The 136,348-nt window shown below is 40.5% G+C and overlaps 11 protein-coding genes across 17 annotated transcripts; 6 read left to right on the top strand and 5 right to left on the bottom strand.

Moving 5' to 3' along the window:
- Positions 1-7,359: 7,359 nt before the first annotated feature.
- Positions 7,360-38,236, bottom strand: fgf12a (fibroblast growth factor 12a). Of its 3 annotated transcripts, XM_054623818.1 has the most exons (6): positions 31,468-31,663; positions 30,092-30,139; positions 26,976-27,086; positions 22,700-22,803; positions 11,918-12,116; positions 7,360-10,225 (listed from the first exon to the last, which is right to left on the bottom strand). In XM_054623818.1, exons 1-6 carry the CDS (start codon positions 31,661-31,663, stop codon positions 10,110-10,112), a joined length of 774 nt encoding a protein of 257 aa, XP_054479793.1. In that variant the 3' UTR covers positions 7,360-10,109. The 3 variants fall into 3 exon arrangements, with proteins under 3 accessions (XP_054479793.1, XP_054479807.1, XP_054479801.1); XM_054623832.1 differs by lacking the exons at positions 30,092-30,139; positions 31,468-31,663 and adding an exon at positions 38,146-38,236; XM_054623826.1 differs by lacking the exon at positions 30,092-30,139.
- A 13,055-nt stretch (positions 38,237-51,291) lies between these two features.
- On the top strand, positions 51,292-56,060 carry parla (presenilin associated, rhomboid-like a). Of its 2 annotated transcripts, none has more exons than XM_054623753.1 (10): positions 51,292-51,398; positions 52,288-52,471; positions 52,582-52,686; positions 52,796-52,928; positions 53,069-53,164; positions 53,334-53,483; positions 53,888-53,958; positions 54,039-54,140; positions 54,606-54,703; positions 55,463-56,060. In XM_054623753.1, exons 1-10 carry the CDS (start codon positions 51,319-51,321, stop codon positions 55,608-55,610), a joined length of 1,167 nt encoding a protein of 388 aa, XP_054479728.1. In that variant the 5' UTR covers positions 51,292-51,318; the 3' UTR covers positions 55,611-56,060. The 2 variants fall into 2 exon arrangements, with proteins under 2 accessions (XP_054479728.1, XP_054479737.1); XM_054623762.1 differs by lacking the exon at positions 55,463-56,060 and adding an exon at positions 54,439-54,503 and having other exon boundaries at positions 54,606-54,668.
- A 360-nt stretch (positions 56,061-56,420) lies between these two features.
- Positions 56,421-60,160, bottom strand: extl2 (exostosin-like glycosyltransferase 2). Its single transcript, XM_054623785.1, has 5 exons — positions 59,647-60,160; positions 58,287-58,741; positions 58,103-58,173; positions 57,831-57,946; positions 56,421-57,688 (listed from the first exon to the last, which is right to left on the bottom strand). Exons 1-5 carry the CDS (start codon positions 59,649-59,651, stop codon positions 57,289-57,291), a joined length of 1,047 nt encoding a protein of 348 aa, XP_054479760.1. The 5' UTR covers positions 59,652-60,160; the 3' UTR covers positions 56,421-57,288.
- On the top strand, positions 59,054-64,443 carry zgc:110366 (uncharacterized protein LOC550476 homolog). 2 transcript variants are annotated; one of them, XM_054623806.1, is made up of 8 exons: positions 59,054-59,125; positions 60,237-60,337; positions 60,891-61,139; positions 61,373-61,474; positions 61,614-61,705; positions 62,127-62,309; positions 62,397-62,456; positions 63,024-64,443. In XM_054623806.1, the coding sequence occupies exons 2-8, from the start codon at positions 60,262-60,264 to the stop codon at positions 63,117-63,119; spliced, it is 858 nt and encodes a 285-aa protein (XP_054479781.1). In that variant the 5' UTR covers positions 59,054-59,125; positions 60,237-60,261; the 3' UTR covers positions 63,120-64,443. The 2 variants fall into 2 exon arrangements, with proteins under 2 accessions (XP_054479781.1, XP_054479772.1); XM_054623797.1 differs by lacking the exon at positions 59,054-59,125 and adding an exon at positions 60,078-60,160.
- A 1,640-nt stretch (positions 64,444-66,083) lies between these two features.
- On the bottom strand, positions 66,084-84,671 carry rc3h1b (ring finger and CCCH-type domains 1b). Of its 3 annotated transcripts, none has more exons than XM_054623709.1 (20): positions 84,477-84,671; positions 82,760-83,186; positions 81,138-81,258; positions 79,604-79,843; positions 79,290-79,465; positions 77,201-77,401; positions 76,834-76,966; positions 75,976-76,094; positions 75,487-75,599; positions 75,122-75,367; positions 74,304-74,518; positions 73,780-74,177; positions 73,492-73,650; positions 73,202-73,351; positions 72,564-72,786; positions 72,125-72,218; positions 71,877-71,973; positions 70,660-70,872; positions 70,160-70,263; positions 66,084-70,024 (listed from the first exon to the last, which is right to left on the bottom strand). In XM_054623709.1, the coding sequence occupies exons 2-20, from the start codon at positions 82,988-82,990 to the stop codon at positions 69,868-69,870; spliced, it is 3,390 nt and encodes a 1,129-aa protein (XP_054479684.1). In that variant the 5' UTR covers positions 82,991-83,186; positions 84,477-84,671; the 3' UTR covers positions 66,084-69,867. The 3 variants fall into 3 exon arrangements, with proteins under 3 accessions (XP_054479684.1, XP_054479692.1, XP_054479702.1); XM_054623717.1 differs by having other exon boundaries at positions 72,125-72,215; XM_054623727.1 differs by lacking the exon at positions 70,660-70,872.
- A 186-nt stretch (positions 84,672-84,857) lies between these two features.
- Positions 84,858-96,270, top strand: si:ch211-13f8.1 (uncharacterized). The gene is made up of 10 exons (XM_054623698.1): positions 84,858-85,391; positions 86,143-87,383; positions 88,713-88,785; positions 90,204-90,356; positions 90,956-92,124; positions 93,385-93,532; positions 93,911-94,130; positions 94,638-94,750; positions 94,864-95,060; positions 95,526-96,270. The coding sequence occupies exons 2-10, from the start codon at positions 86,177-86,179 to the stop codon at positions 95,717-95,719; spliced, it is 3,474 nt and encodes a 1,157-aa protein (XP_054479673.1). The 5' UTR covers positions 84,858-85,391; positions 86,143-86,176; the 3' UTR covers positions 95,720-96,270.
- Positions 96,271-98,166: 1,896 nt separating this feature from the next.
- Positions 98,167-103,646, top strand: tal1 (T-cell acute lymphocytic leukemia 1). The gene is made up of 4 exons (XM_054623774.1): positions 98,167-98,286; positions 99,655-100,203; positions 100,641-100,729; positions 101,677-103,646. The coding sequence occupies exons 2-4, from the start codon at positions 99,692-99,694 to the stop codon at positions 102,204-102,206; spliced, it is 1,131 nt and encodes a 376-aa protein (XP_054479749.1). The 5' UTR covers positions 98,167-98,286; positions 99,655-99,691; the 3' UTR covers positions 102,207-103,646.
- Positions 103,647-107,508: 3,862 nt separating this feature from the next.
- On the bottom strand, positions 107,509-109,599 carry otol1a (otolin 1a). The gene is made up of 4 exons (XM_054623742.1): positions 109,140-109,599; positions 108,981-109,070; positions 108,762-108,833; positions 107,509-108,587 (listed from the first exon to the last, which is right to left on the bottom strand). The coding sequence occupies exons 1-4, from the start codon at positions 109,597-109,599 to the stop codon at positions 107,701-107,703; spliced, it is 1,509 nt and encodes a 502-aa protein (XP_054479717.1). The 3' UTR covers positions 107,509-107,700.
- Positions 109,600-112,543: 2,944 nt separating this feature from the next.
- Positions 112,544-124,206, top strand: ppm1la (protein phosphatase, Mg2+/Mn2+ dependent, 1La). Its single transcript, XM_054596190.1, has 4 exons — positions 112,544-113,301; positions 117,117-117,291; positions 121,397-121,558; positions 121,885-124,206. Exons 1-4 carry the CDS (start codon positions 112,903-112,905, stop codon positions 122,238-122,240), a joined length of 1,092 nt encoding a protein of 363 aa, XP_054452165.1. The 5' UTR covers positions 112,544-112,902; the 3' UTR covers positions 122,241-124,206.
- Positions 124,207-127,142: 2,936 nt separating this feature from the next.
- arl14 (ADP-ribosylation factor-like 14) lies at positions 127,143-128,022 on the top strand. The gene has a single exon (XM_054596447.1). It carries the CDS (start codon positions 127,252-127,254, stop codon positions 127,828-127,830), a length of 579 nt encoding a protein of 192 aa, XP_054452422.1. The 5' UTR covers positions 127,143-127,251; the 3' UTR covers positions 127,831-128,022.
- Positions 128,023-130,772: 2,750 nt separating this feature from the next.
- On the bottom strand, positions 130,773-133,918 carry LOC129089007 (zona pellucida sperm-binding protein 3-like). Its single transcript, XM_054596317.1, has 8 exons — positions 133,377-133,918; positions 133,125-133,240; positions 132,878-132,981; positions 132,529-132,706; positions 132,313-132,430; positions 132,068-132,153; positions 131,625-131,872; positions 130,773-131,158 (listed from the first exon to the last, which is right to left on the bottom strand). The coding sequence occupies exons 1-8, from the start codon at positions 133,788-133,790 to the stop codon at positions 131,052-131,054; spliced, it is 1,371 nt and encodes a 456-aa protein (XP_054452292.1). The 5' UTR covers positions 133,791-133,918; the 3' UTR covers positions 130,773-131,051.
- Positions 133,919-136,348: the final 2,430 nt, after the last annotated feature.

Below are 136,348 nucleotides of genomic sequence, written 5' to 3'. Positions count from 1 at the left end.
AAATTATTTTTGACATTTTTGGAGCAAAATCACAACTCATTAAAAGAAGAGTCCCGGCATCTGGGGAAAAAAAGCATAACAAGCAACAACTCCTTGAAAGCCACCTTAAATTAAATAAATCTTACATGGCCTGGTGTAGACAGTTGTCAGCATGGATAGAAACACTGTTGCTGTAAAGTGCTCTTGGTAGCCTTCTTAACAGGATTATTCTACACCCGACAGTGCACTTACGAATTGTTTAGGCAGCTATATTAGGTTTCTACACTTCTATAATTGGGTTAGAATGGCGATTTGTTGAAAGGTTGATGCGCTTCAAGGTTGTCTTCTGAGAAGGACACGTCCTTTTTTCCTCCACATGTGCCTTACATGGACTAGAAAAACATCTCTTGATATTTATACAGACACATAACACTCACACTGGTCAATAGGTATTTATTTAGGTAAAATCCTCACACAGGAACAACCGTTAAAACTCATCACTTCCAGTCATTTGCAGCTGTCATAAGGTAGGATTTGATAGGATTTTGCCCATCCACTTTTGTGTGTGAATGTTTTCTTTCCCATTTTGCTTCAAACTGAATTTACAATTTTAGAAAGTCTTTTGACCTACTTTGCTTTTACATTCATCTGAGTAAAAACAGTGACTTAACAACCCTTGAATTTGCCTGATGCACATTAAAACACGGTGACTTTTCAGGCAAGGGTTGTAAAATCCTCAGTCCACGTAATGCAGTTGCTTATTTACCGTATGTTCCATTACAAAATCATTATAGCCTTTGACAAATGTTCCCTAATTCAGATGCAGCAGAACTGTTAAGTGAAACAGAGCAGAAATCTCATTAAAGGGATGAACAGAACCAACTCACAAGGGTGTAACAAATGATAAGTTGACCTTTATGGCCTCTGGATATCCCAGTGTCTCTGTCCTGCTCGTTGATTCAGATTTTACAGCACAGAAGGGTTAATGAAATCATTGTTTTCCCCGATGTCAGCGTCATTAATGTTTTATTTTACATGAGTGCACATTTCACTTTGCTTACAGGGATTTGCTTTTGAAAGAGGAGGGATTCTATCATATTTGCAAGTTACGCCAATGACGGCATCAGGATGACCTTCCTTTACCCACCAGAATTAGGTGTTATGACAGACCAGGAAGGCGAAAATTACTTAATTTAGACCTTTTGTCTCACTTTTAATGACGGCTGTAAATTACATAGTACACGCTTCAGTGCATTGATGGGGGCAAACACAAAATTGAGGATGATCCTTATGCAAATAACCTGCCCACTCCTCCTCCCTTTTTGGGCCAAGGTACCACTTTAAAAACAGACGTCTGTCTGTGGCAGTGAGATCAGCAGCAAATGTTGTGGTTTCTTGCCAAGAAGAATTATCTCAACAAGAGGCACACACGTCAGATATCCCAAAGAAAGATGGCCCACATCTTGTGCATCTTTGCACTTTTGTGTTTTGCATTGTGTGTTGCGGAAAATACAGAGACTGAGCAGGAATCCAAAGACCTCCAACTTCAGCTAGACTCGTTGCCATGGCTCAACAAACTACAAGACAAACAAGTAAGATGGTTTTTTTTCTAAATGCCCTTCAACATAATGTCCCTAATGCTTAGTACTACATAAAACCATCCTTCCTCTTAATCCAGGTCAAAAGTCCCAGCTATGATCACACTGCAGGGTCTACTATTTGATCTATATACAACATTTGTCTGTACTTGTGCACACACATTTTATTTACCTTGATCTGTTGAAAGGGTAATTTTATGCTCAGTGAGTCATTATGGATGATGTCAGAGCTGTCCGATTATTGTCATTTGATAATCCTTAGAGCTGCACCTCCATGATTAATTGCAGATTAACGATTAGAGTACTAACACACGTTTGCATTTCCCTTTCTGGCTGTGAGAAACAAAAGTTCTGTAGTATTTGATAAACTTATATACAGTTTGGTAGAAATTCCCATTTCCCTGAAGTACAAACATGGTGAAGTAACATTTTGTATTGACTTACATTTAAGAGCCTGTAAGTGTTCAGAATCCTCTAATATTTAAATTAAGTCAATATTTTCCTCCCTAGGAATCGACGAAGAAACAGAACTTGATAGAATGGCTTTATAAACTCTCCAACTTTGAAAATGGAAACATCCTCAAAGAACCCACAGACATGGAGAAAGGGAAGAAGAATCGACGTGGACTGGGCACGACGAGACGCAGAGCTGGCTGCAGAGTCTTCTTCTGGAAATCCTGGACTGCCTGCTAACTTCCGTCAAAACCATCAAATGGATGTTTTTCCTCACTCACTCTTTTTATGGCTTTTTAATATGAAGTTTTCTCTTTACATAGGCCTACCTGATGTATTGCTGCTTTTCCCTCATCATGCATAACGACGTAGACACAGATTTCCTAATGTGCTCTGTCTGTGTTCATTTTACCCAATATGCAAATTAACTGTAACTTTTCGGAAATATTTTTTTTTTCTCTTCCGATTACATAACTTAAAACGTTTTGAGAAGAAATGAGATAGTCCCATACAATCATTCAACTGCATAATGTCTGAAGATGAAGAAAAACAAGATCTTTGTATTCTTCATGCTCACATAAATGTTCTATGTCGATAGCTTATCAAATACATAACATTATGGCAGCTTTAATTAGCTTCCACCGTCAAATCAAACTGCTTTGCTAATATAAAACATGGGGATTATAGGGGACTATTGTTTCTATTTATATGTTCACGACACACACAGCTTTAACTTCATTTAATAAACCTATAGCCACTAAAGCCTACATTCTTTGTGTCATGACTTCACCAAAACAGAACAGAAAGACAGCGTCTGCACAAAGCTTGACTCTCTTTTATCATCTTGCCATCTCACTTAAAATAAGAGTCTGTCAGTCATGTTTTAATTTACCATTCTCAGTAAAATTTACACAGTTTAGTGTGCTGTATTTGAACACATTGGCTGTTTCTGCTTCAGCAACATTCAATCTGTTCAAGAGCACTTCAGCGACTCATTTTATGACATTTTGTTGAACAATCATTGACCCTCTTGCTCCTGCATGCCTGTATTATTTACAGTACACCTGACAGTCTGGAGAAAGTGTACACAATGAAGTGGCCACTAAATATTTGATGATCGGTAAATGAATAGTTACTGGGGAAAAGCTCCTGCAGAACCCTACTCAAGTCTTAAAAAATAGCCCTGCAGGGAGCTGAAAAAAACTATATTATACTATACCTCCATTATGACCGACTGTGCTCCACGGGCCTGGAGAAACAAGGGATGTATTTGACAGTGCTTCTGTTACATTTCAAATCAATCAGGATCACTCACAATCATTCATTCATCACACATCAAAGTATTTCTGCCTATATGGGCCCTCTTTCGCTAGCAGGTTTCTCTGCCACATTATTTTCACCCAAGCAGAGGAAGCTGTTTGTCTCTTTGTTAAATCCAGGTACTTAAAATGTCATAAAGGTCGGCATCTGTGTTCGATGTTCCCAGTGATCTTCACTGTAGTACGGCAGAGCTATAAAGCCCGAGCTTCACAGACATACATTCATCCTCTATAGCTTTGAGGTTCCTTCAATTGTAATGCCAATGATCTAAGAAAGTCGTTCCCTATGTAAGTGTGTTGTACCTTTGGCATGCAATCGGAGAGAGACAAAATATGCTGTGTGGATGGCATTTGTAATTGTGTGAGTGTGCAATGCATATATTGCATTTGCATATCTCCTGACACATTCCTGTGTGTGCATAAAATATGTCTAATAAAACATCCCACATCAATGCACTGATGAGCATGCATTTAGGTAGCTCAGCAACAATGCATATACTCAGGGCCGATCTGTTCAAAATGCATTGATCTCCACCGTGTATGTATTATGCATATAGAACTGCGATGCAGATTCTGTGAGAATGTATGGGGTGCAGAAAAACAGGCTAGATTGAGGAGAATGTATCAAATTTGATAGAGAAGTGGAGAGGGAATAGAGATTAGGAGTTCGCAAAAGTAGAGGAAGGGAGGGAAAGAGAGGTTCAAAGAGGATGAGCGAGGGGATGAGAAAGAACAGTATTAGAGTAGCAGTGTTGGAGCATAACTGCAGTCAAAGCTTGGCTTAGTATCATCTCTGTCCCTGGGCTATTGGGATTCAACCGAACAGCTTCCCCCCGTAACAGGAACCACTGCCAGCAAATTAACATGCTCATACTGCAGAGCTTCTTCAATAAAGTGATAAAGTGTGTGAGAGTAAGAAATATTAAGTGTGTGAGTGGGTGTGTGGGCGGGTGGCTGGGCGAGTGGGTTAACAGTGTGTGTGGGCTCCTGTGTGCACTGTGCACCAACTTCTATGTGTCTTGTGTCTCTTAAGTGAGCATGTTCACATGCAGTATTCCTTGCAGTATTCATTTGCTAACAGGAGAACCCAACAGCAGCAAATCAATCATAGAGTAAGGGAGGCATCTTCCGGAAGTGAACACTTTAGAACCAATTATTCAATACTTTTGCCAACTCCAAGTCATTGATATGGATGTGAAAGATACATATAAAAAACACAGAACCAGCTAGATCAAAGGAGCATCACTGAGCCTTAATTGAACAGAGACCAATTATTTTTAATGAGAAGAACTGAACGCTCCACTTCTGAGAAGGAGTTCCCTCATTCTTTCACGGAGAGGATGAGAAAAGAGAAACAAGCAGAGTCCCAGTGGCACAGGCCCATATCAAAACAACAGGATGAAAAAGAGGTAGACAGGGAGCGCAGAAAGATGCCTGGGATACAAGATCAAGAACATTTTTACTTTGTGTGCTCATGAGTCTGCAAAAGACAAACAAAGTCATGCACAGGTCTGTATATAAATAATTGTACAGGACATAAATAGAAGACTGTGTTTTCGACCCAGCAGAGAAGTTCTCCATTAGCTTTCCCGTTATTATGGCATCATGGTGTCTTACACAGCCAAAAGCAAAAATATAAAACATTTAGGATTTGACAGCAGGTACTGGTGACAAGGAAAATGGAACTTATGAACCAAAAATGCATTTGAAATAATCCTGCCAAAGGGATTTCTGTATTGCGGAGATGTTGTTAGCTGTGCCAGCTGTGACCTTTTAAAATGCAATAAAAGTTATTGTGTCTTCTGCCGCATGTTAACACAGATGGTTTGAGAAAAAAGAGGAGAGAATTAAATTATGGGGAACCATGGGATGAAATTTAGAAAATACACCGGATGGTATTTAACAAGTAAAAAAAAGAGTTCAGTGCGGTTTTTAATCAACTCCTTTGTCTGTTAAATGAACAACTTAGATGGATGAAAGCATCAAACCGATTGATTTCAGGTGCACAGTGTGTTCACAGTACTCACAGGCAACCTGCTGGGATAAACTCATTTCACAGCTATTGTATCTGCCACTCAGATATCTTGTATACAAACCTGATATTCAGACCTGAGGGTAGAAGTAGCAGTTTAAATAGGCCTAGTTCTCCCTCTGGGGTCTGGAGTGAATGAATATGCTGATATTTTTTATTTTGTGCAATGCATGTCTGTCAGTTGGTCCGCCACTTTGCTCCAGTCCCATTTGTGGTTTTGACATCCTCAGGAGGACATGTAATGGTGATCCATCACAATCATGTCCAAACTTTAATTTGTCCAATACTTTGGTTAAGGACCAAATATATGGACAAAATAAATGCAACTGGGCAGAGCTCCATGTCCAGAGAGGTGACACACTGCACTCAGCTGTTATTCTGTAAAAGATAAATGTTGAATGTGTACTTTCACTGGTCGAGTGTCACGGTTTGGATAAAAAACAACAACAACAACAACAACAACAACAACAACGTTAATCACTGATTTAATGCACCAGCGTGCGTTCCCAGTGAGCCAAATCAAACACACCCGCAGGTCAGGTGCTCACAGAGAGTATTTTAAGATTGATAGGGGCCATAATAATACAGAAAAACATATTCACTATTTTGTCATCCTGATTCTAATTAAGTGGCAGCTTCAATGTTAATCATTTAAGTGATCATTTAAATAATAAATAGCTTACTTCAAAGCAATGATATTATGGTTAAGGGACATTAAAGTAGATTTTAGAGCCAAGGTTGCCTTTTTTCCACTGGAGAAGGGAGGGAAGTTGGTGGAGGACAGGTGGATGTGAGAGGAGTAACAGAGCCAACAGCCAGAGCAGAAGCTGAGAGGAGAGTGTGGAGCAGCCTTCAAGCTGTTTGCATCCCTTGCCCTCCGTATGTGTATCTAAACAAATGACCCTGTTTGGACTGCCAACTCCCATGGGTGTCTGAATAGCTGACCTTGACTTGTTTCTGCCTTCAGGGAAAGTTAATCACAGAGGTGGATGCAGTGAACAAGACGGCATATTGATTGGGATAAATCACAATCTTTTTTTTTACTCAGTTTTTGAGGGGTAACTCACATTTGAATAGCAATAAAATGCTGTGAAATTTTGGTTCAGACATTTGTGTCGCCTTGAGGGTGAATTGTAATAACTTTGGTCATTCCTTTCATCTAAAATTTCCCAACGCTTTGGTTTGTGGTTGACGCCTGTAAAACTTTCATGCTTACACTGCTAGGCAGGCTAACACACTGAATCTGGTAAATATTATATATGCCAACATCAGCATGTTGACGTTGTCCTTGTGAGCAGGTTGCCATGCTAGCGTAAGCGTTTAGCTCAAAGCACCGCTGTACTCAAGTCTCACAGACCCTCTTGCATGGGTTTAGACTTGTATTCAATTATGTTTTGGAGCTTTATTTGAAGTGAGGAGAAGACTACTATGACGTCAAGATGAACCAACAAGATAAATTGCAGTAAAGATTGCAATGGCAAGAAGTATGCATATGAAAGAGCGTGTTGAGTGTGTTAACCCCCCCCCCCCCCCCCTTTGCTGCAGCTATCATGCAGGGGAGAAGACAAGCCACGTACTGAAAGTCAGGGGAGCCTTCATCCTCCTCCTCCTCCTCATTCTCCTTGCAGACTGCACTGAAGGTCTGTTTCCATGACAACCGCAGAATTAAGGTCGAAGGAGTGCCATCCCAAAATGACACATCGGATTTAGGGGCTGGTGAGAAGATAAATCACAGCCTTTTGAATTGATTGAAGGAGCGGATTGGATTTTTCTGAATTTGAACCGCATAAAAAAAAAAACACGTTGATGGATTTACTCTGCTCATTCTGCTGCCTCTCTTGTTGGTGAAAAGAGTGACATTAATAAAAATGACAAAATACACATAACAGCCGCCACTCACGATCAACAACACATTGAATCAGTCACAGCGTATAGGTGCAAGTTTTTGATAACATAGTCTTTATTCTTAAACAATCACTAACTTCATTCTGATTTTTATTATCAATGCATATTTTTATTTTTTTTATTTCATCTCACAATTCATAATGCATATATGAGCGTGTTCCAATGCAGTGAAATCATCTGCAAACATAAAATAATAAATTCTACTTAATATCACGTACAACCAAAGCCTTTGGTCGCCCTTTCATAAATCAATAAACCTCCTGAAAAGTGTTCCCCTTTACCGCTCTCTCACATCAGCTACTTTTTACCTCCTTGCTTTATTCATCCCTTTCTCAAATCCTCTCATTCTGCTGTCAACGGTTGACATCGAGTACATCCAATTTCATGCATTGCTTTAAGTCCACATGTATCTCATTTGCACCAATATAAACCTTTATTAAAAAAGATACTTTTATATGCTGGTCTTGCCTGTTGACTTTCAGTCTCACGTCTAATATACTGTATGTATCACTGTTGGGTAGGTGCTGTGGAAGTAAAACTAATCTACCGTTAATGAACCAGCTATGGACCAAGGCCCATGGCATAAAGCCAGATCTATGATAACTGCAGTTTGCTCTGTGCAACTGAATGTGTGCTATTTTACTGTACATATCACCAAAGGTAGCATACAATTTCAACCAGACTTAGCAGAGATTAGAAACTTGCATTAAAACGTTGCATAAAAATGTTTTGGATTTATACTCCCCAAATTTGAAACAATCTTTTATTAGCGCTCACCTCAAAATCAACTCTTACAGTCATGCGATGTTCATGCTTTGTCTTGGCTCCTGTGATCCCTTTTCCCAACCTTCCTTACCTGGCTAAACTTAGCTGTACACCACTTGTTAATGATAAAAACCCCAATCGACCCCGTCCTGACCTCCTTAAACACCACACCGGTGGCCAGGCTTTGTGCAACGGGTGCTGGACAACGAGCGGCCAGTCTTTAAGTCTGGCCCATTCTTGGGACAATTATAAGACTTCCTGAGTTAGACAAACTAATTGGGGATTAGGAATAAGCTATGTAGCATACATATGTGTGTACGCTGCGTACCAGTCAATTCACCTTGTTTGTACAGCCCTGTCAGCATGTTGATTTATGAAAGAGCAGCTTCCCTCCACAATGCAGCAAATGTCTCATTTCATGGGTCACAAAACCAGGGGGGTTAGGGTGGAGACTGTATGGGCTACCATGAGAGAGAAAACAAACGGTGGAGATACTCTCACCGACATGGGAAGACATCCTCCCCTAAACCCGGCTAAGTCCAGACGAACTGGTTCCTCAATGAGACATTCTGCTTCCATTGTGACGGTCTTAATGATTTGCGACCTTATATTGAAAACATCAACAAGTCAGATCAGACAGTTAATAAACAGTCAGGCACCCTGTCCACAACCTTTGAGAAATCTTGAATACTTTCACAATAAAAACTTAACAGAAATAGTCTTAAAAACTAGTCAACACGTATTCTCACTGCCTGCCTAAACAACTTTCTTTTGCTTTGAAAGAAACAGCAGAAGTCTTTTATCCAAATGGTTCAAAGGCTTGATTACTGTTATATGGTTATATTTTTATCCGAGCTAACAGCAGGGGAAGGATCTGTGGGGTTTTTTGAGGTGTAAATGTGAAGTGACCGTTTTTTGGCCATGGCTCATAGTGCTGATGCTGGTCATTATCTTCCCCTTGGCTTTTGGTGAGAATACTTTTCTTTAACATTTTCGATAAATTTGGAAATCTCTTTAATTAAAACCTAATAAATCCTTGCAAATGTTAAAGAGTATATTGAAGTGATATCAAAACAGTTTTCCTTGACTCAGACAGTTAACCTACTTGTACGACTTTCTTTGTCAGTCTTCTCTACTGACAAACACACCAACCACAGGGATGTGCTGTCAGCTTATTACTTTTATTAAGAGACACTAGACTGCTCTCTATTATATTGCTTGAATCAGTCTCGTCTCGTCATTGCCGAACAGTAAAGGGGAGTTCATGTCAGAGTACTTGAAACAACCCCATCTGTCCTATCCCACTTACAGTACACACCTGAGTAAATTACATCCCACCCAAAGCACTCTGTTTCCATTGGAGTCCAACACAGAGAACTATCGAATACATTCAGTCATACCCTCACACAAGAGCAGTTAGTGCGACAGTGCATTCAAGATCAAACTATGAGAGAGAAAAAAAACCCACTTTCTCTAATTTCAAAATAAAAATAAAGCCAGAATAACCATGATAGTAACTGGAATGATAAAATACAACTGATTATTAATGATGAGGATGTTATAGTTATTACTGACAACAATAACACAATAAAGCATATGAGAGTGCAATAGCATTTAGAAAAGAAACCAATGTATGAAAATTTAACATGTATTAAAGCTTGTTTTTCACAGCATAAATTGGAAATGATAGATATTTGTATTTGTGTGAAGAGAGACCACCATTACTTAGTTTGTTTATCACAGCTTTTTCTATTTTTTTTGCATAAAATGTTGGTCAAGTCCTGATTGAAAATGTTTTTTTTCTTTTCATATATATAGATCCTCTGGAGTGATATTAATTCATCTAAAAGGTTTTCACAGGCAAGAGTTCAGTTCTGTTTTTGTTGTCTTGGTTGTACAGTAATAGCTCCTCGTCGTCGCAACGCCCTGTTTTTTTTTTTTCAGAGGGGATGGTGGCGCGTATTTCTTTTTTGGGGGGTGGTGGTGAGTTTTCCCGTGGCCCCTCCCCCTGAGTCCGGATGAAGCCACTCCCCCTGCTGGAAGCCCCTCCCCCCGCTGCTATGTGGAGTCCTGATTGACAGCTTTTCCTCCATTCATGGTGGGAGTCCCTGAGCTCTTCCTGGAGCGGTGCTTGTCCTCTATCTCATGCATGGACGGCTCCCTGTACATACAAACTGTAATGGAGATGTAAAAAGAGGAAAGGAGGAGGAAGAGACGAGACGAGACGAAACCAAACCAAACCAAACCAAACGAAAGGACAAAGAGAGGAGGGGGACAATGGAGAGCAGATTGAAGAGATGGATGTGGAGATAGAGACAAGGTCAGGTGTGAGGCTGGAGGGACACTTTTACTAGACAGAGAATTAGGGCTATGTAAGCACTTTTTTTTTGTCACATTGCTTGACAAGTTTTCATTAGATCAAACGATGCTCTCTCTAGAAACACTTTAGACGTTTTTCATTTAAAAATAAACCCACACCAGCTAAAGAAATGCACAAAATGAATGAATGAGGGTATTCTTCTTGAGTCTGACTGTCAAAACAATAGACTTAAAATGATAGCTCAGCGTTTTGGGAAATACATTAAACATTAGCTTTTTTTTGCGGAAAGTAAGATGAGAAGATCAACACTACTCTCTACAGTTTCAGATAGCAGTCAACTAGCTTAGCTTAGCATAAAGACTGGAGACAGGGGTACACTTGCCTGGCTCTTTAAAATGGTGACAAGTTCTACCCACATACAACTAAATTTCACAAATGATCCCGTTAGTTTGTTAGGTTCAAAAACAGGGTTGTAAAAAAGTGGTGATAAAACCACAGCTTCTGTTTTTGCATGGATCAAAGAAACAAGATGTAATGTGTTGGTGAGATTTAGAGGTTTATTATTGTTTGTAAATTGAGAGGTGCTGGTAGATCGATCGTTTTCTACCTTTGTGCTGAGCCAGGCCAACTGTTTCCCATTGTAAAGCTTAGCTAACCAACTGATGGTTCTGAAAAGTGAAGCCGATGTGGAAGTGCTTAAACTTGAATTCTTCGTAATGTCCAGGAGGGGCTACTCCTCCAGTTGCAAAATGAAGTGATTGTATAGAAGTCTATGAGAAAATAATCCTACTGCTTACTTGATTTACTCCTCAGTAAACATTGTAAACACGAGTTTATGGTCCTAATCGCTAGTTTCAAGTCTTCTTCAATACAGCATGGTGTTTTAGTAAATCATGGTCCCTGAGTAAAGTTGAGACTAAAATGCCAAATTCAAGGCTTAAAATCCGTAGTCCACAAACCAATGGGTGACGTTGCAGTCTGTGGTTTTATTATCATATTAAGCATACAGACATGAGTGGTATCGATATTCTTTCTTCTGACTTTCAGCAAGAAAGTGAATAAGAAAATTTCCTAAAACTATTAAAAAATGTCAAAGTCTATTAACTTTAAATGTGTACACCTAAAATGACTGCCAACCCTAAACCATAAATCTTTCCTATCTTCAGAGCACAAATTTCAATAATGGAACTTTTAGAGAATTAAAACTAAAACGGTAATCCATCACAGTAAATGCACCGTCTTGTCATGGCAAGATAATTTGTTTATTAAAAACTCCTTGTTGCTAATATAGTATCTGAAACTATAGTCGTCTGCTAAATCGAAACATTTTAAATTCAAGAGTTAAACAATTTTTCAGTATCCTTCTTGATTGTTTTCTGGGCTTGGTTAAATGAAAACAACTTGAAATTCTAAAGTAATTACCAGCATAGTAACCACAATTTAAAGTAAACTGGAAGTACATGCATAACCAAAAAAAGGAACAAACCCAATTTAGAAAAGTTCTAAGTTTAAAACTGTTCCAAAAAACATTTTGTCTTTCTCATACCTTCGATGGGCCTGGGCACAAAGTGGGACGAGGGCTTAGTCTTCTTGACCCGGTTGCCCTTCATGACTTGTCCCTCCTTGGTGAGGCCAAGGAACCAGGCCCGGCCCGACTCCTGCTGCCGGTACACAGTGGACGAGTAGATCACATAGTAGTTCTCAAAAACAGACTCCTTGAACTTGCACTCCGGTGTGAACATCTCCTGCAAAAAAACGGAGAGACTGAAGGATATAGATGGTACATATGAATCAATGTATACTTATTTGTTTTGTATCCACATTAATACAGACATAACCAGCAACAAAACAGAAGGATGAGTTTAATGAAGTCCCATTTCAGGGGGAAAAAAAGAAAGCTGTGTCTGTTTCACTCTGCCAATACTGGCTCTCATCACTAGCATGTGTACACTGCCAAGGTCAGTAAACATACTGTATTCACACACACACACACACACACACACACACACACACACACACACACACACACACACACACACACACACACACACACATACACTAGAAATATCCTTGAAATCAAATTAATGATCGTCTTATTAGAATAATGGTGAACAACAATGGAAGATTGTTATCTCTCTGCTTCATTATTAAAGCAGCAAGTCAAGGAGAAAGTCAAGGGGACACACAGGAGGTGTAGAGGAAGGACAGGAAAAAGTGAACGAGCCAGATATTTGATACACTGTCGAGTCTGAGCGCGGTGCCAGATTATTGTCTTGACAGTTTAGGAGGCAAAACAATGCACCCAACTGTCTTACCCCCTTAACAAAAGATGCATTCATTTGCGAACGTGATGGAGATAATGTTGGAACAGCTGGCTTGGTGGATTTTGTGCCGTCTCAATTCAGGCAGGCCTTGTACTGTACTGTCTCTGTGTGTGATTGGGTTTCGGTGCTGTAATTCTTTCATTAATATCTCCTGCAGGGTTCTGTGCCCTTTTTAAGGTTGTCCAGTTGACTGACAGCCCAATTCTGCTTCCTGCTGGAGGTGACTGTTTACGTGAGTGTGTGTGAGAGAGAGGACAGTACAGTGCTTTGGCAATTCTGTATTTTATTATGGTCATGCCAAAAACGCTGTTTTGAATTTGACTTTAAAATAGACAGAAAAAAAGAGAGAGAGTTGGCAGAAGCTGAGAAAAGTTGTAATAAAGGGTGGTTCACCATAATTAGAAAAAAGAAAAAAAATGCAGTTACCTGTTGCTAACCATGCAGACACTTTTAGATGTATTTACTTTTTTATGCTTACACTCCCAATACAACTAAGGTGAAAGTGATTTTGCTTTTGATGCTCAAAGCAGTGAAACGGTGTCGTTGCAGTAATGGTTTTCAGCTACTGAGGTCTGTTTAGAAGTTACACTGACTTTGAAAAGGATGGGGCTGGCAAGTGGCTATCGAAAGAAAATAAATACATCTATGACAAAATGTATTAATTTGTGCTCAATTTAATTAAATCGTTCCCATTTTTTGGTTAATTTAATGAGAGAAAGCAAAACGGACCATCCTTTATCCCCGAAGCATGAAATGCAGTGCACCTGCCTCAAGAAGCCTACATACATCCACCAGTAACCATTAAGTGTTCCAGGGCCCTCAAAATAAAGAGGCTAGATCCATGAAGAACTTTGTGCTAAACATTGTTGTGCTCTAGTAACAATTTAATCATAAATACATCGGTTGTATAGATATGAATGGTGATGACACAGCAAAAAAGGCATGCCCACAAAGCATGGTTAACGAGATGGGTCCGCGTTTCAATAAGGGTCGGTTGGGTTGCCGTCATCGCCTCAACCGCGGCGGACGGTCCTGATGCGGTTGACAGTCGTGCTGATTGCAGGTTGTCCTGTCCTGAGCCCTGACCTGCCGAGTTGAATCCCTTATGCAGATGGCGCAAACCACACCCGTTGAGAAGTGTAAAAATATTTTTGGTTCATGAAACTATGGTGGCCGTGCAGTAATCAATGGGGAAACACTGATCTCCTTTTACTATCAATAATCCCTTGCAACGCAAGTGTTGCGAACATATCTTGATAACTCATCCCCTAGCTAAATTAAAGCTTAATTTAAGAGTCTAGGGGACCAAGGACAAGTGCATGCAGGTGGCAGCTAGAATGAAAGACTTGGCCTTGTGCAAGCCAAAAACTACGGCCTATTTAATTTGCCAAAAATGTTTTCAAAATGTGGGAACGTATAATTAAATTGAAGCCATGAATTACAACTTGTGTGCACAAATGAATCAAAACTTGGGAACCAATTAATTAAATTGAGGTAATGGATTATATGTCATGCGTGGGAATTAGCAAATCATGGCCTCTATATCTTTTTTCTCTCTCTATGTCCACTCCTGGGCTCCATAGAGAAGAGATGTTTCTGATGATTTTTTTGAATCTAATTTTTCAATGCTTTAAGCACCACAAACGAAACTCCATTAATCCATTGTATTGGCTTGGAGGCAGAAATCTCAGCGAAGTTTATCTCAAAACCTGGGCATATTAAACCTGATATATCTCCATAGTTGGATACCACCAGCAGTAAGTAAGGAAATATGTGTTTTTGTTATTCCGGTGAAATTACCCCTAAAAGCCGTTTGCAGGGAAATACACTATGTAACAAATTCTAAAGTGTGTGTGACTTGTTGAATGTATTGATTTTTGGCCACTTGTCGGCTAGTCTGGGAACGGAACATTGACATATTACCACCTTAGGAGAGTTAGGTGATGTGTGGGTTTGTCACTATTACCTTCCACATTACATGAAGTTATTTGACTTATCGTTAATGTAAAATGATTTGTGCAGCTTGAGCCCGATCGCATGGCACAGCGCAGTTTAGCTAAGTGAGTCGCAGTGTGTGTGACCGCTCGTTTATAAGACACAGCAGTGCATAGCAGGCTGTGTAAAGGACTCTGGGAAGGTGAGGTCACATGGTCGGCCGTGTGTGGAAACGTCTAGCTGGCCGGCAGGAGGGAGGACAAGCTCTGTGGAGAGCTGGCGGCAGACTTTATCTGGGCCTGCTGACACACCGTCAAACAGCAGACGTCTCTGGCTCTGTTGGGGCGCTGGGGGTCACGTCGTACCCGTCTGGCTGCCTGTGTGGTTATGTGTGAACATATGTGTTTGGGTGGGTAGGGTGGCAGACAGTGATACATTACACACCAGCAGGCTTTGTCCCTTCTTCATCTGCTTGGAGCCAAAATCAGGCCGAGCACACACACACACACACACCCACACACACAAACACGCAAGTGTGCTCTAGAATCCTACCCTTCACAATCAGCCATTTCGCTTTGCTGACACGCGGTAGAATCTCCTCCAAATTCAGCCTCAAGGACAACACTTTGTTACTGTCCATGAAAAGGCTAGGAGCAGTTTAGAAAGCCCCCCTTGTTGTGGCTTTTGGAATGATAGGGGTGGAATGTAAGTGACTTTGAAATCTTTAACAGAGTGCCTTGTTTGTGGATGACAGAGTGGAAATATGAGGTGAAAAGACGTGGTTCATGTCCCTCCTGATTAATGGGATCTTCTTAATGGACACGTGTGAAACCACAGAACCACAGAGGGAAGGAAAAGCACAGAAACACACACTGGCAAGCGGCTACATGCGCACACATACTCAATGCAAAACACCGACAGGTTTGCACTGACGCTTCCTCTGCCGGGAAAACATGATCAACCAAAGTTTGTTACCGCGGCAAAATCAAGGAAGTTTTTTCAAAAGCAGTGCCACATTTCAGCACTAACAGGCTGTGCTCATTAGCGATAAACTATTTACAAGGACGCTAATTTATATTCTGTGGTGATCTGATGGAGAGAGGCGAAGGACTTGTTAGTGAAACTGGGCACGTGAGAGGGCTCGCTCTCCAACATGAGGGAGCCGAAGATAAATAAACACAGAAGTGAAGTGAACAAACACCATGAAGCTGGGAACAGAATATAAATGTTTTAACAGTTTCAGCAAACAACAATTTAAATCGATTTTTACCAAAGACTTATTTATAGAAACTTATTCTATTTGAAATGAAGTCTAGTTCACCATCATTCGAAACATTGTTGATCCCCATTTAACCACCAATGGCAAAAGGTGGAATTCCTGTTTACACAGGGTTTTCTTCTCCTATTTGATAGCGGTTTAAAAAAAAGAATGGCCACAAATGTGAACTTTAAAAATACAGAAAGGCATGCCCTATTGCATAAAACTAGCTATCATCCTCACATTATTAACTCCCAAATCAGGTTTCATAGGATATGTACTTATAGTGAGGATATAGGGGTGGCCACTCGCACTCCCTTTTCTGCTTTAAATCGAGATGAATAGCCTCTAGGCTTCAGAGATTTAGAGACTTAGAGATAAAAATAAGTTAATCAACTGTCTAGGTGGAGCCAAGACGTAGAGAAAACACAATGTCGGTGGTTCCATTTATTATAACATATTCCAAACAATTTTAATTTCTGAATTCTGTCTCGAAAACATACTTTCAAGATGCTCATAAAAAAGTTGAGCTTTTTTGCATTGCAATTTTGCATTACATTTAAACTCCTTTCAAAGCAATGTATTTGAACTGTAGGTTAAGTAGGCTGCACATACAAATAGGTGTAGGAGTGAAAATTCCTATTGTTTTAAAAAAGAAAATGCACAGCAATTATCAACTACTAGTAGATTTCTAACAATGAGTTCAAAAGTAATACGAGAATTTCAATGAGGAATGCTAAGAAGCTTTCAAAGTAAATTATTTAAATAAAAGTCCAAGAACTGTGTAGAGAAATAAATATCTACACTATCCAAAAAAACCTATCTAATAAATTAAAAAGAAGAATATATGTGACTTGTTCTTCAATCTGCTTTGTTACAAAACTAGGTTTGGTGTTTTAATATAAACAAATTCATTTTTATCAAGTAATAAAATGCGAGGCCAGAGGTCGGTTTGTCTCGGACATTGAACAGAGGTGCGAGGTTGCTATGGTTACCATGCAGATTTAGAAATCAGCTCCAGTAGAGGTACATTTACGACAAACTATATAATTTATACAGGCTGGAGGTTGCCTAAATGTTGAATTGTTTATTGAAAGCACAGTGAGAAACTCTCACCATCCGTTTAAAGAGTCGAAAGACTGTCACTGACTGGGACAAAACAAACGGCCGGCCATGTCAGGTTGTTCACACGGACTAGTTGAGTGTTTTGAATGAATCTTTATTGAGAGCCCTGTGAGTGACTCTCACTGCCTGTTTTAACAAGCCGGAAAACCGTCGCTATGATAAAACAAATGGTACACCGGCCATGTTTGCCCGTCTGTAAGTTAGAGGACTTTAACTGTGAATATACAAACGATAGTAATGTGTTGTTTATCATGTGTATCTCTTTTTCTGTCCAGAGGGAAATTTGCCACTATTAGTACCTATTTAAACGGATCAGTGCGTGGATCGGTAACCTCAGACCGATATGTGAATTACGAAATACTTCCCCATCTCTACTAAAAACCAGCGGTTTGTGGGGAGAGTGTATTGCGATAATTACATATAATATTAGACACTACATATCTATGTATTCGGTGTACCTCTTGTTAAAAGATCTACATAGGTGAAACTGGTAGCTTACGAACTAGAATTTATCAACATAACCATCTAGGTAAAGGCAACAAATCTACAATCATTTATAATCCTTATAGGTTGCTGGAGAGTAACGTCAAATGAATGTTTGTCCTCGCCTTTATTTACCTGTAGATTTCTTTGACATCAGTATTACATTCATTATAATTATTGAATGATGTATTTCTTTATAGCACTTGAATCCATCGATGATTCAGCTATCCTCCAATATTAAGGATTAGAAGGAATCTGCAGCAACTTTTAGGGTGAGCCTTTAATTCAGCTATCTTTATCTGCCTATTGGGTCAGTGTTTGTGTGTGCATGTATTTAACTTACTTGTTTACTTATGTACCATTTGTATTATTAGTATTGATTGTTTGTCCAGTTTTAACCCAATATTAGCCCCACACACCCAAAACTTTTTAAGGCAGTGGAGTTAAAACCTGTTTATTTATATCAAACTGGCATGGCTTTGCAATTTTTTTTGTATCCAAACGGGGGCTTTTTTTCCCCTTGCCTTATTTTTTTGATCGTTAACTTGTGGATATATCGCTTGTTTATGATTCCTTTGTCATCAGCACTTTAATTTAATGATGTGCTAATTACAGCACTGAAACCAAACATCATTTCGACTATCCTTTTAATTTTAAGGAATGGAAACATTGTGTACACAACTTTAAGGCATCCTTTAATCTAAAAATCAAAAGATTTGCTTTACAAACATTTTATGGGGATGGAAAAAGCATTTAACGTAGTGATTTGGCCTTAGCAACACACACTGTAAATGTTGATGAAAAGCACTCTGGGTGGGTCTCATCTGTTTCTCTGGATTTCTGGATATCTTAAGTCTGGATATTGTTGCCACACAATGTCAAACACATACAACAACAAAAAAAATCCAAGATGAAGCAGTACATTCAGACAGATACGAGTGAGGTGATACTCGTGTTTGGGTGTTGGGAGCTTGTGGAAGGTGGGGGTGCAGGTGTAGGAAATGCAAAATGAAACACAAAGTAAGAGCAAGTAGTATTGAATGAGAAACGGGGTTGCCAACAGAACTGGGTTGAACGCATCCTGAATTCAAATGAGATACTGGCTCCACCTAAAGAGGGAGGCAGCTCTAGGGGTTTACATTAAGGAGCCCTGCTGCTGTCGACAGGCAAACATTTGACTTTGGAATAAGCAGAGGGTATGGGGATATGGGGGGGGGGGGGGGGGCGGGGCATGGCACTCCTGGGAGCTCATTATTATTCTGGGAGAGAGTTTCAGGTTGGGGATTGTCTAGACGTTACTTAAACTGAAAAACTACCTTTTTCACTTTTCTATCCTTCTCCCCCCACCACCCTGTTTATCATTTTCGTACTTTGAAAGTCAATTACTATCAATGATGGTTCTGTTCTGTCCTTCCCTTAACTTCCTCCAGAGAGGACATTGATGATGTCTAATTTCCTGATGCTCTTTACTTACTTTAAGTAAATTACTTTAATCAATTAGTTGTCCTTGACCAGATAAATTCTTATTCAACTAACACTTTTGACTCATAACTAATTGACTAGTTGATTTAATTGACAAATGTTTGTAAAACAGAGTTTCTCCACACAAAGAATCACACAAAAGCACCACTTTAAATCTTGTGTTTAGCAGAGATGTGCTCATAAGGTTGTCATTTATGACATTTAATAGACTAAACAATTAAGCAACACAGTGAAAAAAATGTATCTACAGAATATCAATGATGAAACTATCATTAGTTGCAGCCCTAATGCACCCAAAAGCTTACACCCCACACAGACTAATTCAACACTCCTAAGAAGAGATCAAGCCATGGAAGAGGGGGGGGGGACTCCACAAAACAGCCATTATCATTTGTCACCTGAACAAAATCTGAAATCTGTCCTTGACCTTCCAGGCAAACTCTCTCTCAGTCGTCCCTCAGGGCCTTAAGTGAAGGTTTTACAGCGACACATTATTTTTTTCTTTGACATAAATAAGAAGCATTACAATTTGTAGCCGATTGAACAGTTCAGAGGGTGCTGTGTGGGTGGCTATGGACAGAAATGCCTGTTTGAGATAGATGGATGATAGATAGATAGATAGATAGATAGATAGATAGATAGATAGATAGATAGATAGATAGATAGATAGATAGATAGATAGATAGATAGATAGATAGATAGATAGATAGATAGATAGATAGATAGCAAAGAGAACAGTGGTTACTGCTGTGCAGTAAACTAGGTCATATTGAGAAGTGTTATAAATAATGGAAGGGAGCTCTTCATTGTAGATGCTCAGCCCCCACGCACTTCATCGCTAAACACTCCACACAAGCATCATCACCCTGCTCACCCATCGCTACATCAGCTTCCAATCTGCAACAGCTTTAACAGTGAGCTCTGCACTCCCAGCAAGAAAGAGCCAACCAGCGACCAGCATGTAAGTTACCACTTAATTGACGCTAGATACCTGACAGCTAGATGAAAGACTGAGAGAAAGGCTTCTCAAAGTTGCGACACAACAACTGCTCAGAATCATCACATAAAGAAGACAAAGCTTGTCGCATTTCCTACCTAACAAGAAGCTGGGAGAGAAAAAAAGAAATAACAAGGGAGTGTTTGATGGGTAGGAGGATATCCCTGAGTAATTATCTCTCTCCGAGGGAGAGAGAGAGAGAGAGAGAGCCATGCATCTTGGCTCTCAGATGTTAGGCCAAAATAAGACAACCAACAAGCAGTGACAAACCTTATGGTTTGGAGAGGCAAACAAGTGGAATGGAAACCTTGAAGAAGAGAGGAGAGCGAATAAGTTTAGGGAGGCTTAGGGGAAAAAAGATAAAGACCTGGACAAATAACAGTAAAAGTAAATCTGTAAGTAATAAGACGATGGAAGTGAAGGACTTATTTTATGGCTGTGATTGCATCATGAGAGCTCTCATAAAGGTTTGAATACAGAACAGAAATGTTCTCCTTTACAGTCCTCTTGCAGCACAGTGTCTATCACCAACATAATCTGCAATAGTAAATTAAACTGGTAAATAATGGGAGTTAGAGAGAGAAACAGAGGCCATTTGAGCTTTGCATGTTAATTTGGCCTCTTTATGAGCACTCTGTGGCTCTTCAAGGCTTATAAGCCTCCCTGTGATCTAGCCCACCACCCGCGTTCTGCCTACAAATGCGTGCTAATTTCCCATGCTTCACATCTGAGGAGCCGGACCTCCTCCATATGGCCAGAGAGTACGTTCACTGCATGGCTTTGATTAAAATGGACTTTCAGCTGTTACTACCAATATGTTTTTTCTTTCTGAACAACACCCTCTTCTCCATGTGATAGAAATGTCTTAATATATATATTAATATACTGTATATATATTTATTATTCTTTACTGTGTGATTACTTATTTAGTATACCTGTTTATATCAAGTTTTTTTTTACTTATGTCGCTTGTTTGCACTATCCACTCTGCTGCTGTAATGCTGCAAATTTCTCCACTGCGTGACTAATAAAGGATTATCTTAAATGTACCTCCGCCGCTAAAAATGACGATTAAAAAAACATAGGCTTGAATCACTTGTAATGAATGATTATTATGACAAATGATGATTTCATCAAGGTGGTGTGTGGGAGGTCATACAGCTTCTCCAACTTCTGGTCTATTTAAAAAATGAAAAAGACTTTAATTTGACGTAGATAGGTGGGTGGAGGGTTATTATAAGCCTCATAGTATGACTGTGAATTTTGCACTTGTTTATGAGCCTTTAGTTATGAATGAATCCGTCAACCCGGGTGAGTCATAACAGCCTGCGCATTTATCGTACCTCCTTCTCTGAACTTTTGAGTGATCACACATCTGTGGCGGCACTGAGTTTTGCTCAAGTCATACTGAGCGGAAAGCTTGCTCTCCTGAAATGATGCCGCTGAATTTACTGTGACTTCTCTTTTTTTTTAATGCAGCATGTGGACCATTTATGTGGTCTGTTTCAAAATATTCTCCTAGCTCTCTCGCAGTAAAGAGGCAGATATAGCAGATACCGGCTTCGCTGTGTCCTTCACAGATTTTACGAGTACTTTGAGAAAGAAAAAGTTTGACGGGCAGTTTTTGTATTCCAGCTCTTGCCAGACATTTATCTTAGCTGTCTGGCGATCAGACGTCTGCCACAATGTCCCTCAGCAGAGGTTTGTGGGTAACGCAGCCCTCCCATCCTCTTCTTTCTTCGCAGCACCATGAGACTGACGGTTATATAACCATGCCAACTAGGGATATCTTCCTGTCTCTAGATCTCTGCCCATGCCCCCATCTCATTTATCTCACACTTTCTCTCACACTCTCTCTCTTCCACTGCAGCTCATTTCCACAAACGTGCTCCAAAAGTTTCTCCTCGTCCTCAATGCATTAGCCATGACTTAATGTTTTCTCCAACTGACATCGGTGACTGGGTTCACTGACGCCTGTGCATCTGCTTCCCACACTAGCCTATATGCTCCTCATATCTTCCACTGCAGATAAAATATCCATCTTCATGATATTTACTCCCCCACTGAGTCTTGAAATGAGTTTTTGTTTTCAACCCGAAAGACTATTTCTGCCAATGTAGTGAGATAATTGGAATCTTTTTCACTGCAAGTGTAGGACTTTTATAATAATGCAGTATATTTGGCTAATATAACAAAGAAGTGAGCAAAGATTCAGAAAAAAGGGAATTGTTTCACAGCTCAGATTGCATTCATCTAGCAAGGATATTTCTTTAAATGTGGATATCCTTTTATGGTTCAGAATCAGGATGACAAAGTTAAACAAAGCAACACCATCCACATTAAAAGCACAATGAAATTCAGTGGCATTTTGGTTTACAGCTGCTGCATAACAAGCCTCCGTTAGTAGCCGGTAAAAAGAAGATGAGGCAATTTTTTAAAATAAGGGCTGAGCACTGAACTTGATGTCAAATTAAATGTAAAACATGCGCGGTGCTGCTTCAACAACAAAGAGGGGGGGGATAAGCGCTGCACAGCAACACAAAGGCATATCTGAAGAGCTCTCGAATAGAGCGGAGATGAAAGGGCTTAGAAGAGTCTTTGCTGCAGTGGGATATTAAAAAAGACAACAAACAGAACAAAACACAACACGTGTAAATGAAGAGCTGGTGACGCACGCACGTGCACAGCCCAACAACACGACTGGCGCAAGGCGTTGGATCTTACCGAGCTGTAGAGCATGCCCTCTCCATTCATGCCAATGTAGAAGCCACTCTTCACTCCCTGGATGGCCACCACTCTCAGACCCACAGGAATAAGATTGAACAGGGCTGCAGAACAGACAGGGTGAGGTTGAGGGAGGGGGGGAGGGAGGGACGGACGGACAGATACAAAGAGACAAGAGAGAGACATGAGACAGAAAGGACAGAATAGGACAATTGAGATTCCACTTAACTTTTGTAGACATGACATTCTCTGATCTCTGTTTTTTGGCTGTCAGGACTAAAGTGCAGGGCGTAAACAATGGGAACACTGACGCACCTCATTGTGACAGTGAAGCATTAACGTTAAAGCAGAAACACAGAACTTTCTGGTACTAAAAAAGATGTACGAGCTTCCAACAAAAAAAAGTATAAACCAGCTATCAACCTAGCTGAATTTTTTTTTTTGATATTTACTAAAGGGATGAAATTACACATGAATATAGCAGAGTTGCATGGATTTTGCAAAATTAAAGTATTGTCTCAATCATTTATATTTATGTGACTTTGTATGCAACAGCTCTGGTTTGACTAGTCGAGTTGGCATTAAATGCGGTAATAAGCTAATTGAGAACATTTGTTTTCAGGACTTGAATGTCGAATAACACCCTGCACATGACCCACGTCACATTTCATTCGCGGTCTCAAAGATGTTTAGTCAATCATCCAAGAGGCTTTATTAAATCTGTAAACAAGTCTAATTGTATTCCACTTACTGTTATCTCTGTAGAAAAGTTCTACTGATTGTCAGGAATGTGATTTTCATGGCCTTCCGTTTGATGAAGGTGCGAGGACACTCTTTATTCCCTGTATTGTTGGGATGATTGTTCTGCATGGAGAGGCGATGGGGACTATCAGATAAAGCTGGGACGAGAGGGAGAGGTGACAACACGGGTCCGCCCTCCGAACAGATTCGATTTCACTCGATAAATATCGATGTGCTGCTTTCGCCTGCCAATGGTTTAACTCTGCCTTTTAGGCCACTGGTACAGGTGATACACACTGGCCACTCTTGCAGTTTCGTTTACCCTTGAGGGGCAAGCTCTTTGGGATTGGCCTACTCTGGCAGAATGTGAGTCCATAAGCACCTTTTAATTTTGTTTTCTCAGGCTTCTCAATCTCTCGTTTCTTTTATAACTCTCTCCTTCCCCTCTGTCTGTTTCCCCCCCCCCGCTCTTCTTTCCATTTGCCTTTCATGGCTGCTGCCTTTGTCGCTCCGATGACTGGCAGTGTCCCACAGTTCTGTCACGTATCCCTAAAACCCAGGAGTGTTCCACCCTGGAGCACCTTCACCTATCAAAACATATTCCAGCTTTTACGAAGCAGTCATACTTGCAATACGGCCCCCGAAAAACTCACCATAATAGCTTGGCTTGAAAAGTGGGAGGAAAAGAAGCAGATAATATGGCACGCTAGTCCACCATTTTCCTATAATTATGATCTGCTGTCACTGCCCTTATTTGCCAGCCAAAGGATTACACAACTGGCAGGAGCTGTTATTCAGCTACCTTCTAAATGCCTGGACTTGCAGCTCCAGCGGTTGATGGATTTCATAATAAGTACTGTTAGAGTACCTGATTGCTATTCCTCTTCCTTAATAACCTCAATCCTATCTCTCTGCGAGAAAAGAGAGCGACTGGCACGGTGCAGAGTGGAGAGATTTTAAGGGATCTTCTATCGTCAAAGGGACAGACAAAAAGGGTTCAAACAAACCCAATAAAGCGAAATCCTTGAAACGGCAATTCTTCCAGTGGAGCAGTAATTGGCGACGAGCAAATCCTGCAGGTAGGCTAAAGGAAGTGCATTTGATGTGAGGAATACTGGCGCGGCAGGAAATAAACCCTGCAGGAAAGGTTTAGAGAAACACTGAGCCAAACTTCATATGCCAAGGGCACGTCTCCAAATCCAGAGAGCATTGCAAAGCAAAAGACAGGAGAGCTGGTATATATACAATACAGTTTTGTGAGGTCTTTGTTGTTGTATACTGTCGTATTAGTCCTAATAGTGTCTTTAATCCAATTTTGGCGACATTCCTCCTTTATGCCAGGGTCTGCAACTAAACAGTCTTGGTTTCATCCAATCCATCAACCAGGATCAATGAAGCCAGATGGAGCGTGAACCTACGATACTGCAGGTGTCTCATAGCCAGCAATCTCTTTTCTGGAGCTGCAGCATGTGCAGGTTATTACAGCAGGCAATCAACTGATGACAGTCAAATTAATAACTGTTCAAATTTGAACATGGGCGTTAATTAATCGAATGGTGTTCCACAGCGATAGCAGTTAGTTAAGTGTAGCGCTGCCAGTCATGCTCACCACTAAAGCATTTTTACATACTGCAGAGGCAATCTTTTCTATTACTCCTCACAGTGGACTGAATATTTGGGGTCTTATCAATTTATTAAAGCAGAATTCCATTAATTTTTGTGCATTTCTCAGGCGAAATATACTCTATATGCTCTTCAGCTGTGCTTGTCTCAGCACTTTTTGTCATCCAGTGCAGAAATATAGCAAATCATTTAAAAAAATGGAATTGAAACGGGCTCAGGTCGCACCTACAGTAGTATGCAGGTGCCGTCATGTCATCAATCCGATCTGTTCTACTGAACCTCAACCTGAAAATAAACGACTGTATCCCATCTGCAGCTGCTGAAGATGCTGCAGGTCAGAGGGTGGAGCGGTTCAAGGGTGGGGGTGATCTATTATTCAAATAATCCAGTCGGCAATCAATAGTTCAGTGCAAGACATGAATTCGAAATCTTCTTCGACCATTTCCATCTCTCTTGATCACATTTTTCTTTACTCTTTCCGTCTCTATCTTTCTACTCCTTTCTACTTTTCCATGTCTTCATTCGGACCATCTCTGAGCTCGAGGCATCTCATAGAGAGAATTATTCATTGGGCAAAAACAGGGAAGGTGGTATTTTTAGTTTCCTCTGGCTGAATTATTCACTGCATTCCTGTATCCCTGGGCCAGTGGGACTGCTTAACAAGAGGATTACCTAGAGGTGGGGAAACCCTCACATACAACAAAAACCTCATCAGCCAAAACCTTTAGAACTCAATAGAGGCTCCAAAAAAACTACAATGTGCTAAAAGGCGCACAGAGGAAATGCATTGTACGGAACTTTTTTACATTTCTTTTTTTTGTGCTGTAATCTCTCTTTATACCATAAGTACCGAAGATCTATCTCCTCATAAAATCTAAATCGACGAGTGACAGGGAAAGACCTTTCTTTTCACCGCATGACTGCTACGGTCCAGCAGTTTTGGCTCCAGCTTCCTTTAGGATTGGCAGGATGTTTTAGAGAAGAAAGGTCATGATTGGTTTCCTGTCTGGCTTCACTCCAGACCGGGAGTGTCGTCATTATTTGGCTTTGACGACCATTCTCTGCTGACACACATCTCTTCTTGATCCGTCACTTCCCACAGGGAACTGTTACAAAAAAGCCTATCTGTTTAAATATAAGTGTTCCCTGTTTTTCTGTTTCTGTGAGAGCGGAAGGGGTTTGTGAAATCTTTAGGGGTCTATTCCCTGGAGACTATTTATCCACGGGCAGTCCACTATGGAAAGTCGATCGGTGGAGAAATATTGCAAAGAAGTTGCTCAGGGAGGGATCTATGTCACCAGAGCTGAAGCTGTGGGGGCTACAGTTGTTTCAGGCGATAGGTTTTTCCAGGAAGGAATTTCTGCTGTGTTAATCACACATGCTTCAAGAGCCTAATCAATCAAAACAACGTGCCACTTACAATCATGCAGGGTTCACAGTAGAGGTGGTTTACTTAGAGAGACGGCAACAGGGATATTGGAACATTTTTACTTGGGAGTAGAAAATAGAATACAAGATGCTCCTCATAAATATTGTATTTACTTACCGTGAAAGGTATACTTTTGAGAGAACTGGATTCATAAACCATCTGAGTAGGTTTTGACACATTTATGTCTAGTTATATCCCATACATACTATTACATAACCATAAGCAGAAAAGAGGGCAGTCTAGCTTGTGGCATTTGGTGACTATCTCCAATTTAAAATTGTAGTTTTTTTATTTTTATTTATCCAATTCAACGAGGGCATTTTAAAGTAATTTTGGAGTGCTTTAGGCTGGCATCAGTTATGTAAGAATTAAAAATGATAAAGCACAGCCTATTATATGTGCTAATATATTATATAACCAAGTGACTCGTTGCCATTAAATGTTTAATGCTGGAAGCTGTAGCTTCCATAATGCTCCACTCACTGCTGTCGCTGTTCTCGTCCTTGCTGCCGTCGATGGTTCCATCCGGCTGCATCTGCAGGTAGAAGCCCTGCTGGCTGAACAGTCGTGTCACGATGCCTTTCAGCTGCGGCTCTGAAACACACACACACACAAACACACACACACGCATACACACAAACCGTCGGCCAAGCCACAGCCCCATCCCCAACAAGAATACGTCAGAACAGCATTGTCAACATTGTGGCAGAAACACTCAGTTGATACACCTCTGCTTTTAGCTAAGTGTTTGCACTCTCACAGCTCTTCACAGTCAAGCAGTTTAAAATGCTGAAATGTTTTACCAACACCTGTTTCACAAACACAAAATGTACATAGTTTGATTAGCTAAATAATGGAAGCTGGCTGAGAAAGATGGAGAGTACCAGCAGAACAATAACAGACTCTTTTTTTAAACATTTAAAAACACTCACTGTTGTGTTTTAATGTCAGATTATTTAAAGCCTTTATTTACTGATTTTGAATTGCATAATTCAAATTTAAATTTATAATTAACCATTTAATTATAAATTTACACAATCCAGCCTCATCAGTTGCCTAGAGCACTAGAACCATTTCAGCCCTTCATTTAACTCTTATCATCTGTTGAATATCAATACGACTTTGATGGACAGTTTGTAATGAGTCATCTTTTGTACTGCATAATCCCAAAAATGGCTTTCTGACAGGAAGGCTTTAACAATGATAACACCATGACAGAAAATCAATGAGAATGCTGTTACTCTCTCATAATGTCTTACTGTACCTAGCACAGAAAAATACATTTTGCATAGTCTTGAAACCCTTCAGAAGTTTAACTTTATAACAGACACTAACATGCCAATGGTTTCTTTATTTGGTATGAAGCAACTGTACATCTTTTGGGAGGATATCAATGGCATTCAATAACAAGAGATTCTGAGTTTTTACAGGGAACATGTTTACCCAAAGGACTCCAGTGCTTTTACCTGACCTAAAAGAAACTGACCTAAAGTTTTCTAAGAGTTTTAATTTTTTTCATTGCAATAACCCTGAACTGAACTCCAACTTTGAGTCTGTGACATCTGGCAGCGGGCCAGGGTGCCGCTTGAAGCGCTCACCACTTCAGGGGGAGCATGTGGAAACGAGGAAAAAGTAGATGTGTAAAAAGAGTTTATCTGAGGGGAAATGTATGTACGGTCCCCGCGGCCCACCCGAATGTCGGGCAGGTCTTTTGATTTTGTGCAGAGGCAGTAGTCAGAGTCAAATGATACGATTAGCGTAAACAAGACTTGGTGTGATTCTTTTGACAAGGAAACACTGGAGAGGTAGTTTGTTAAAATAGAGATAATAAAATAAAAGATAGAGAGTAGGGTATATGTAACTTTGTTTATATTTTTCATTGGTTTTACTGGGAATAATGAATTACTGAACTATAATGTGTTTGTTTTTGCAACGGCAGAGAGTTTGAGACAAGCTCCATTGAAATCAGACATCAACTCAAGTTGCTGGATGCTACTAATCCTCTGATTATTCTCAGCCTGACGAAAGAAACAAATGATGCGTTTTGTCGCAGTTGAATCGGTGCTCTGTTTCATTTTATGTGGCTAAATACACACTAAGCAACTGAAAACGCTTGCTTTGCAGGGCTCCCAGCATGTTCTGATAAATGATGTATGCGATAGCAATAAGGGGATGTGAGCCTGACTGTCTTCCAAGGTCATAACAAGACTTGGTGGTAGCAAAAAGAAAAAAACAAAAGCAAAACGAAATATTTTCTAACTTGGTATCAGGAGCGAAAAAACATAATCAAAGTTTTAGCCAGATCTGTCTTCAACAGTAACAGCAGATGTTAAGTCTTTACTTAAAAGCTGATCACTGCAGTAATTACTGGTGCATATGCCCTTATTTATATTTTACAGAAGACAAGTAAGACCCATAGAAAGACTTCCTCGGAGAAGTGATGACCCCGAACTAGAGTGGGTTCACCTCAACTGTACATCATCCTGACCATCAGTCCCCGACTCACCTATCCCTGGGGGCCATCAATTCTTGGGACAGGCCCTTCATCATCCATCACAGGTGTGTGTGTGTGTGTGTGTGTGTGTGTGTGTGTGTGTGTGTGTGTGTGTGTGTGTGTGTGTGTGTGTGTGTGTGTGTGTGTGTGTGTGTGTGCTAGTACATGGGAGTGTACACATCAGTAAATCACATGTGATAACTACACTTCCATAAATTAAGACCTCAACGTGGGCCCGAGCATCGCTGACGGCTCATCAGTTCCAATCATTTAGCAGAGAGTGTGTGCTGTGTGCTTGTGTGTGTGCACGTTCGAACAGACTCCATGTCAAACTTCCGAATTTACAATGTGTTTGTGCTAAAAATAAATAATAAATAAAAAAGTATTTCAGTGGCAACATACAGCAAATCATTCTCCGTGTATGGGCCATTAAAACGTCAATAAATTTACTTCATACCAATACAGAAGGACAAAAACATTTAGGTACGTCGACAAATGGCATCATGACCATGAAATGGTGAATGATCATCACCTGTTCTGATACAGTGTTTGACAGGGACTAACACAACATATCCAAATACACCAGAATACACTACTAGAACCTCTAATACACTTACACAGCAGTACTTGACACATATTTACAGACACAGAACAAGTAGCGAGGATAGATAGGACAGAAAGACTGATCCGACATTGACTGACGGAGAGAATGAGGCAGAAAACAAAATGAGAAGAGGCAGAGCCAAAGACAAAGATAAGAGAAGGGACAGAGGGGCGACAAACGACTGGCTATAGCTACAGCTTTAGCTACGAGAAAGGGAAAAAAAGAAAAGGAAAAGAAGTAGGAAAATTAAGCTCAAAGAAATCCAAGAAAGCCACACAGAAGGAGGGATGAAAGGAAAAAAGAAGAGATCAGCAAGGGAGAGGGGTCGTCGGCTGTCAGACAGGTGTTGAAGCCCCCCCCGCACCACCCTCCCTCTCTGGCCCTCCCCAACCCACCCATTCCCCCTCCCCCTCCCTGGCCGAGGGGGAGTCGACATGGGCGCGAGATGGGGTGGAGACGAGAGGAAACACAGCACACACGGATGGAGGCTGAGCTACTGACCTAGCCTGCAGCCCTTATGGGACACCTGTGGAGGTTTCGAGGGTGCATCTTACGAGGGGGGAGGGGGAGGGGGGGATAGAAGCAAAAAAACAACAGTCTTTTAAACAGGCAGAATTCATAAATTCTCCAGCGTATCGGCTGTTTATATGCAAATATATGGCAAGGCATCAGTGGCAAGGGTAAGGATGATCAATTAGAGGAAATGCAGCGTCTGCTTTCTGTTCGGCCATGTGTGTGTTCCTTTGAAAGGAGTTACCTACCTGCCCAACAGTGTCTGGAGGCCTGACTGGCTTGTTGTCTGTCTGTCTGTCTGTCTGTCTGTCTGTCTGTCTTACGTTTCTATTCTGGCATTTTGTGGCAGTTTTTGGCACCGAGATTGTTTGGTCTGTCTGTTAAGTCTGCTCGACGTAAGGGTTTTTAATTTAGTCCGTCTGGGCTGGCTGGGTGTCTGTCTCCCTTTCTGCCTTAAAGAAATGATGCTTCTCTGTCTGTCCTCCTGCCTCATTCCGTCGTTCATCACAGACAGAACTATCTGGATTCGGGGAGGGCTGGCTCGCAGTCTGTGCAGCAGGACAGGAATCGGGGGGAATAAAAAAAGGGGGGAAGGCTATAGCATGGAGTATAGTAGGCACAGAGCCTATGTCTGTCAATACAGCCAGAGTAGTTCTTAATCACTGAGGCTATACCTCCCTTCACTGCAGTAAAGCTCCCTCTCTGCAATAAACATTTACCATTAAAACATTTAATCTGAAAAGAGCCTTGGTGCACTGCGGTGCAACTTATCTCCCCCTCTTTACCCCTATATGCAGTAGTATTAAATCAGGCAAGTAAAAGCAGCATTTATGAGTGTATGCAAGTTATATGTGTGTTTGAAGGGGAAGGGGGTGCAAAAATTAAGTGTGCAAAAAGGCTTTAATATATTAGATAGCTGTTCAAACAAAACCTGCTCAGGTTGTGACTGGGATACTGGAAGCATTAGTTTTTTTTGTTTTTAGTGGGGTTTTTTTTTTTTTTACAGGGTAATTGATTATTCTGAGCTGTATCACATTAAATGGAGGGGGGGGGGGTAACGTCACAGCATACAGATCATCTCCTATACATTCAGGCTGCTCGGTATACGGGGGGGGGGGGTTTTGTGCGCGGTGGTTCGACAGACAACAAGGGGAACTCATGGAACAGGTGGAATTTGTTTTCGCACCGCGGAGAAAAATCTACCTTCTCCTCCGGTTCAGATTGGAGCACTCGACTGCAGTCTAATTCCCCAAAGGGGGGCGGGGCGGGCTGGGGGGGGGGGGCTACTGCTTTCATGAGCCCACATAACACATCAGTAAAAAAAATAAAAATAATAAAAAATAATAATAATCTACAGAACTGACCTGGTCGCCGCCGAACGGGTCTTTTCTTGCCGCTGCAGAAGCGGACTTTGCTGAAGACCCCCAAGAAATGCCTCTCGCACAGAGAGCGGGGGTCTTTGCTGGGGCTGGGGCGGCGTTTGGAAGTGGAGACCCGGTCGCTGTTCGACTCCCTCGCCTGGCGTTTCTGCCGGATCAGGGAGCTGGCGATCGCGGCCATCTCCCCGAACCGAGTCTAAAAAAAAAAAAAAAAAAAAAATCCCGAGAGTCTAGTTCGGCAGCGGTCGGATATTTGCGCAGCTTCTTGGCGCAAAAAAAAAAAAAAAAAAGAGAGAGAGAGAGAGAGTTGATTCGGTGTGTTTTGGCGTCCACGAGTATAGTTTCAACCGAATGTCATCCTGATAAGAAAATCCCGGGCATCATTGCGCTTCAGACAGCAGCCTTATATATATATACATATATATATATATATATATATATATATATATATATGTATATATATATATAAAAAATAATAATAATCTGCGGTTCAGGCCACAGGGGCCGACATGTCAGTCGCGAGACACGCAACAAAGTTGATGCAGCTGCGCGTCATCGGAAGAGCCGTCCGGTATTCCAGGTGAAGAGAGCGCCGCGTCTCACTCGGTAATCCTCATCTGCACCCAGCCTCCTCTCCTCAGCCTCCTCTCCTCAGCCTCCTCTCCTCAGCCTCCTCTCCCAAGCCTCCTCTCCTCAGGCCTCCTCTCCTCAGCCTCCTCTCCTCAGCCTCCTCTCCTCCTCTCCTCAGCCTCCTCTCCTCAGGCTCCTCTCCTCAGCCTCCTCTCCTCAGGCTCCTCTCCTCAGCCTCCTCTCCTCAGGCTCCCCGACGCCTTTTAGTCATTCCAATCAACCTAAAAAAAAAATTAAAAAAACCCACGCACGACCACGCGTCATGCGTGGCCGAAGAAACGATCCGAACTTTTTTCTTTTTTTTTTTTTTTCCTCCCCGTAATTCATCACTTCATGCACATCGATGAATGAGACCCGAAGAAGAAGAAGAAAAAGGAAAAAAAAGAGAAGCTGCGCTGCGCGGATGCTGCAGAGGTGTAGTCTAAGCCCGCATGGAGGGATTGTCGTCCGGAGAGCAACAATTAGTTGAGGCGAACACACATCCGAGTGATTTTTGTTGTAGCGCCCAAATGATAGTCGGTGTGTTACATCGCCGACAGCGAGAGTGGACGGTCACATCCAGCTTCTATCTCTCTCTCTCTCTCTCTCTCCCTCTTTCTCTCTCCCATCCTCTCCCTCACCCCCTCTCTCCCTCTCTCCCTCTTCAACTCTTTTAACGCAATCATACGTGATTGAGGTTCGTATTAGGAATTCTCGGAAGGGGTTGTACAGGGAAAGATCGATGATTTCCAGCAAGTGAAAATGTCAATTAAAATATATAATAAAAAAAGAAATGCTCGATGGGGGGGGGGGGGGTCTATGCAGGTGTAAGTGGTTGCGCGCGAGAGCATGGTTTTTCCAGTCCTTTCGGATAATAAATAATAATAATAATAATAATAATAAAAGGGGGCGGGGTGATCTCACAACTGTCACGCTGAATTACGATTCAAATCCGAAGTTGCAAGCCAGTTTTCAAATGGGGCAACGAGGAGGCTACGTGAAACTGTAATGAATACAGAGTGCATACAAAGTTAAATCTTAAATCAGATTTTTAATTTTATTTTCTAAAACCCTGTTGGCCAAACATGCCAAAGATCATATTAAAATATGTCTAAAAGGATTACCTGCAACAGGTTTCAGCACACAGAGTATGAACCCCCAAGAGAAATGGTACATTGAAGACCCAGACAGTGACAAGACACATGGATAAGTATGATTTATGGTTTATGGGAATGACGTGGGCTACACCAAAACATTACAAATAACATTGTCAACAACAGCACAAGAGTCCTTATCATAAACCGTAGAAATACTGTAACAATCAAAGCTTAGAAAACTGGCCATTTCACATGTTGAGAGGGAATGCACACGTGAAAATATGTGCATGTGTGAGAGCATACTGTATTCTCCTTGTGTTTCTTTCATAGATTTTTTTTGTAGGAGACAAATGCAAACCAACTGATTGTTTTCACTGCATTTGTTTTTAGCACAACATTAAATGGTTCTGTTTTCTATAAATTATGGTTAAGGATGAGCTGTAAATTAATGCAAAGTTCCCTCCTGCAAACATGTCTGTGTGCATTCGAGCATGCCTCTGGTCTTATGTCTATTATTGCACGAGCTGGGGAGCGCGCACACACACACACACACACACACACACACACACACACACACACACACACACACACACACACACACACACACACCACACACCGGGAGGAAGAACACGTGAGTCTTCAGCAGCAGAGCAAACCTCTCTCCTCCCCGTGATGAAACTGCATGAAACATTTAGAGGCTTTTTCTAGGACTCGGTTTGACATTCTCTCTCCAAACCAAAACCTCAGAGAGATGAAGAGAGAGAGAGAGAGACAATTTTCCTTTGACTTCCACTGTCTGCCCACCCCTTATGTAAGATTTGGATTATAATGGATGAAAGTGTTGAATGTAAGGTACTGGCATTTGTGTGTTTGTCCCAGAGAGAGAGAGAGAGAGAGAGAAAGAGAGTTAAACTCCAATCTTTTCTCAGAAAAAGACAGACAGAATACAGATAACAATAGAAAAGTTTAAAGAGTTTAAATCAAAACCTGCATTCTGTTTTCTAACTGAGTCGCCTGTGCGTGGTTAAAATGAATATGCCTCTGCAGCATAAAGAAATATCAATAACAACGTCAATATATCGTTCATCATTCTAATGGATATGCAGCAGCGTGATGTACATTTCTTAGAATGAAAAAACCCAGCTGGTGGTTTTCCATATACGGAGTGAGCTTTCTCACAAATGGGAGGGACTTTGTGGTGTAGAGCGCTGTAGAGACATGGGACGTATATCTTTGTCAGGAGAAGATAAAGTATTGCCTAATGAGGATCTGCTAGGCTTCCACTCTCTACCAGAGACAATTGATGTCCACTTCATTCCAGCTGAGATATGCCCACGAGCAATAAAACACTGTAGCTATTAAATGCCCTGCAGACCATATATTGCAATCATTTGAATTGTAGATGAAAATGATTTGACTCCGTAAAGGTTTGTTAAGTTATACAAACTGCGTGATGTCATCATCTACTTGTGCTACTTACAGAGCAAGTCATTAGCATTTATAGAAATCAAATTCCTAACATGAGTGATAATAATGCAGAAATGTTTATTAAATATGTTGAGTATACAGTTGGTGTGTTCTCATTTTATCAGACTGAGCTAGTTCTTGGATTTGAAAATGATGAACCATTTTGCATAGACTGTCCTCTGCAGCATAGGAGCTAAATACGTCTGAAAACTGAAATGCAAAAAGCCTCAGCATCCCCTGTGGCCCTCCTTCAGGTGCCACCACTGGAGTAGCGTGCTGTTCAGAGTCATTTCTTTACACCTGCTGCCCCCTTGTGGGTAAAGAATGAATCACATGTGTTCAGAGAGAGAGAGAGAAAGAGAGAGAGAGAGACACCCGTGGTCGTTTTCGTTCTCTCAAGATCATCACTCCAGCGTGTCCTTGAGATACCTAACAGTTCTGTTGACTCACAATAGCTGGAGCTAGATTTCATGGTGTAGTGTCTGCTAAACTGTCTTGCCAAGTCTACAGGAGGCAAAGAGGAGAGCTGTGAGAGAACAAGTGTGATGCTGTGGCTCACAACGTCCTCACTACCACACTTACACCGCCAACACAAACCACAGCTTGCTGCTTGATCACAATTAGTGTGATAGGTATCTATCTACTCCAAATGCAAAAACGAAGTGATTATAAATTACAACAACATTTTGGACAGTTAAATGCAAGGCAAAGACCCTTAACTTTAGATCAATAAAAAAATATACATACATACTACATTAAAAACTATATCAGTAGCTAATCTTACCCTTGTTCCTACTCATGAGCATAAAGCCGCAAAACCAGAAAAACACAAGCAGAGGGGTGACAACAACCGCTAATTAAGACTATTATGACGAATTCAATAAGTCATTAAGACAAATCATGCTGGACAAAAATTCAAAAAATGTCTGATTCTACTTAAAATGCCTCACAGCAGTCTACAAAGACGTCACCACAAAGTGTTTGCTCTATATGAAGCAAATTTAAATGAAACCTGATGTTCTATTAATATAAACAGTCACGTGGAAACTGACAAACAGACAAGAAATAAGTATCACCACTCGTGATGTTAAGGTTTTGTTTCCATCCCACCCACCATACAAGTCACCTACAATCCAGACCCCTCCGACTACTGTATTTACCTTTGACACAAGAGAAGCCAGGTGCACACTTGACACTACAAAGAAGAGCAGGTGCAAACATTTACGCGTGCTCAGAAACATCTTTCGCCCTAAAATCCCTAGGAGGGGATTCTGGCATAGTGCCTGCAGAGCCAAGCATAAGCTGCTCTTTCTGCTTTACATGATCTTTTTAGTGAGTAATGCATCAGATTACCAGGTGAGGCTAAGTTAAGCGTGTCATCTCTCTTTGTCTGATGAGTGTTTATCACACTGAGTCAATAATGTATGACTACTGACTTATAATAGAGAGACCAGTTCAATCATCCACATGCACTGTTTCAAATCCACAAAGCATGCTGTCATCATACTGTAGCTCTATTTTGAAATGACGCGTTACAGTTTTAGATGTGCAGCACAGACACAGTGGAACTCCTCTTAAGTAGTTCTTGCAAAAGAACCCCAACAAGTCAAAAACAGACAATCAAATAAAAACATTAAACTAGTTAATACATTTGCAGGTTGAAAAAAACACGGAACAAACTTCAAACAAAGTATTCCACCAACGCAACTTCATGTCAAACAAAGCTTTAAATTTGCATCCACCTGTGAGCTGACTCATAAAGTGTTGATTGAGGTCGTAAGGTTCACCTGACAGTGAGCAGATATGCAGGATAAGGACTGATGGTGCTTTATAACTGAGCCCTACAGATCCCAGTGTGAGCTCTGCTTTTGGTCCAACTTCCTCAGAGGAATAAACTGTGCTTAATGGAGTTTCTAATTGTCTGCCCTGAATATGAGAGCTGCTCCAAGCCGAAACTACTGGAGACTCTACAAACTGCATGTGACAGGAGGAGAAGGGAGAAGGTGTTGCATTTGTCTCCTGTTTTAAAAAGCATTTTGTCTTGCTCTGGAAATATTCTAGGATGTTTTTTTTTTTTTTTTATGACTTTGGAGGTCCAGTTGTGTTATGAGTGAACAACAGCAGCATTGCAGTGAATTGCAGAGACGTGAATAGAGGACATGGCAGGTATATTAGGCTTTTTGCCAAAGACTGTTCAGTGGTGGTTGTGTATGAGCGTGAATACATGTGTGTGTTATTGAGACTCTGTAAGTCATATTCAAAAGCATTGTTTGATATCCCGGCTGAGGGTAAATACAGCTCATCTTTGCCCGGTTTTCAGCGTGCATTTAAGTAGTTAAAGCCTTGGAGTAGAGACAGTCAGGTAGTTTTAACTTCATAATTAACTCTCACTTGTCCAATGGGAATCTTTGGGAAAATTGTAATCAATGTGGGGTATCCTGGATGATACAAAACAATTTACTCTGATATTAAAAGTTGGGGAGCGCCTGGAGTACTTCTGCTATGGCGCTATCCGTGGTGCTGAACTGCACTGCTTGTTTGGGGCCCTAAAGCAAAACTGCCTCTCCAGGCCCCCTTGAAGTTTAATGACTTGATCCCTGCATTGTCCATTTTTGGCCCGCTCCAAATGCAGCACTGGAACACGCCGGTCTGCAAATATAGCTCCGTCTGGTAAAGTATCCGGAGCCCTCTCTCTCTATATCTATCTCTCTCTCGCTCTCTCTCTCTTCTTTAGAGTAGTGAGGCTGGCTGGTGTTTGTGGAAACAAATAATACTATACTAATACTGACTGAGATGAGTCCGAAGTGAGCGTTGAAATACGATCAGATGACAAAGAGTGTCTTTGTGATATTTTATTTCTTATAAGAAAGAGGCAAGAGTTTACAGGATCACACAGAACACAACAAAGTATGCACTGGCAAGCCCGCAAAGTAATGCACTGGTGAGAAAGGCTTCACACTCTGAATATAAGGGACAAAACAAGTGGGGTGATCAAGGCTACTGGCGCCTGGGAAAAGGGAGTAGGTTAGGGAGGGGAGAGTAAACACCTCCCTACACCTGGCCTGTGGATATAATCTCTATCTTCAAACATACACAAATAGAATTCCCACAGTATAACTAAAACAATAGAATTCCCACAGTATAACTAAAACCACAATTTGCCATTACGCTGGATGCTGAGAGCCAGCGGTTACCCACACACACACACACACACACACACACAACACACACACACACAACCCCGGGACAGATGCGAGGAGCACAAGGGGAGGCTCTCTCTTTCCACTGCAGGCTTTGAAAGATGTAACTCACACACTCGAGTGGCCAATGAAACCCCCCCCCCCCCCCCCCTCCTCTAAAAATCTCTCCCCCTTTTTTTTTTTTTTTTTCATCACTCAAGAGAAGAGAAAGCATGCAAAGGGAAGGTAGCTGTGAAGCTATATGGCGCTAAGGGTTTTCTTTGGGGTATTTTTTGTTGTTGGTCTCTCACCGTTGGTGATAGTGGTCGACTTCGATCGTTGTCCACAGAAACACTGCAGCATATGCGCTCCTTTCTGAAGGAATGGCCTCAGAATCCTCATTGATTTGGGTTGATGGGAGCCCTCCTCTCTCAATCCAAACAACCGGGCAGCGCTATGACAACACAGCGGGGTCAGGCAGCAGCCGGCCGGCCAGCCTCTCGCTACAGGCTCGCAGCAGCCCCTCCAAACGCCGGAAGGGCACAATCTGCAGGACAAATTACGCTAAAACGCGGCATCTTGAGTGATCACACCCCCCCCACCACCACCACCACCACCACCACCCCCTCTCTTTCTGGCACTATCTCTCTCTCTCTCTCTTCTCTTCTATCCTCTTCTCGTCCACCGACGGTCATTCGCGGTCACGGCACTCTCCTCTTCCGCCACGGAAGGCAAAGCAAGGACGTTACAATGTGCTCTTAATTGTACATCACCCCCCCCCCTCCCTCCCCCCCCTCCTCCCCCTCTCCTCCCCTCCTCCTGTCTTCTTCAACGTCTTTACCAGCAGCGGACGTAATAGCAGGAAGGGAGAGAGATATTGTAAGTTGAGGGAGGGAGAGAGAGAGAGAGAGAGAGGAAAGAGCATGCACGCCAAAGTTAAACTGCAGGGGTAAAGTGGCAGGCCGGCCGGCCACGGGTGAGGTAATGCGGAGCTGACAATTCAGGCGATGACCCGACGCCGGCTGCACAGCTGTTGGATTCCAGGAGCCAATAGTTTTTCTTTTTCTTTTTTCTTTCTTTTTTTTTTTTTTTCGTTTTTTTTTTACCCCTGATCCTTTGGGGACACGCGGGCAACGCAGAGCCTACGTCAGCTGCAGCCCGCCGCTTTAAAGACAAAGGTGTTTTCTCGATGCCTTGATACTACGGCTCAGTCACTGCGTTATATATATATATATATATATATATATATATATATATATATATATATATATATATATATAATAAAAAAAAAAAAATAATAATATAAAAAAGCCCAGATGCCAACAGTGTTCACCTCTGTGTCCGACCAGTGCTGGAGATATGCTTTCACTATTAGGAAAATAAAATGAAATGTACATCAACTTTATCTAGATTTTCCAGCTTCTCTTTGCGCATCAAAGCATGTGTAGCCTACTAACTTAAAAGTACTCATGTGCAATGAGTAAATAAGGTTGATCAGGACCTAATCCTGTGGAACAAGGCGAAGTAATAGTTTTCACTTGTTGACAGTTTAAAAGTAGCAATAACACACAGTAGAATTACTATAAGTAATGGAAAACTTTGTTTTTCACGTGTTGATTTTATATATATATATATATAAGCAAAAAACAATTGGATTATTATTACTGATGAATCAATGTACATGTATGACTAGAATTTCATTGTTGTGTTGGTCAAGGTTGATATCATTGTAATTATTTTCTATATTGTTGGGTCATAATCTGCTACTATAAGATAGGATCTGAATCTAGTTTTTTAAGTAATTAAAGCTGTCTCATAAATGTAGTGGAGTAAAATGTAGGATACCGTTTTTTCCTCCGAATTTTAGCGGGGTAGATATATAAAGTACAATGAAAATGGAAATACAACCGGGGAACACCTCAGATTTGTACCACTGTTTGTTGTATGTGCTGCAAACTCTTCGCCACAGACATCTCTGAGTATAGGAAAAGCACAATCTAAATAAAATTGCATTTGATTAAAAAAAGGGAACAAAAATAAAATAGAAGGAAAACAAAAATAACAGGCTTCATATCACCAACGACGACACTTTATTCAATGTGAGATCCTTCTTACTTATTATAAGAAAGAATCAAGTGAATCTGATCTCACAGCATTAGCTGCTGTTTTACCCAAGGTTCAATACTTTTAGGACTGAATGGGATCAACAAAAAGACAATAATTGTTGGAGCATCACAATAAACCAACATGTTAGTGCTAAACTAAATAAGACCCTTAGAATAATGCAGATATAGTCACTGAAACGTGATTCAAAATGCATAAAGTTTGCCATCTTCCATCTGACTTCCTATTAGGTTATTCTAAAGATATTTTTCCGTTTACTAATCAAGATCCTAAAGACCAAATCTTTAAAATTTGGGTAAGTATTTGACGAGCATTGCACTGTGTCATAAAAGCAAAACTATGTGCGACTGTGTACTCTAGGGGGTGCCATGACATAAAGTACTCAGATTAAAATAACATGCAGAGAAACTGAGATTTGACCATGAAGCAAAGAGAGGAAGAGAGAGAAGTAGAAAAAGTAGCATCACTTGTCTCAAAGTATTCAGAGTCATTAAAGACAAAATACAAGTGTTTGGATTTGCTGCGAGAGACATTGCTGTCCTTCAGTCTGTGTAGTGAACAGAGACACTCTGCACAACCTCCCCTGCAGCATTCATTTAACACATGACTGCATTTAAAGTATTCTACAATATATCTCGTGCTTTCTTGTGCTCATGTAACCTTGCACCACAAGGACAACAAATAGTCTATCGCACCAACTACCTTGGGAACATGCCCTCACGATGTGTAATATATACAAAGTACATAAAAGGACATTTTGGGTCAGCAAAATGCTTCAACAACAGCATCCATGCAAATAAGGAAAGGGCAGAGAGGTGTAAAAAGAGAATGGGTTGAGGGAGGGAGGGAAGGGAGCTGGCATCAGACCCAGAGTCACAGATATGGTGCTGGTGCTGTATATTCATCTCCCACTATACTGTCCCACTGCAGAGCAAGTTCCCACTATATAAATAGGAAGCATGAGGAGGAAAAGGTGGCACAGAGGGCAAATTATCTATATTTCATATGCATAAAATATAGATACATTTTAAATAAAAAGTTGATGACTAAAACCTACTGTATTTTACTTAAATATGGACATGAACTGACATCTCCATACTAATAAAAAAAATAACTTACTCGTTTTAATCTGGCACGAGGACCGCACAATAATTTAACTTTACAGCATTTATGTACAGCGTGTTTTTGTGTATGTATAGGATAATTCGCTGTTGTCAGTTGACTAGTTTCCTAAAAATACTTTGCACTAACAGCAAAAAGACAGAAAAACACAATTCTACCTATAAAGACGGGCTTAAAGAGACAGTTCAACCCTTAATCAAAATGACACGTTTTTCCTTATAATTGTAGTGTTATTCATCAATCCAGATTGTGTTGGTGTGAGATACCTAGTTTTGGAGATATTGGCTGTAGAGATGTCTGCCTTCTCTATATGGCACTCAGCTTCTGGTGCTCAAAGTGTCAATAAATACATTTCATATTTCTGATGTTATCCGTTAAGATACAAGACACAATGTGATTGAATTAAAAGACAATAAATTATCATATTAAATTATCGCCCAGCCCGAATCACTGCTCAGGACGAAGGGTAAATATTCCTGGACAAGAGACTTGAGCTTGTGGCAGCACGAGACGGTAACGTTTATAGTGACTCCTCGAATGAGCTGTAACATTAGTTACCTCAGTGGTTCTGGGTGATCTAGCATTATTGAGTAAACACGCAGGATTCCTTCCGCTCTGTTATACGGTCAGCAGGTTTAGTTTAATAGAAAATAGTTCCTACATGACACGGCAGAAAACACGGTCTATGGATTGTCTTAAGTAAACCAGTAGGGATTTCTGGAAAGAGACATTGTTGAGCTTTTTAAATGTATTAGCTGAGTGCCATATAGTTCAATTATATTGGAGAAAAGGTATATATTTATAAGCTCCTCTCTTCTCGTGTCTGGACTTTGGTTGCTGAGCAGTAGGAGGACAATGTTCAGAGAGATTTTAGTAAGAAACCCTGAAATCATAAAAGTGAGGTGGACAAAAATAGGCTCTTAGAAGTACCAATTTGCAATGTAAAATTCCTCTTCCTCCAATCAAACATTCCTCTTAGCTTCAGACCCCATGTGACCGCGTGACACTTCATTCACTCAGCATGTGTCGTAACGTTACCTTGTCCAAAAAAAGACGTGTCCTGTATGTATTTGAGCAAACTCAGGTCTGTCTGTGATGACACTGTGGAAAGATGTGACACAAGCCAGCTCACATTTCACCTTCCTATATACGGTCTGTCAACAGAGGCGGAGGTTAAAATGTTCACCTTGTAATGAGATACCAGCTCTGAATGGTACTGCAATGGAAATGTATCACGTAGAAACGCATTGTGATTATGCTGATCAAACGTTACGGGAAGAAAAACTCATGTCCAGTTTAGAAAAGTAACTGCAAATAGAGATTTAGATGTCCCTGTTCTTTTAGATCATTTCAATTGAAAGACAAAAGTTGTGTTTTGAGTTTAATTAATTATTCCTCAACAAGAGGCATGGTTGTTTATATCTGCAGTGGGAAGCAAAACTATTTCAAGAATATTTCAACTGAAACTATTCAACCCTGCAAATGCTTTAATTCATAACAAATGTATTCAGCCAAGCATTGATCAAAGATCATTACACATAGGTATGTATAAAACAATGCACTACACATCTGACTTTTCAGTTTGACTTTTTATAAGGTGCCGCCATTAAAACTGCATTTTAGATTAGCTGTTGCACTCAGTTTAATATCGCTTCAAAGAAGTAATAAAACAAGCAGAAACACTACACATCAATTCTCTGTGCAGTGAATTTACCAGCTGTGTAATATAGGTAGGTGGGATGTTTTGTTAAAGCTTTTTAGCCAATATATACAGAATAGTGAGTTTGTCCAAACCTCTTTAACATTAAACAGAAAAGAAAAGTTGAAATACAGCATATTGAGAACTATCTGTTAAAACGAGTGTTAAATTACTGTCAGGATGACTCAGTTTTTTGTAAGTGTTTACAGCAGAGCTGCCCACTGCAGTAAAACAGATAATTACAAAACACATGAAAAGGTCACTTACTAATTTAAAACCGGATTTATCAAGGGTCATGTTATGCAAAATATTTGGACATCAAGTATTTTGGGTCTACAATATTACAAGTGTTTTATTGTTTACTGTTCACCATTAAATTCTTTAAAGCACCATGTGAGTGTTATTGACATGTCTGTGTCTGTTCTGGTCAAAATGACGTTATTGTGTACATACAGCTACATTGCCTTGCTCCAATATATTAAAAGAAATTTGCAAATATGATTTTCATGACTTATTTTTAACGATCCAACAAAGTGACTCAGATTTAGACAAATTTATTAGAAAATCTATAACATTACCAATGTATTTGAAAATTGTCAGAAGTAAGAAGAGATATTGTATCTTAATTCGACCTTCATGGTTAAATAACGGATACATTTGGTTGCAGCTAAAACATGTAAAAACATCCTTTTAAAAGTGCTTAAAACATCCAAACGTCTGTAACTTATGACAATGTACATGCATCTGTTGTAAGTAATTCTATAAGTGTTGGTTTTAATGCTCAGCTACAACAGCATATGCAGGGAAGAAGACAACCTCTGATTCTGCAGAAGCGAGTAACATAAACAGACACTGTGTCGTACATCAGCACTGAGTCACTGCTGATGGTAACTGTCATTTGCTGAAATGTCAGAAAGCATTCTCATATTCTGCAAAGCTAAATTAACTTCTGTGTTGCTAAAATTGTCAAAACCATTGATGGTTGCATTAAGGAAAGCTGCCAAAAAAAGTGACGAGTGTGCAAACTTGAGGTTGGTGGCTCAATCTGCATACAGCAACACAGCAAGAATGCACTTGTCACAGATAACGTATCAGCTTCACAGTTTTGGAAATGCAACTAGATTTTTAACTTCTCATATATGGAAAAAAATAGGATTTTTATTGTTCTGTTTTACAGTGGGCCTGCTGTGTAGCCCTATTTGTTAATGAAGGAGAGAGTAAGGAAAAGAAAAAGAGTGAATCTTAAAGAAGGAAGAGGAATCTTTAAATTGACAGTTTAGCCAAGCCTGCAAATGTGAAGAATAAGAAATCAGAGGTTAAAAGGTTGCTGTCGTGTGCAAGACGAAGAAAGAGGGGATTTAAAAGATGAGGAGAGTGAGGAAAGGTAGAAATGAATCAGCAGCACTGAGCGGCTGTGTGTACCAGTTTGTGAAGTGGAGTGCACATGAAAGACACCTGGTTACATGAGGGATGTTGCGTCCAACAGACCACAGAAACACTGTTAGAAATTTGTTTTATCTAGTCTTCTGTGTATACAGCATGAGGGGTCAATAAAACAAGCGTTTGACGCAGTGGAACTCTTAAAGACGAGGCATCGAGATCAGGTAATAAAACAGGACCCTCTAAAAGGCCTTTATTAATCAGTTCTCAGTTGATGCTTTAATGGTGCATCATTTCATATTCCAAAGCACATTTCGATTTAATCATATTGCTTCACAGTGTCCTGCTTTGCCAGTTGGCAACCATCCCATTAGATTAGACGACTAAACCGGGGGGCGGCTGTGGCTCAGTGGAGAGCAGGGTCGTCCCCCAATCAGAGGATCGGCGGTTCGATCCCTGGCTCTGGCAGTCCATGTCGATGTGTCCTTGGGCAAGACACTTAACCCCAAATTGCTCCCGCAGACTGTTCCTGCGGTGTATGTATGTGTATGAATGTTAGTTAGGGTCCTGATGGTCAGGTGGCACCTTGCATGGTAGCTCCTGTCATCAGTGTATGAATGGGTGTGAATGGGTGAATGATTAGTAATGTAAAAGCGCTTTGAGTGGTCGGAAGACTAGAAAAGCGCTATACAAGTACAGTCCATTTACCATTTACCATTTAAACTAGTTTGGTCACAGTGACAAATTACAGAAGAACAGGTCACCACAGACAAATGTATCAAAACATACTGCCACAGAAACACTAACACACAAACAAACAGGTATTCTCAGAGTGTTGCGTGAAAAAGGATAAATAAAACAGGAAATATGAAATAAATTACTTCATATACAGTATTATCCTTTCTGTCATCACACAAGAGTCGCTGAGACACAAACAGAGAGTGCAAACTGTTGGTCCAAAGGAAAACAAACTATGAGGTCAGACTGATGTACTATATTGAGCAAGTGTTTGCTTTATTATTATGGATTGCAGCCCTGATTCACCTGATTTATATTGTCATAATTGTCCTGAAGTTATTTATATTTTGAATGTTTCCATCGTATAAGTCCACATGTGGCGAGAAAAAAGTTTTATTGAACGGAGACAAAAGTAAAGACCCACCAAGTCCAATGAGAAGACATAAATCTGAATTCTCTCCTGATATACAATACAAGGATGCAAACAATGTGATCGGGTGGGAAACATTAACAAACAACGCAGGAATAGAGGATATTATGCATGACAGTAAAGCATAAAGCATTTATGGTAGTGAACACTTAATTTCCCTGTGTAGAATCAATGAATGAGGCCATAAACTCTGCTCATCTCAAAGTGTGTAAGAAAGGTGCTTCAGGTTTACAGCCTAGAGGATGTAGGTGAGCCCCCCTACCCATGTACCCCTCACATGTACTGTATACACCAGGACTTGTGTATCATGCTTTACTGCAGCATTTTTCACTTTAAACTCTGGGTAAAAGAGATCAGGGTGACCATGAGCGTGAAGGTTACCCTACTTAGATAAGGGCACTCTGACCCTCGTCCAGATATATTTTAAGTAGGGAATGTACCTGATTTGTGCCTTAATTCATGCATCAGTATACTACACTGCCTCTACAACTACACCAAGATGTTTAAGAGTGAATTACATATTTAAGATGTGTAAGCATATATGTCAGCATCTAGTTTTTTTTTAATGCAGCAAACTCTCTCCTCTAAATGACAGCCTCTATACAGCCCCATTACTGGCAGAGTTGAAAAGCTTTGTCAACAACACGCATGCTGATCGTTGAGGCCACACCGCCACCGCTGCACGGGGAACAGCAGCATTCATGTCTACCACAAAAAAAAAAAAAAAAAAAAAAAAAAAAAAAGTGGAGAGCCAGCAGTTTTTGTCTGAATCAGCTGACAGCAGAGACAGAGTAAACGAAAGCTCCAAAAGGGAGACTAAAGCCGTTTACCAACACTGGGGGTGAATACACTCTGATAAAGACCTAATATTTGCACAAGTTGCATTTCACATGCATGTTAGATGTTTTGCAATAGACCTACATTGTGCTGATAACTCTTCGTGCTGGAAAGGTTTATTTAGCGGACAGAGCAAACTAGTGGAGGCGGCAGACTGAGCTATGAAGCCGGGATACAGCAGCAGCATCATCAGCATCAGCACCGCGCTGCAGCACTGGAGCATGTGCTGATGTGGCTGGTTAACGCACATATGGGCATGCACAGCAGCATGAGCAGGCATCCTCCGGCTCAAGTTCTAACCCAGGCTATGGAAGTGCATCCCAACTCTATACCATGTGGTGCTCTGCTGCAGATACACTATTAAAGTTAACGTTTCTGTTGTGTTCCGCAGTCTGCGCTCAGATATATTTCCACATAAATAAGCAACGTTACGTCCCCCTTAAAAACAGATACAAGACCTTAACAAAATCAGCTCATAACTTATTCATATACAAGCACGTGGAAGTTCCTTACCGGCGTTTTTATCACCCATGTCCCCTTGCGGTGCAGGAGTTGATTATATTGCCGACTTAGGCTGGAGGAATGCGCTTCTTCGGGTGGGACAGCAGAGCTGGGAGGGAGGCAAGTTGATGGTTTGAAGTAATAGATTACAAAATGAGCTTCTTCTGGGAATCCCCCCTGAAACGCACGGGACCGACACAGGATGCAGAGCTCTACGGTGAGCTCGTGCTTACCCCCTCGTGTTTGCAGGAGTTTCTGAGTAAGGTGGACTGAGGGCTCAGGTAAAGAACGAGGGAGGGTTGGGGACTGTGTGTGTGTGTGTGTGTGTGTGTGTGTGTGTGTGTGTGTGTGTGTGTGTGTGTGTGTGTGTGTGTGTGTGTGCAAGGGAGAGTGGATGCAGGGTGTGCATTGTGTCTTGATGCAGGAGTACAGTAGATGTTGTGTCAGGAGCTGTTATGTCACTGTAGGGTTGAAACACTGCCAAAAATGTTTTATTGCACACCAGCATGCTTATAATTTTTTACCGATGACAAAACTGTTCTATAGATAAACCCTGTCAATATATCATATATATATATATATATATATATATATATGTATATGTATATATGTATATACAATTGCTTTATATGTATGTATAATTGCAAATTGCAAATTTCCCCGCTGCGGGTCTAATAAAGGATTATCTTATCTTATCTTAATACTAGAGAAACCAGAATAACTCAATATTACATTCTGTCCTCTTTTCAAGGTTTTTGGGACAAAATTGGAAACTGTATGCCCCTTATACCTATTAAAATCGAACACCCATTACACATTTCATCATTGGTGTGTCCGGGCTATTTCATGGAAAATGTATGTAATACTTAAGGACATGTCAGAGTAACGCCAGTGAGAGTATACTTGCTTACTTCTGAATTAACAATAAAATGTTTCTAAATCCAGCCTACAGTGATGAGCTCTGTCCTCACACACCTCCTGACCAGATACTGTACCCTGTTGCTCCACCAGTCTGCAAGTCAGATGATATTTTACTGAGAGATATCAATATTTAATGAATGAATCACAAATCAATATTCTTGTCCTGAGCATCTGACTCTTGTTTTTTGATTATACTGCAGTAGAATTCCGACGGACATTGTGTACAGTATATACAAACACTGCACTGTGCATTCAGAATGAGCTGACTCTTCCATTGTAACAGGTTTGTGCTAAGCACCCTTGAGGAAGTGTCTAGTATTGTGTGATCAACTTGGAGTGAGCTCCCGGGGCAGATATGTTGACAAAGGTACAGTGTGTACATAAGAGTGTGCTGCTCTCATGGGCATTTAAGTGCCCCTCTCATTTTGTAATTCATTTTTTTAAACCCCAAATTAAAACAAAAAACAACCTTTGCACAGAATAGTGAGTGATGGTTGATGCTGTGATGCTGTGTAATTTCCTCTGTAGTGTTTTGGTTAAAATAAACATCGGGACTTTGCAGTGGTGGAGTTATCTGAATCCCACTCAGTGTCCACTTCACACAGCTTAATAGTGTAAATATGCTGCTTCCCAAAGAATACCACAGTCACACTCTGACCACCGAGTCTCAAAAATAATGCAGGAAAAAAACAAAAAACGAGTCACAGTTTGGTGTTATCTAACTGGCCCATTGATCAGTGTCTTGGAAAGCTCACTGTCAGCATTCTGATGGGACTCTATGATAACATCTAGAATTTCTGATGGTATAAAAAGACTATGCTGCTCGTATAAGATGTTTCTATCCTTTGGGCTGAAATAGAAGCCTCAAGGCCAAATGACGTTCAGCATCCTGCATCTCCCTGTTGATCCAAATAACAAATATGGGAACCGGATGTCAGAGTTGCCTTATTGTTCGCTCTTTCTAGACATACTGTAGTGGCAGTAAGATAAAAATGAGTGGCCTACATGAATGACAAGTTGTTCTGAATTCAGATACGTCCTGTCACATGACTTAGGCCCTGTTGCCGACACAGGCAAATCCTGGCTGGCGTCGGTTCAGAGCAAATCGATGCGGGGACCTGAAAGAGGACACCTCTGCTGGGGAAAAAATGCACCGCATTGATCAGAAAATAACCTATAGTCCTCTACAGATTCTAAGAAAGATGCATCGTATGCGTGTTTAACCAAAATTCCAAACATCTTTTACCTAAAACAACTTATGCAGCCCCTTAAATATTTATGATTCCCACCCTCTTTGCATCCACTCTCCTCTCTTTCTGGTCCTCTTTTGGCCTCCCCACCTCAATCGCTCCTGTGCTCACTCCTCTCACTGTCATCCCCACCTTTCGCTTCTCTGCTCTCTTCATCCCTCCTCCTCCTTTTCCTGCCCTCCCTCATCTCCCTGTCCTCCCCTGCCCCAGACCTGCACCCATAGGATATCATCTGACTCAGCAGCGTGTCCTTGGGTCCATAGAGTGGCAAAGGCATAGAGCTCTTGTGTCTTTGTAAGCTGTTATCTTTACCCTGGAACCTCTGCACTTTTCTTTACAACTACATAATTGTCTCACTGAAGTGGGATTGTATTGTATTGTATTATAATGTCCCCAGTGGATGCATTGTCTGACTCAGTTAAGATGAATTACCTACCGTCTCCTAAACTTACTTTTATTCTTGTCTATATCTATTACGTCATTTCTCATTGAAATATTGTTTATAGCTAAAGCAGCCCAGCAAGTCAGGTGCAGATATTGAATTGGAGGAGAGCCCTAGTTACTCTGCAGACACACTGCAGTGCAGCCTTCTCCCTGTAAATTCTAGCTTCTTCACCTATTTCTGGAGCCACTGGCAAGCTTGTGAGGAGTTTGTGGAACTTGTCCAGATGCCAATAGCAGCACCATCAATACTGTTTAGTCCAACGCTTCGTCTGCATTCTCTCGTTTTCATGAAAACAAAATTCAGTGTGGTCACCAAAAGTTTTTTAATAATATTAATAATAACAATAATAATTGATCACATTATTACTAATATTTTGACATTGTGAAAAATATTTCATATATTAACACATTTTTAAGGTGTTCTGAATCCTTCTGTCGTCTTATTCTTCTATGCTCAAAGCTTTTACATTAATTTATGTATTTTTCTTCTATTCTAATCTATCTTCGGTGGTGGAATAAGCATTGATCCTTTACTTAACTAAAAGTATCAATACAACAATGGAAAAAATACTCTTTTCAAATTTTCAAGTAAAAGTACATAAGTATTAAAAGTACTTAAAGTATCAAAAGTAAAAGAGCTTATTATACAGAAGTGTCCCTTTCAGAGGGATATTATTATATTACATTATTTAATCAGCATTACTGGTGCATTAATGCGTAATTTTAGTTGCTCTATATAATGTTTGGTAGTTAAATCTATAAAAACATGCGTTTTTCACAGAAGATGTTGTACTTGTCATAGCAGAAAAGCACAGCTGTGACTGCTAACATTAACGATGGCTCTGTCCCATTCAGACGTCACAGTAAGTCAGGCATGCACAATAACCAGGACCCTTAAACTGAACCAGTTAAATGGAATTCAGCCAATTCAGCCATTTACTTATTTTATTTATTTAAGCTTTTCCTGTTGTGTTAAAATGTGTTCAAACTGATAATTAGTTTACAGGCTTTTGTATAAATGCAGTGGAGTAAAAAGTACAATATATCCTTCTGAAATGTAGTTGGATGGAAGTTTAAAATAGCAAAAAAATGTAAGTACTTCAAAACTTTACTTTTCAGTTCATTCCTTCAGTAAATGTACTCTCTTCCACTTCACTGGCGTCTGACAAATCTGTACTTCCATACGCCACTAGAGGGAAGTGAAGTGCTACCTATGGAAAAATAAAACTATGTTGTAGTGCCTGCACAACACAGAGGCCTTACCGTCAGTTGCGTTCAAGATCTCTCAACTGTGATTTCAGAATCAGCTTTATTGGCCCAGTAAACTTACATATAACAGGAATTTCACTGTTTTGTTTTCAGTAGCTCTCAGTGTACATTTACTTTCTATATTTATATATGTTTATTTGCAGAGGGACAAGTATATCAGATAAACAAACCCATCACACAACAGCATTTATAGCCTTAGCTAATTTGCACTGCCCGTCCTTAGATGGGACTTTAAATTACATTAAACTCAACAATAAATACGCAGGAGGGAGTTCAAAACACAAATTTAACCAAAGGTATGTACATTAAACCAAAAAAAACATAGAATTTAACCGGAAAGCAAAGACAAAATAATACACAGTATAAACTAATACAATAAATCGGTATGTTATGTGTACCCAAAGTAAGGATAATATTATATGGATTAAGTGGGTAATGCGTTACTATAGGTATAGGAGGTGGTTTATGTACAGTGCTCTACATATAGACATACCCTTCACATGTATATAACCTGCTTAGACTTATATTATTATATTATGTATCCTACATAGCATTGCAGTTGCATTAAACAATTTAATAGAAAATAAAACATGTTTATTTGCAACTTACTCCCCCCCCCACCCATAAAAAGTTGTCAAGCCTACTCTTTGTTACACCAAGCGCTCTTTAGTGGAAATCAGACGTCGGACTTGTAGACGAGTCCTTGAACGGAGCATTAGCTCCCTGTCCCGGCAGTGGGAGGGGCTTCAGGCAGGAGGTCATCACAAACATGGCGTGGAGAGAATGTGTAGTGAAATGGGCTAAAACAGAGTTCCTCAGATCCACAAACACTATTCCACGAAGCACGAGGTGAGAAGACGTAAAGCTGTTTAGATCGCAGGGTTTGCGTAAACATGGAAAACAAAAAACGCAACAAGAACCCAGTGTGTGTGTGTGTGTGTGTGTGTGTGTGTGTGTCTCGATCATCAGTGTGTGATTACCTAACTGTCATTGTACAGAGACTCACGGGACTGAAGCATAGATATGCAGCTATATAACTTATTTCATTTGTTTACAGTAGAAATGTACAAGAGCAGCTCTGTCCGTGTTATCTGTATCTGTCTTTATCAGATCGAGCTTGTTTAGCTTATTTTTAAAGCCTTGTAATTAAATAACTATAGTTTTGACCAATAGCCTGAGTCTGATTGCTACTCACCCAGAATAGATACATCGTTTATGCACAGATAGTGCTTTTATTAAACTATCACGGTAAACTAAAGGGTGTTGGTCATATTAACCGTAACATTGGACAAAATAATATTAAAAGCTGTTTTGATAACCAATTTATTTAACGTGTGATTCTTGTCGTATTTTTCTTCACAAAATGCCTAATATTCATTGATTCCAGTTCATCAGTTATGAAGGTTTGATGATTTTCTTTTTCTAATGTGATAATAAACTAAATGTGTTTTCGTTTTCGACTTTAGTCAGACAAAACTGGGAGTTTGAATACACATCACCTAGGGCTGCAGGAAATGATGACCTGCATTTGTAATAACTTGTGACTTTCAAAGATCAAACAATGAATCAATAATAATACAAATAGTTGAATCAACACCTCCAAGAGAATATTAACATTACAAGCGTTATAACTGCATATTGTTTTGCCTTACATCATACAGGTGTTTTGGTTATTCTGTGTATTAACCAAAGCTTTCTGTATATTCAGTTTTAATACTGTGTTTACTCTTTTTGGCAGACTGAACCCCCACAACCAACAGAGGTGTCATTTCCGTCGTGATGCCAAAAGGCCGGATACAAAGAAAGGAAATGTCACCCAAGAAACTAAACCTACACCCTCTGAGGCTGGCACACCAGGTCCCCCGCCTCCTCCCAAAGTCCTCAGGCCGAGGCTTTTCAAACCGCTGATGTTCACAGTAGGGGTAGGTCCTCGAATTCTCCTAATAGAATGAGAATGGTGCATGCAATACCAAGGTTTGGACAGTTTGATGGCATTGGTTGGTTGGTTGGTTGCTGTCTGACTCCATGTCAGTTTACAGGTTGCTCATTTGGTGCAGCGGCCATTCTGCAATATGAGACCCTGAAGTCAAGAGTTCAGAATGCAAAAGAGGAAGAGCAGTCAGAAAAACTCTTACAGGTGAGGTTTGAATGACACAAAACAGCTGGCTCTCTCCTCCACTGCTGTCAACGTATATGTAACGAAAAGGCTGCTAACAATGATCCAGTGAACCATTCATATATTACAGGGGTCTCAGGACATGGCGCACTGGCACGACTGGTGGAACAAGTTGTCAGGCTTCCAGCAACAGCTCATCCTCCTGATGTCGATGGTGGATGACTTCTGGAGCAGCCTCACAGAGGGACAGAGGACCGTCACCGGTAATTTATTCTGCAGACATAGATTTATTTTGTTCCTTTGTTCCTTCATATTGCACGGATAGCATAAATGTCTTTACGTCTGTGTATTATAGTCCCACTCTTCTTCATTGTCACAAGCTTTCCTTATTACTGTTTTCCAGGCATCATTGCAGTAAATGCTGTAGTCCTGTGTTGCTGGCGGATCCCTTCAATGCAAAGAAGCATGATTAAGTACTTCACGTCCAACCCAGCCTCCAGTGAGTATGCATGTTCTACCAGTCTTTTTTAAAAATTGAATAAAGATATCAAAGTGCTTACACAAGGACAGCAAGGGCAATGGTTTTCTTGCATAGGTAACATTTGCAGCTGGATCCACTGACCATTATCAATTTCTCTGATTCTGTTCATTTTTCTCTCCCCCTCCAGAAACACAGTGCCTTCCCATGGTCCTGTCCTCCTTCAGCCATTACTCCATTATCCACATGGTGGCCAACATGTATGTCCTGTGGACGTTCTCATCAGGGATTGTCTCTCTCTTAGGCAAGGAGCAGTTTCTTGCAGTCTACCTGTCTGCCGGTGAGTCAAATATAGAATAGGGTCTGGTAACAATTCATTGATTATGAATCCAGCAATCAAACAGCATTGAATCTATCAAACCCACATCCCTTTTAATCTCCTACATCAATGTTCATAGTAATACACATTATAAATATATTAATCTTTAAGACTTAAAATTAATTGACGGACATTGTGAAAACTAAAAAGGCATACTGAACAGATTACATATTTGCTATTTAGCTAAATTACTTCCTGAATTTCATCAGACTCATCAGTCTTGGAACTGAACACATTTGGGTATTTTAACAGTTGGAACCAGTTGGTTAAATATATGGTGATTGTGACTGACTGGTACATTAAAAGGGGACATATCAAGTTGTATCAACAAAGAGTGACATCTCAAACATAACATGTATTTTCAGGTGTGATTTCCACTATGGCCAGCTACATGTGTAAAACTGCGACTGGATGTCTCTATCCATCCTTAGGAGCGGTAAGAGTTTTGTTAAAATCTTCATACAGCTCAACACAAAAAAAGTACAGTAGTCTTAACATCTTTTGTTTGATCCATAGTCAGGCGCTGTCATGGCAGTACTGGCCGCAGTTTGTGCAAAAATGCCAGAGGCCAAACTGGGCATAATCTTCCTCCCCATGATTACTTTTACTGCAGGAAATGTAAGTGACTCACAGTATGTGTGTGTGTGTGTGTGTGTGTGTTTGTGTGTGTGTGTGTGTGTGTGTGTGTGTGTGTGTGTGTGTGTGTGTGTGTGTGTGTGTGTGTGTGTGTGTGTGTGTGTGTGTGTTTGTGTATGAACCGTGCACTCTCTGCCTTTTGATGTGTGCTATGTGTGGTTTGAAAAAAGTTGTCTTGTTATGTAGATACACACCTCTGAAGTGTAATGTGAATCAAATTGTTTGGTAATTCAAACATTTAATAAGGTGTTGTTGACATTCCCATGTTGTGTTTTCACAGCTGGCAAGAGATGTAAATCTGTGCATGAACAAAACGGACAAAGTCCAGTGTGTGTGAGTGAATGTGTAAGTATGCATGTCCGAATGCATGGCAGAGGGATAGTCGTTGTTGATTTAAGTCAGCACATTAAGTGTAACATCAGGTTTCTGTCATTGGTCTGCCTCTAGGCTCTGAAAGCGCTCATTGCCATGGATACAGCAGGGCTTTTTCTGGGATGGCGGCTGTTTGACCACGCAGCTCACCTTGGCGGAGCCCTCTTTGGAATGTGAGCGGCCAATGTTCCTTTCATATTTAAAAAATAATTGTATTTATGTTTTTTGTAAGCAAGAAAGATTTAAAAACACTGCAGATAATATGAAAAAAGTAGGCCACTGCCAATAATACATATTGGAGAATGGAATGTCCTTAAGTCTTACTTCTAACATCCTAAATTGTAAGAAATACCGTGAAGGAGTAAAAAGTATTTTAGTTGCTGAGGTTTAGGGTTCATTGTTAACAGCAGGTGAGAAAACAATCTCACCATAAGGTTGATTCCTTAGGTGCTCTGGAGCTTTGGATCATATCACACAATCTTCATCAGCTTAAAAGCTGAGGTTCAAAGTCCATTAATAACTCAGAAAAAAACGTAATTGAAGATTAAGAAGAGATTGACAACTTGAACAAACACCATCTGCTGATGAACAGAAGTTTGAAAGCTCCAGGACTGCTACTAAACGGACCTTGTTGTCCATTTCTGTAACGTGATAATAGCTGATTAAGTCATTCATAAGCTGTTATCCCATCAAACAGTTACTATAAATATAACTTTATACTCTAGTGATACTTTGTTTTCTCAGTTATTCACACAAATAGTTTATTATTTAATGTTTTTACACATTGTTGTAGCCTAAACTTTAGCTTTATGCTACTTAGAGTGGCATAAATCTTCTGAAACGATGTTATACGAAAAATGTTATGTGGGTTTTGTAGTATCCCGTCTTGCAGTCAGTACATTTTAACCTTCTCCATGTATCTTGTCCTACAGATGGTATGTGGCATATGGGCACAAGCTGATTTGGAGGAAAAGGGAGCCCCTTGTGAAGCTGTGGCATGACATGCGTTCTCCAGGTGCCGGTGGTTCCAGGCCAGGAGGAGGGCCTCCGGTTGGTGGTAGTGGACCTGGACCACAATGAGACACTGTAAAGTCTCTTGAATCTTTTTTGTAAGATCTGGAGTTCACAGTTGCCCTAGAATATGCAAGGACACTTATCCACCAATAAGGAGTCAGGTGGTTTTGTTTATTAATAAATATAGTTTTTCATTCAAGGTGAATGAGACAAAGCGGACCTGAAAAACAGATCAGACCTCGCACCTGGTGTTGCAATCCAGATGTTTACTGTGTGGACTGATAACATCTGCTTCACTACAAGTTAAAAAAAACAAAAAACACTGCTCTCCTACCTCTTAATAATCTGAAGATGTTTAACCTTCAGCCTTCATGTTGGACTTTTCCTGTTCATATTTTTGAAAACAGTTGCACAAGTCTTGGCGGACAAACCAGAGGGCTGGTAGTGATTGAATCATTTGCTGAATTCAATGTAATATACAGTCCTGTGGGCTGGTCTTATGTGACTATTAAAACAGTTAATGAAGCATTTATATTTTCATTTAATGAAAGGAGTGATTATTTCTTTTTGAAACAAGAATTTACCTCATTTTTGTCGAGTGGGTATTCATACTTCTACACACTGGTGAAAAAAAGAAGGGGCGATAATGTTTGTCAGAAACAAGATGCATCAATATGTCAGTCATTTTGGTTCGAAGCCCTGAAAACTAAGGTTGTTTTTTGCAACAAAACTTTGAACAAGGACACGGATTTGGCAACCTTACATGATTCCTCAATCATTCAATCCATCTCAGGATCTTGACCTCAGTTCACCTGTTTCCAGACTAAACTTATTAACCGATATCATAATTAGTAATTCATCCACAAATTCTGTTGGTAGAAAAAATGTTAGCTTTATTTAACAAAGTCACAAGATTGTCTTACAAGGTTGATACATGTGCACAAACGATTGTCCATGCATGCATAGTACTGTACATTAAGATTGTTGGAATTTGCATAATACCTGCAATAGTTTTATTTTATTCACATATTCACACTTTAGGTTGAGACTCTTTCTTTCGGCCAAAATTTCATTAACAATACCTACATTTCTAACATTAATTTTAAATGTGTAGGGACTGTACACAAGCTCATCAGAAATGTTACCTTTTCCATAAACACTATAAATGTAATAAAACCAGAATTTGAACCAGACAGCATCAACGCTGTGAATCGTGGTTACAAACAAGGCAAATTGTCAAAGTAGCTCTAAGACTGACACCTGCTGGCTATAAAATAACCACAATCCACTGAGAGAGTTGTTCATAGTTAAGGTAAGGCAGCTTTGGCAACAATATACAGACTAACAACTAAACACAACTAATACAGAAAATTCTGATTGTCAGTGATAGTCCTTCAGATGCAAGCGTTAAACCGTATCATGAAATACAAAAAGAGCAACACCCTGAGCAGGTAAACTTTAAGCAAACAAATAATACTTGTGAAAACCATTTTGAGCTGATTTCCCCTAATGCTCAAACACTGCAATATCGCTACGTTTTTTTTTTTGTTGCAATACTGTCTTCACGATGTGAAAAGAATTTGCCTGTGAAATTTGAAAATTGATGTTCCTACACATGCTGGGATCAACAGTGTCAACTTAACCCTGAGCCTAGACAGGTGTTATTAATCAAACACAGACTTACCAGACTGTTACTCAAGTCTGTCTTCTTTCAATCCAAAACAGTAAACGGTGTAGCAGCTTCTCAGCCTCTACTTTTGTGGTTGGCATAGCTGGGGAAGCCAAACTGGGAGACCATCAGGTTGGAGAAGCAGAGTGGCATAAAGCCATAGATCTGTGTCAGCCTGTTCAGGCAGTAGGATCTCTGGAGAAGGTGTTCAGGACGATGCCACATACCCTGGTACCCGCTGCTGGCATCCTTTTCCAGGTTGCGGAGGTCCACAGGTTTGACAAAGATCCCTGAGGGTTTGTTAATGCCGCCTGTGGAGTGCTCCCTCAAATACAGCGCGACAGCAAAATTAACGACAATGTCATCACAATTCTGTGTTTCATCCACCAGCGCATGAACTGATGGAGGTTGGTCCTGGAAGACCTGCAGGTAGCGACGGTGGAAGAAGGCGGCGCCAATTAACACCATGGAGTATCTGCAGCGAGTGGATCAAGATAGAAGTAGTATTAAAAAACGGTCTTTCACGTCAAAGTAAGACCAGACCAAACAAAAGGCCAATAAGATGCATTTTATGTGGAGCTTCACAAAATAATCACCACAAAAAGAGCACAACTCACTTGTCACCTCCAGCTGTTTCTGGGTCCTGCAGTTCAAAGCTGCCATAACTGTACACTCCTCCTGGTGTTGAGACATGTTTCCGTGGGACGAACCCAACAATCTGGTCAGAAAATTGCTGCAGGACCAGAGACAAAAGCTTGTGTCAGTCATATTGTGTATGGTGCAGTACCATACGATGCTCATGCATTTTCTTTTTCCATTATCAATTATCAAGTTATACCCAAATGTAATTGAATCACTGTCATCTACATTGTCCCTGAAGCTTAATTACCTTCCAGACAGAGAAAGCAAAACTGATGTCAGGAACACTGACCAGGGTGTCGTCATCCAGCATCAGCACAGCTAAGGATCAAAGAAAAAAAACAACAACAAGCAAACACCACTTTAATAGTGAAAAAAAAATGTTGAAACAGGCTCAAAGCATACACAATATGCAAGCTGAAAGACACACTGACCATCGGTATCAATCTCAGGGAATGGTTGTAGTCTGTTGCGCATTTGATTGCTTGTCTGCTCCTTGAAGACCACAGGGACCGGATGAGGCTGAAAAGAGTTCCATAGCTTCAGGGGTGTCTCCTTCCCAATGTTGTTCCAGACTATGATAATCCGTTTAAGATGAGGTACCGCCTGGTAATGGTTTAGGAGTTTGAGCAAAACGTCCGTGCGGTTGTAAGTTTGAATGACGATGGTGAACCTCTGCTCCTCCTCTTTCCTGTCCCCATGGTGGCCCTGTGCAGGGTTCTTCTCCTTTTGTGATGTTGCCCTGCGTAGCACTCCCAGGACATCAACGCCTCCTCCTTGGTCCTCAGCAGGGGGCAGCAGAGCAGTCAAGGCTGCACCGACCAGGAGTAGCAGCAGGATGGGCCAAACCAAATAGGCCCGCCTGAGCCCAGTGAAGCATCGGGGGAACCTGCATTTTTATGAGGCACACAGATAGGCAGGACGATCCCAATTACGATGCACTCCCAGTGAAATATCCCAGCCCAAACAGCATTAGAATAGACCCCACTTAGGATGCATTTGAATACTATGTGAAGCATGGCTTTGCACAATGCATTGCAATTTATTTTTGTTTATAACTGGACTCATCATAAGGACATGTTTATGTGATGCTTTCAGAATACACTGGGTCTATATTCAAAAGTAATGAAACGTCAAAAGCCTGGTGCACATTAACAGTGTAGTGAAAAATGTTGATCATTAAAGGGGGTCAACAGCCGTCCAATCATTTATTTCGGCCTGAAAGCATTTATAGACTACTACTACTTGCTTCCACTTTCACCAATAAACAGCTGTGAGTACTACAACTAGCCATGGTCGTTCCTTACATTCATTATGCTATGTTCACGTGCACTGGGATATGTTTGGGAAACGTGGCTTCGGAGGGAGGGGGGCTGTGTTGCCTGACTTGGCGACTTTGTTGCCAGATTTAGCAACTTTTGGAGCTAGTGCTGCTAGCCAATTTTATAGCAAACGAGTTCGGAGATCCTCGGTTGGATTTGTTTTGATAAAGCGCACTCCCGATGGTTTCTCAAGATTGTCAACCCCTGCATTTAAAGTAGTTTATCCGAGTCCTAGATTGACAAGAACCCCTGCCTACACCGCTGCAAATACTGAATTTGTCCAGTTTGCGTCTCAAAATAAATGTTAAGTTTACCCAAAAACTGTGATTTTATGTTTGACATACAATAATCTTGCGCAAGTATTATATCCGTTATTAGGCCTTTACATATCGCCATTAGTTCACTTTACTTAACTGCCATATGATAGCACATTTAACACAGTAGAAGTGATGTTTTAATTCTCGTAACTCACCTCATTGTGTTGGCTCTGCTCACAGCCCGCTTGCTTTACATGGTCGCCATCATGGCTGACTCTGACCGAAGAGCCTGAGAGGAGAGATGTCTGACAAACTAACATTAGCCGCAACCCGAGTGGAGGTTCTGCGACGTTGTTGGGAAAACCAGGAAAATTGGCCAGGAACGTTATTTAAAAAACGAGACTTCATTGTCCTGTATGTCTTCATTCTCTATGTTACAGTATGGTTTATCAGTTTTCACTCACTTGAGCATATTTCGTAACCTTTTGGAAACCGTGGCCATCTTTGTTGGGGCTAAAGTAACTCATATTCCATAGGCGTGGATGTCCTGTCTTGTTGGAGGCACAAATCCACCCACTCCAGAGACGCTAACGCAGCTGGATAGGAATTAAGAGAAAACACACCTCAAGAGATAACTTAACAAAACTAAAACGTGAAAATTCATAGTGCTTTCCAGGAAAGCCCAATTACGCGTCGCTAGTGGGGCAGCACTCGGATTGTTTGTATCGGGTATGTATTGTGTATTATTTGAAAGTTGTGTGAGTACTTCAAAGCTAGTATCTTAGAGCAAAGTATACAATTTCAGGTTGGTCAACATTGCCCAGAGGAACATGCTTTACGCACCAAAGCTGAGTTGTCCTACAGTCCCACTTTCCAATGGTCTGCAGATTCCAATATTTGGATTAGGTAAGTTTTGCTTAAGTAAATACTGGAGGTGTCTCATGACACTTAAGTAACTAAAAACACAATAAATGCTCATATTGTATGATGTTTAACTGTCATTTATAGCCTCCTATGCCACAGAAGAAGAAAATGACTAGAATACTATTTAATTTAACATTTCATTATTATTCTTTAAACAGCCTCTCTGGGGAGAAATCCCAAATGTAATGGCTTACACAACATGAATATTTTAGTGTCAATTGCTAACTCAGACACTCACATTACCTTTTTTTCCTTGAAGAATGAATTTTGCTTTTGTTTTCAAAAAAGTTAAATAAGCTTCTGCAGTGAGGTAGTTAAACAGATTCCTCACTTTTCCTTTTGGATTTTTTAAATATTACACACATGTATTTATATCCTTCTTTTTTTTTTAATCTTTCTTAACAATGTTCTGAATAAATTGTAAAGTTATGTTCATACAGCCTGGCACTACTGTTTCTGTATATGCAAAAAACAACAACAACATTGAACTGAACTGACATTGCTTTTAACTGGCTTATTTCTTTCTCTATACTAGGTACATCACATGATGGCGGATACTCCCACGATGCCATTGTTTATGCACTCACAGAGTGTGGTGTGCGCCACATTGACACAGCAAAGCGCTACGGCTGTGAGGAGAAACTGGGTGACGCTATCAGAGAAAGTGGGATACCACGAAGTGATCTGTGGGTCACCAATAAACTGTGGCCAGGGGACTATGGATACAAAGCTGCAAAGAAAGCCTTCTTTGACTCCTGCAAACAGATGGGGTGTGAATACTTTGGTATGAGTCGTGATAAAGTTGTTAAAGAGTTGATAAAGCCTAGTTAAACAGAAACTAAAGTTATCTGTGTTATTGTAGTACAACCCATCTTGTTTTTGAACTTGTGATGGTAGATGTAAAAACTTCCTGTAACAATGATGGTTCTTTGCTTCTCTATTATCATGTTAATCTTTGTATGCAGTTTGTTGTCCTCCTATATTTTGTAGTCTGTCATTAAATCATCACTTTTTCAGATCTGTACCTGATGCACTGGCCAGAGTCAACGCAACCTGGTTGCTCCAACCGGGAGATGAGAGCTGAGACCTGGAGAGCTCTGGAGGAACTGCATAAAGAAGGTAAATATCACAGAAGATAATGTCGGAAAACAGTTCAAAAGTACATTAAAATAGTGACTACACCAAGCATCATTGTGCTATTGTACTGACAGTGAGTATTTTTTTTATAATGCATAAGTATCCCTGTTTGTCACTATAGGGCTGTGCTCTGCTATTGGAGTGAGCAACTTTTTGGTCCACCACCTGGAGGAGTTGAAAGAAGACTGTAGTATTGTGCCACATGTTAACCAGGTATGTTTTTCTTTTCTCCAGAAAACCTTCCATTAGATTGAATGTGCTTTTTTTTGGTTAAAAAAGCCTTTAGACGCATTCAGACCAGGTGATATTAATACCCTCCTCCCAGCCAGATACTGTACGAAATCACTTAAGTTGAAACCCAAATTTGTTATGCAAAATAACTTTTGTACTGTACCTGAATTTTTTTTTAATTGGATTTACACATAGAAAAGAAATGATTCAATAACAGAAATGGGTTCTCCAACATGATTAGGAAGAGTTATGTAGTTAATGTATTCCTCTCTGAGATGCTTCAAAAGATGAATATCTGGTGTGCTGTTTATCAGTGTTGGAGTATTATAGTACATGTTAAACTGAACTACCTATATACAGTAATTTACTTATGATGTATCTTGATAGTGAAATGACCCACCAGGTGGAGTACCATCCTTTCCAGCAACCCAATCACCTGATGGAGTACTGTCGTCAGGAGGGGATTGTATTTGAAGGGTACAGTCCTCTGGCAAAGGGTCAAGTCCTCAACAACCCAACTGTTCTTCAGATTGCACAAAAATACAGACGCACGGCAGCTCAGATCTGCATCCGCTGGAGTATTCAGGTTCAGATATTGCCCACCTTAATTTTAATTGGACTGTCTTATTTATGTTTTTACCTACAATGCTATGGTTTCTCTATTTACCCTCAGAATGGAGTTGTCACAATACCGAAATCCATCCAAAAGAAGAGGATTCAAGAAAACTGTCAAGTGAGTTGAAAATGCATTGCAGTCTTCTGCTTGATTGTAAAAATATGTTATGAATAAAGAATGGGGAAGAAAGATTCATTATGTTTTGATGAACCAAGCAAGAAGGCAAGTCTACACTAATACATTTATTGAAATGAGAAAAACTGAAATAGGCTAATGTATAAAATTGGCAAGAAAATAAATATCTACTCTAGGCAACAAAATAATAATAAGCCACTAAGCAGAATACTGTAAGGTAGGCCTTAAATGAAACTAACAACAAATGGAAAAACCAAGGAGGCTGTTGTTCTGTTCTTAGCTTAGCTGTGGTTTCGGTGTCTCTAAAACCTCACTGCTGTTCCTTTTTAAAGCTGAGGTTAAAGATTCTCCCATAGTTTGGTTCTCTGTAAATCACCGGTATCTGAGGGTAAACTTCAACTTGTTCAAGGGCCGTATTAAAACAACATTCTGAGAATACTCTCAGAGAGCTCCTAACATAGCCTAAACATTTCCAGCGAAGATTGATTCATTTTCTCATTTCACCCCTTATCTCTTTCTCCTCCTATACCTCTGCTCTCTCAAACGCAGGTGTTTGGGTTCCAGCTGGAGAAGTCTGACATGGCAGCTTTAGGAAGCTTGGATGATGGAAGACATGTTACTTGGGATCCAACAAATGTGGAGTAACAAACTCAGATTGTGTTTGACTAGGAACGAGGTCAGTGACAGTTGGCCTTAAGAAAACTTGAGATTGTGATAAGATTTTGATTAGTACTTTGTTCATTAGCAGCGTGTCACCCCTTGCCTGAGAGTAGACGCTACTATGATGCGAGATTAATTCATCTCAGCTAGCTTTTTAAAAACATTTTAAGTGGTGCAAGAATGACAAGCAAAGATAACACAGATAAGATGATCTATACAGGGAGGAAATTCAATATTGCAGACAGATGTACCAAAGTAGTTACTTGAAAGGGTAGATACTGTCACTTGATTTACACTAGAATTGTGGTTTAATTTAGTACAAAAATATATATTACAGAAATAACTCCTATGAATAGCCTGTGACATACATTTCTTTTTATCCTGGGCACTCTTGACCAAGCGTTCAAACAATTATTTCCAGGTGGTTTAACAGCAATGTGCACAGTAATAAAAAATAAAAATGACTTTCCAGGAGCTGAAACAAAATTATGATCAACCATTTCAGATATTTGCAAATGTCAATGGCCAGACAAGATAATGTTTGTCACAGGAATAAATAGGTTTTGGGGTTTCAGAGAAACGGTAAAGGATGATTTTCCCATTAAAAGACATAGCAGTATGTCTTGGAAATAAGAAAATAAAAAGTCTTAGTATTGTATGTCAATAAAAATGTCACAGTATAAGATGTTAAATAAATATATATTTTAAAAAAAGTCAGAGTCTAGTATGTCATAAAAATGTCCTACTATAGTTTGTCATAACAATGTAATTAAAGAGTTGTATGTTATGAAAATGTCATAATATACAACATCACTAAGATGCCATGAGAAAGTCATAGAATAGTATTGCATAGAAATGTCATGGTATAGTTTTAAAGAAAATCTCATTTATAGTTTGTTCTAAAAATGTCATCGTATATTATGTTATATAAAATTCTTAAATAGCCATAGTATAGTTTTCCATAAAATGTCTTATTATAGTAGTTAGAACAATTTCATAAAAAGTCAGAGTATAGTATGTCATAAAAAGGTGATAGTATAGTATGCCATGAAAATGTTGCACTTAGATGGTTTTTCGGCCCTTTTGAGTTTTTCCAAATCCCTTTTTTCGCTACTCCTACAACAAATGTTTAGAAAGCGTCACTCAACGTAATGCAACTCTGTAACAAGCAGGAACCATACAGTTCAGCTAATGCTGGCCCTCAAAGTTTGCAATATTACATAAAGATGAATCCTGAACGCATTGTGCTATCAACATTTGGTTGACATGTAAATATGATTCTAAAGTGACCATGACAGATTGCGTGCCATTTGGCGCTTTAGCAAATCAGTTAAATTTTTTATCTGTATTGCTGAATATCAAAAATAAAAAATTTGCCTCAAAGTACATCCCATGTCCTTGCATTTGCATAGGATAAGGAAACACAGAAGCTGTTTATTGCCAAGTATGTTACCCATACAAGGAATTTGTCTAGGTGATTGATGTTGCGTAACAGTAAAGCATATTTACGTCTTTTGTATAGTATAGCATGTCAAAAAAAGTAATGAAAATTCATAGTTAAGTAGGTCGATCAAAATCATAGTATAGGTTGTCAAAATGAAGGTCATACTATAGATGTTGATTTAAAAAATATATATATTTCTAATATTATAAACAAAATCAAATATTTTCGGAAATGTAAAAAAACCAACTTATTATAAATAGTCCTATATAACATAATATATTTTTTTATAGTTTAGCCAAAAACACCTTATAGTATAGTATAATAAAAAAATCTATACAGTATGTAGAAAACAAATAATAGTAACATTATAAAACTCTCATAGTATAGTGTGTCGAAAGAAAATCTTCAAATGTCGGTTTATTATTAATTATTGATTTCCTCTGACAATAAATAGAAAAGTATAATAAAAGTTGTAAAACGCTGTAAGCTAGCGAGCAAGAAACAAAGTGCCATGTTTGTGTGGCCATTCAGCATCTGACTTAGCTCAAATTTCACAAAAATCTCCGGTTCTTTCTGCTGTTTTTCTCCAGCCTCTCTCCTTTTACATCTCAGTTTCAATGCGTCTTTTTGAAGCAGGTTCATTAAGGACAGGTGTTGTGCTACTGTATCCATCGTAATAACAAAGATATGTCTTTGTTAAAGGTAAACATTTCTTGCAACCGAATGATCACAATTGTGGCCAAACAAAGACTTTATTTATGATTTACGGATATGTTATAGAAATTGTTTATTTTGCATTACGACTCTGCATTTACTTCACCTGCTCGGTGCCCTAGATTATAGCCCACCCAGTCCTTTTACCTGTTGAAATATCTTTCAGGTGTGAACACACTTTAAACCAGAGTTTAAGACTCTGGTGCTAGCCTACAGGGCAGTGAAAGGAACAGCTCCTTCCTATCTCCAGGCCTTGGTCAAGCCCTACACCCCCGCCCGACCACTTCGCTCTGCTGCCTCGGGGCGATTGGTTGCCCCGTCGCTCAGAGGTCCCTGCGGCCGATCCACCCGGTCACAGCTTTTTTCTGTCCTGGCCCCTCAGTGGTGGAATGAACTCCCCACTGACGTCAGGACAGCAGAGTCGCTGCCCATCTTTAGGCGCAGGCTGAAAACTCACCTCTTCAAGAAGTACTACCCTGAGCCTTCCTCGTAGCACTTATTGCATTCATATTAATTTGTTGCACTTATTGTATTCGTATCAGTCGTTTGCTTCTGCACTGTACTTTTGCTCTGGTTTATGCTTTTAGATGCTTGTTTAAGAAAGGAGATGCACTTATGACTTCTGGTGACTAGTAGTTCTCTTGAATACCTATGAATACACTTCCTGTAAGTCGCTTTGGATAAAAGCGTCTGCTAAATGACTGTAATGTAAAAAGTGGATGGGGGTCAGGGTAAAAAATGACCTGTTCGGTTACAGCTTCAGTTGCTCTTTAATTTGCTGAACTCGAAAAAAAATCAATGACACAAACATTCAGAGTTAGCAATATCATTTAATCATTTCCCCTCAGCTTAGAATCACTGTTGTACATAAGTTACACTTTGTTTTCTCAATTTCACAGGTTCATTTTTTTCTCTCTTCAAACTTCCAGTTTGACCTCCCTCTCGTATCAAACGAAAAAAAAAGCAGATTGTATTATACAAAAATGCAAACCAATTTTCACACAGTGAATTCTCTTACAAAGTCATAAAATGGCGTAATAATGGCTACATCCACATTGGAGGAAGATATTTCTAGACATTCCTTAATGGAGTATAATATACATATAAAAACTTTTTTCTTGCTGAAATCAAACCTGTACCTTAATTTAAGAGATATTTTACAAGGGAGTAATCATATAAAATAGCCATTTGCGAATTTCCCCAGAAAGTCAGGGAATAAAATGTGAGCCTCAAACAGCAGTAACAGAGTTCAGTGGTCAAGGGTGGGAGTGGAGGGGTTAACTGGTAATGTAAATGAGGGGTAGAGGCAGCAGTTCCACTCAAATACAAAAACCCTCAGGAGATTGAAATGAACATCTTTGCTTTTTACTATATAGTAAACAACCCCAATTAGTCATTGTATGTTGGTTCTACTAAGCTAAAGGTGATTTAGGCTCATTCAGACCTGAAGGGACGTATTAGGTAGAATCAGCATTGTATTAGTTTTGGTTGACTTGTACTTAAGAGAGGGTGAGAAACATCATATTGAATTAACACCATCTGTTGCCAATTCATGGCATTATAACAGCAAAATTAAGCTGGTGGGCCAATTTCTTGCAAATATGCGTCTAAGGAGAACAAAACTATTGTGTGAATGTCACTCTTAGCTGCTGACTACACATCAGGAAAGATGATGCATTAAAGACTGTAAGACTTGCAGGTCAGTGAATTCACTCAACTATTCCAGGAACAACAAAAAAACAAGAGAAAGAGAAAAGGACTACAAACCGAGCTAGGTCAACAACATTTCCTTAAAAAAATAATACATTTTGCTTCAAATCTTGAGCAATTGGCATTATTTGCATGTTGCTGTTCTACATGAAATTTTCAAAAAGTGAGGGGGGCGGGGGGGAATCTACTAGAGTCCATCTGTATGACTCTAAATCAGTCCAATAATTAGTATTTTTTTTTTTTTTTTTTAATCACCTCATGCTCCTAAAGCAGACAAGGTAAAGGGGCATTGCAAGAGGATTTAAGGCCAACCTATCATCAGAGACTTCCTGAATATCCTATTGGGGACAGATGTGGGGAAAAAAAACCCAACACTTTTCTAATACCTCAAAACTATCACCCAGTACAGCACACTTTCAGGGGAAAAAAAACTTAGGGTACATTTTCTACAATACAATCTAGCACACACAAAACTTCTCCATAAATTTTCCAAAGTTACAGAATTTTGTCTTCTTCGGAAGCATAGTCTATAAAGAACATCTTTGTTTGAACACAAAAGATTAAGTGAACACACATCAATGCGCACAGAAGTCCTTCGTCTGGGAAAGGATAAAGTCTGTGTTGGCAACCAGTGGACAGAAAACAAATCAAACAACAAAAAGAAACAAAAACATTTTGCTGATTCTAAATAGAGATCATTTAATATAAATGCTGAGCGAGTAAAATAAGAGGTGGCACATTAATAGTGCTTTAGTATATTAATGTATGTATACATACTCATATGTATAAGTGAGCTGTGTACCTAAACAATAAATGTAGCAAGGAGCAGCCAGAGGCTTGAAGTGTGGTAGGAAAATTTAAAAAAGAAAAACCCAAACATCTACTATCATGGCGCTGACATATTGGAAGAGATGCCTATAAAAAAAAAAAAACCCAGATGAGAGACACAAAACATTTGTGTCTTTATTTATTTGACTCATCAGTTATCAGGGATTTGTCAAACTGTAAGTTCCTCGGTACCCCTCGTCTCACCAAAACGAAGGGTCACCGTTAAACTTAAACAACTTGACCCAGAGCGTCTCCTCTATCCATCAACCGTTCAAAAACAAGGGCTCACTTTATCTCAGCAGAGCTGTAAAACTTTAGCCACTCATGCTAATTGTTTACAAAAGGCAAAGAGCTCCATGTTGAGCATATTCAGTAAACAATTTACATGATGGATAAAGAGCAATAGTGGTTATGGTGGTGATGATGACATTAAGGTATGAAAAGAAAAATATGGTATTGTAATACTCACCAATAAAAATGCTTCAATATACTCAATGTGATTTAAAATAACTTATTAATTCTGCTTTTTGCAGACAGCCATCTTTGAGAGTTGGTTTGTTTACCCCTCAGTAACCGTCACCAATATCTTCAACTGTAAACATGATTTCAAACGTACTGTGTAGCTTAAAACGCTACAACCGTTACTTTTCTATAAATACAAACGGTAAATTTAGGTTTTGCTTGGAATTCAACCATTTCATAACAGAGAGGAGGACACACATTAAGCTAACCTCTTTAAAGCCTTCACTAGGTAAGCCACACACCCTAAATCGTAACAACGTAAAGCATGAAAAAATAAAACAAATTGAACAAAAAAAAAAAAACACATGGGAAGGCAACTTCATAGAAGTTAGGAGAACAAATGACAAGATAATCCCAATGGGGAGGCCTTTTGTGTGGCTAGACCAGACGCTCTGAGGAGGGAATTCCTTATTTACCAATTTATAAAGACACTCATTTAACTGACTCCTGAGGCAGAAAGATGTACTCTCTCAGCCTAAACATGTGCATTCATCCCCAAAAAAAAATATTTTTGGGCATGCTGTGAAAAATGTCACAACATAATTAGCTAGGATTGAATGCAGCCCTACGGAGCACAGGCGACAGTCATAACGACCAAACCACATCCGGTCACACCACAACCAAGAGAAGCACGTAGTAGATTCCCTTATAGAAAACATGTGGAAAGCTCATTATCAAAAAGACTTGTTGCAATCTTTAAAACAGAATGCTTCAATTAAATATATAATATACTGCTTTCAAGTATGAAACGCATTAATAAAATTATACTTCTTGTGGCAGGTGAAGACGTGCATGTGCTGCAAAAGTGATTTCTGAAACACCTTGCATCTCCATTTCAGCCGAATACTGGTGGAATATTGTACTGATTTTCCCTCCTCAGAGCATCTACATCTGAGCAAACACTTTTTTTTTTTTTTTACGATTCTGGGGTTGAGTGCCGAGTGACCGAGTTCTGCCGTTTCCTACAATACCGTCATAGATCGTTAGATAGCAAGAGAAGTTCCTCAGAGTGCGTGTTATAGGGCTTGTTAATCTGCTCCTCTGTATCCATCCGTATGTATGCTCGTACAGCCAATACCAAAAATCTGATTTCGGGAGGATCAATCAAATGTTTTATGTTAATTAAGAATGAAATAGGTCTATCCTTTTTGAATGAAATTACAATACCACTGTCAACATCACCACCATTTCCTCGCCCTGATATATCTATGGTGAGCCTTGTTTATCTTAAATCCCAGTACAAAAAAAAAAGAAGAAAACAAATTAACACACACAAGAAATGTTATCATATGCTCTGGTTTCCAGGCAAGGAAAGTCATTAAAAAAAGCTCATTCACAGAACAAAAAGAAAGAAAATTCATATCACGGCAGATACTGCTCATCTTCTAAATAGAATGGGTGCCTGTGCATGCTTTTCAATTGAGCATCTTGAGTGTGTGTGTGTGTGTGTGTGTGTGTGTGTGTGTGTGTGTGTGTGTGTGTGTGTGTGTGTGTGTGTGTGTGTGTGTGTACTGCCTATGAGCAGGAATGGACGACGCCATTCTTCTGCATTTCTGAGCCAGTGGCACCTGGATCAGAGCACAAGCCCAAAGCAGACGTCTTATTGGTCAGTGACAGCATGGACCCGCCCACTGCACTTTCTTGCAGACTGTTGGAGCCGTTTGACACCTCACTGAATTCAGGACAGAGAAAAGCAACCCAGGTGAGAACAGGGAATATACGTACTGGTAAAAGGTCAGGCTAATAAAGTAACACAAGTCTATTCAGGGAATATTCACATATTTATATCAAGTATGTGTTTACCCACCCAAGAGCCAGGGAGATTTCTTCTAGCTGAGTCTTATGCTCTGGTTGTCCATTCTCTGCAGGTTTCATCTTATACTGCTGAACATCGTGGTTTACTTGGTTTTCCTGTTTTTATAGATGGACAAAACATACTTAGCTGGTAGAAAGACACCCAGTTACATATTCTGCTTTTGACAGAATGTTGATAAAAACTGAACCCTAATCAGTCATTATCTTTTAAGACTTAAGCCATGGCCCAGATCATTACAAAATATTGTTGTGGTGTGCGTCATTTGTTGTTTGTATAATAGCACTCGTCCTGGTGTTAAAATATGCCATAAAAAGCTGTATGGTGTTAACACAACTTCCACAAATAGAAGCTGAAGGCATTCTTAAAGAATTTTTTTCTTTAAAAGTTTCGTTTTTAAATCAATAATTTCCCCCCCAATAACTTCTCTAAGCATACAGTTAAGACTGTTTTATCCCTTGTTGTTACTTAACTGCCCGCACTCATCCCCTTACCAAAGCCATCTCACGGGTCCTCTTGCCAATCTCTCTCTCCACCTGGTGGAGCTCCAGGCTTAGCTGTTCACTGGAGACAGCTGTTGTACTTGCTCCCACTGCTGGCCACTTGGGCTGCTGCTGAGCTCCTGCTGCCTGGCCCTGACTGGGCTGCCCAGACTGGCCGGCCAATGCAATGGCCTCCCTCTGCAGCAGTAAAGAGTTACTGGCAGCCTGTGATAGCCAGACAGGAAGTGAAGAGGATGAGTGCGCAATTTGTGAAATTATTGGCAGGAGAAGTGCTGCGTGAAATTGAAATCCTGTTTTTGGAGACTAGATATTTCAGTGTTGACTGTATTTTGGCAGTGACTTGGCAGCATGACTGCCAACTGCTTTTATTCTTCACCACATTAATTATCATGATTAAATGATAGAAGGGAGTAGTGGTGCAATGGATCATATCACAGATTGGATCAACACAAAAAAAGGAAACAGATATAACTATGAGAGAACCCTGATCATGTTATTTTTGGCCGCTGATACTAATTGCCGATCATTGTCCCAAAAATAATTTCAAAACACTCTGAAGTCGGTGTAAACCATTAAAATATTCCAAATGTTGTACTTTTTTTCATAGTTTCTCAAGTATTATAAACAGCCAATAATTCCCTTTCTAAAATCTATTTATGTTGTTGTGAAAAAATGTCCTTCAAACAACTGGATTTATTGAAGTTTCTCAAAACATTATATTTTACGAGATTACATAAGAACACATCATGATAATTTACCTTCGCCCAAGAGTCATTTTCACTAAACAGAGCCTGAACGCATCATAATGTTAGTGAATGAAACCTTCGTTCTCCACCTGTCAATTTAAACACTGATTGGTTGTTTACAGTGTAACATGATCAGAGATCGGCGACTAGAAAAAGCATAAAGGCTGATGTCCTGAATGAATATTTTACTGAATATTAGCGGATAATGACTGTTTGTAAAACTTTCTGTCACATATTGATGGGTAACATTAAACTGTGTAATTAATCTGCGGTTCACCTGCGTTCTGAACCGTGAGATCGACAGTGCTCCGTTACACCACTAGCAGGGATATGAATACATAAAACATGAAGTCATGTCCTCGGGAATTAAAAAAAAAAATTCAAGACTTTAGGACTATATGATCAATTCTAGTTCTTTCCAGACCTTCCTACGCCTTCCTGTTAGTGAGAGAGCATACACACCTCCATGCTTCGCATCTGGGTCTGTTGGTTGATCTGCTGGTTGACCTGCTGCAGCTCAATCTTTAACTGTTCTCTGTCTGGAGCCGCCATAGGCAAACTGTGAGAGTGAAATACAGAAAGAAATTTACACAACTGCTTTACAATCATCTTGTTAAGCCACACACATTCACCTTGATGCATGCAGTTCTGCTATTTTCTTAAAAAAGCGTATGAACAATCAAAAGGTGATAGCAAATCAAACACCTTACCGCTCACTGAAGTGTCCCTGAGAGGAGGAGGCAGTCTGGTGTGAGGGGTATGAAGCTCCACCCCATCCTCCATGGCTTCCATATGTGTATTCTGCTGTAGGCGAGAATTAAAAATGATTGTCAGAAATGTTTTCATGCCGAACTGTAAGTATTAAACACCACAATTATGTGAAACGATCATGTTGCGTGGAGTGGACAGTTGGGACAAAACAAGTAAAGTAAAGCATTTTATCAATGGGTTATGTATACAAAATTCACATTGTACAAATGTATATGGATGTACATCCAATTCAAGATTTTTTAGTTTTAATATGTTTGATCATTTCTTATATTTAATATCAGACTTATCATGGCATTTGAATATGAGAAGACAGGAGATACATTTTTCCATTTTCATAGGTCTATACATCAATATGTTGTTTTATACATGGTTTCTTACCTGCCATGGCCATATGTTTAGAGCTTGGGTTCTGGGGAGCAGAGGCCATAGCCTGCACAGGGCCTGTGGTCTGGTAGCCCGTCTTTGAGGTGCGGGAGATGGCACCGAAGCGGGATACAGTGGGCTGGGGGCCAAAAGGGATGATAGGGTCATCGTCTTTTACTTCGGCACCCCTCCGAGGAGCCTCCAGTGATGGTTCCCTCATACCCTTAGCCTCCGCATTCTGGTAGACACAGGGAAAGAGGTGGTAAACGCTTAATGGACTTGTACTTGCATAGCGCCTTTGTAGTCTTCCGATTACTCGAAGGATGAGATAGGTATAGACAGGATAGGTTAGGATATGCAGAGATCTGAGGAATAGGCTGAGGCGGCAACATGTTCCTTTCTTCACTTATCAAATGCTTACTTTTGTTTTGTTCTGGTTAATTACACTTGGTCAGACAAACAAGATCAAACAACACAGGCGCTTGCACTGATTAACAAAGCCTCAATCGCCCAGTCATTTAGCTTGTTACATCGTTGAGCTCCCTTCAAGGTTTTGTCTATCAAGTATGAATCATTCAAGACAGAACCACAATGCATAATTTACCCAAATACTGATATGGTTACCATTAACAGAGTTATCCATCTGAACTCACCATCATGTCCATGGCACCAGGAACCATAACGTCTTTGGGTTTGGCATCCTTTGTACCAATGTAGGAGCCAATCGTTTCACAAGACCAGGGAGAGTACTGCCCAGCATAGTCAGGCTCTCTGCATTTCATTTTGGAGCTCTCATCACCATACTGCACAGACACAAGCATACAGAGAAAGTGTTGTCATTCATACTTACATGTACTTAAAGTTCTTGAATCTTTAAATTGACCAAATCTTGCGTATGATCTGACCCAGTCTCAGAAACATATAAAATTCACATAGTGCTAACCTCTGGAGGGTAGTCGCTGGGGAAGGGATGGGCAAGAGTGGGGGAGGCTGCGAATGGTGGAGGGGATATGACCTTCCTTTCCTCCAGCTGTGATAACAGCTCCTGCCGGCGTCGGTGCAGGTAGTCAAGGCTGGGCTGTGAACCACTATATGATGGCCCCTAAGACACACAGAGAGAAATATTGCTGCTGAACCACAATCATTTATTTTAGTGTTGTGAAACAAGGCTGGCACCACAAAGAGTTAAAGGCAAATGGCAAAAAATGAAGAACAATCCAAACAAACTCACCCTGACATAAGTCCTCATGGGTGGAGGCTGGGCACCCGGTGTATAGTAGCCATCTGGAGGGTATCTATCACGGGAACTGGGCTCGTGGTAAAGGGAGTTAGCCGGTCCTGCTGATGGCGGGGGCATATCGGGACTCATTCTGACCAGGCCGTCCCTCTGTGATGGGTAAGGCTGTGGGGGAGGTGGCGGGCCATTGTAGGTCCCGTGGCGACCTCGGTCATGGTGCGGAGGGTGAGGGTAAGAGAAAGGTGGACCAGAGTGAGGGGCCTGGTAGGTGCGCTCTGGAGGGCCATAGCCGGGATAGGGATCCTGGTAAGGGGGTCCTGACTCACTTGGGGGAGGAGGGTTACGCATGTAGTCCCGAGGGACATACTGTGGTGGCTGTTGGTAAGGGTACCCTAAGAAAAAAAGCAAGAAATTATTGACACAATTCTTCCAAATATTTTCTTTATATAAAGTCAAAAAAGATAGAAAAATGTTGTCAGTCACACATACAGAAGCTGATTATGCGTCATTCAGTTTACCTGTGGGGTATTGAGGGGGCTCATACTGAGAAGCAGAAGGTGGCGGGCGAGCGTCGTAGCAAATCTCAGGGAGCGGTGCCTGGGGGTAGACTGGTGAACCTCTGGCTACCACGGGCATGTGCTTCACCCCAGAGAGGTGGTCCACTGGCATCCTTCGGTGGTCCATGGCATGAGGTGGCAGAGGCATACCAGTTTTGGAAAGCACAGGGTCCAGGCTACAGGAACAAACGTTAAATTTAAAGAAAATATAACAGGCTGATAGTCAATGAGTCAAAAACAAGTCAGTAAACAATTATGTGCCAAAGTGTATCTGGAATCCACAATGTTACTAACTGATTAATCTATCAAAAAATTATTCTATCTATTTAATGATATGCACCCTCTCCACTGAATGAAATTGAGATATGGAAAATTTGTTATTCATTGTGGAATTTGAGTAAGAGGTTAATTGATTTTGCATACATATTCCTGTCTTCGTAAAAGCACAAGTACGAGGTGATACCAGCAATCAGTTAATACATAAAGCCACTAACAAAAAAAGGTGTTTATAACAGGATATACTTTCAAATGCCATATTTATTTTGATGAATACTGTTAATTTAATTTAAAGTATTTTAATTTAAATTAATTTATGGGAATGCAGTCAAGGTTAATATATAAAATATTTATTGGCTCAAACCAAATTTCAGGATGTATCTAACCCTGCACAACGCAATCAACCGGTGATCATCAGAAGAAAGATCGGCATTCTTCATTGCACGGAGTTACCTGTTCTTCAGCTGCCAATGAATTCAATGTACAGAAAATGCAACACTCACCCATCAGGTGGTGATCCTGGGGCACTGGGACTCCCTCCATCCCTCGTCATGGGTTTACGCAACAGTTCATATGGGACTGTGTCAGTGCCACGGGCAATTAGCTGGGGCAAGGAAGGTCCACCACTACCGTTGGTGAGAGGTGAAGGCTTCCGGGTCACTGCGACGTCAAGAGGAAGACCCTCATCTGGCATGAGCCCTCCTGAACCAGGGAGGCGAGCTGCCAAACGCTTATTCATTTTCCGATACCTGATAAACATTAAAACGCAGTACAAAATGTATAAGAAATGCTGACTGGTGTGAAAATTGTTTAAATTTGACTGCAATATCTAATTAAAATGCTGAATGTTGATATTTATCAGACTCACTTCTCCAGTTCTTCCTGAGAATGAGCAAAGGTGCAGCTGGCTCCACGAGGACAGCCTCCCTTCTGCTTCATGTCACGACACATGTATGTCTTGTACTTGCTGTGCTGAGGAGGCTAAAAAGAGATGAAGAGTATTGTTAAAATAGAGATAACATATACATCTTTGTGTCATTATGGTAAAACATTATTTAAGGCTGTTGGGGCTGGGTGATACAGATTTTTTTATCTAATACCTCGACATGAATGCGTTACAACTTTAAGAAAAAAACTAAACAAACAACAATAGGTGTCTCAGTAAGGTGTTAGGCCAGCTTGTCATGTGTATTTCTACAAGTGCTGAACAACACTCTTCCAAAAGACATTCTCACATTTGATGTTCTTATGATGATAATGGTTGGCCTCTAATCCACCATTGATATAGCCTGGGTTAATTAATCAGTTTACAAGGGATGGGGCCCAGCTCGTTTTGTGGTCCAATGGATAGACTGACCTGTTGAGGGTCAGCTCCTTTCTTGCTGTGGTTCTGGATGAAGTCCACCAGACCATGCACCACTGTTTTCACTGCTACCAACCCTTTCTCAAGCTGCTCCCATGTCGGAGGAGGAGCATCTGGGGAAACAGAAGATGAGAAACACAGACTTTAAATTTAATACTTTAATTGATTGTAATTGTGTGACTCATAAGACATAAATACACAAAACATTTTTGGAGCCACCCAAATAGGTAGAATATATGCAACACATTTTTTTCTGAGTGTCAGTTAACCTGTAATGCAACAGCTAGGCTCTGGCCAAAACATATTGCGACAATAACAATATGTATATTGGTATTGAACTGATATGTTCAGTATGCAGTATCCTTTTGGTCTGGTATTTCTGTGAATACAAACATTTAATATCCAACAGCATCACTAGAATGTGTGGCTTAGCGGAACGAAACAAAGACGGACTGGACGGCGAGTCCTTCTCTCTACACTGTCAGGCAGCCTCCAACTGCAGATTCAGACAGAGCCAAAGTAACTAATGCTACTATTTATTATTGAAAATATGCAAGTATTTGATTGCCTTAACTGTTAAAGAATTATGGCGACTGAACAATTATTGAATGTTAATCATTTAAATATAAATGAACCTATAAAGACAATTTCTGCATTTTCCCTTTTGTACTGAAAACGTATAGAAATGGACCAAAGGTTATGTGAATTTTGTATACTGTGGTACTCCTAATTACCACACACAAGAAGATGCAATGGCAACTGTTTGGATTCCAGCTTGTGACACCCCATGTGATTGACTAAGTCCTCACGTCACAATAAAACTAGTATTCTTTAAGTGTGATTGGTCCTCACCAGGACTGGGATCAATGTTGGCCAGTAGTTCCAGGTGTGGCCGCAGCCTGTTTAGGTTGGCTGGGTCTCCGGTTCTCTGCAATGCAATTGTCAGCTCCTGGACACTCTGAGCAAAAGACGCCGGGGTCTGCAGCTATGCCGGAAGCAGAAAAAAAAAGAAGAAAATGAGAGTGAATGCTTTGGTAGGTTTATGGCAGAAAGGATTTATATTGTAGGAACATGTTTTAATATAAGGAGCTAAGAAACTGCATAACATATTGCATAACAGCACAGAGTATTTTATGAAATATGCCTGGAATGCCTAAATATGCCTTTATGGAAACAAACAAATCGTATACAGACACACACATTTAATTCTCTCACATACCTTATCTATGATAGACTGCATGTGTGACTTGTGAGATTGATCTCCATATAACAGAGAAGACCACTGGTCAGGTGCGATGCGCAGTCCACCCTCCATGGCTATCTGAACTATCTGAGAGTCATGCTCGCGCCGCAGAGCCTCATAAGTACGGAATTCCTCTTTCAGCTGCATCAGGGATGAATCTTCATCGCGTTTGGTCACCTAAGTAGCCAGAAAGGGAAAAGAAAAGAGTGAACTCGTGGTTCGGATCATATCAATGATCAGATCAGCACAACAGAAAAAAAGGGAGCAACTATAACTTCTAGAGATCCCTGATCATGTTTTTTACCGTCTATACTAATTGCAGATCATTGATGGTCTACATTGGCAGATACAAATCCCTTTGTTGTTTGTTTATAGCAGCTGTTCAATAAGGCTGAAGACAATTTTTTTCCCCACCATCCCAAAGATCCTTTAAACTGCTCTGAAGTCAGTGTAAAGCATCAGAACTTTAAATGTTATCCATTTACTTTGTTATAGTCATACATAATGTTTATTTTTTATAAAAACCCACAGTTCCCAAGATTGGGATTAAAAGATTGTTTGTTTATTGATTAAAACATATCTTATCTTCAGTAGTTTAATAATGCTAATAAGCAGCTTAGAGGTATTTAAAACAGGTCATAATCCCTTCTCTATATCTATTTATGTTGTTGTGAAAACATCTTCAAAAAACAGTATTAATTCAAGTTTTTCACCACATCTCACTACATTTTATGAGATAACATGTGAAAACATCATGATAACGTTATAATATACATACGCTCAATACTCATTTTCACTGAACCGAGCCTGAATGCATCATAATGTGAGTGAATGGAACTATGAATACTGTCAATTCAAACACTGATTGGTTGTTTATAGTGTTACATTATCATCGATCGTTTACTAGAAAAGCATGAATGCTAATGTCCCGATTGCATATCTTACTGAATATTGGCGGATAACACTAGTCAGTAAAACTTTAACGTTAAACTGTGTAATTAATCTGCAGTTCACGTGCAGGCCAAACCGCGAGGGAGGATCCGTACGGATCACAGATTGACAATGGTTCGTTACGACACTACTTTCCAGCTTCACCTGCAAATAGTATTTTTCTTGATGACTGATGAGCAATATAATATCTCCACTAGGGAAATACACCAAACACAGTGTTGGATAAGCAATGATCTAACCGTCTAAACCCCAGGATTGAAAAGCATGTTTTCTTTAAACAATCTCCAAAACTACACCGTTTATCATTGCCAGAGCTTTAAAAACTGTCATAATCATCAGATTTTAATCTTTCCGACAATACTCAAACACATCATGGGTGGCGAAAAAGAAACCAAAACTACACTTGTAATTGTGATATTTTATCAAAAACATTTTATTCTACATGTCTCATTTAAAACTTCACCTCAAAATAACCATTTACTCTAACCAGATCCTGTAAAGCACAACTAGGGAGCCATGATTGATTCAACTGAGACCAAAAGTCACGTGACAAAAATTCAATAAAACTTTGACTGAACTGCAGGCTGCTGAACACACTGCATTGAGGAGAGGACAGGAGCGGCTACTAGTGAAGGTTATAAAAATGTGAATAGCTCAATAAATATAGTACACGGAGCCTCTATTTTCTAACATAGGTAGTAACACGTGTGGCAACTTGGAAAAATGGTGGATATATATTTTTCAATGTTTGCAAAAGTTTTGTTAAATAAATTTGCAAAGATATCCAACTTTCGTTTTTTGGGGAAGTTATAAAAATAACTTTTGATTTGTGGCATTGTAACTGTGTTATACTGCAAAAAAAACTGTTTGTGCTGTTGCCATAGAGGTGCAGGACTTGTATATTGCAGCGAAAATCAAGGCCACAGAGAGAAAAATGTGACAAGACAAAAAATGCCCCATGGCTGCTTGGGGTTCAGAGGGTTAAAAGAAAAAAACAAGTAGGTATCTGCATGGCCAGGGCCGCTTTAATATTAATTCAATGAGTCCTGTTATCGAGCTAAACAACATGACAAACACGTTTTGCCACAAAATCTTCTGGTTCTCAGTTACGTACCTTGAAGCAGGAGGCCCTGTAGAGGAGCTGAACCACATGGCCAATGCTTGTCTTAGAGGCCTGCGGGAAGCGTGGCTCAAGCCTCTGAACTACAAAGAGAACCAACACCTTCCTGGACAGTGCAGAGCCGTCCTCTAGAGCAAGGAGGACCAACTTTAGAGCTTCCTCCTGCATGGCTAGGAAAGGAAAAACATAAAAACCATGAGTAAAAGACGATTGGCAAAAGTCAACATTTACAGAGGATATTCGGACTGCTTCTTCTCAATAACTGATATGTACTCGTTTCATTTTGTAGGTCATGAAAAATGACCTACCTGGGCCTAGAAATTGACATCCTCGTGCACGCACAGCGGCCCACAGATTGGAGGAGAGTTGGTTTGGATTCTGGTGCTGCAAGATGAGCTCGGTGACAGTTCGCTCACCTAGAGAGCGGGCAGCTCTCATGGCTCTAACACGGCCCTCCTCCTCAACCAGCTGGCAGTGGACCAGAGTTACCAGTTTCCTCTGCATGGGTCGACTCAGCATGCTCTGGGCCGTACTGCTCAGGCCAACACCTGGTGAGATATTAGACTTGTAAACCAAGGAAATAGGAACTCATGTACAATATACACTCATTTTACAGTTTATCAGGTACAGCTATCTTGAAATAATGCAGTCTAATCAAACAATGGTGCAATAAATCTTACCTTCATGAAGGCTATAATGTTCCTTTTTTGTTGAAACTGTTTTAGAGAGCTGCTGACTAAACTGTATGTTCATTTTGAATGGTGTAGTTGCACCTCTACATTGAAAGAGTTTACCATGGTAACTTCCCATTTTACGATTCCTTCCTTGTAATAAAATCTGATGTAAATCTGATTAGCAAAAGGGAATTGCATTGAAAGAAATGCACGTATAACTCACTCCTGATAACATGGGTGTGCTCATTGAAAAAAAGACTCATGACTGTTGTCAGAAGATATTTGTCCGCTACAACCCTGGTTAAATATTATGGTTTTGACAATCAGTTGTGGTGGCATTGGATACACCACATATGGAATACCCCTTTGAACCCTTTCTTTGAAAATATATTTTCTGTTCAAAATAATTTCAGTGGTCCGAACAAAAACAATTAATGTTATACTTAATTATAGCTACATGTAAACAGCATAACAATATGACCCTCATTGAAAGGATGTCCTTCAATTTTGTTGAATACAGACTGTTTTGGGTATACATTTCGTTATTAAAGCCTGCAATGATTTTTTGCCCAAACTGGCTCCACCATGTAATTATTATCACTTCTACAGCCATTAACAAGTGCTTGCATTGGATATAGCTCTGAACTGTTTATACAAAAATGGTTCTGCTTTTCTATTTGTAATGACTTTCGATGATTAACTGGCAATACGTCAGCTGATGATAAAGTCAGTTAAGTTAATTACGCTTTAAGCAGGGTTGGGTTTAACTGTGTTCTATTTCATGACAAAGTGATTTCATAAGCACAACTTTGTAAGTGAAAAATGTTTCAGAAAACTCCAAGTTCATCAGGTGTTACATATGCTCATATTTTTAAAACTGTTAGCGCCTTAATGGAAATAAATGATTAATGATTTTTTTATTAACTTTTGTCTTTTAGCCTTTTCTTGGGCCTTTCTTGAAATTGACACGCAAAAACAACTTCATGAACTATTTTTGAGAAGGGATAGGGCCACGTTTAAAAACCACTTGAAAGCTAAGAATATTGAGTACTGGACTTCCCATGTTGACAACAACCTACCGAGTTCCATTTACAGGCAGCGACAGTGTCAACAGATCATAATAAAAGGTAGAACAAATTAAAAGTAACAAGCAAGTGTTTGTCTGTACCTCGGGTGTTGCTGAGAGGTTTGAGGTAGAGGGCCAGCTCCTCCACACACTGCCTGGCCTCCTCATAATGCTGCGAGTCCTCTGGACTGGTAATCAAGGCAACTGGCTGAACCTTAGGAACCTTCAGCAGGACACCAGGAGGGAAAGAATTAGAAGAACCCAAAGCAATAGCTAAAGCTTTTTAGTAGAATTTAAAATATAAATGTTTAGTAAAATATCTCAACAGTAGTGTGTGTAGTGGAATAAACAGGAATCATTTATTTTAATTGTCTGATGTATTGGCTTATACAGCTTTATACATCTGACTGTGCAAATGAATAATCAAAATACCTCTTTGTATGTAAATGCAAATAGATTTAAGATGAAACACGACAATTGAAATGGTATGGCAAACTGTAAACCTTGATAAGGAATATTGTTTAAGCTGCAATTATCTAGAACACTCTCAGCAGAACATACCTACTGAAACAAAACCAGATATGTTTAAGAAAAACAATCTTAATTCAAGTACAACAACACATGTGATGCAACTGCTCGGTGTCTTAGAAGCTGTTAAAAATCCCTTATTATCCTATTAGAGACATGGCAAGAGGAAACTACTAGAATATGCTCCACTAATTACTGAGTTAACCAAATCATTACTTCCTCTATTGTCAAAGCAACAGATTATGACTGACAATAAAACTCGTATTTCAGATTTTAAGAATCACTGCATTGTACTGATGGCTTAAACTCCATTCTCTATACGTCGTTGCTTGTTGAACTGCACTTATCCCAGATGAAAATGCTAACACACTATTTTAAATAGAGCCAAGACAATAGGGGAAGCATTTCTTGTCATGTTTAGATTTGCATGCTTAGACTGTGCTGTATCACACTTTGTAACAGGCATCCAATTGATCCAATGACATTGTTAAAAAAAACTGTCAAAATAACCATCTTTACCTTTTCTTTGACACTGACCAAAACAACCTGCAGCTCTGGGGCATTATGATAAATGAGGTTATTTTCATGAACGACAATGCTACAGAACCATCAAAACAACTTTCATTTCTATCGGGGCATATTCATTTGATGAGACGTTGTACCCTGCTAATCTGTAGTAGCACGAATATGCAAGGCACTCAGCTAAGAGTCAAGACATCCCGGGCATGACTATATCAGACACACACCACACTCATAATTGATGCACCGACATTATCCATTTTACACAGTGAATACCTGGAAACTTTGCCAACAAAGTCAAAACACCATTAGCCGTGCCTCGCCCTGTTGGTCAAAATCCCCTTTGGAGAAATATAGCTTCACTGATTATGCCAGCCCTCAGTAAACCAACATAATTAAAGCCATTGCTCAATCACTATAGTGTGACTCATAAAGGAATCTCCAAGCTTCATCTAATAGCCTGTGCGTAAAACTCCTAATAAAATCCATGCACAGTAGTTATGGAATCACACACGGTCAAAATGGCATTTAAAACTGTTTCACAACTCAAATACGTCCATGAGCGGATATCCTTCATCACGAGCTGGCACCAACGAGAGCTCTGCATAAATCTAGTCAACACAAGATCTTTTTCATAAATTGGCAAACAAGTGTACTAACACACGCATGATTCTTACCTGGCCTCCCACCAGCTGCAACAGGGCAGTGTTGACAGGTAGCTGCTCGATGTCTGTACTGATGGCTGTCTGGTCAAAGGGACAGGCCTTACGGTGCAACTTGTTCAGGCACATCTTGCAGACAGTGTGTCCGCAGCCCAAGCTGATGGGCCGGCGAACAGTCTCCTCAAATGTCTGTGTGCAGATGGGGCACAGCAGGAACTCCGTCCATTGTGGTGCTTGCACAGGCATGGTTATATGTTGGTCGGACGAGTGTGTGTAAATGTATGTAAGCTTTAACACAGAGAAAAAAATCTAATAATAATAATAATAATAATAATAATATATATGGAAGATTCCACTGGAATCAAGAATTTGTCTTCCGAACTCAATTGTTCTTAAATGTCCTCACACATTGTGGATTTTGGATCACATCTCGTGATGATTACTGTGAAAGAGAAAGACAAAGAGAATTAAAATTGTGCAAACATTCAACAATTAAAAACACTTTGCATACTTTTCAAAACGTAGCTTACTAATCCTTTTCATCTTATTTCCCAACAGTATCCAAGTGCATTAACAAACATGGTTGTGCTGTGTACAAGTGCATCTGTAATTGAGAAATGCACTCAAGGCAGCCGGATGACAAAGTAACGCCAGGATCCTCGGTGTACTACCGATACATTAAAGCACCAATCTATCATCAAATGTCTGTTTTGCTTCGATTAATCGGCGCTCGTTGGTTAAACACAACATATACAGAAAAGTAAAGAGGTGACACGGCACATATTAAGTAAGATACCGATGAAACGAGCGACGCCAAAGGATCAAAACAACCGCTGTGTGGCCTACCCAGAGGAGCTGGTAACCACTATGACTATGGACAAAGGGTCCTGAGGAGGCTAACAACCGAGTCCCTCTGCGCGATCACACTTGTTATGAGGCTAATGTTTGCTAATAGAGTTTGCAAACACTATGCCCGAATTGGTCTGTTTATCCAACGAGTTTGGTATCGTGACTGTTACATTTGTTCACGTTTGATGAAACACCAATTCATGTTTTTGTCTGATATGAGGCAATACGTTAGCGTTAGCTCGCTGTTAGCGGGCTACGCTATGGGTGGCTAGTTTGGCTAGCTGGAAACGTCGTCCTGTTAGAATTTTTTTTTTCTATAAATATAAATAAAATATATCACTGGTTGGGCGTGACACAGTCATTATTCTGAACGTGGCTTTGCCTGTGAATCCATTGCGTTACACGACCAGGACCACCAATGTTAGCTACCATCTCGCGCTCTGCTCAAGGAAACGGCAGCTCGAGGAGAAGCACAGTGACACTGGAAAGTGGAGCCATTTGAAATGCAACAGCGAGATTATGTAACGCTAGCATCCGAAACTACCCAGCAACACAACTGCCTTGAAAATGTATCTAATTACACCAGGCACACTAATGAGTTCAGTACAGTCACAATCGTGCGAGGATGGAGGTTTTAATCACGTTTTCAGAAGAAGCTAACATTGACACGGTGCTCCACAGAGCACGGGAGGCTAACAGCCGAAGGAACAATCACACTCCTCCCTCTTGTAGCAGCTAGCTTGTTAGCTAGCTACCAGCCGTGTTAGCAGCAACCGAAGCTAACCATAGCTATGCGTCATAAATGTGACTAAAAACCAAACATGCAGCTTCTACCATCACATCCCGTCAGGAGAAATAGTTCATTATTATCGCTTATACTCACTCATTCCAAAAGACTTGGAAGATTTTCATCTTTCTTTAGGAAATTGTTGCGATATTTTCTTGCCATGTCGACTGTGCAGCTTAGCTGCTGCCGAGGTTTGGGGAGGGTGTCAACTCGACAACAGACTCGCTAGCCGGTTACAGCTAGCTGGGCAAGATGTGTGTATGTGCGTGTGTGTGTGTGTGTGCGTGTGTTTGCTTGCTTGCTCGCTTGCTTGCGCGTGCCTGTGTGTGTGTGTGCTCGTGGCGCCCTCTGCAGACGGCGGGCCGCATGCACAGCCACAACACTAAACTGAGCAGCGTCGGTCAGAGTCTGATCACATCTGGGGATTGTGGCAACTGCCAAGTAGAACGTTGTCCCAATTAGGCTGACTGTGCACGAGCGCATGTGCACACGTGTGTGCACACGATTCAATGAAACGGGCAGAGAGAGCAGAAGGATAAACCGTAACAGCGGGAAGGATGATCTGCTTTGATAACCAAAAAAAAGAGTTTTTTTTATTTGAACGATGTAACATTACGCTACATAACACATCAACCTTTATCCTATTATCAGGACCATCGTGATATCATAAGAAGGACAATAAATGAGTTTATTTCATTGAGGCTGAAGCCCATTAAGCCATCTGAGTTGTATTTTTTATTATTGTTTTTTTCATTGGCTTATTTCGGCGTGCACGGAGTCAGTGCCCTGCACTTACGCAACAGAGATCTTCACTCAGCAACGGGTTCGCGAGGAAAGGACGAAATAAAGCAGGCATTTTTTTTTTGTATTCCATTTTTTTTATCTAATCCCACTGATTTCTGAAAGGATTACCGGGCGAATCATGATTGAGAGGCCGCTGCCCGGACCGGGAACAGTGTGGCAGTCAGTGGGAGCACATCACCAGGATCCGAACTGAAACATTGAGAGATGGTATGTTGTTTCCTTTATTTTATCCGGAGATGAAAGTTGTTTGGTCTTCTTGCGTGTGTTGGCGACTGGCATGAAGACGCCCGCTGCAATATCTGCGTGTTTGGCGCAGGTTTTGGAACGGAGGGTAACTTAAATGTGTGCAGTTCCAACAGAATCTAGGGTAACTTTTAACGCTGGCACTGTGTATTTAAGGACACAATTTTCACTTAATATCCCGGTACACCATCCACTGTGTGTGTTAGTTTATTTATGTAACCCAATGTGGCCTCGAAGATGTGTTGTGAAGCCTGTACTTTGTTCATAATGTAAGTGATATTTGTGAATTTTGACAGCTGTTATTCTACAGTATCTACAGTATATGACACAGATCTTTAAATATATCAATTTCTTAGGGCTTAATAATATATGCTGTTTTTCTCTCTCCTTTATTGAATGGGTGACAGTTTTATAGAGAACGTTTTGATTCATGGCATATTGTTGATTTTGCTTGACAACAAACATTCATAATGTTGTTTATTTGTGCAGGGGACAAGTTGCAGGCAGCAGTTGCTTATTCTCATTCTAAAGGATTATCCTGTCCACTGCAAAGTAATCAGTGGATAAGTCAACGTGACTGAATCCACGTTACATATCTCCTCACCAGGCAGATCAGATAGAAAGTAACCGGTAACAGAGATGTAGAATAGATGTAGGAGACAAGGTTTTATCCACGTGCATATAAAAAAAACATCTCTTTTTTTATTATCTGCAGGATCTGTCTAGACTTTTCTGTACATGACCGGCCAATGGAGGAAGAAAAGAAGGTTGATAATATCCAACCAAAATCCAGTTCCCCTTTACCTACTGGGATTCCCATTAACTGGGGACTCATCACCGGCCCTGTCCCTCAGCCTGTGTTCCCAACACCTTCTTTGAGCACCCAACTGCCTCCTCCTCAGAGTTCGGCTGTTCACGCCCTGCAAACCAAGGTGAAGTCACTCACACAGAGAAGGACAAGAGGGAGAGATCGAGAGAAAGAAAGAGAAAGATTCGACACAGATGTTTTAGTGAGCAGTCCAGTTGGGCAGATTTCATCCGAAGTCTTTCTCAGACAGAGGCCCAGAGGAAAGGCTCAGGTATCTTTGCCTGGCCCCTCCTGGCGATCAGGAAATACAAAGAACTTGAGCAGTAGTGATGAAGAGGAGGAGGTAGAGGTGCAAGTCAGTTTCCAGATCCACAGCCCTCCAGCTGAGGAGCAGGTCTTCCAGGAGGGAGAGGAAACTGAAGACGAGAGGTCAGAGAGAAATGAGGACCAGGTCAGTTTTCTGACAGGCTGTGGGCTCGGGGAGGGAACCAGTCTAGAAAGTCTTCTGTCTGATAACTCAAACAGCAGTAAGGATGACCCATCACCTCCTCCTCCTCCTCCTCCTACTCTAACTGTGCTCTCCTCATCTCCTGCCGCCACCTCTGCTTCTACAACAGCTTCCAATTCTTCTTCAACGTCTTCCACTTCAACCAGACGCTGGGCACCACCCAAGGGCTTCTGGAGAGTTGTGCGCCCTGAAACATTGCTTCTAAATGGTGTCAGCCCTGACAACACACCCTCCATTGTACCTGTGAAGGACCATACTCAGACAGAAGCACCGACAGAGCCTCAAAGGTATTCTAAACCAGCCGAAACAGGCACCAGGAGCGATGCTGCAAGTGTGGTGTATGACAGTGACGCATCCGCAGAGTTCAAACACTCGGACAGTGTGGAGTGCTACCTGGACAGGTGTGAGCAGAAGGAGTTAGAGGCTGCTGACCTAGCTAAAGGACTGTGCAGTTCGGACAGCTCAGAGAGCATGTCTTCACAAAGTGGGCTACTCTCTGCTGATGAGAAATTGATGGTGAAGCCGAGAGCTTATGTAAAGTTAAGGGAAAGAACCCAAATCTGCACGGAGGACAGCGAGCAGAGTGGAGGGGAAAGTTCCGGCTATTATGGAGACACAACATACAGACGCGATTGTAAAGGTAAGTCTCTTGATGAAAATAGCATGTATTTAATGCCAAATGTAAAAAACTTTGTAAGTAAAAAATTGACAAATTAAGAGTGAGAGAAACCAACTTGAGGCTTGTGGCAACTTGGAGACACAGATAAGATCCACCCTCCTCATTTTGAGGTGGTTTTATTTTAAGCTTTTTGGTGAAAGCATTGAATTACATATACAGGTTGTAAAACCTCTGACTGTGAGACATTAATGCCTGCTCCATAACAATCTATTACATTCTGTTTGTGTGAGTTTAAAAAAACAAACAAGCAAAACAGGCATACCGGTATGTTGATATATACTTAAACACAGTGGCACAGTCATAGTTTTTTTACTTCTTTGTGGACTGTAGTTGTGTAATGTGTGCTTACTGTTGTCAGCTGGTGAGGGGGTCTGTTGCTTCCTATTACGAGTGGAGACAGAAAATTCAGCAATAGCATTTCCCCTAAAAACATTCTAAAGCTATTTTATAATGTCAACATTTCAACTTTCAAGGTTTTAAAGTGCCTTATACCAGCCTTTGTCAGTCTACTGATGATGTTGTATAAAAACACGGGATGTAACCTGGCTGATTCCCAGAGTTGAACAGATGTCAGATGTGCAGATGTGCATGAGTTTGTTGCTATTATTAGCAGTCAGAGTGGTGGGGGAAGTGTCCCTGCTTTAGCACACAGACAGATCTGTGTGCTAATGGACGTCTTTGTAGTCATGTAAGGTGACAGATAATGTATTTTTACCTACTATGTATTTGTGATATCGTGTATTTGTCCTGTGTGTGTGTCTGATTGTGTCGATACCAATGCATTCACTGCATTCCATATTGGTAAATCCATGATGATCAGGTGATTTTCCCCTCTTGTCTCTGGGGAATTTGCCTTTATCCGTCTCTCAGTGGTTGCATAACCTGTTTTTTTTTGACTGACATTAAGGATCAGGCAGGGATAACCTATGACACTGTCACTGAATCTAATGGTATGAAGGTTTATGAAAATCCTTACGATAATACAAAGACCCAATTATTTTAATACCAACATGTCCCTGTAGGTCACATTATGGCTCATGGCTCTCTTGGCAGATGTGTTTTCACTAAGTAAGCACAACATGAAACACTAAATAAGAACTGAACCCTAAATTATAATAATACACTATGAATATACATCCACTAAGTTAGCAAAATGTCGAGGGAAACAAAGATAGGAATTCCATGTTTTGTGGGCATAAAACCTGTGGATACTTGTAATGCTTTGACATCCACATTTTATTCATATCAAATCTGCTGTGATATGTACTTTTACTCTCTGTTTTATGCTAGTCACAGGTGCCCATGGAGTTTTCGACAGCTCAGACTCTGCTATTCTTGCTCAGGAACTTGAACCCTATTTGAGGTGAGCAATGCAAAGCTTCTTTATGTGCATGGCAGGGACGGTGACATACAACTCCTATGCACCATTTAAATCCTCTCACCATAAATTTCACTCTTACAGCTCCACTATTGGGAATTAAGGGTCTGTATTTTTCCTGGATTAAAGCCGTTAAGTGTCAAACAAACATATCATATACAAATCATACAAATAGAATATTTTAATAAAGAACTATGGATATCAAATACAGTATAATGAGGAACTTTCAAAATAAGTGTATGAAATGAAGATATTATTTGTGAGAAATTTGCAAACTGTGACTTTACAATAGAGATAAAGTCTTAAATACTTGTAATCACTGTAGATGAGACACCAAACCAAAACATACTTAATACTTAAAGCAGTCATAGTGTTGAAACTTTTTTTATTGAGGAAGCAGCTGGAAAAAATACATTTAGTGTTACAAGAGAGACAAAACAAACAATCAAATAAGAAAGACTTGAACACAACATCTCCTTTTCGCACCCTCCCCCATTCCTGGGACCTTACATTGTATCACTTTCCAAAGGTGATCAATATTGGTCACAGCTATTCAGTTTGAGTAAACAATGTATTGGAGAAGGAGATGACAAATTCTGCAGATCTGATTCATAGCGAGAACAGTATTCTCTCCAGGTGAAAAAGTTGTACTATTTCTTACAGCCATAAACATTTAACAAGAAAATAAAATGAATAGATATTAACATTGAACACATTTATGCAACTGAGCAAAAAAAACACAATTATTTTTCAGTTACTTGAAGATTTTTTAAATCTTCTGCAATGGTTAACATATTTGAGAGGCCATTATTCTTATCAACTGCAGAATAAAAAAGCTGAAACAACCCAAACAGACTACTTAATACTGTGTATGTCAGTATTTGGCTGTAATCTATTGAAACACAATATGTTCTGCTCTTGACACCCAGGAAAGAATGAATCACACTCAGTCCATTACAAGGATAATCCTCATGGCTGGTGTATCATGCTATCTTTATCACTGGGCCAGGGGATAAAGAGAAGTACAGATGAAGCACAATGCAGAGCAGCTTAGCTGCTGGGCATATGGATAGATGGAAGGATGACGTTTCTCTGTGCTGCTCACCGCCAGTGCCACGCCCCAGTCCATCTATCTGATATTACATAAAACAGCTTAGGAAGATGAAGCTTGATTCACTCACTCTACATCAAGTCAATCCGCGGGGAATATGATGTTGCTGGATATGTCACAACGCACAATAATCTTTGCACATTTAAAGACTTCATCAAATATTCAATTGAACTCAAACAGATGGCGATATAGCCTAGTTCAATCACATTCAACGCTATCCGTTCCTTTGATGTTTTTCACCGCCTAAATAATTTCTTTCTTTTCTAATTTGCATCTTTCTCCTTATCGTCAGGACACTTCTTGTAATCAGTGATGAACTTCCTCTGAGCCCAAGACATGAGCAAGCCAAGCTTCTTCTGGAGCGAGCAAGACTCAAGGCTCGCTCCAATCATATTAAAGGCGAACGCCCCGGCAGACGCTCCCATTCTGATCAAAGAGCCACCGTGTAAGTTGGCTACATCTACTTAGTGGGCTATGACCTCTTTGGCATCTTCACAAGTGGGATCTGTCCCACTTTGTGCTGTTTTGCAAACATGTACATGGGATTTTAATCAGTGTTGTGATAACAGGTTTCATTTCAGCAAAGCTGGTGTGTGCTAATTTAACATTTTTTGAAGCTTTAGCACTTGACTGTGCTTTGTAATTTCATACACATACAATGTTAAAAATGAAAATGAAATAGTGTATACATCACACAGTTTTGTTTGTTTAAATCTCCTTATATCTGCAGGAGAATTAGGAGCATTTGCATTGAATCCTGCAATCAAGACTGCATAGCAAATCTTCCTCTAGCCACTACATGTACTGATACTTATTGCAATTTATTGTGTCATTTGTTTAATTAAACACCAAAAATCTCTTAAATTAAAGAAGTCTTTTATCTACCTGGGCTGGTGCTGTGCGATGGCTGACATTTGATTTCACTTAAATATTCAGCTTTGCTTCATAAGTTATTAGCTTACAAATGAGTTCAACACAAGTGGAACTCCCTTACAGACAAAATATGTGTTACTTTAATCTGCACTTCTGTGTCATTGCTTGCAGAAAGAAGCAGCAAATCGAGTCTCCAAGTCCAACGCGTGTGCAGAAAGCTGTTCAAACCAAAGAAGATCTTCCAGCTCAAACTATATCTGGTACCCTTCTAATCCCCAACCAGGACACTTCCCCGGGTGACCAAGGTGGTCGATCTAGACGGTATGGTTGTTCACCCACACGGGTGCGCTTTGAGGATGAATCGGAGAAAGAAGCAGAGTCTCGATACTTGGATAGAGTGAGACAGCGTAACAGGCCTGGGGCGCCCAAGTCCAAGAGCAAAGAAAGTAATACGGATTCTAGCAGTAGTGGTTCAGAGAGGAGCAGAAAAAATCGAAATGTCTCCATGCCTGCGTCACAGAAGAATCAAGTTGTGGGTGTCAGTGGTAAACCCACAACAGTGATTAAAGAGATAATAGTGCTGGTGAAGAAATGTGAGGCATGTGGCTCTGTAGTCAAGGAGCCTCAGCCAGTCTCATTACCGCCAGAGCCAAAGGACAGTGAGCCACAGCAGCCTGAGGACACGCGGGAAAAAGCGGCTTCTCGCTCGGTGCCTCATAACAAACCAGAGGCAAGTACTCGTCCCAAAGCTCCTCTAACTGTCACTTTTGCAGGAGCTTTTGTGTTGGGGGAAAATAAAGAGAGCAGCACAGGGTGGAAACCATCAGGGTTTGGAAAGCTTAGGAGAAGGAGCAGGAAGGGAGAAAGTCGACTGGAGTCCGGCAATGGCCCTTACGGTCCATCTTGGGCTCAGCGGCGTAACTCAAATCCCAGGAACAGGGTCAACTTGAGCAGAGCGGTTTCCTTCGCCCCAGATAGTCCCGTTGCTATGGAGCCCCATTTGCCGGAGGCATCTGATGGATTGAGAGAATCACCTCCCCCATCACTGCCTATAAAGTCAGCCCTGAAGTCAAGTTCAAGGAATCGCTCCGCTGCAGGTCAGTCCACTGTTCAGTTCCAGATTACCTCAAATCAGGGAGGTGAGGGAGGAGCCCAGCATTCTGCCCTCCTGGACTCTCCAGAGGCAAGAAGGGAGTGTGCAGTGGCTTTAACCCAAGGGACCCCTGCAACAAGCAACCCAGTGCCCTGTATCAGGCCCTCTACCCTGAGGTACTCCCCAGCCCGGCTCACCACTGACCTACAAGCTGCTGAACTCTGGGATGCCACTCCAGATGGAGCAGGTGAGTAAACATTGGGAATGAGCAGAGCCATGGATAGATTTCAGTTCCTCTGGAGGGTTGTGTAGAGAGTTCAGTGCCTTTGCCATTTACATGTCACATAGAACAACACTGTTCTTTACTATGGGAGGATTTACTATTCTGGAAAAGCAGTGGTAGAAGTACTCTCTTATTAAGTAGCCATACCATCATTAAAGTACTGTTTACTAATAATGTTGTAAAAGGTCCTGCATTACACTAAGTATTATCATCAAAATGTATGGTGTAAAAACTAAACTACTTATTATGTAAAATAGACTCTTGAATTTTAATAAAAATATTATGTTTTTGGATTATTATCCCGAATGAATATATATATACAGTATATGTAATGCTCATCAAGTAAAGTACCAGTACCTTAAAATTGCACTTTGCAGTACTTGATTACTTGTCACATAGGGCCTATGTAGTTAGGTGGTTACCTTCTGCACAATTCAAATAACACGAACACTTTCTCATTCCGACTCATCACATACTGACGCTTTGTCATACCCCTTGAAGTAACTTTCTAATGCACTGGGTAGCCTAGTGCATGGTCGCAGTAAACACTTATTCAAAGCTGTGAAAGCACTTGCTTAAGTTTAGGCAACAGAATCACTTAGATAGGTTTCTAAAAAAAAAACATAATGGTTGGGCTTAAAATAAGTACATAAACTAAGTAAAGTGCAAACAACATATGTACGGAAAACACGTCAATAACATCAATAACGCAACCTCAAAATGACGTAACATCAGTCTCAAACACTGGTCTCCCAGTTAGAAGTCCAGTGTTTGTTTGAAGCCACCCAACATGTATGAGTTTTATTTCAGTCTTTAAAGGTACAAGATAGGGAGCATTTTGATTGCCTCTCAACAGCTCTCAACATGGCGACAACCGAGACAGCGACTGGAAGCTAACGGTGATGATAGAGCTAAAAGTAGAAAATACGATAAACGTGCTGACAACAAATAGGCTGTACCTAAGGGAACAGGAGGTTGGTAGCTACCCTTTTACGACAAAGCTGGAGGTCAGGATGGCATATCAACTGTAACCGCTATATGAGAGAAGTGCAGAGTGGTGGTTGTGAGCTAGCCTGTGAGTGAGTGTGTTTATGGAATTCACATAATCTCATTTAAAATTTTGCATAATAGAGTAAAATAGAATACAAGAAAAGAACAGAATACCATAGAAAAAAATAATTGTGAAGTTTTTTGATATCCACTCAGTGCATCCTTTTCTACCAGGTCTGAGTGAACTTGGTTCTGGTCCTGAGTGTCGTCCTGCTCTACGCGGCGTGGCTATGTCTCGGGCTGAGGACCTCAGAGCGGAGCTGTTGAGAGCAGAACATCTGAAAGCCGAGGCCATATGGGAGGAAAACTCTGACGGGTCCAGGTAAGCCAAGATAACTACGCTCGTGGTAGCTTAGACTTTAAATCCTTTGCCCCCTTTCATGCTGTTCCCAAAACGGCTTGAGCATGCCAGACTGGTAGCAGTTAGAAGATTAAAACCCTGACCTACTGCCCACAGGATGTTGTTATTAAACTATTCTATGATAATCAAGACAACCCTGCCCTCTTCTGGTAATGAAGACCCTTACTTGTAAAGGACATTTATAGCAGAATGATAACACTTTAAGCAAAATCATCAAAAAACTCTTCGTCCTGGTTTGTTGATCTGTAGTTTAGTTAGGAACTTAACTATATATTAATACATTTTGAGTCTATATTACTGTAAACAAAAAATAAACAATGTACAACTTACCTTTTACAGAAAGCTGGATGGACGGCCAAAGCTCTTCCTGCGTCGCTTCTTTTCCTCCATTGGTCTGAACAGTGTTGGTAGACTAGTGAAAGGAGGCCGCTCCAGCAGCATGGAACAGCTCAGTATACCCACCGCACCCCGGGCCGGCTCTGCTTCCCCAAGCCCGTCACGCAGACCACAGCCCACCACTCGCATGCAGAGGACACCCTCACTGCAAACCCTCCACACGGTGAGCAAGACTTTTCAGCAACAACTTTCATTTCACATTGTTATGTTTTGTTCAGGACTGCTGTGCTGCTCTGCCATCGTCTTTTATTTTCATATTTCATCACATAGATGTGGTAGAAAACATCTTATTGACATGTCTTTAAACTTCCAGTTCCCGTACCTTTCACCACTTATTTGCTACAGTGAAACAACCAAGGCTTTATTAACTTTTATGCCTGTACGGATGATGGATTCCAGGTTGTTCATGTTTCCTTCCACTTTCTGTGGTAGCCATCTTTGTTTTCCCTTTGGCAGATGGAAGAGTAGACCAAGCAGATGTAAACAAGTTTCTGTTCCAGCCAATCACTGCCTGTATTTGCATTATGTGTGTGTGTTGCCAAACACACTAACACTTATTAGTTTTAGAGGGGTGTTAGAGCCAGAAAGTTACGGTTCCAAAAGCCAGTCTGGTGAATTTTGCCAATTGTGAAAAACACAATTTGTGACAGTGCTATTTATTTGCCACTAGGTGCTGCCACTGGCCCAACTGCGCAAAGCCTCCTCAGTGCAGAGTTTGGAGAGACGAACAGAACGTTCAACAATACTGGGAGAGGTGCAGATACCGTACGGCCTGGCACCAAGGTAAGTGGCAAAGAAAAATAAAGTAGTAAGACAGACAGAGAGGAACAACAAATAGAAATTCTTCATGGTTTTACTTCATACGTTTTCTAATGACTTGATCTGAATTTCTGCAGTTACAGCCCTGATAGCCCTCAGCTCGAGCTCCACAGGGCTCTGAGTGTTGAAGATGTGCTTACCTCCAGAATAGCGCGTCCAGTGGGCCGGGTCACCCAGGCATTCCCTGATGGGACCCTCCTCCTGGAGCTTGTTAGACCCCCAAATGGTCCCTTTGGCTTCGTCATCTCAAGGGGCAAAGGTCGACCAGACACCGGTAACTTTTTTTAATACACATTGTCTTTGTACCATCTTAAATGAGGAGCTTGGTTTTGCAGTTATTTCAATTGAGTGGTGACTTAATTTCCTTTGCTAACTTCCAGGGTGTTTTTTTTTTTGTGCATCTTGAAAACAGAATAGACATTAGAAGAGAAACAGAATAGAATTGAAATGTCATTGTTCAGGTATAAATTGGTTTTACTGTTAAAATTTAAAATTGGTGATCAAACGTCATAACATACAATGTTTTTACGAATGGCAAAGCTGTTTTATGGTATTTATGATAATATCGTGTTTAGGCCTATATGATCTGGTTCAGCAAACACAAAGACATCCGCTATTTCCTTTTTTCGCTTCCACATGTTTTCCTTTATTAAAATTCTTTATTTACACCTCTGGTCTCAAACAATCCAACCACTCCTTCACCTTGATGTGTCTTTGCCTCTTATTGTTTCCCTCACAGGTGTGTATGTGGAGAAAGTGGGTGACGGTGGTGGCGAAGGCCCTTATATAGGTCTACTCAGCATCGGTGATGAAATTCTGCAGGTGAATGGAGAGGCAGTGGCTGGACTCAGTCTGGACCATGTGACGCGGCTCATGACCCGGGATAGCACCGCTTCTCTTCGGATCATGCCGGCCCGACGCAACCAGCGCTGACTGGGAAGATAGGCCTGGCACCGAGCCACTTCTCCTGCAGACATGGATTATAATTCACCACTGCAAACACATCTGATGGACTGTAGCATATGGTAGATAACCGATGTGTATTTCAGTGCAGTTTTACATCTGAGAATGGCTACATGAGATTACAGGGTTGGAAGTTAATTTCCTGTTGTTCAACAACACAGCAAGGGATTTGGATTACAACGACAAATCAATAAAATAACCAAATGACAAAACTATCACCAAAAACATCCAGTAGTAGAGAGGACTCATTAGCTAGAAACTAGATTTCAGAGTATATATTGTGATACTTGTAAAAAGGTTAAGACGATAACTACTGATTCAACTCCAGCAAAACGTGTTTCTCTGCTTCTGTTTTTTTGTTCAGACATAGTTGAATAGGTATCCTTTTTATTCACAAGGTATCTGAATTTTAACCAAATCTTTAAACAATTTTCAAGCTCTCTAAAATAAAAAAAAAAAAAATGAGATTATTGCATTTATTTGTACTTAAGTATTTGAGATAATAAAAAACTTTTCTCATGTTCGAGTTGTGATTTATTTTGACACCCTTAATGACCCTTGAGTACAACCATATTTTGTTGCATGTTTAAAATGTTCCCATGAATTTAATTGATTATTTCACATGATTGACTTGTGGAAGGATGTGCCCCAAATGTGATCTTGGCCCATGAGACCCTAAAACTAAAGAGCTATTTATTTAAAAAAAAAAAAAAAAAAAAAAAAAAAAAAAAAAAAAAAAAAAGCCCTCCACTGAATTGCAACTGCATCACAAATTACGTTTAAACATAAAAGCAATTAATTATCTCTCTTTGTTTTTGAATGGATCATGCTGTATTTCCCGAGGGCTTTGCAGGATCCCTTCCTTCCTTTTACGTGTGTTGTATCACCCATTGCTTCAGGAAACTGATGCTTTTTTTTTTATTAACTTTTGTAACACATTCATGAATTATGCACACAACTACAAACAACGAATATTATCACACTATACCCATTTAAATTGAGCAGTAAAGACATATGAATTAGGAACATAAGTTGTTTTCTTAATTTGACAGTAAAACCCCTAATACTTTAATCAGCCACAATTATCAATTAGGTCTTTTGATTTGCAAATTTTAGATTATTAATTTGGACACTAAGTATTGCCCAGTGGTCACGAGCAACACAAATCTTGGCACATTTGAGCTTTCCCTACAAGGTGCTTTTTACAAAAAGTCAAAAGGGATTACGTGAGGCTGAGCACAGGATGCAGGATGATGGTCGTGACTGCTGCTTCAACAGTTATGTTTAAAGGTCGTGACTAATTGTAGGGCTCGTTATTTAAAAAAAAAAAACAACAACAAAGATTGGGTTTATTTAAATCTATGTGGGTCTATCTAACGATGCAGTCTGCGCAGTGTATTTTGCCATGTTACGAGTTTATCTGACTAAATGGATGCGATTATTTAAATTCATAAATGTGTTGGACTCAGAGAGAAGAAAAAAACGGTGTGAAAAATCCGTTATAAGGATGTACCTGCTACCATTTAGGTTGTCCTGAAAGTAGTCTGATAGCGTGTTGCTCTTCTATCTGATGCGACCAGGAGCCGATACGGTGTTATCTCTCCCAGCCATGAGTCCCCACGGGCCCATGAGGGGAACCGCCGTCCGAGGCCCCCCCAACACAAACACTGACATGCAACAGCACATTCCGGGCTATTCATTTATACATTTATTGATTGGTTAATTGATAAAGAATTGTGTCCTGTTCGAATACGGCATCGTTATCATAATTACTCTCTCGTCATTTTTTACCAATCTATTGTACATCCAGCCTCAAGGCGCAGAAATGGATATTGGATTAATGGATATACTCTTTTTAGGGTAAAAAAAATTAAAAAAAATTAAAAAAAAAGAGACGACCCTCTGCTATCATCAGTTATCTTATTTTGAAGTCTAAATTGGCTTAGCAAAAAAAACCTCTTTGTTGAAATTATAAATAGGTCAACAGCTTAACCTGAGCTTTTTTGTTTCTTTCATCAAAAAGAATTAAAACACCTCCACCACAGCTCCGGCTACAGTGTAGCTACCTCACGTTGTTACAGGCCGTTGCGCTGTGCCTGTTTGCTTTTTTTTTTTTTTTTTTTTTTTTTTTTAATGCTTTGCCCTCCACAAGCCTATATAGCCCACGACAGCCAAATAATAATGAATCATTTCATAAATAATGGGTTTAGGGGCTTATCGGGAATGAAGAGGCCGCTGCCGTGCGCTTATCTCACTCGGCCACATTGCGGCCTGTGTTCCGCTCCCCACACTGAGGCAGCGCAGTGGATGCGGCGAGGAATAACTCAGCTACACACACACACACACACACACACACACACACACACACACACACACACACACACACACACACACACACACACACACACACACACACACACACACACTGCTCCACAACTGGCAGGGGGAAAAAAAAAAAAAGAAAAACCTCAGACATGGATGACCCACTCACAAAATGGCTCCACTTACACAGTAACATCAACAACACGACTGGAACGGTAAGTGCTAAAAAAAAAAATACACCTCTTTATTTAAACCAGCGTATTCGTTGTTCCTAAAGGTCGTAATTGGATTGCCATCGTCTCAATGTATCGGTGTTATGTGCATTTGTTTCAGCCTATATTTTCCGCTATTGTCCGTTCGGATGGTTCAGACTGTACGGAATGTAAAAACGGATGCGAGGCCCATTGGAGAATCCCCCGAAATAAAAGTGCGCCTTTTCATTGGCCGTCTTTGGTTCGTTTATGATAATATTCCTAGGACTTTAATCGAGTTATGTATAATAAAAAAACCCTTACGCTGATGTGAAGTGTATTCCATATGACAAGCCTTTGATGTTCTGCTTCAATAACAACAGCACCATGGCCTACACCGCCATAAAAGGAGAATCAAACCACCACATCTGACATGTGTGGCTATGAAAATGATCAGGTCAATGTGTTTTTTTTTTTCTTCTCTCGATTAACTGAGGACAGAAAAAAAAGGATTTTATTTCGAAGAAAATGGATACCAAGCTCCCTTCGTGGTCCTGACATAAAATCTCTTTATAAGAGGATAATTTCACCTCTAATTCCACAGCAGCCGACATTAGCTTTTTAAATATATTCGAAAATTCATTCAGAGCTCAAACGTCGGTTTAAATACATCAAGATATTAGCTGAACGTTATGACCAAGCAAGCATTAGATAAGAAGATGTATTAAAAGGAGGAAAAACATGCAATGCATAAACCACAAGGTAAATCTCTCGTTTGAAGATTTGAGGAATGTCGCTGGCTACAAGTTTATAAAAAAAAAAAAGTGTAACTGGGGCAAATTCATAATTGTGTAATTAGTATATAAGGAATGTATCACATCCAAGCCGGCTTTAACCTAAAAAAAAAAGCCCGTTTTAACAGCTCACAAATATGACAAAATCCTCTGAAATTGAAACGTTTTTAAAATGAGTTCTCATAAATGATCTGTTTTATCGTCCCTTGTGGCAAAATTGTCTGCATTCGAGCTGGATTCTGTTTTTTCTTTTCTTTGTAAAATATTTAGCAAAATTGAGTTATTAGGAAAAAGAATGAATCTAACTGGCAAGCAACTAAAAGCCTATTAACTGCTCTTTGACTATTTGTTTTTATCAAAACGTTAAGTCTGTAATTGATAATAATGATAATAATAATAATAATAATAATTGTATAACTATAATAATAAAAAAATGTAATTATAATCTGAATGCCAAAAATAACAACATTAATAATAATTTGTTAAATTCCCATAGGCTTCAAAGGGAAGCAAACGCATGGTTATTCATCTTGCAGCTATATTGAGACTGTCACATATTATTCTGACCAATAAATTAATGGAGAGAAATCTTATTTAGGACGTAGTGGACTCGAGCGAGTGGTGACGGTATCAAAATGATGGAAAAACGGCAGCCGGAGCTTCGTCCTCGAAGTCCCGATGAAGAGTCCGGTCTTGCAAAGCGGGAGGACTCCCCCATCATCTCCAGACTGAACGGATGCAAGGAAGAAGAGGAGCCGATGAGAGAGGAGGGGGAGAAAGGGAGGGGAGGGAGCTTCAGTGGGGTTGAGGAGACGGATGACGTTCCTCTGCAGAACTCGAGCAACGGGACCAGCATCAGCATCATCATCAACGGCGTTGCCAAGGAAACTGCCTCTCACAACGCCCTTGACCTGAAAAGGGAAGTGCCGGTGATCGAGCTCTCCAGGAGGGACGCTATAAAAGCGGTGGAGCAGAGGATTGAAAGCCATTTGGTGCCGATCACGGAACTTCGCAGACCTCCACCGCTGCCGCTGCCGCCGCCGCAACGAGACGACGCTCGAATGGTCCAACTGAGCCCAAACGCGTTTCCAGTCCCGGCCCGGGCCATGCTCTACAACCTGGCGCAGCCTCTCGCCGCCATCAACAGGTAAAGCCGGAGAAAGCAAGATAAATATCATGCAGTTTCATGAATGCACGTTTTTTTATTTGATCACTGTGAGTGTGCACCATAAGTTTGATGGCTGCTATGTTGTCCTATTATGGCCCTACAGGAATAGACTTCTCAAGTGTCAAATTATGCTTGTTGTGTATTTAATATGTTGACACTATTTAGCAAGTATGTAGCAGGAATGACAGAGATTCATCCTTTTAATGTGTGTGTGTGTGTGTGTGTGTGTGTGTGTGTGTGTGTGTGTGTGTGTGTGTGTGTGTGTGTGTGTGTGTGTGTGTGTGTGTGTGTATGTGTGTGCTCCTGCTGCATGGAGTGGGGGGTTGTTGAGGGTTAGATGCAATGAAGGAAATTATGTAAATTCATGTTTTCTCAGATACCTGTGCATCTTTTGTCTGCTTTCTGTTGCTGTATAGTCTTGGAGGGGAGTCGGAGCAGTACAGCATGTACCCCAGCAACAGGGTAAAGCGCCGCCCGGCGCCTTATGAGGTTGAACTCGACGAGGGTAGGCGCATTTTTAGATCTTTATAAGTATGGTAAGACGCACTTCTGCTGTGTCCTCCTTCTGCCAATAAAGTCTCTTAAACGTCTCTTCCTCATCTCCATTGTCATTCATCCACTGACATTGATCTACACTGTACATAATCTGAGGATTGCAGAAGATGCCTTAAAATAAATAAGTGTTTACCAAGAGGAATAAATATATCATAATTCATGGGATAAATGAATGCTGCTAATCCGAATGTCAAATGCATGTACCTGCATGCCATTAAAGTAAGCTATACTTAGTTAGATATGGGTTTATTTCATTTGAAACATCCTTTCCATCACTGCCCACTCACTGCCATATACTGTGGTGGAGGATGGGGGTGCTGCTGCCTCCATGCCAAGGTTTTACTGCAGAGTGGGCTGAAGGATTAAGATAGACTGGGTGTGTTCCAAGGGCGACAATAGCCTGGAAGACACCATTGTCGAGTGCGGGAGGATGTGACTACCTGCAGTGGGGTATTTTTTATCGTACCTAAATAAATAAAAAGTACACAGAAAATGGAAAAGGGCACACGCAGCCTCCCCAAGACCCTTTCCCGGGGTTTGGTATGCCAAACCAACCATTTATCTTGTACCGCATGTACATAGTATTTGTCACAGAGCATATTGTACTATATTTTGCAAACCCCTATAACGTCTTCTCCATCATCCAAAAACCAATAGTTTAAGGGAGGACAATTTTGATCTTATTTTTTTAAGATTATTAAACTTTAGCTACAAACGCATTTTTTCTCAAATTCTTTGCGCATCTGTTCTCCTGCGGCTACTTCTGCCATATTTATTATTGCACTTGCTATACTTTTATACAGACAGCATTATCAGTTACAGTGTCTGCGCTTCATGTTATTTGGGTTATCCTATCAATGCCTCTTCTTCTCACTCTCTGTGTCCTTTCCCTGCTAGCTGGCCAGCCAAAGATTGTGCGTCGTATCTTCACCAACAGTCGGGAACGTTGGCGGCAGCAGAACGTAAACGGTGCATTTGCGGAGCTTCGCAAACTCATCCCCACTCACCCCCCAGACAAGAAGCTGAGCAAGAATGAGATCCTGCGGCTTGCCATGAAGTACATCAGCTTCCTCTCCAACCTCCTGGAGGACCAGGATGGAGGGAGAAATGTTGGCAGCACAACTGATGGGGAAACAGGGCTGCTGGTTGGAGTTGGGGCCCTTGAGGGGGGCCCTCAGGGTGGTCCACATCAGGACACAGTGGTTGGCCTGGCCAGGGACGATCTTCTGGAGACAATGTCACCAGGTTCCAGTTGTGGAAGCCTGCCTGATGGAGATGCAGAGGGCAGTCCTGAGAGCTTTATGGAGGACCAGGACTCGCCTCCAGCTCCAAGGACTCTAACGGCTTCACGTGGGCCCGCGCTGCATCTAGCCGCTAGAGATCTGAGGCGCAATGGGCGCCCTTTAGATGGCTCCAGTCGCCGATGATGCTGATGCTGATGCCAACAGACCACAGACACAACACCTGAGACTGAAATGAGAGGGACTAAGAAATATGTGTCTATGCTCAGGACCCATTAGCTTTTAACCGTCAGTGTAGGAAAGAGAATCGAGCTCCGCGTAGTGAGATGGTGGAGTAGGTTCCTGTCTCCACACTAAACCTGAGGCAGCACTGATGAATAGCTTGCTCTGATTGATAATTGTTCGAATTTGATCCAGAAAAAGACTTGCATGTCTCATGTCTTTGACTAAACTGCAGAATATAACTGTCCATGTTTTTAAAAGTCCAAAGACAAAATATTCTTAAATAATAAAAAAACTGAAAAAAAATTAAATAACAAGCAAACAAAACTAAATCAAACAAAAGATCAATCAAGAAACCTATTTTTTGATGTGTAATACTGAAGTCTGGACCAGTGCTTTACAAATGATTCCATTGATTACAATGTAGTGCGGCCAGAATAGATCCGATGTGCTTGCAAAGTGCAAGTAAATGGCTCTTAAACATCAAGGAATAAACCCACAAGATTTATGCCCAACAAATGTTATGTGTTATGACACAAGAGTAAGTTTGCCTCAGTTGGAGGCCGTAAATGAACCGACTGGACTCTATTGTACCCATGCAGTTACGTATGTATTGTAAATAGCATTATATTTCCACGACACGGTGACTCGAGTTCAAGTCATGTGGTTTAAGATGTACTATAGTGTGTTTGTCAATTGGTTTACTAGCAAGATGGTCTTTTGGGAGACATGAAACGGAAAAGAAGAGAGACGGATCGCGTAGAACCCAAAATGTAAAGCAGGCATCTGAACGTAGTACATCAAATGTGGTACCATTTACTTCTGATACACTTTGGTGATGAGAGAATAACACCAAATACGGCGGCAGACAGTTAAACATTTTCACTGCCGGGAATGAATATATCTATTTGAATTTGCGGAGGTACAAGACATGCAGTGTTTTCAAAGTGTACAAAATATGAGTCATATGATATTATGAAATGACTCGTGCAGTCATTTTGATATGAATGTTTCAGTGTTTTTTTAAACTGTAATGCAGTGTAGTTTAGTAAGGTACACAAATAAATCCCTTCATTGCCGCATACATATACATATACATATACAGACACACGCACAGAGGCACACACGCACACATACAGTGTTAATATCATAACAACACCAGCAGTTTTCTGATTAATACAGTTAAGTATTGCTTACTGTTGTTGGTTATTCTGCTTTTTCAGCAGGACCTAGTAGCCTATATTGGTACCTTTGGTAACTATGGTATTTTATGAATTGCAGTAAAGGGACATTGTACGTTTGGTAATGACATATTTGTTGTATGATAGCTGTATCTATAAATATATCCAATGTTAAATCGATGAATTTTATACAAAACCCCTGAATAAAACATGCAGAGGAAAAGCCTTGTGGTTGATCTCACTCAAGCACGTCGTGGGTTTTATTATTGTAATTCAAGGCAATTCAATCCAGTTCTATTCATTTTAATTATGTTCAATTCAATAGAATGTGATTCAATTCAGTTCAAGCCTATTCAATTCCTTCTTTGTACAAGAAATGGAACATATGACACTTGTTTGCCACATTTCACCATACATTTTTACGCACTCACTTATAATTGCATAACCTTATTGTCAAAACTCTAAGGCAGGCAATGGCATAACATGCTATGCAGCTGCTTCACTCCTCATCTGTACAGAGTGCTTAGTGGAAACCACAACCTCCTTATGAAACTCCCCCAATGGACGCTGGAATCCTCACTTCCACCCAACAAGTGACAACTTCCTGTGGAGGTTAATGTGGCTCGGTGACCTGCAGGATATCCTGCCATTGTGAAAGTGGTTTCGACAGCCTTCGCTGCATTCGTTTGCATGCTGTGTGTCTGTACACATTGTGAAACGGCCACAGCGGTTCAGACTCCCACCGCCTGAAAGTTATTCACTTACGCAATCGAAAAAGTTATGTTCACCATTAAATAACAAACTAGCAGAGGGGTTGTTGCTTTGCCAAATAAATGCTACTTTTCTGAAACGTCCCTATATTCCAAAACTCCACACAGCAGACTTTGCCACCACTACAACAGCATCAGCTCTTAGACATTTCTAAAAACTAAAATTGCTTCCAGGGAGCATCAGAGACATCCAGGTGTTTGGGGACCCCTCCTGTGCTTGGCTCTGGCTGTGCTGGGACTCCACTGAGAGGCCCTCAGGGTTAATGCCTGCCAAACATTTACCTGCTTTAGTGTTCCTGACTCTCCACAAACACACAGACTTACAAAAGAGAGAAGGATACAGGGAGTGTATATGAGGGATTGAACGGGAGGGGATGAGAGGCTTGTGTGAGTGTGTATGTGCTTGCTCTACATAGATCCGTGTGTGTGTATGTGTGTGAGGGAGAGAGAGCGAGCGTGTGTGTGTGTTTATCAGCTCAGTGCAGATGGGTGGCAGAGTGGCTCTTGCAGCCAAATGATTCAGTATGCTAATGAGTTGTTATCTGTGGTGCTGCAGGAACAATATACTGTCTTTCTCACAGTGGGAATCCAGCCTGCTGGGAGCAGATTACACTGCACACACCGCCAAGGTAGTTATTTATATTTTCACACAGAGTAGTAGAAAATACATAAATGCACACACACAAATCCACACATCCACAGATAGGCCTATAAACAAACAAGCAAAATAACATTTTAACACACACACACACACACACACACACACACACACACACACACACACACACACACACACACACACACACACACACACACACACACACACACACACACACACACACACACACACACACACACACACACACACACACACACACACACATCGCCATCACCAACAACAACAGCACATAAATATGATGGAAATTTAAGGTAAATTTATGTCCTTGACCCGGAGATGGAGATGCCATTCTAGGCCTTCATCTTTAACAGGTTTCAGAGTTATGCTTCTTTTACCAAATATTACGTTTTTTATGTAAGTAAATCTTCAATTGCTCAAAGAAAAATATATATAAATATATTTTTGTCAATGTTTAGCTCTGAAGACCCAGTTGCAAAACTGATCACCTTCAGTCATTGTCTTTCCAAAATTCACATAACATATTTTATTACCTTTACAATCTTGGTTTATTTATCTTCTCTTGGCTTTAAATTAACACTCAGATCGAACGCAAAGACATTGGATTTGGAAGAAAAAAGTATCATCTTCCTTTAATCATTCCATTCAGAAAAGACACAAATGAACAAAAATCAACCCGTGTTTGACAACATTAATTTGGACGTAACTAAAAATGTAATTCCCTGATGTTTATTATGTCATAATATTTGATGTCATAGTATTTATTATTGTCTTATGTGCCACCGGCTGCAATCTTGGTTAAGTGCACACTCCAGAGTGTGTTTCCCTCAGGAAAACAGAGTGTGTTGTCGGGTCAGATTTATATAAAAAGGAATGAGACAATTCATGCTAACAGCTCTTAAGTATATTGTATGGAAAAATGAAGATGTAGGGTCAATTTATTGCTTTATTGTAAAAGGAACACTGAATGTGTGAGATGTATTTAGTAAGAAGAAGAAGAAGAAGAATTAAGTAGAGATATAGTACTTGATGGCCGAGAAAAAATGATACCCAATGAAGGTCGCACAGACCAAATCGTAGCGTTAATAAATATTTCAGCAGTGAACGGACAGTATGGGGCAGCTTTTCTCATTGTTTCTCTCTGATGCACCTGTCACAAATTCAAGTGTGCTGAATTTATTTTCTGAAAGGTTTTGAAAATAATTACTTAAATACACAACATCCTAACAGAATGTTGTAATAAAGGCTATGACATATCCTATTGAAATCAATACAAAAAACATAAAAACATTCTGGTCATAAATAGCAAACCACTAGCAATATAGATTTACTCACACAGATTTTCCTATCCATTGTGCTGAAAAAGCAGCCTAATACACACCTAACTTGTAAATAAAACCTGAACCATGAAGACACATTGTTGCAATAAAATGACTGAATTAGGTACCCCATTTTGCTCAAAACATGACATTGAAAATATTATACAACTATATCTGTCTTTAAAGGTTTAATCAGTTTACATGTAAGATAAGATAAAGATTTAAAGTGATAAAATATTTTCATCACAATTACTGAAGAATTCTGGCAAAGTTTTGGTGTTTTTCTGTGAAAATGTAATAATTGTAACACGACAGAATGAAAAAAATATTTAAAAACTAGGTAATACAGTATTCCTACTGCCTTTTAGTAACCTCTCAAAGATATAAACTATATTGAATTAATCTTCCAGATGGATTGCTTTTGTATACAGGAAAAGGAGTTAATCATTTTTTAGAGGTTTTGAATGCTTAGTCTAATGAGATAAAGCATTTGTTTAAGTGAGTATTTTGTAATGCTACAGTGTAGGTAGATACACCAGAGTAAAATTTAAAGTGTCTCCATCTTTTCTCTGCTGCAGAGAGTGATCCTCTGTGGTTGGTGCTTTTGCAGCTAATCTGTTATTATGGGTATGTAATGCAAATTAGATTTTTCCTTTTTGTTTTTTACTTGTATCTGCTTCTGGGTGATGCTTTTATAAACCCATGTCAGTCTTCTGTGTTCCTGTGGCTCTGCATCACCTTCACCCCTGCCTTCAATCTTTTCTGATAATTAGGAGAAACAGGGATGTTACTCTTTCTGTACTGCACTGAATCCTCATTTAACGGCAAATTCACTGAATTCAACGAAACAGAGCTGTAGTAAATGACGAGAGTCCGCAAGAATGATCCGATCCATCCTGCTGTGTGAATGGAATCTGCATTAGTAAGTATCTATCTCCTGTTGTTTTGCAGTCAGTAAGTGGACAAGAACATATTGAGTCTTATGTTTTTTGTGAATTTTAAATGTTTTCATTCCATTTTCATTTAATGTCTGCAACCTTTTTTTTAATCACTTTCTCTGTACTCTTCTCTGCATTTAACGATCCTCTCCAATACTTCTTTGCAGAACTTGGACCCCTTACACCCTCTAGTGGGAACCAAATGCAATCAAGGATTATTTACTTCAATTGTTCCCAAATTTGTATTGGCCTCATTGACACAGAGCTTATCTATTTTAATTGCAGAGACTAATGGCTTATGAATTAGCTCCTAGTTCTGGTTCTTAATAAACAAAACCGAAGGGTCATCTATTTCAAGCATAGTCATTTTTAATGCATTGTTAAAAAGAACTGAAGCGTTGCATACAGCATTATAATCAAGCCTCATCCATCTCCAAATACAGCAAGGCAAGCAAAGCATTTGGTTTGATTAGCAGGACAACAGCGAGCAGATACGGAAGCAGCCTCATTTAGCTGAATCACATTAATTTGACAGAGTAGTGCAATAGGCTGAAGGTTGTGCAGAGTCTACAAGAAGTGGCAATCAGGGCTCATTCAAGGTCAAAGGTTGCAGTCACAGGTTCTCCATAGTAGCAGTCTTGTCCTTTGAGTCTGGGTAAAGCAGGAAGCCAGAGAAAGTGCTGTCATCCTCGCTGCTAGAGTAAACTCCGTTCCAGTCTCTCACCGTCTCCAGCCACACCTGGTCGCCCTCATTGAGCTGCATCAGCGCGAGGTTGGATGCCTGATCGATGTCCTGGCCGTACAGAGAATCCCGGGTCCGCAGCTTCCGTATCCCATTAACCACTAGGGCAGCACGCACGGGCCTGTTGCGCACGGTGATGTGGTAACTGAATAAGTAGACCCCCGGGTAGGTGGCGTTGAACTTGTTGAGTGTTGGGTCCCAGTGTCCCTCCCCATTGTAAAACACTTTATCAAACTTCACAGGCAGGCCGGGCGGAGGGAAGGACCTGCTGGGGAACAAGCCCACACTGAAGGCGGAACGGATCTGTTCCACACTTTCACCTGGTGGGCCTTTGGGGCCCCGAGGCCCACGGCCACCTTTAGCTCCCCTCTCCCCCCTCATCCCTGCCATGCCCCTACCTCCTGGAGGACCTGGGGGCCCTCTGGTACCAGTATCCCCCTTCCCACCCGGAGGCCCCAGCTCCCCTCTCTCTCCCTTTGCACCATTGGTTCCATTCACTCCTGGGGGGCCCATCTCACCTCTCAGACCAGGGGGCCCACGCTCACCCACATGACCTTTCTCGCCTACTAAACACTCGCCTGTAAGTCCTTGTTCACCTTTCTGACCCTTTGTCCCAGCCAACCCAGGGGGACCCATAGGCCCCTCTCGCCCGGTGTTGCCCTTAGTCCCATTCAGGCCAGGCTCTCCTCTTTCTCCTGGGTCCCCTTTCAGACCGCTGAAGCCACGTTCACCTCTTTCTCCTTTGGGGCCCAGATCACCTATAGAAAGTTTATATTCACACTGGTAAGACATGTTTTTAATTGCATACTTTTATTTTCCAATAGTAATGGACATTTGCATATGTTTATAGGGTGCATTTATAAATAATTTAATCTTGTCTAATTCAGTATGATTAAAGTAGATTATCTAATATTTAAACAAATTTTACACACCTCTCTCTCCTGGTTTTCCTGGGATGCCAGGGGCACCAGGAAGACCCACCGGTCCTTGATCGCCTTTGTCACCTGTGGTAGTTTTGATAAATAAAGCGTAGAAAATGACATCCGCAAAATACTTATACAGGACGGCGTTTTGCATGAAAGGAGAGAGGCATAAAGAGAAAGAAACGGCAAGGCAATCAAAAACTGTCCTGCTGTTAAGCCCCCTAGTACCTATGTCGCCATTGAGTCCGTTGGCTCCAGGTAGTCCTGCTGCTCCTGAAGATCCTCTGGGTCCTGTTTCTCCCTTCTCTCCTGGTAATCCTGAATAATGAGGAAGAACAGAATTTGACCTCATAAAGGTAACTTTTCTGAAAATGATCATCATCTTACCTAAAGAGCCCCTCTCTCCTGGCGGTCCTGGTGGCCCACTCTCTCCCATGGGCCCTATGGGGCCTCTCTCTGGCGGACAGCACTCACAGATGTTGAAGAAGCATTCATTGAAGTCAAGGGAATAGTTTCCCAGGTTGTTCCCGGGGGGCGCTATTGCATCGGTGTGGAACTCAGTGGAGTAAGAGTCGCTGGAGTAGGTGGTGCTGTCTGTAGGGGACATAGAGTAAGCGTCCATTGTAACCTCAGTCGTCTCATCCGTCTGCAGGCTGCTGGAAGGAGATGGGGTCGTGGTGGTGGTCCGTCCGAATCGTCCACCCCCACCTCCGCCGCCACTCCCAGCTCGAGGGGGCTTCTTGGTGGTCTGAGGTCTGGGCCAGCGTGTGGTTCTCGCGCTGGAGGTCAGCGTGGCCATCTGTGCTACAAGGAGAGTGGTCATGAAGACCAGGCGAACTGAAGGCATACTGAGGGCTTGACACAATCAGCTGTAAGGGAGAAGAAGTGGACGTTTGAGGAATGTACATCTCTTTTTTTTGTATTTCATCACAGTGTGTTAACCATGCATAGTAAAGCAACAAGGGCATCTTACCTGTTGATGTAAACGGTGTTGGCTCTTCACTCCATCCCTTCCATCTGCTGATTGATGCTGGTTGCCTCTTTCCTTATATTGCCGCGAGACAGAGAACAAGGGACTGAACACCGGGGTTATTAGGAGGTAAGTGGGCTGGCTAGAACAGATTACGTGACTCCTGAGGGATATGAAATAAAGCAGGTTGTATACAGGGCCAGACTTTATTCTTTGTGATGTGGGATATGTTTCCAGGGCCTGTGAGTGCACACACTGCTTAAATGTTGTTCACACACATGCTTGCTTTGTACACAAACAGCAGAAATATAAGCTTACACAGAAAGACACGCATTCGCAGAATATGTGTGTACATGAGCATAGAGTATACACGCACACAAACTCACACATTGTTGGTGATGAATAGCATATCATGTGAGAGTTGCTGTGTGCAACACCTTGTAGTGATCACACCAATTGGCAGCACCTCAAAGCAGAAAATGGATCACCATGCACCCAGTGGGAGAGGGATCAATGTCCCAAAAGAGACGGCGTGGCAACATTGATCTAACCGTTCACCTCCTTGATCAAACCAACCCAAAGAGCCCGGTAAACCTCATGGAAACCTGGCCCCACTGAACCTAGCTTTACATGTCTCAGAATCAATGTTGGATGTAGTTTCAAACCTCTGACATTAACTCTGAATGATTCCTCATAGGTTGCCAATGCCCACACACAATGTCACGTGGAGCCATATGATACTGTACGTGGCAAAATAATAATGAACAACTCAAAAGAGCAAAAAGGCAACGAAGGTCCATACAAATGTCTAAAATTGTCAAGTTGAGGATTGAGGATATTTCCTGACAAATTGATGCACTGCTTTATTAAAGACCTGTGTTTATAAAGCTGTGCTGTAAAAATGTAAAGTTTGAAATACAAGAGAAAAATTAAATCATCCAGGTTTTATCGTCCAAGCATTGTCCTCAAGTTTGTCATTTTACCCACAATGCGTATGTTAGTATGTATGTTTGCGAATCTGGATCATTCGAAATTGTCAGGCTTGTACCCGCCTTTCGCAATCAGCATACTGCCATGGCCCTATTTCTATATAGAGGGAAATATGTTGTATTTGAATGTTGAGTCCCTTGAGATATAGACTGTGGCTTGGGTAAAAAAGAAATGGTTTGCTATTCTAGTTTATGCAGTAAAAAAAGAATACCGAACCAGACGTAAAACAAGGAAACGGGTGGAGGTGGAGGAGGACAAGGACCACCTGACTTGTCAGCCTGAGATGAGAGCCTTCCTGCAATTATTGACATCCATAAGTGGGAGAATGGGGGTGAAAAGGGATGACATCCAGCAAAGACTTTCTCCTAGAGGTTTTTTATTTTATAAATGTATCTGAGCTGTACTGAATACCTTGACATAATTTGTTTGAATTCTAAATGAATAAGTAAAAAAAAGTCTATTTTAAATATGGTTGTCAATTAAAGCCTTTGTTAATTAATCGTTTTAAAACGAGATGCATTTAGTTAAACAGTGTGTGTGCATTAAAACAGTTGGCTAGGCCCTCATCAGTTGTGCGTACACATGGTCTAAGGCAGTTCTAAATATGATTGCGGAACAAAGATCAAATTGAGGAACTCAAATCCTTGATTTGTGCATGAAACGTTCATTGCCCAGTTTAAGCACAGATTTGTGCACTGTTTGTGAAAGAGGCCCAATGACACAATCAACTCTGAACGGGGGAAGACTAGATCCAACACTGTTCCTTACTATTGCAAAACAACCTGAAGTTAGATTAATTAATTCCTTTGCTTAAAAGGTCTAGTGTGTAGGATTTGTCATCATCTATCAGTGAGGTTTCAGATTGCAATCAACTGAAACTCCTCCCGTGTGCCAAGCGTGTAGGAGAACTACGGTTTGTTGTATCATTTTTTTATTCCATTTCTGCCAATGCACCCACCCTGAATGCTACACACTGTAGCTTCAATTAAATGTTAAATATTTAATTACATGTTCAATAATATTATTTGTGTTTGTGAGTATGTTTTGTGATGTTGATAGGACTTTTTAAGAGAAGTATTACTCAAGAAAGTCACTAGGAGGCAGTGTTGGGTCTATGCAATGTCTGACTGCTGTAACAACATCTGAACAAAGACCTTGTCTCATGTTACTCATGACCCATAGTAAAATCTATAATAAGCTATTATTGTGTCGTACCCTTTTATTTGAATAAACATTTTGCTGCATATGTAGCTTTTGTGTGTCTACAAATAGGGCATGGATTGTATTATATTGATTAATGTCTAGTTGACATCAAAAGGCAGCAGGGTCATACACTGTGGAGATAATATGGAGTGAGAATATATTAAGATTTGACATCAGTCTGATATGTCATATTATATGACATCATCATTTCATTCCGCAATGTTTCGTCCATCGTATAAATTGGCAGCTGCGCACTTTGGTCAGCGCTGACTATAAAAAAAGGATGAGTCAGTGTCAAAAGATCTACTTCCGCTATATACTTTCAAAATAAAGCTCTGTCTTAAATACCATCCATTGTGCGCCCCGGTGGGCTTCAGCTTCACCTTATGTTTTGCTCTTATTAAGACATCCGCACTTGACTACGGGTCTTATTCACACTTTCACTTTGCAGTTTGACCCCCAGCTAAAGAATGGAGATGTGTGTGTGGTGATTGTTATGTTGATGCGGAGACCGAACAGGCTATCCGAGAGAAGAAACGGGGTCAGCGGCGGAAAAGGAGGACACCTCCAGTCACATCGACTCTCTCCCCCCTACCCGGTGACATGTCTTTCGTCGGGGTGGGTCTAAACCAAAATATTAGTCATCCTACAATGGGCTGTGGGAGATCGGCTCTACTCGGAGAATCTTCTTGCAGCTGTTTAGAGAGCCGAAGATAGGACCAAGACATCGGACCGAGTCAATGACGGTGTCCTGTCGGCTTTTTGTCCTGCGCTCCTCGGCGCGGTGTCTGCCAGTCTGCTGTGCACAGTGCGTAAATGCGGTCGGAGTAGAGGAACAAAAAGGCCTCAGAGGAGCACTTTTAATGTTGAAATTCAGCCAGTGTCAGGCATCGTGGCAGTGAACCGATTTCTTCACAGTTCCCCCCCGGCGGATGGAGTGAGTTGTGCAAAAGGGGAAAGAGACAGACCGCAGTTTGGTTGCGTGTGATGATAGGAGACACAATGACGCTCTTGTCTCTTCTGGGTCGGATCATGCGTTATTTTCTCCTCAGGCCGGAGACGTTGTTTCTGTTGTGCATAAGTCTGGCGCTGTGGAGTTATTTCTTCCACACCGACGAGGTGAAAACCATCGTCAAGTCCAGCCGGGACGCCGTGAAGATGGTGAAGGGGAAAGTGGCCGAGATGATGCAGAATGACCGGCTGGGAGGCCTCAGTGTCCTGGACGCAGAGTTCTCCAAGACCTGGGAGTTCAAGAACAACAACGTGGCCGTGTACTCCATACAGGGGAGGCGAGATCACATGGAGGATCGCTTCGAGGTGCTCACCGACATCGCCAACAAGAGCCACCCGTCCATATTCGGTATATTTGACGGCCACGGTGGAGAGGTAGGATGGGAGCAGGGAGAGGTTACACAGGCCAATGTTATCATTATGCATTAGGTTGGACTCATCTAGACCTGCTGCTGCACACGAGTTGGCATCACTTTGGATTTAAAGCAGGTATAGAGACAGGAGGTTATTTGTGGAGAAAGCATTAACTCAATATTCACTGCTTTTTGGGGCATACTCAATAAAACCTATTGTAATCCCATTCTGGAATTTGGGGAGATGCATCACAACACTATGACATGTTATACGATATTCTAGGAGGGGACACTAAGGTGATATTATAAGATATAACAGGTTACCATGCCAGGTTACTATAGGAACACAGTTATTTGTACTGGGGCACAGACATCTATGTCATGAGTTCCCCTCCCCTCTCCATCATTGTATTCTTCTGTGTGAACAACTCCTCCGTCCCACTGCCAATCAGGGAGTTGACTTTGGATTCATCACAAAGACCTTGTGAGAGAGTGTGTGTGTGTGTGTGTGTGTGTGTGTGTGTGTGTGTGTGTGTGTGTGCGTGTGTGTGTGTGTTTGTGTGCCCGCGCTTGGGGGTTAGTTGTGTGTGGGGGGTTTTGTCCATCTTTACACCACTCCCCGTGTCGTCAAGGGTCAGTGGTTTCTCATGGCTCCCTTCAGACCTTGTGTCCTAGACGCCATCTGTCACACCGCCAACCCTTGTCTCCCAGAGGTTACAGTGTATGACATGTTTCACTGAATTATACTGGCTAAGATTTTGATTTACAGCCCAACCTGACTGTTTCAAATAATCTCGGAGAGATCAGGAGCAGATATTTAGATTGTTTTGCCTAGACAGCAATCCCAAACGCAAAGATATCAAGTTTACTATCATTGACGGCTAAGAAAACCAGCAAATAGCCTTTTTAAATTTGAGAGGCTGGATGCAGTGAAGTTTTGGCTTTAGCTCTATTCTTTAGGTTTCTTAGGTTTTCAGGGGATTTATTAGTCTTAAGTAGAGGATGTTGAACTAAGGTGTTTTCTAATTTGAGTCCAGTTCTAGTTTGAATTATTATTCTAACACACATTCATCAATGTAAATCAATCCAATCATTTTCTTATGAAAAAGCCTTTCAAGATTTGTGTACAAAGTGTTATTTGCAACTAAAATATGAATGTCATGGTTAAGCATACTAGTTCTTATATCATATCCCTGCAATAAACATTAATTAATTAATGAAACAATGAATGAAAAATTTAAGCTGCATCCCTCAAACCAAAAGTCCTCCTGCTGGTTTACATCAGGTCACTGCAGAACATTAATTATTGTGTCTAATTTGCTGTTAATCTACACTTTTGTTTTATTTGTGAAGCTAAAAATATTTAAGGTACTAAAAGATTAGTTGCAAGAGTTGCCCCTGGATTGTGTTCAACCGTAGAGAGGAAACAACAAACACAGAGTCAAAGTTGTTTACCCATCCGGATCCCTCTCCATTACGGTTGCATAAACACATATTTATCTTTCCTGTCTGTCCTGGCATCTCTTACTCTATCTCCCTGATTTTCACTCTTGCCATCATCTTAGTTTCCTTCCCTTTCTTTGCTCATATATGCATCTTTGTGCATATGTGTATTCATTTGTGTTTGCTTGTTTGTCACTCTGTTTTATATTTAATCTTTCAGTAGTCACAGTCAAAAAGGGTTTAGACTGAAAAAGAATGTGTCACTCTGACATGGACCTCAGCTATTATAGGGTTACAAGCATCAAAACACAGACCTCATCCTGAGATATGGAAACACACACACACAGTGCTAAAAACAAAGACCCAACAGTAAAGTAAATGCAGGTAGTAAAACGAGGGGGGAGGAGTCTAAAGTTAAGGGTTACTTGTGAAAGCTGTGTCTATCTTCTGGGACTCTTGATTTTGATGATGTTGTTGAAAAATATTACAGCATGTGTGGATATAATATTTGCGCTGAATTTTTATGCAGTTTGGTAAAACTGTAAACACACAAACACACACTCTCACAAACATCACCAATATTAAATACATTTTTGCCGCCAAACCAAATACAGGCGGATAGAACAGGCTTTCTCTGGCAGTGCAGTGTGTTCTGGCTCTGAAAATATGCAGGATATTTTCTCAAACACCTCTCTGTTTTTCTCTCCCTGTATTTTTATCGGGGTAGTGAGTTATGGCCCAGAATTATAAAAGTCAGCACAAGCTGCTGCTCCGCCTTTTTATTTTTTACATTATTTACAGAGCCTCAGACTGTGAAATACTTTAGTCACTCATGAAGTCTGTAACTGCACTGGCCTTAGGATTTTTTAGCTGTTTACAACAAATGTATTTTATTTCTTGGTTCACCGAGTGCCTCTCTCTCTCTCCATTTGACTAAATGAATGTGTACATTTTACCAGCAGAAGGGAAAGAGAGAAGATGTTTACACTCTAGTGATTATTGGGAATACCATAATCATGTGCAGGTGTCGTTCCCTCGTTCTATCTTACTCCCAATTCCTTTTAAATAACGACAAACATTTGCAGCATAGTGGTTGTCAGTTTAAGTTGCCTATGAATAAAATTTAGCAGAAAGGTTTAAAGAAACACTTCTCCACCACTTGTTTTTTGGCTGTGTTTTAGAAGGTACAAATCAAAACTAAAATTCATTATCAAATAAACACAAAACGTTTTGGTACTGAAGGGTAAAAATTGAAGTAAAGCTCAGGCTGAATGAGGTCTTTACTTGCGCTGTAGAACTTTCACACATCATCAGAACATTAGAAAGCCAAACAGTGAAGCATGTAAGTTGAACAGCCCAAAGTGCACTAATTTCCATAAGAACTGTCAATTTGAAATATGTGCTCTGTATCTGCGGCGACATTAAGGTGGTATGCCATTTTTCTAATTAACATTTGATTTGACAGCATTAGCATAATGGTAATCTTGGCAGAGAAAATAAAAGGAAGAAGCAGATAACTATGGGGAGGAAAAGGAGGAGGAGTAGGAGGGTGGGGGATGAGGAGGGTGTTCAATAATTCAGCACAGAGCACCTGCTGTATGAAAAGAAAATAGTACTTATCAAAAGTATTGGATCATATAACATGGTAACCACAGGGGGAAAAATCTGAATAGTAACAACATTATTTATTCTATTCAGGTGACCTCTCAAACTGAGGATAATTAATCACAAATGTGATGAACCGAATATGTATAATATCGGGCAGCCAGTTATATGAATAACAAGAACATATTTTTCTTCTTTAGTAAAAAAAAATGAAAGCCAAACATGACTTTGTTATTATAATGAAATATATCCTTTATATCATAAGTAATTATTGGTATAATCATTAGTGTCTCAATGCCTCACTATGATCACCAGCTAGTCACTTACTGTGTCTGTCTGCTGTTTGGTGCTGGGCATTTACAGTGTTCAGCAGAGCTTTAAGTTGAAAGCGGTTGCCTTCTACAATGCAGACGAGAGTGGTGAACCAAAACAGTGAAGTCAGGGGCTGAAAGGAGCTAAACTTTCTGTGGGATTAAATAAGGGGAACTGCATAGCTGGCTGTCAGTACTCTGCAAATTACACATTACACAATGTCATTCAATCCAGTGGGAAGAAGCTGTATTAGTGCAGCTCTAAACTCCATGGGATGACTGCAGATTATTGCCTTAAATATTTAAGTAATCTATGAGTTACTCAAACAGTTGTCTGTGTATTACTGACATAAAGTAGATATTTCTGAACCCCTCAACTCATTTTAAATAATCAATATCCAAAACAGCTCTGTGCTTCTTCCGCTGTCTAACCCTCACCGTGTCTAATCTCCCTCCTGATCTCCCCCCTCTCTCCCAGGCTGCAGCTGACTATGTGAAGGCCCACCTGCCGGACTCCCTAAAGCAGCAGCTGCAGGCCTTTGAGAGAGAGAAGAGAGAGAGCACTCTCTCTTACGGCAGCATCCTCGAGCAGCGCATCCTGACTGTGGATCGAGAGATGCTGGACAAGCTCTCTGCCAACCACGATGAAGCAGGTCAGGATGAGGGGAGTGGTGGGAAGTGAATATTTACTGGTATATGTGTGTGTGTGTGTGGGGGGGACAGTTAATGGGTCAACAGGGAGAGACAGGAAGAAAGCTGGATGGGCATTTTGTGAAATAAACCAGTTAAGATGCATAGGGAAAATACTATCTAAAACACTGGCAACCTTAGAAATGTTGTGCACCCTGGCCTTGGTTAAAGTAGAGATGTTAATATTACATCCCCAAGCCATCGTTTATTCAGTATTCACGCTCTCTGCCTCTTACAGGACTTGACACAGCACTTCTGCTATCCAAAAAAAAAATCTCACAATTTCCTGTAAAATGTCCTCTTAGCACAGTGCCTAGCAGCAGACATTATTTACCTCTTTGACGGGTTCCCACTTTAACTTTATGACTGAAGAATATGGTGGCAGATCCCATGCTCTATTATGACTCAGTTGTTGCAGCAATTAAAAAAATAAATAAATAAATCAAAATCCCCTCGAAATTCCACATTAAGACACAAGACCTTGAGGAACACCACAGAAAAAGCCATGGTGTGATTTGGTATCAAAAACTTTTGACATTTGGAGATTTCTGTGAGAATAGCATTTTTTAAGCAAATATGTTCTGCTCAGAACCCCTCTTACTGTCGTTTATGTTCAATGTTCTTTACCTGATGGATCAAGCGCTCAAACACTCCTCCGAGATGGGAACCGGAAGGAGGATTGAAGATCCGCCTTATCCCACCTTGAAGCAGTCAGTCTTGCTGTGGGCCAAATCTCTCACAGCTTCTCTGAGCACACGCTCCGAGCAGACGTAATTTCTTGTTGTCGGACGTTATCTCCATAGCTTGACTTCCTCTACAGATAAATCTGCTGAGGGTGTTAATGCAGGAGGAAGCATTCAGAGATAAAACCACAACTGGACAAAACATATGAATATGACAACATACCTTTTCACATTACTTTGTCCAAGCTTCACTGTGATTGTCCCAAAGCAGTATGTACCAACTTCAGTTTAAGGTGGTTTGTCTGGTTTGACTGGACTCGGAGAGATCAGCTGTCTTTTGCTCGTCTTCTTTGGCCTTTTGCAGACCACAAAATATGCATTAGTCGTCCACTTTTCTTGCTGCTGTGAAAACCAGAAAACCAAATCACAGACTTGATTTTGCCCCAAACTTGTAGAATTCTGTGTTATTGCCAATAACGACAGACATGCAGTCAGTCCTGGAGACTGATTCTTCCAGCACAATCCGAAGTTATGTTCTTTTCTTTGGAGGTTTCAATAACAGATTGAACCTCTTTGTTAGCGTCATGCTCTTTGCTATTGATGTGCAGTAGAGTGGGGAGTTTCTTTTGACAGATGGCACATATAAGCCTTTTTGTTGCCAATATTAAACATCCAAAACATACACCTTTGGACTTTGGAAAAAAAAAAAATATTTTCTTTGAGTGTTCATACTTTAACACAACTCCCATGTGTGGGCCCCTGGACATGCACATGCTTACTGTTCCATTACTTACCTATCTCTTCTATTGACTGAACACTTTGTATTACATAATAAAATCCTCTCAGCAGAAGGGCATAAAAGTGCAAAGCCTTGGCGTAGACAGCTTTTATGGTTGGCCCAACTCAGCTTTCAGGCAGCACCGCCTTGAGCAGACCATGTCATGCACACAGAGAAGCAGAGGAGAATAAGAGCCAGCAGTGTTTTCTGCAGGTGGTATAATTATGCTCTGCCTATCAAGCAACCGGTTTGTAACCTATTTTATGCCTAACCCTATCCAACTCCTTTCTGGCTGATAATTACACTAACACCCACTAGCCAAACATTAACGTTAGCTCGTAATTACAATAGAAGTACTTTTTTTATAGCCACTTGTTGACGTTAGCTGAACAAATACAGAATATTTCCAAACAAGATATAGTCATGTGGAGATACAATTAGATTTTTCTTCATAGTTAATATCATATTTAATTTGGCTATGCATTAACTTCCACCCAGATTGGGTTTTTTTCACAGCAGTATATTCTCCAACGTTTTGTTCCTCAGCTTCATGGTTTGTTGGTCAGATATTGCAAACTCATCATCTACAAGAGCTTGAATCTCATTCTGTTTAAGTGGCAACACTCCATAACAGGCTCGCATCCGCCCTCCGGCTGTTCCTTTATATCTGACCTGCCGACAGGAGTAGAACTATTACTTGAGCCAGTACGTATTTTGTAAGAGCAGTTGCAGTATGTTCTATATTAAAAAGGGGAAATAACGCTATTTGGAACGCAGCTAATGTGTTCACACAGCTCTGCAGTAGCGCCCCAGTCCCGATTTTAAGATAATAAAGTATTTGCATCAAACACACAAGCAAAAGCAACTTGAACAACAGAAAGTCCTCCTCCAATGACAAACAATTCCCAGTTAAACAGACGACAGCTGCGGCGAGTGACTCATAACGCATCCCATATTGTTTGTTTTACCTCTTGTCCGGAAGTCGAGACGCGTCTTCCACTCCCACGTGATTGCTTGTATGAAATCAATTCATGTCCAGTGTCCAAGGAGTAGTGGGTAAAAATCCAACACGATCGTTTTTTAGAACTTCATATCGTGGCTATTCCGTTTCCAAAGTCATAGCCTCTGCCCCAGCAACAGAAGAGTTGTTTTAACGCACGTTTGTTGAAGATCCAGGCGCTATTTATTTGTTGTTGCAAAATAATAAATAAACTCATAATACCAAACGTTGAAGGCCGGTAAACAATGTCAGAGTCGAACATGTGTGTGTTAGATAGGGGAAATATAGGATGATATATGTAGAGAAGATGATACTGATAGATTCTTAAACAATAAGAGGAAACGTTTAAAAAAACTCTGTTTTGTCTCAACTAAAGCTCGGACTTCCTCTTTCCCTGCAATTTTCCTACTTCCCTTTGTTAATTATACCACGCCCCCAATTACTCAATTTGCAAATTAAAATCAGTGATTCACAGCTATCAACAAAACATAAGAGAGGTCTTGAAATAATGATAATTATTTGGAAATATAAACACAAATTGTTATTTTGGCTCCTGCCTGCTCCACTTGTAGTGCTGACTGAATGTTATATTATATTACGCTGGAAAATTCAGAGCTGTAGTGCAGATTGATCCGTTGATGTCATTTGATACATCTATCCCAGGAAACTGTTGTTTTTGGCCTATTATTATTGTTGATTTCTTCAGTGACATTGTGTCAACTCAGCATATTAGAGGCATTTACAACTACAATTTTATTTAGAATGTGTCTAGGTCTCTCTCTCTCTCTCTTCTCCCCCCCCTCTCTTGCGTGATATATACCAGCAGGTCAACAAGATTATAAAGTAAAATGATCTTCTCTAAGTGGCCTCCCCGCGGAGGGTCCTACCATAACAACTTCTCCTTTGCAGTTTGCAGCATTTATTTATTATATATTTTTCTTCCACAAATCTGTAGCTCACATCTTAAATGTCAAACATTCCCTCATGTCATCATGGGTTACTGTACATGTTCGCTTAGGCCGGGGGATTAGTTGGTCTAATCTTTATAAATCACTGCATTTGTTATAGTGTGGAACATCAATGAAAATATAATAGTGGCAGATATGATCATACCAAAGATCTCTTGACATTTTCATTCCTGTCGATATATTAACTGACATTTTGGACTTGGCCCAAGAATGTTGTAAAACTCATTGTTATCCTAAATGTCACATGAACCAAACATTGACTTTCTTTATCTTGTTTACTATGAACAGCAACCATAAGCAACACATTGTTTTTCTGTTGTTTGGTTTTCTTGCTTATTTGCTTATTTATAATACTTGTTTTGATCTTGTTTTTTGTTACTATGTCTCTTGTTTGCACTATACCCTATGCTGCTGTAAATTTCCCTAATGTGACTAATAAAGGATTATCTTATCTTATCTTATCTTAATACATTAAATCTGGCACAAAGAATATTTGTAAATACTTGGTTTATTTTCATTTGCAAAATAGGTTCAGTGTGATAGCACTGTGATAAACATGCAACCATATTTGGTACAGAATTGTTGGAACATTTACTGTATCCTTATATATTTGTCTTTCTCATCCAATCTCCCATGCAGGAACGACATGTCTAGTAGCCCTGCTTTCTGACAGAGAACTCACAGTGGCCAACGTTGGCGACTCTCGCGGCGTGTTGTGTGACAAAGATGGAAACGCTGTCGCACTATCACACGACCACAAGCCGTACCAGCTGAAAGAGCGCAAGAGGATCAAGAGGGCAGGTAGAGAAACAAGCCTGTAATATAAAACACATACTGAATGTACCCGCACTGCACTCTCATGTGGATGAATTTAGGGCCCTCTGTTGCCATCTGTTGGCCTATTTAGAAACAGCAATGTGTTTGATAAAGCACAGGATCAGACTATTATGAAATTGATAGCTATAGACTGTGAGATTAAATATTTTCCCAGGTGATCTTTGTTTCTAAAGTTATATCAAATCAATCCAGTATTTAAAACATCAGTAAAAAACAAAATACTGTATGTCCACATTAACAGATCATCAGACTGTGCCTAAACCTTTTCATTCTTATTTCTTCACTCCCAGGAGGTTTCATCAGTTTTAATGGATCCTGGAGAGTTCAGGGGATCCTGGCTATGTCCCGCTCTCTCGGGGACTACCCACTTAAAAACCTCAACGTAGTCATCCCCGACCCTGATATCATGACCTTTGACATGGACAAGTTGCAGCCAGAGTTCATGATCCTGGCATCAGATGGCCTGTGGGACGCTTTCAGCAACGAGGAGGCCGTTCGGTTCGTCCGCGAGCGTCTGGACGAGCCTCATTTCGGCGCCAAGAGCATCGTCCTCCAGTCTTTCTACCGCGGTTGCCCCGACAACATCACCGTCATGGTGGTGAAGTTCAAAAGTGGAGGTGCTGGGAGCAGCAAAGCGGGGGAGTAGGTCAGGGGGCAAGTTTAGAGCTCACATTGTGATCAATGTTTTCAATGATATTCCAAATCTTCTGGGTGGAGCAGTGAGTGTGATATCACAGGAGGACCGGAGGAAGTTTAAGTATGGACACTGAGAACTCAACAAGTGCATACACATACAGACACACGGGCAAAAATGTGTAAAAAATTATAATGTAATGTTTTGTTTTGTTTGCAGGTTTCTGATTGAGATAAGGGAATTTGAACACAGTAGACATCTCAAAGTCATCTGTTCACTTAATGATGAATACATAAAAATACTGAAAACAGAGAAGATGCATAAACACAGGAGATAAGGGATTTCTCTTAACCAGCCCATATTAGACTGTGATTGAATAACTACTGTTTCCTTTACACGCACTTAAATGGCACAGCTCCACTGGAGGCTTCTTCAAAGAAGGCTTCAACTAGTGCCTACTTCAGAATTACTGTACAACCACAGGAAGCTACTGAAAATGCATTTGCCATTACACCAACCTTGCTGCATTTGGATGATGTTCTCGATTAATGTATGCCACTTTCAAAGTTTTTACCTGGAAAATGTTGTCAAATATAAAAAGACTCCAGTGGATCCATACCTTTATTTACCTTGAAGTGATGCTGCACCTAAAATCTAACTCTTAAGAATCAAACATTTACCGCCTGTGGACCTAAGGGTAGCTCTTAACCATAGTTTCACCCTCTGGATGCAGTCAGTTTGAAACAGTGTCACAGTGGGAAAGAACATGCATAAATAGGAATTTACAGCTGTGATTGGCCAGCAGCTCTATTGGCAGGACTTTGACCAATCACAGCTCCCACTACTGCTCTGTGGGTTTCATTAAAGTTTCATTAAACTTTGTGGTGCTTGCACATCTTTGAATTTGTGTCTGTTTTCAGTGAAAACAGACACAAAATGGAAATTGTAAATGTTTAAGCAGGGAACTTTTGAATTTTGAGATGGAATGTGAAAAGCAGACACGTGAGTAATTGGAATAATAAAGAAAAAAATGAAAAGCCTTTTTTTTAAGTAATGTGATTCCATTTAAACATGCAATAACGTATTAATTATTTAAAGATGACAGTTAACAGGTTAAGTAATACAAAAATGTATGATTTACAAAAACTTTTGTAAATTTACAGGGTTGGTCTTGCCACTTTTTTCATTGAAGGCTGAAACTGTAAACATTTTACTTCCACTTTTCAAGTTTAAGGTTAGAGATACTCAGAAGAGAGATTCCGGGTGGAGTATTACTTCAACATACAACACATGCACACAGAAACAAACAGTTATATAAAAAAATGCACTTTTCAGTTATTTACTTTTTAGAGTGATGAATTCTTCCATATCAGCCAATGTAAACGCTTTATATCCTCAGTAGTACAAGAGGGTTTTAATGTATGTAGAGCCTGATTTAGTTCCTGACCTTCACCGCTTGGTACTACAGTTTGATGGAGCTAAAGCAAACTGTTCCATCAAAGTTGTTTTACACCATCTGTATCAGGGCATGTGCTTCTGCTTATCCATGTTCATTAACAAAGTACATACAATGTTACCATGGACACTGGTGGCTGCCTTTGACCTGGGAAACGCATGAAACAGGAGGTGCAACGGACAACCCCCACCCCCACCTGAAGAAAAGGACTAAAAGGTGACACATCAACTGGAATGCTAGTAGCTAGTACTATGATATGCTCCTGCAGCAATACAACAACAACCTGTTGAGGAAGGTTACAGTAAACATAATTGGCTGCTGATTCATGTTCAACTACATTTCACCACTGTGTTTCATGACCTTTGCATCAATTGAGAGATGCCTTTTTTATTTAACAGTTTACCTTATGCCTTATTTATTGTTGAGTGTTTGGGTGTGTCTGGCGGAATGCCAAATCAATATATACTGTATAATATTTTTTGACCTTCTGTAAATAACCCATCACTGTTTTTTCAAAAAGCAGTTCACACATGATGAGCTGAAGATCAATGTAAAAAGAAAAAAACGTGTAAAAAAAAAACTCTGTATGTAAACTCTCAGTATTAAACTAACTCTTTCATCTTAAATGCATTATTGGTCTTAACTATTCCAAAGGCCTTCTGGCATTACATTACTCACATTAAACTGTGAAGCACGCTCACCAGTTCAATTACTACAAAGCACGTTTCATTTCATTTAGTTGTTGCACTTACTGTATTCGTATCAGTTCGCTGCACTTATTGAATTTGTATTTGTATTTGTTTACTGCACTTATCCTATTCGTAGTAGTTTGTAGCACTTACTATATTCGGATTAGTCTGTTGCAATTATTGTTTTCGTAGTAACTTGCCTCTGCACTATACTTTTGCTCTGGCTTATGCTTTGAGATGCTTGTTTAAGAAAGGAGATGCACTTATGACTTCTGGTGACTAGTAGTTCTCTTGAATACCTATGTTGAATACACTTCCTGTAAGTCGCTTTGGATAAAAGCGTCTGCTAAATGACTGTAATGTAATGTAATGTAATGTAATTTATATTTCACCACTTTTTCATGCATGTTATACCACTATTTATTCAGTTCAACCAGATAAGATCTAAGTGCCTTGCTCAATATCACAACAAAAGAGATAAGCAATGACGAATACGTTTTTTTTTTTATCATCTCTGCATACATTTGAATCAGTTGTGTTCTTGGCACCAACCACCTGTCTCCAGAACCTGTAAACTCAATGAGGTGGTGAGATCAGAGTGAGGGGAGGGGGGGTGTTACGTGACGTCTTCCGCGTGTTTCCGGGACGCGTTTTGTCAGACCACAAATATCTGCATCCCTCCGGAGAAGCGCAGACAGCTCGGAAGCACTCGACGATGCCAAGTTTAGTGACGGTCTTTACCAGGTGGAGACTCAGAATAGCTCTGGCATGGTCTCTGATCCAAATGCCAAACATCCCAGTTGGAACATTCGGGCTTCACATAAACATAAAGTCAAATGCGTCACACCACAGCTTTACTGGAACTTGTTGCCCTGTTCTATAAAGATTTGGCACTTTGTACTAAGTGACACAGAGGCGCGCGGGCACTAGAGAGAGAAACTTGACATTGAACCAAGTCGGACATAAGCACGAATTACACAATTCTGCTTTGATTATTTAAAGGGGTGTTTGAATTGAAGTCACACTATGGGACAGCAAGGCTCCAAGTCCTCCATGGAAGCACGGGTGGTTTTTCAGCGCGTTGGCGCAGTGGACATGTGTGAGAAAATGGACGCATGTTGTTCCCCAGCCTCCGTTGTACGCATTCAGAAGAAGGTGACCGGTCAGTCGGCTCGTCCTCACCCTTCCCCACGGGCACTGGAGAAATCAGCAGTCAATTCTTGGACCCAAAGCCGCTGTGACACCGGGGGACTGGTGTACGTGATGGACAATCCAACCGGTGGCGTGTGGATGAAGCCGGGAGAGAAATGGACCAGAACTTGATATACAAATAAAATCCCCAGGTAAAAATGCAAACGCATTCTTGGATTGAATTAAGCGAAGCACCCCGTGCTTGGACGCACTCTCTGTGTCCAAAAGCTCTGGAGTCTTCTGAGCAGCAGGATGCAGCTGATTTGGGTTCCCCTCGAACGAAGTGCTCCATGGAGTCAACGTGGATTTAAAATCGTATCCGCGACAGAGAAGAGTTGGCTGGACTGATCACTGTAATGTGTTGATTTCGTCTATATGAGACATAATATTCAGTGTCAGATTTCTTTAGAGGAAGATCCTTAATGGGGATGAAAAGTGCCATGTGTCATGCGCACTGAGAAGACGTGTTTTCTTTGGAAACAGTGGAATTGTTATGCTATGATGTCTGTTTTAGTTTGTAAGAATAAATACACCTAAGTCTTTAACAAAGAGGTGGATCACATCAAATGAAAGAAGGGAGTCTGGGTTAAGTCGGTAGGTAGAATGGATACGTTACAACAGCTAACATCTACCACTCTTTTTTTATTTTATTAACTAGAGTGGTTTGTAAGCACAGAGCACTTTGGCCAACTGTGACATGGTGAAAAGTGTACACTTCCAATGGCTGACCAAAACTAATGTATTTTTCCTTCTTATTTTATTTGACTATCCTGTTTTTTTATTTTACTATATATATATATATATATATATATATATTATTTATTATATATATAATGATGGTAGTTTTAATGTGATGGACATGAGTTCAATGATTTATGTCTCCTTTTGTTTTTAAGAAGCACTAAAAATTTGAGGTCGTTTGAGGAAAGTGGGTCAGAAGGATTCAATTTCCACTTGACGTTTCACATGTATGTCAAGAGGATGTCAGGATTGGACTGTATGGACTGTTTGAAACGTATGTTGAAATGAAGGATTTAACTACTATTATTTTCTTTAATTTATTCGAAGACTATTGCCTTCACTCAGGTAACTGCATTTCTTTCTTTGGCAGGTGAAGTCTGGATATTGTTGTTGTTTACCCATTGATTGCCCATTTACACTGAGGCAACGAGTGTGTTTTTAAATGTGATTGCAAATTTTCTGAAAGTTGTGTGCAACAATGTATCCAAGGCACTGTGCACCATGGTTCTATATGACATTATTTATTACACCAAGGTATACTTTCCCAGAATAGCAATGAAAAACTTTTGAACAAGAATGTGTCTGATTGTCCTTTCAGTGTGCGTTTAGAATCTGTGAACCTAAAGCAGCAGAATGTATTTCAGTAAAAAAATAACTTAGGATAACCTTTTGTAACCTTTATGCATGACAATATTAACACGTTGTTATTGCATGACGCGGATGACCAACATTGGTTTTATTGATTCAATAAGTTTGCACAACTCTACTCTTACAAGCGTATATAAATAAACAAGGGATATCGCCTGGCTGGTACACACTTTGCCCCCTTGGTGTGGCGCTTTATCGGTGAGCGTGAGTTAGTTGGCGTGGAGGTAATGGCTCATCTATTAAACTCCGGGAAACGCACAAAGCAAACAATGGAGCACTGTTAAGAGTAAGTGGATGGATGTGCCTGTCGCACTTGAGTTTACTGTCTTTATATCTCCACGTCGCCATGGGACTGAGTTCTTCCAAACAACCAGAAGCCCAAGTTCTCCTTCTGGGCCTGGACAACGCTGGGAAATCAACTTTCCTCTACAAACTGAAACACAACGCGTGCGTCACCACCGTTCCCACAATCGGCTTCAACGTGGAAATGCTCGATGCGAGGAAGAACAGGAAGAACATCGCCTTGACCGTGTGGGATGTCGGGGGCCAGGGAAGGATGCGCGAGTACTGGCCGAGTTTCCACCAGGACGCAGCGGCGATCGTGTTTGTTGTGGACAGCTCGGGCAGGGAGCGTCTGGAGGAGGCGCGTGGGGAGCTGGAGAGCACGCTGAGGAGTGAGCCGCTGCGGGGCCGGCCGCTGGTTCTCCTCGCCAACAAGCAGGACGTGAACGGCGCTCTGACTGTCACTGAAATCATGGACATGTTTAACCTGCGGAAGATTTGCTCGGGTCGGGATTGGTTCATTCTGCCTTGTTCCGCATCGACGGGATTTGGAGTTGAAGAAGCCTTCCGACGAGTGGTCCAAATGATCAAATAAAAGATCAGCATTTATTTGTACGAAATTCGATATTTTTTTCAAAACAAATATCGATAATATGACAAATTCACTTTGAAATACGTTTTAATCTAAACTCCTTCTTACCAATAATAAATTGTATTTATTGAGGACAAATCTTTTGGTTAAGTCACTTTTTTTTTTAAAGCGCATGCACTGATCCCAGCTGGAACAACAGAATCTTGCAAGCTGCTTCAGAGTGAGTGAAAATGTTAGGCTACTTCCTGTGACACTATAATGGATACCACAGGAAACACAAGATACCATTAGGTCTACTTCCGTGCATTAGAGCCACCGTTGAGTCCAACAAACACATAATAAGCTACTGTGGAAATGATTTTTAACCAGTGTGCAGCCTTTCTTCAATTATTAAACAGAATTTGCTTATCTCACTGAGCCCTGGGCATTTAGATTAAATTCTTGGGTTCAAAAAGGCATCTCTGACACATCATCAATATCAGCGGCTAACAAAGACAAATACATGTATAGACTGGCAACTGGAGCAGCAAAAAAAAAAAAAAAAAAAAGAATACCTTGGCTGGCCTAGTAATGCACATGTTGAAAAATAATTAGGTGTTTTATAATAATCTATTCCAGCTGGTACATGTTTATATGCTGTTCCTTATGAATTAAAGAGCCAAGGCAAAGGGATTTTTCACGACATGGAAACCCCAAATGTATTCATATTGATATTTTATTACTGACTTATAAAGCATTACTATACGAGATTTATAAACATTAGCAAATCCATTAATAAAGCGTGCCTTTTTTTTAATAAAAAAGGAACCAAACTTGAACATTCGTTGATACTTGCGATAAAAAGCGAGCGATCAAATCTTTGGCCAGCAACTGGCATGGATGCTTTTTATAGATCCGCAGTATCGAGACTGCTGCAGGGGGAAATAGTAGACAACGTCCCGGGCGGTTTGTTTGTGTATTATATTCTAATGAACGTATTATCAAATGTAGAACTGACGTCCTTGTCATGTAGCTTGTACCGTGTTTGACTCCGGACGTCCTCTGCTCCCATCGCACACTGTTTCTTCATATGTCGGCAAGCGTTTGCATTCTTCGTATGAGGGCAGCTGAGAATCAGGAGATGGATCCATCAAACGACCCGGTGTACTGATCTCCATAAGCGGCTCTTGAGATGTGGTACCAGTCGGGTGTCCGCTTTGAGGCGGGGTGAGCTGCCTGGATCTGGAACACAACATTCGGTGTACAAAGTATCCAGCAGCGAAGAGAAGCAGCATAATAAGCACCCCAGAAAGTTTCCGGGTGACCATGGCGATGTTGTAGTAAGTCTTGTCCACGAACGGCTTGCAACAGGTGACGGCAATGGTGTTGTTCCCCTGTGAGCAGCAGACCTGGTCATCCCGACAAAGGTCCTGTCCACATCTTTGGATGGCATCGACAACCGCGCGAACAAGAAAGCAAACTATGAACACCGAAACTTCTTGGAATTTGTGGAAAAGCATTGTTGTTGTTGTTGTTGTTGTTGTTGTTGTTGTGGTGTTTAAAATGGGAGAAATGATCATGTGAACCTCGATGGTTAAGCTTGGAGAAACAGTGCAGGCGAGACGATTCTCTCAATGCGCTGAAAGATGCGTTGGCTGAAACGCTGACGCAGATCCATCATCGACGCATTGCATGGAGAGGTCAGGAAAACACTGAAAAAAAGAAGGGTGACTAACAATCTAAAAAATTAAAAATAAACAATATGTTCAAATGTCACACATTGAATAGTCGGCACTCAAATACTCACTTAAGTATAATTCGGGCTAAGCGAACAGCTGCAATATGTGAATATGCTAATAAGTTTGACATTAACTCCTAAGTGTACTATAACGTGCCCTTAATTTATTATGCACTTAGCGGCTATATTGATGCAGTCCAGCAAATCGTAAACACAGTCTTACATAGAATGGCTTATTCATTGGATACAAGTTAACAGGCGCCCAGGACATCGACCAGTCCGGTCAGAAGAGCCCTGAACAATGACCCTAAGATTAATCGTGAAGGTGGGAGGGGACATTAAAACAAGTGGCCTGCAGAAGACACGGTTGATGTTTCAGGACCAGGGACAGTGCTCAACACGCCCACTGAGGGAGACAATGGAGGGGCGCTGTCCGAGGTGCTGACACAACTAAACCTAAAATGAAATGTTCCAGATGGCAAAAGCATGTAGAACTTCCATTTGAAATATTAATACTAGTGTGCATTAAGGGGGTCAAGTCAGCTCTTTCCTTAAAAGGCTGCAGTTTCTTGGTAGACGTCCAGTCAGGCTGATGAGAAGATATGATTCTGTAAGTGCAAAGCAATGCCTCTGTCAAACTGCTACAACACACCTAAGTGGCAGTCACAATAGTAAGAATCAAAATACGCTTTTTTTTTTCTTCTGAAAATATATCCAATACAAATATATGATACAAGAGTTAAGTGAACAACAATTGACTAATTATTTTTCCTGGATTGTGTCAGGCACAGCCAGCATTTTATATTGCTGCATCTACCCTCACAATGATTAATCAATACTGTGACTACATGATGAGTAGGCTGCGGGTAGTAATGGAGGGAAGTGCTCCCTATTAGAATGTCTTCTTTTCTCCTCGAATCACAATAGTTGGTATTATGTCAGATGAATCTTTACAGTGGATGTCAAAAGGTTGCATTGTGCGTGTATTTGTGGTAAAATACGCAAAAGACACACAATGCATCCTTTTGACATCAACTTCTGCTGCTTGGGCCTAATGACTTTGAGTGCTTACAACCAATGCTAATTCAATTGTCTGCTAAAAGCATATCAGATTCTTGGAAAATAACTAAAGGATGCTGGATTTTGTAAATATTAGATATCAAATAATTGGGTTAATTGTAATGATTGTGTGTTTTGTGTAAGGCAAGTGAAACAAAAAAAAGAGAAGTTAATGTAAAATATTTATTTGGGGAAAATAAGGTTTGTCATTTGTACGCAAAATACAATAACTGTAACAAAGAAATTGGAAATGACTCAGTTCTTTCCCCTTTGCAGAGGGTTTAGAGTAAAGAAGAAATAATAAATTTCACAAGAAATAATAAATTTCAAGGAAGATGGTATTTCAAATGTGATTAATCCCTGCATCAACAGGGGTTCTGTCCAAAATGTTTTTGTCCTGTACAAGGCAGCGATGATAACCTCAGACTCCACTGTGCTATCCAGAGTCTCAGGTGGTCCTGTTCTTTGATGAGAGTACTGTTTTGGAGTCTGATGGCCTTTTGTCGATTTTGCTGGATGGAAGTACAGTAATGGGTCCCAGTTTGATAGTTTGCTCTGTAAAGAAATAAAAAAATAAAAAAATAAATTAAGAAATGTTAACGGGTCTCTGTCAGCAGCACTAAAAGTTAAATTAATAATGTAACGTTAACAAACAGGTATATGCAAATATTATTCAAGAAGTCAACCTCCGTTTAAAAAAAAAAAAAAAAAAAAAAAAAGCCTGAAACAAACAAACTATTGTGCTTATCAACTGAAAACATACTGTATATTATGTTAGTATTAAATAAAAAGTACTGTAAAACGATCATTCAGATTTCACCATATAGTCTGCATTGAGGACCTGCCGAATTTTTGGGGGGAATTTTACATTTTTAGTGGTTAAAAAGTTTGTGCCTTCAAAATTTGCTAAAATGTGGGACATGTCCATGAAGTTAGTTTAAAATGCATATCAATTGATTATATGTAAAAAGACAAAGTATATATATATATATTCAGTGAATGGTATATCTGTTGCACTCACCTGCTTTGTAATCTGCCTCTCTCTTCATCAATCCAGGGGATGATTGCTGAAGTTTGTGGTGCATCCCTGGACGAAAACGGAAATAATTGGCAGGGCGTTGTTCAGGTCGGTTCTCCTGTGAAGTCTTGGAGGGCCATGTTTTGGGGCTGATGGTAGTTTCGAGGGGTTCTGTGTGCAAAGGCTCCTCAGCCCGATGGGAGATATCGCAGCTACTACATGCCTGGTCATTCCCATCAGCTGATCTCCATCTGAATAAGGAGGAGACGCTCAAAGTTCAGAGAACTCACTTCTGTGAAATTAGCAAGGTCATTCATAGCATGTTTTATGGACAGGGGAACAGTTTCAGATGACAAGGCATTCAAGGAGGTATAACTTTACTCCTTATAATGATAATACAGCGACAGGTAGTAGGGAGAATAGACCGTGCATCATTAGTATTATACCTGTTCTCAATTAGCGAGCAGGCCCTGTTTCGAGAACTGATAGATGACACGACTGGAACAGCCTTCAGGTAGCAGGCTATGTAGACCTGTGGGAGAGTTTAGTGGGAAAGATGATCAAACTCTTCTTAAAAAGGTCTCATGTATATTGGGAAGAATGAACTAACTATTGCTAGTCTTACACTGTTCTTCTATTAAAAAGGGTATATTGTTAAAAGTGCATCCCAAATAAAGGAAAATTAACCAACCTGATTGCTGGGCTCTTGGTAGAATCTGAATGCCTGAAGCTGAAACCTCAGCTTGTGCTCTTCAACTCTGGGTAGGAAATGGGAGCTGGAGTTTGTCAGGTAAGCATCAGTAAGACATCTGTTGGGGCAGCAAAAGATGGCAAATGTTGGGAATACAAATAATTTACACTACAGCAATCTTGATGGTGGGGTTCAAGATTTGGTTGTGGAGCTCACCCGTAATGCTCAATAAAGTCATATCTTAATGTAGCCCCTGCATCGGGAGTTGCTGTGGCAACACAGTGGTCAACATAGACTCGCAGGGGCGTGTGATAACCCATAATTGCAGAAACTTCTAAATGAATGGGGTCACCCAGGAAGTAAGAAAAAGATCCCCTCTGAAACTGCCAATCATCTGTGAAGATGAAAATAAAAAAAATCCAAACGGTCACAAACTCGTTCTGAAATTCGGCTGCACAAAACGCATCTTCAAAGAGAAGAGTAAATCATAAAAACGTCACATACAATTATTGACAAAATGCATGAGAACAAAAAATATGCTCCATCAATAAAATCCTTTTAGTACCAGTCATGAGCAGCAGATTGAAGTCTATATGATCATTTGCCGAGAACTTGGAGACAGATGGAACCCAGGTTGGACTCAGGGAAACGGCATCAACAGCATACCTCCTGGAAATAGACAGCCAATTAAAGCTACATTTTAAGATCAATTCTTAGCGTTGTTTAAATGCCCAAGAAGGCCAATTGCAACAATTAAAAAAGGCATATAAATCCAAACAGCTTCCAGTACAATCAATATATACAGGACTTACTTTTCATAATGACATTGAACTAGAATAGTTGCTCCATCCAGTCTAAGCAAACCATCAGATGAAGGTTCAGGTGAGTAGACCAGAACATTAGAATAGATGATCTTCTCGTTTGTCGACTAAAAAAGGAACAATGTTAGTCTTTCAGAGCGTACAAAGCTACACAGCAAAGATTGGCTTTTAATCTTTAAGTCACTGAACACCAACTTTTTTGCAAGTTCCCTTGAGCTGCATCGCATAAAAAAAAACACTTACAGAGAGTTTGGTTCCACAATCTCTCAGGTGGGCCTGGATGGTGAATTCCGCCTCTCCTGAAGGGACCGCTCCGCATGCACTCCCTTCACTCACCGGTTCAGAGCCCAGGCGCAGATGTCTGCCGTCCACCTGTAGGCCCGTGTCGAACATGTCAGCCTGCACCACAACCCGCATCGAGTCGGGGTGGCAGTTGACCACGACGGGTCGAGGCCGCGCACTGAGCACCGCACCGAGCACCGCACCCTGCACCGCACCCTGCTGCTGTTTACCCGCAGTGGACTGAGGCTGGATGGAGCTTCGAGTCCCGCTCGGGACGTGGGAGTTTGTTGTGGCGCCGGACACTAAGCGGCTCTCTGTGAGTGTGGAAACTGAGATAAGGACGATAATCAAACGATAATGAAAGTTGCGGTCCATTCTTGGCTTCGGGCAAGTTTAGAAAGGAGTTGTTCCCGCTGCCTGTGGAAATATCACCACAGCTGTAACTAACTAATCAACCTCAAACACACCTGGTGGTAGCAGGGTTTGACTGATTACAATCCGGTTTCACTGCGCATGTCTGTTGATAATTACTAGAAACGTGTCAACATCGAAGTGTTAAGCATTTTTAGCTAATGTAATTATTCAAAAACATAAGATAATAACTTCATATGCATGCATTTTGGTAGCATGGTCCTTAGACTAAGCCGTACATGCTGTAAGCTATTTGTTTCACTAGGTGGCACTACAACTGCAAATCACTTTATCTCCGTCGACACGGTGTGAATGAATGTCACTGAATTTAAAATGTGTAAATACTTTCAGCTTTAAAATGTTAGTTCGTGTTCTTGTTTTTTTCTTTGAGGTGTGTCCTACAGATAGATAGATATTTTTTTTTATTTTCGTGTCATGCACAACACGTGCCCAACCCTCATGGGTTTACAAGACACCAACAATACAGCTGCAGTGGATCCACATCTCATTAAGTCACATTTAATTACAAAACAACCGGTTGCTTCACCGCTCAATCTTAAACAAAACATTCTGCCTTCTCTCCCAGGACTGGCAAATCAAATCTGCTACAAAGAAGGTTCCTTTCCTAAAATACAACTCGAGTTTTTCATAGTCATCCAGCCAAAAAAAAAAATCAACATAAATGGAAGTCATTTTACTAAAGAGGACATCCCTTATGTTCTAGTAGACAGGACAGTAAAACAAAAAGTGCACCTCATTTTCAATTTCACTGAGCTCACACAACAAACAGATTCTGTCCTCCTCTGGAGTGGAATGAAACCTACTGGTCTCTAGGGCTAATGCTCCTGAGCGTAACTGTGCACATAGGGATCTTTGTCTTTTGTTTAAGTTGTACTTAACATAAAGTTCTGCAATATAGTTATTCTTTATGAGACAATAAGTTCGTAACTTTGGTTTACACCAACTGACCATTTTTCTTTATGCATAAGAAACAGTTTGGCCCTAATATCCTGAATATTACAAAGTAACCTGTTATGAAAAAAAATAAATATATATATATATATATATATATATATACACAGCTCTATATATATATATATATATATTACGCAGGTTGGAGCTGTATGAAACCTGAGAGGAAGTTCTTTTTGGAAGTTAAAAAGCTAAAAAAAACAACATTCTGCTAAAAAGATATTGAGCATCAGCCAGAGATAAGGCAGCAAATTGCAGAGTTTTTGTAGAAAACATACAATTGCAACATGCTTTATAGGTAAGTACATTAATAATACAGCTGTTTACACAACATTTCAGTATTTTTGTTATACCACCTTTTAGTCTTGTTATAAGTGCAGGAAATGGTATCCCCTTTGAAACACATGTCTATGTGAGACACATAGGCATGTGTTTCAAAGGGTCTATGACGTGACATGTGTCTATGTGTCTCACTAACCTTTTTCTGACACGTTTTGAACGTCATAGGTCTCTCTCAACCCCAGCAGCCACAAATCTCTGTTGTGCTAATTCTACTGAACACGGAAGCAATGCAAATTGAAATGAAAGGCTATGTTTCACTTTCAGTGAGGTTTTCATCAGTAACCAGCATGGACCTTTCAAAACATCATATCTGAAAACAAAGTGCCCGACAATAGCAACTGAGAGTTGAGCTGGAGTGTTGACAAATAAGTTAATTTAGTGGAATCGTGGAAACATCAATCATCGTCTACAGCTGACCAAGAAATCTTCATGTGGACATTCCAGTGTTAAATCTGTTTTATGTATAAACTTACATGTTCAGCAGAGGGACACCTGACTATGTATTTCCATAGATACCAGCTCTAACCTTGACCTTATTGTTAACCCCAAATATTAATTCGCACTCCATTTCAAATATTAGTTATAATATTTAATAATAAACCCCCAAACTGACACACAATATGTTTTGACTGACTTTCACATCCTTCTGGATGTCAAAAGGCTTTTTACTGTCACCTGATAGTTCATAGTAAGTTGATTATTTACACTGGACTTTCCAAATGAAGCGTAAACAAACACTACATTGCACTCTGTTAGTATAATTCTCACAAAGCTCAGCTGGTGGTTACAGGAAAATACAGTGGATAGTCTAGTCCAATGTTCAAGGAAATCACATTTTAGGAATTCTGGACCATCATCAATGAGAACTCTTCTCAATTCAAGCAAATTCAAATATTCCTGTAAATCATATTGTTGTCTTGTGTCTGCAATAGATTAAGCAGCTGTATAAAGATAGAAAGTCCAATGACTGACTTTGATCATTATGTGTAAGCTATGACTATAAAGTGTCTTTATCAAAGAGTATATTATCACACAGTGATACATTTTCTGGAATTAAAAGGAAAAAAAGGGAATAAATGAATGACATACAGCAGGATTTATGCAGGATAAAATGTATATTTATTTGGTGATTCTTAGAACCAAGGGAATAACACAACAATAAATAGATGAAAATATTATCATCATTGATAAATAAATAGCATATAGTC

Source organism: Anoplopoma fimbria, chromosome 3, assembly GCF_027596085.1.
Source record: "Anoplopoma fimbria isolate UVic2021 breed Golden Eagle Sablefish chromosome 3, Afim_UVic_2022, whole genome shotgun sequence".
Lineage (NCBI taxonomy): Eukaryota > Metazoa > Chordata > Actinopteri > Perciformes > Anoplopomatidae > Anoplopoma > Anoplopoma fimbria.
The sequence above is the reverse complement of the archived record's forward strand: the minus strand, read 5'-3'. Positions and strand labels throughout refer to the sequence as shown.

Bases quoted from the DNA above. Each gene is read 5' to 3' on its own strand.
- parla (XM_054623753.1), top strand. From the start codon at position 51,319: ATGGCGTGGAGAGAATGTGTAGTGAAATGGGCTAAAACAGAGTTCCTC. The intron at 51,399-52,287 runs GTGAGAAGACGT...TCTTTTTGGCAG, and splicing joins ACTATTCCACGAAGCACGAG to ACTGAACCCCCACAACCAAC. The intron at 52,472-52,581 runs GTAGGTCCTCGA...ACTCCATGTCAG, and splicing joins CGCTGATGTTCACAGTAGGG to TTTACAGGTTGCTCATTTGG.
- arl14 (XM_054596447.1), top strand. From the start codon at position 127,252: ATGTGCCTGTCGCACTTGAGTTTACTGTCTTTATATCTCCACGTCGCC.
- zgc:110366 (XM_054623806.1), top strand. From the start codon at position 60,262: ATGCTTTACGCACCAAAGCTGAGTTGTCCTACAGTCCCACTTTCCAAT. The intron at 61,706-62,126 runs GTATGTTTTTCT...ATGACCCACCAG, and splicing joins TTGTGCCACATGTTAACCAG to GTGGAGTACCATCCTTTCCA. The intron at 62,457-63,023 runs GTGAGTTGAAAA...TCTCAAACGCAG, and splicing joins GGATTCAAGAAAACTGTCAA to GTGTTTGGGTTCCAGCTGGA.
- extl2 (XM_054623785.1), bottom strand. The intron at 58,174-58,286 runs GTCAGTGTGTCT...TTTGATCCTTAG, and splicing joins CCCTGAGATTGATACCGATG to CTGTGCTGATGCTGGATGAC. The intron at 57,689-57,830 runs GTGAGTTGTGCT...CACTCGCTGCAG, and splicing joins GAAACAGCTGGAGGTGACAA to ATACTCCATGGTGTTAATTG.
- LOC129089007 (XM_054596317.1), bottom strand. From the start codon at position 133,790: ATGGACCGCAACTTTCATTATCGTTTGATTATCGTCCTTATCTCAGTT. The intron at 132,982-133,124 runs GTAAGTCCTGTA...GTCTATTTCCAG, and splicing joins GTTCAATGTCATTATGAAAA to GAGGTATGCTGTTGATGCCG. The intron at 131,159-131,624 runs GTGAGTGCAACA...ATTTCTTTACAG, and splicing joins AGAGGCAGATTACAAAGCAG to AGCAAACTATCAAACTGGGA.
- fgf12a (XM_054623818.1), bottom strand. From the start codon at position 31,663: ATGGCCGCGATCGCCAGCTCCCTGATCCGGCAGAAACGCCAGGCGAGG. The intron at 22,804-26,975 runs GTGAGTGGAGCA...TCTGTTCTGCAG, and splicing joins GGACGAGAACAGCGACAGCA to CCCTGTTCAATCTTATTCCT. The intron at 12,117-22,699 runs GTAAGATCCAAC...GTTTTTTTGCAG, and splicing joins AGGGCATGCTCTACAGCTCG to GAGATGTTCACACCGGAGTG.
- si:ch211-13f8.1 (XM_054623698.1), top strand. From the start codon at position 86,177: ATGGAGGAAGAAAAGAAGGTTGATAATATCCAACCAAAATCCAGTTCC. The intron at 94,131-94,637 runs GTGAGCAAGACT...ATTTGCCACTAG, and splicing joins CACTGCAAACCCTCCACACG to GTGCTGCCACTGGCCCAACT. The intron at 95,061-95,525 runs GTAACTTTTTTT...TTTCCCTCACAG, and splicing joins CAAAGGTCGACCAGACACCG to GTGTGTATGTGGAGAAAGTG.
- tal1 (XM_054623774.1), top strand. From the start codon at position 99,692: ATGATGGAAAAACGGCAGCCGGAGCTTCGTCCTCGAAGTCCCGATGAA. The intron at 100,204-100,640 runs GTAAAGCCGGAG...GTTGCTGTATAG, and splicing joins CCTCTCGCCGCCATCAACAG to TCTTGGAGGGGAGTCGGAGC. The intron at 100,730-101,676 runs GTAGGCGCATTT...TTTCCCTGCTAG, and splicing joins TGAGGTTGAACTCGACGAGG to CTGGCCAGCCAAAGATTGTG.
- ppm1la (XM_054596190.1), top strand. From the start codon at position 112,903: ATGATAGGAGACACAATGACGCTCTTGTCTCTTCTGGGTCGGATCATG. The intron at 117,292-121,396 runs GTCAGGATGAGG...TCTCCCATGCAG, and splicing joins TGCCAACCACGATGAAGCAG to GAACGACATGTCTAGTAGCC. The intron at 121,559-121,884 runs GTAGAGAAACAA...CTTCACTCCCAG, and splicing joins CAAGAGGATCAAGAGGGCAG to GAGGTTTCATCAGTTTTAAT.
- otol1a (XM_054623742.1), bottom strand. From the start codon at position 109,599: ATGCCTTCAGTTCGCCTGGTCTTCATGACCACTCTCCTTGTAGCACAG. The intron at 109,071-109,139 runs GTAAGATGATGA...CTCATTATTCAG, and splicing joins AGGAGAGAGGGGCTCTTTAG to GATTACCAGGAGAGAAGGGA. The intron at 108,834-108,980 runs GTACTAGGGGGC...AAACTACCACAG, and splicing joins CGGACTCAATGGCGACATAG to GTGACAAAGGCGATCAAGGA.
- rc3h1b (XM_054623709.1), bottom strand. From the start codon at position 82,990: ATGCCTGTGCAAGCACCACAATGGACGGAGTTCCTGCTGTGCCCCATC. The intron at 75,600-75,975 runs GTCAGTCTATCC...ATCTCTTTTTAG, and splicing joins AAGGAGCTGACCCTCAACAG to CCTCCTCAGCACAGCAAGTA. The intron at 74,178-74,303 runs GTAAACTGAATG...TTTTTTTCTTAG, and splicing joins GCCCCCTCAATACCCCACAG to GGTACCCTTACCAACAGCCA.